Below are 116,652 nucleotides of genomic sequence, written 5' to 3' on the forward strand. Positions count from 1 at the left end.
ATCATTTGTGAAAACCTTTTTATCGTGAATTGTGATGCATTTTCAGAAAAGTGCATGCGATAGAAACACATAATTTAACAAGTTATTATCAAACCAATACATGACCACTGCTAGGACCTTAGAAGCCCTCCCCCACCCCCTTGCAACCATAAGACCCATATGAATGCAGTCCTCCCTTCCCCCAGTGTAGCCAGTAATTTGAGTTTTATGATTATTACTTTCCCGCTTTGTTTAGTTTGACCACACGAGTATGCAGCCCTTCGAAATGCAGTTTTACCTGTTTAAAACATTACTTAAGTGGAATTACATTGCATGTATTCTTTTGTGTCTGGTTTCTTTCAATTAATATTCATCAAGGTGGTTCTATGTACCTGTGTGTATTCATTTTCATGACTGTGTGAATATACCACCAAATTATGTACCATTTGACTTGAATTATTTTTGGATTTGGGCTGTTACCAAAGAAAATGTGGCTATGAGTATGTCTGGCTATATGTGTGCATGCGTTTCCCTAGGGTATATACACCTAAGACTGGAGTTGCCAGGGTGTGGTGTTTGCGAATCTCCAAACTCACTTGATTACATTAAACACATCCCAAAGTCGTTGTGCCAGTTGACACTGCCACCCACCACGAGGGTGTGACAATTCCTATCGCCTTTCACCTTCGCCAGCACTTCTCATTAGCACATCTGGAGTTTTGTTCCCATCCTGTTGGGTCTGTAGTGCTATTTCATTGTGGGTTTCATGTCCATTTCTCTGTTAATAAGGCTGAACATCTTTTTGCAGTTCATTGGCCATTCGGATTTCCCCCTTTTGTGAATTATGTGTGGCCCAGTTTTCAACTTGGCTGCCTGATTTTCTCTCAGTGATTCCTCGGAATTCTTTATAAATTCTGGAGATGAGCCTTTTATCCGTTGTATGCATTACAAAAGCCTCCTTTGTGACTTGCCTTTTCACTCTCTTAAGTTGTCTTTTGAACAGTTCTTAATATTATATAACCCAGTGTTTCCTTGTTTTCCTTTATTATCATGTTACTTGTTTCAGAAATCATTACCACAAGATTATGAAAGTATTACCTCTATCACCTTTGAAGTGTTATTGTTTTATCTTTCACGTTTAGGTCTTCAGTCCTCCACAGGTTGTCTTTGCGTTTGGTGTGAGGTCGGGGTCCCAGCATCTTTTGTTGTGTGACTGTCCTTTCTGCACTGCTCTGCACTACCACCTCCATCATAAACCCACCCTCAATGTGGATATGGTCTGTCTTGGGCTCCTCACCTCTCCAGTGTCTATCCTTCAGCCCCTGTCTTACTGACTACAGCTGTTTGAGAAGTCTTGGTAGCAATATGAGACAGTATTGTGCGTGATGAGAATCACACTTGTTCAGTGTTCCAGGTCCCCATCCACAGTGGACCCAAGGGTCTCAAAACCATCAAGAATCTTTGCCTGAATCAATAATTTCATGAAGAGCTGCGAGCTCTTGGGGATATCACCTGCTTCCCCAGCCTTCAAGCCTGGAAAGCCCAGAAGCCCTCCAACTTCAGACGAGGGTCATGCAGTCAGGCGGGGCCAGAGCAGACTGCATGCATTTGAGTTGTAACTAGTCCCATGTACAAATTCCACTGCAGGTGGGTGGTCGTAGGGTCTTTTCATGATGTCTTTGGACACTGCATGGCTTACATTGTTTTACTTCTGTCTCACAGAGTGAACTGCCTAGAGGTGACCTTGCTGACCTTCCAGTCACTAAATGCCATTATCAAGTAAGAACTGATGGCCGAAAACTACCAAGTAAGCAGTATCAGGGGTCAGAACAGCTGCTAACGAAACATGAACTTAAACAACTGACCCAAAGGACTTGGGTGGGTTGTGCAGTGACTGCAAATTCCTCCCATCCTGACATGCCTGCCCCTTTGCATATCGGCTCCTCCCATCCAGAGGAGGGTTCTGTTTCTCCACCCGTTTAAATCTAGGCCTGGCCGTGTAACTTGCTGTGATCTATAGAATGTGGCAGAAATTAGGTGTGGGAGTTTGATCGTCATGATGTAAGGAACCAGTGTAGCCTCTTGGAGGCTGTGAGGCCCCAGGGGGAACTGAGGCCTCCCAGTCAGCAACCAGCACCAACTGCTCAGTATGCCAACAAAGCCGTCCTGGACCGCCAGCAAAACCTACCCAACCTTCCCGGCGTCTGTGGTCTCATAGATCAGCTCAGATGAGATCAGTAGAAGTGCCCACTAACCCACAGAATGGTAAAAAAATAATTCAGGGTTTTCCCCAGCAATATTTGATTTTGAAAAATTTCAAACATATATCAAAGTTTAAATAATTGACAGTAAACACCCGTATTCCTAACACGTTCCTAATGATAGAAATTCTGTCATTCCTATTTTATTATACCTGTCATCTCCCCATCCCTTTGTCCATCCATCACTTCATCTATTTTTGATGCATTTTGCAGTTGCAGACATCAGTCCACTACTCCCTGAGTAATTTGGCATGCATATCATTAGCATATGATTAAATAATTTGATATTTGTCTATTTTTTCTTTTGAAGTAAAATTTACAATGACTTGCATAAAACCAAAGGATGCATTTGCTGAGTTTTGACAAGTGCACACGTCTGTGTGACTAGGACCTCTTATTGAGGTCTAGAGCATTCTATTCACTGTGTGATCAGCACAATAATGGCCCCAAGGATGTCCACATCCTGATCCCCAGAGTTTGTGAATGTGTTATCTTACATGGCAAAAGGGATTTTGCAGATGGGATTAAATGAAGGATCTTGAGATGGGGAAATTATCCCAGATTATCCCTGTGGACACACCAGGCAACTGTTTACACAATCGGCCCTCCCTGTCAGCAGGCTCTACCTCCACAGTTTCAACCAACTGCGGATTGAAAATATTAAAAAAAACAAACCAATTTTCAGAAAATTCTAAGAAGCCAAAGTTAAATTTGCTGTGCACAGGGAGTAGGGTATAGCTCAGTGGTGGAGTGCATGTTTAGCATGCGTGAGGTCCTGGGTTCAGTCTTCAGTACCCCCGCTTAAAAAAAAAAAAAAAAAGAAAAAAGAAACATAATTACCTTCTTCCCCCCAAAAAAGCTTAAAAATAAAATATAAAAAAATTGCTGTGCATAGCCAGCTATTTACGCAGTATTGACATTGTATCAGGTATTGTAAGCAGTCTAGAAGTGATATGTGTATCATGCGTGCATAGGTCAGGTACAAATACTTTGCCATTTTATGTAAGAGGCTTAAGCATCATCGGATTTTGGTATCCAAAGGGGTCCTGGAGCCAATACCCCCAGGATACCGTGGGACGACTGCAAATAACCACAGGGCGTCAGGGATGATTATAACAGAAGCAAGGACAGTCACTTCCCTGTCCGTCATTAGCGGGAGGTGTTCAGAGGAGGCCACCAGGGTCAGCTGCACCTGGGTCAGTTACATGCCTATGGTCACAGAACCTGACTCAGCCTGCTTTACTCCATAAAGAGATTTATTAGTTTACAGAATAAATAGCCCCGAGCCAGGCAGCCTCCAGCCTTTGGATGATCGGCACCCCCCCCCCCCCCCGCAGGGTTTCCTCTCCTCTCATTGGCCAAGACGGGTCACATGCCCGGTCTCTGACCCAATCAGCGGCGAGTCATTCGCACTCGTCCTGACAGCCTCTGTGATCGTAGGTCTTACTTCCTAACCAGCAGTTGTTTTAAATATGTTGCTGTTACTCTCGTGGCCTGGACTTCTATTTTATGCCGACAGCTAAGAGGAATAAGAAATTACACAAATTCTAAAAAGAATAGAAAAAAGAAAAGAAAAGAAAAAAATTACACACGTTCTAATAGGATCTTCAGAGACTTATGTGGGTCACCAAATGCTAGAAGAAAAAAATAAAATTAGACTTTGGGTGAGGCATTTCTAGAGCAGGGATCTGCAAATGTTTTCTGTAAAGGACCAGAGAGTAAATATTTTCATTTTCCACTTTGCTGGCCCCTCTGCAGCAACTACTGGAATCGGCCCTGGAAGGTGGGACGCGGCTGTCGGCCACATGTCAGCGTATGGGCGTGGCTATGTCCCAATAAAGCTTTATTTACAAAGACAGGTGGTGGCCGGGGCCTGGCCCGCAGGCAGGCTGTGTTGCTGGGGCAGGTAATACGGAGTACTGTTAGAGCTAAATTAGAAAGAGCAAGGCGAGCTCGCAGTTGTTGAAACGTTACTTCTACCTGAGCACTGAAGTAGACTTTCATCAGTTTTCCATCACAAATCTGTGCGCAGTAATCAGCGACGGGCCCACCATATCCAAAATGCGTTCGTCAGGACTTTCCCCACCCCTAGAATGAGGGCTCATTGGAGAACCGCTGGTTTTATGTTTCAGGGCAGGGAATGTGCCCATGGACGGGGAATATCTCGTTACCAGAGAGAAGGGATGCTCTTCCTAAAGTTCCCGGGGTGCTGAAGGCCCCCAGGGGCCTCCTTGCAGCTATCCCTCATCAAAAATGATTCGTCAATGTCCAGTTCAGGAGACGACTCGTCTGAATGCCGTGAATTCATAATAATCCTCAAAAGACGAGATTCAGGATTTTCAGTCTATCAAGCCGCTACTTCTCTTCCCGCAGCCTGATTCTGTTAGGATGTACTGTTTTTTCGCATCCCCACATGAAAAGGCCGACAGTCCCTCGCCAAATGATGTAAAAAGATTCTATCTTTGGAAAAAAGATAATAAATAAATACACTAAAGTGTTATGACTGGTTAGTTTTGGGTAGTCAGGTGATAGAAGGTACTCGTGTTCTTTTCCTGTATTTTCCTGGCATTTCCAAGTTCCTGGTTTTATTATTATTTTTTTTCCTTCTGTTTTATGAGGGGGAGGTAATTAGGCTAATTTATTTATTTATATTTGGAGGAGGTGATGGGGTTGAACCCTGGACCTCGTGCGTTCTAACTAAGTTTGCGCCCTCCCACTGAGCTACGCCTACCACCACTCCCCGCGTTTATTTTTTATATAGTACTTTTAGAGTGAAAAAAAAAGTCTTTGGAAAGCAATGTATCTCCTGGTTGGGGACATGTTTGTTCGTGGCTATAACATTGTACTATCTGGCCTTCAGTAAATGCCTCACCCCGAGGAGCAGAGGCAGCGGGCCGGCAAGGTGGGATCTTATAAACTCTAGAGGCCAAGCACATGGGACAGGAGAACTTCCTGTGAGGTGGGGCTGGAAAGTGTTGAGCCCAGAGGGCTGGTGCAGTCTGCAGAACTGGGTCCTTACCCCTGGGGTAGAGGATGTCCCCAGATGAAGGGGTCTGGCTTTCAATGAGGGGGTCCCTGGAGGGCTTTAAGCAGAGCTTCCAGAGACCTGGTTTAAGCTGGGAGGAGACTAGATTTTAAAACATGTGAGGAAGGGTAGGTGGTTGGGGCTGGGGGTTGTAGGGAGAGGGCTGGGCAGTTTTAGATGACGATGAAGGAGGAGTGGGGCCTGCGCCCCTGCAGAATTCCAGGGGGACAGTGCAAAATGAAAACACGGGGCCCCTTATTAAAAAATTATCACACATTTCACGATGGTGACAGCAGAGTAGTAAATTAAGTGCAGAGGCTGCACGCTGGTGAAGGCAGGCCTCGTGGGGCTCTGGGGAGGGGCGGGCTCAGGGTCTGCTTTGGAGGGAAGAGCCGGCCCAGGAGTCGGGCAGAGACTGGAAGCGGAGACGGGCTGTCTTGCCTGGGGCTCTCCTGGGTGTCCACGGAGAATTCCCTCACGCAGAAATCCCTTCTCCACGGTACCAACCAGGCCCGAGACCCCTGGGGGTCTCCACCACTTTTGAGATGCTAAATTATCACAGGTGTTACTGAAGTCCCAGGCACAGGAAGGGGCTGGAGGAGGACCCCACACGTGCCTGTGGGGCCGGGTCTGTGCTGACCAGCTGCTGACCCCTCACGCCCCCCATCTGCCCAGCCTCATGCATCTCTGCGACTTGAAATAGGCTCCCCCAACCCCTGCCCCGCCTATTCATTTTCCCGACCCTGAGTCACTGGTCAGCAACCCTTCCTCCAGGAAGCCCTCCCTCAGGCTGCCCTCTTGCACCCCTGAAGTTGTAACCCCCCTACAACCTTCAGGCTGCATCTCCAGGTTGTGACCCCCAGCTTGTTCCAGGGACTCCAGTTTTTGCCCCTAGCTCCATGTGCCTCCTCAACAAAACAGTCAGGCCATAAGCCACGGTGGGTGCAGCAGCTTTTCGGGGTTCCAGCTCTGTCCACCCCAGGCAGCCAGACCCAGCCCAGAGAAGGGCCCTGTGGGTCTGCTGAGTCTGGGTGCACTGAGCACCCCCTGCACTCGGAGGCAGTCTCTGGGATCGTGCCTTGAGCCCTCTGTGCAGTGGGGTCCCCTCCACTGGGCAGGCAGACCACTTGGGGCTGGGGGCTGGGGTCCAGGATCCCACGTCTGGAGTTTGGACTCTGGAGTCAGACCTGGAGTTGGAATTGGGGGTCCTGGGTCAGAGATTGGGATCTGGGTTTCATGGGCTGGGGTTGGGTTCTGGGTTTGGGGATCTGAGGTCTGGAGTTTGGGATCCAGAGCCTGGGGTCTGAGGTCTGGGGCCCCCGGGACTGAGGATCTAGGATCTGGGGCTGGCGATCTGGAATCTGAGGTCAGGGGTTTGAGGTTTGAGGTCTGGGGTTGCAGTTCCTGGTCTGGGCTCTAGTGTATGGGGTCCAGGGTTTGAGGTTCGCGATTTAGAATCTGGGGCCCGAGGTGTGAGGTCAGGGATCTGGGGTCCAGAGTCCAGGGTCCAAGGCAAAGGATCTAGAGTCCGGAGTCAGAAGTAAAGGATCGAGAACCCGGGGTCCGGGGTCTGAAGTGAGAGATCTAGAATCCAGGATCCAGGATCCGAGGTAAAGGATCTGGAGTCCGGGGTCTGGGCCCCGGGTCTGAAGTATGAGGTCTAGCACGTGGGGCCCCTGTCTGAGGCCAGCGGTCTGGAGGCGGGGCCCAGGGTCTGAGGCACCGGGTCTCCTCCCGCTCGCCCCCGCCCCGCCCCCTCCCTCCTCCCCAGCCCACCCGCCCCGCCCCCCGCCGCCCCGCCCCCACCCGCCTCGCCCCGCCCCGCCGGGCGCCGCACCGACAAGATGGCGGCGGGTGGGAGCGGCGGGCGCGCGTCTTGCCCGCCGGGGGTCGGCCCGGGCGCGGGGGGCGGCCCCGGGCCCAGCGCCAACGCCGCCCCGGCCCCCGGCAACGCGGCCGCCGCCGCCGCGCCGGCCCCCGCCGCCCCCGGGCCGCCCCCGCAGGTGTCCGGGCCGGGCGCGCAGGCCGCGGCGGGCGGAGAGCGGGCGGCCGAGGAGCCGGGGGCGGCGGCGCTGCTGCGCGAGCCGGTCTACAACTGGCAGGCCACCAAGCCCACGGTGAAGGAGCGCTTCGCCTTCCTCTTCAACAACGAGGTGCTCTGCGACGTGCACTTCCTGGTGGGCAAGGGGCTCGGCGCGCAGCGCATCCCGGCGCACAGGTGGGCCGCCGTCCCGGGACCCGGGACCTCCCCGGGACCCTGCCATCCCCGGGACACGCCATCCCCTGGACCTGGGACCCGCTGTCCCTGGGACCCTGCTTTTCTCAGGACCCACCATCCCGGGGCCCCACCAGCCTTGGGCCTTGCGACCCTGCCAGGTTCCCATCCACCTGGTACCCCAGATATTAGCCAAATCCTGGTCCTGCACCCCCTACCCCTTCGCCCCCATTGGAGACCCCTGGCTCTGTGACCCCTGACCCTGCCACCTTGGCCAGGATCTCCTGAGCCCAGTGACCTTCCACCTCCAGCATCCCTGTGACCCCTCCACCCCTGCTGGGCTCTCCAGGCCCTGCAAAGTTCAGTCTGGCCAGCCACAGGACCCCCAGACACTGCTGTCTCCCTCCGCTTCCTCCGCCCTGGGCTCTGCCATCCTGCCCCAGTGCCCTCCTCCCTCGAGTGCCCCATCTTTCTGGGACTGTGACCCCCAGAGCCCCACCTGACTCCCACCTTGTGAACCCAGGACCCCCAGTGACCCCCCCAAGCTCTGTTACATCCCCCCTCCCTGACCCCCCAGCTCCCAAGCCTCCTCTTCAAAGAAGGGTGTTTTTGGTCCAGGCCCCATTCCTCTGCTAGTCTCCAGGGCGCAGCCTCCAGACTCCCGGGTGGGGTGGGGCTGATGTCAGACCCCACCTTGCCCACTGCTGGTCCCTCTGATCCTGCTCGCTGGGGGTGCTGGGGAAGGTTCTGTCAAGGGAGGGGGCTGGTGGGGGGTTCTTGTCAGTCTGCCTGGAGTGTCCCTCAACCTGCAGTGAGCGTCCTCCCCACCTTTCGGACATGTAGCCTTTAACTTGTGCCTTCAAGAGGCTTCTTTCTGGCCTTTCTTGGTTATTTATGTACAGCTCTGTCTGGATTCCTGTCCGAGGAAGGTCCCAGGCCTGCGGCTGGGTCCCCAGGGCCTCCTGCCGGGAGCAGGCTGCTGGTTGATGGGCCGCCCTGTGTCTTTCTCGTCCCATATTCCTGCTCTATGGACCTCCCCGTCGGAGGTTCTAGTTCATTGTCTTCTTTTCAGCCTTTGGGTGGTTATTTCATACGTGTTGTTGAGGTTTTGCCTGCAGTGGTCAGGTAGCTGACTGCCCAGTGGGTGATCTGGGCTCTGAGGTGCCTCAGTTTCCCCGCGGTGACTCAGGACCAACCACTCAGACACCACCTCCCCCGGGTGGCTGGGAGGATGGATCCAGTGACCTAACGAACCGCTTATCCCAGTGGCCCGGGGCTTGTCCCATAGACGGGCTGTCTTAAAACAAAGCTGGGGACAGAACCCAGAGCATAAACACCCCTCAGCCTCACTGATAAAACACGTACGGGAGCGGGGAGGGGACGGAACTTCCTTATGGGAGAATTCCTAATGATGTGTCTCATTCTGCCTGGCTGGACCGAATTCCCAGCTCCCTCCTGGGTGGCCTGGATGTGGGGAGCTTGCGTGTGAAGAGTAGACTGGAACCTGACCTTGGGGAAGGAAACCCGGCAGATGCCACTTAGCTAGGTGGTCGAGGGCGGCCTCAGGGTGATGTCCGGGGGGGGGGGGGGTCAGGGCCCCGCCAGTGGAAGTGATGAGAAGGACACTGCACCTCAGTGTGTTCGCCCCAAACCCATGACCCCAGTGTAGTGGGTTGAATGGTAGCCCCCAAGAAGGCCTGTCCACGTCCTGACACCCAGAACTGGGGAATGGGACGTAATTTGGAAAAAAGGTCTTTGCAGATGTGAATAAGAGTTTCAGAAAGAGACCATCCTCAGTTTTCTCAGTGAGCCCTAAATCCAGTGACAAGTCTCCTTCTCCTTATAAGATACAGGAGAAGCCACTGATGACAGAGGCAGAAACTGGAGGGACGCAGCCACAAGCCAAGGGAGGCCTGGGGCCCCCAGGAGCTGGAAGAGGGGGGAGGACCCTCCCCGGGAGCCTCTGCGGGGAGCACAGCCCTGTGACATCCTGACCTTGGACGTGTGGCCTCCCACAACGTGAGAGGATAAATTCCTGTTGTTTCAAGTCACCCAGTTTGCAGGACTTTGGCAGAGCAGCCCCAGGAAACCAGTGCACCTGGTCTAACTGGAGAAAATAACAGATAAACCCAGCTTGGGGACATCCTGCAGGACACCTGCCAGTCTTCCAGACAGTCATGGGAGGAGCCTGAGGACACAGTTTAAAAAGCAGAGTAGGGGAGGAGCTCACGCTGACTTTGAGGAAGGCCATGGGGTCTGGACCCGCCCTCTCCCAGGACCCACATGGGAGGTGGTCTTGGGTGAGGCTCAGAGTGGTCATGACTCTGGGTGCATGGTGACCGGGGGCGTGGGGCATCAGAGGGCCGGGGTCTGGCTTGGCATTTGTGACAGTGGCAGGCGCTGGCCCGGGTCTAGGCAAGCTCAGGCCTCACTAGGAGCCCCCCCCCCCAAGATTAACTTTGCAGCCCCCGCCCTCGGCCCAGGAGAACAGCTGGCGCACAGCAGGCACTCAGGAAAGCCTTGTCCCCTACCTGGCCAAGTCCAGCGTGTGCACTCACGGGCCCCCTCGGAGGGAATGCTGAGCACCTTCAGGGAAGCGCCGTGTGCCCTGCTGGCGGCCCTACGACATTAGCATCGAAAACATTCATCACAGAAAGCTCAGCCTGGCAGAGAAGTCCAGGAAGTGGAGCAGCCTGTGTCCGGGGTCCCTTGTCCTTCATCCACTTCCTTGTGCGAGCTTAGCCCAGTAGCACGGCTTCTGATGACTGTGGCTGTGGTGTGTTTCGAGAATTGCTGAGGGTGTTCTTCCCAGTCTTACTCCTTGTCAGGACTTTTTCATCTAGTCTCACACACTTAGCTCTTCCAGAATCAATCACCCATCCGTCCGTCCCTCCTTTCCTCCAGCAGCCATTGAAATGGTGCTGCCAGAAAACATCTCTTTGTCCTTGTGGACCTTACCCTCCAGCGCAGCACCAGCGAATTTGTGTCGAGAGCCAGAGAGTAAAGACTTGCCGCCGGCCACGCGGCCTCTGCCCCAGCTGCTTAACTGTCCAGAGCAGCACAGATGGAGCAACACATACATGCGTGGGCGTGTCTGTGTGCCAATAAAACTTTATTTACAAAAACAAGTGATGGGCCAGATTTGGTCCAAGGGCTGTGATTGGCCAGCTCTCCCCTTACTGATTCCCGGCCGGACTGGTCTTCCCAAAGTTTGGGGGAGCTGATCGTTTAGAATATGAAGTCTGTCTGGGAACACGGCTCTTTCCGTGTATCCAGGGCGTGTTTGTGTGTCCTTAGGAAAGTGGTGTAATTTCTCAAGTAGCTTGTGCGTGTTCACTGTGGAGTTTTTGCTTAGTTATTTTTTGTTTTTTTCCTCTGTTGTGAGTAATTTGTTACATTTTTTTTTCTAGCTGGCTCCTTCTGGGGAGCTATAGACTTCTTGCTTATGTATCTTTATCTGATGCGAACAAGTTCTTCTGAAGCCGTCTTCGTGTTGGTAATTTTTCAGCTGGTTCTGTGGTCTGGCGCTGCCCAGTAGGCTTTTCTGTAACGACGGGAAGGTTCTAGCTTTGTGCTCTCTGGGCCTGGCCACAGTCACACGTGGCTGTTGAGCGCTTGAAGTGTGGCTCTCGCAACCGAGGAACTGAATCTTCTATCTCACTTAATTTTAATTTAGATTTACATAAGCCCTGTGTGACTAGCAGCAGTGACGCTGGACGGGGCAGTCTTAGAATTTCAGATGAGAGAATCGCGGCATGGGCAGTCAGTTTCTCTTTCCCACTCGTGTTTCTGCCTCGTGTTTTTCTCTGTTCTGGCTGCACTTCCGACCATCCAGGCACTGCTCCGTGTCAGAGATGTTGTTTGCAGTTAAATGTGGGCATTGATGCTGGTCTCTGACAAATTCTCTTTAACAAGAGAACAAGTTTCTTTCCATTCCTTGTTCTCTGAGAGCGTCCATGAAGTCTGGGTGGGGGGTGCTACCGAGAGCTTTGACTGGAGTCCGGTTTGTTTGATCTGACAGTGGGCTGTGTGGAGAGTCTCTGCACTGGTGGGACACCCGGTGGCGCCCAGCCTAGGGGAGCTGCCGTCACCCCGAAAGGCCCCTGTCTCCACTTGCACCAGCCCTCCTCCCACCCCGAAGCCCGGGCCATCGGTGATCTGTTTTCTGCGTCTCTAGTTACGCTGTTCTAAGAAATTTCATACGGGAGCGATGGAATCTGTGGGCTTTGGTCTGGCTTCTTTCACTTAGTGTCCTGTTTTTGAGGCCCATCCACGACTTGGCATCAGCAGCGCGTTTCTGTTTCTTGCTAAAGGAAGTCACTGCTGAACTCCACTGCATGGGTGGACCGCGGCTGTTCCAGTCCCCCGTCAGGGGCCGTTTGGGTTGTTCCCAGCTTTTCCCGACGGGGAGTGATGCGGCTGTGAACGGCTGTGTGGAAACCTGTGTGTGGAGGCGTCGCTCCCTCTCTTGGGCAGATACTCAGGGCTTGGATGTTGGAATTACAGGGTGACGCTTGTACATGACATTTTAAGAAACTGCCAAGCTGTGCTCCCAGGTGGCCTCCTCGCGGTGCCCCGGCCTCCACGGTGTCTTTGGCCTCAGAGGTGAGCTGGGAAGCGTTCCCGCCTCTCCTCTCGGGACGAGTTTGTGCAGCGTTGGTGTTACCTCTCCTGGCGTGCTTGGCAGCGTTCCCCTGGGAATCGGCTTTTCTTTGTGGGAAGACTTTTTTGGGGGAGGGGGAGCTAGGGTTATTTGTTTACTGGGATTGAACCCAGGGCCTTGCGCACGTGCTCCACCCTCCCTGCCGTGGGGGGGGGGTTCCACTCCTGCTTCACTTATTTGCTCCCCGTTTGCTTAGGCTCCCCCCTCTCCGTGAGTTCTGACAGTCCGTGTCTTCGAGCACTTTAGGGCCTGTAGTGGTGCTCCCTCTTTCAGCCGTGTTTTTGGTAACCTGTGTCTCTCCCTCTTCTTGGTCAGTCTCTCCAAAGTTCTCGCCATGGTTGACTTCCCCCTAAGAGAGCAACCTTTCAGCTTCGTGGGTCTGGCTCTGTTTTCCCACCCCCGGTTTCAGAGATTCCTGCTCGCACGTCTGTTGCTCCCTTTGTGCTTTGGGTCGGACTTGCGCTTCATCCTCCAGGTCCTGGAAGCGGGAGCGCACCCCGCGGACTTCAGGTCTGTACTGACGCGTGTGTGCCGTGCGCCTCGGAGCCCTATTGCGGCTGCACCCCTGACACTCTGATGAGCCGTGTTTGCATTTTCAGTCCGGTCAAGAGCCTGTCTAGGTCCCCTTGTGTTCCTTCTCTGACCCGAAGGCTGCTTAGAAGGGTTGGTCCGTTTCCAGATACTTGGGGACGTCTCCGATGTCTTTCTGTTGTTGGTGTAGAGTTGAACTCCTCCGTGTGTGGCCGCTCTCAGGGCTTCCACGTGTCTGGGTGTGGCCTCGGGCTGGCGTGCCCCCGAGAATGGGCCGGCGTGCTCGAGGGGAGCCTGCCTCCCGCGCCGTCGGCGGAGGTCCCGCAGCGCTGGGCTGGCCATGCGGCCTCAGGCTCGTGTCCCGGCCGGTGGTGCTAGGTTGTTCTGTCCGTTTTGGAGACTGAGGCATCGGAACCTCCAATGATAATGGGTAGATTGTCCCATTGTCCTCAGTTTCTGCTTTGTGTACCTGGGGACCCTGTTTCGCGTTCATTTGCATCGTTACCTGTTGCTGGTGTCCTGACCCTCCGTTCACAGGAAACTTCCGTTCCCCAGGGAGGCTCCTCGCCTCCCCGTCTGCTGTGTCTGCTGTGAGTGCAGGCACTCGGCTCTCCGGCGGTCTCCGGCTTTCCCTGTCTTCTGCCTTCATCCCTCTGTGTGTCTGGATGTCACACGTTGGTGTGTGTCCTTCTCCATGTATTGTGTCAGGAGCCTCTGACGTCCCTCTGTCCCATCTCCTGTGACGTGAGTCTTGGCCTTGGGGTAAGTTCCCCCCTGGATGTCACCCTCCCCGAGGGATACTCTGGGACTGTACAGACCCCCCGCTTTCCTCCTACTTTGTGCGCTGGTGCAGCACCGTGGGCTGGTGGCTCTTGCTGGAGAGGGTCATTTACGCTGGCGTCCGCCGTATGATGAGTGCCTGTTTCTGTAACTCCTGCGTTTGCTAACTGGAATTCTAAAAGGAAGAGCTGTTCCTTAGCCCTAACACATTCCTCGAGTTACATACTCCATCCTCACCGGCTCGTGGATGTCTGTGTTACTGTGTGGGTCACCATCTGGTAGGAATGTCATTTGGTTGCTCCTGTGGTCCCAGGTCTGGCTGTCGGGAGTCCGAACAGCTGGCTTCTGTGTCTCTTCCCTTCAGCATCTCCCCCTCACGTTGGGAGCATTTCTTTACTTCCTGGCCCCACAAGATCCTCCAGGCTCTTTGTGGCACCTCCCCTGCCCAGCCCCAGCCCTGGAAGGAGCCTGGGTCCTTTTAGTGGAAGGTGGTATTTAGCAGCCAAGGTGTGCATTCTGAGTGTGCCCAGGGCTGCTGGGGTGTTGATGGTTAGAGACGGTCTGAGCAGATGGAGCGAGGAAGTGCACTGACACACACATCCCCCTGTTCACTTCGGTCTCTCTCCATCCACCCTTCCATCCATGCACCCACTGAAAGCCATGAGATCATCCTGAGTCCTCTGACTCCGGTTCAGCCCTGCAGAGCTCATTCCAGCCTCCCCTCCCCTCCCCTAACTCTCTTCTCCCTTGATGAGAACCCCGGCTCTTACTCTCCACACTTCTGCTTGGTGGCGCAGACCAAGTGCGTAGAGTAACCCTCACCCGTGAAGAGTGCTCTTCCCGAGTGAAGCACAGACTCTGGGTGCAGTTCTTCTGGCCTGTAACCCGTTTCCCAAGGGTACGTAGCTGGTCTTTTCTTCTCCTCCCCTTCAGGGTAGTATTTAATTGAAAATATTTTTTTTAATTGTGGTAAAATACACAGACCATAAATTCACCATCGTAACCACTCGTTAGAGCTCAGCTCAGCGGCGTTAAGCTCATTCACACTGTTGTGCCGCCCTCCCCACCACCGTCTCCAGGACTTTCTCATCTTCCCAAACTGCAGCTCTGGCCCCATGAAACACCGACTCCCCCTCCCCTGCCCTGGTCCCACCATCTACTTCCTGTCTCTGTGGATGCGACTCCCCCAGGGACCTCCTGTGAGTGGGATCAGGCCGCATCTGTCCCGTGTGTCTGGCTCTCCCCCTGAGCATCTTGTCCTCAGGGCCGTCCACGTTGTAGCCTGCGTCAGAATCTCCTTCTGTTGAAGCTGATTGGCACTCCTTGCACAGAGGGACCGCACTGTGTGTGTCCATCGCCTGTCAGTGGACGCTGGGTTGCTTCCATCTTCGGCCACCTGGGGGCTGTGCTGCCGGGAGCACTGGTGCACAGGGTTTGTGTGGACGTGAGTGCATCTCTCTTGGGCACACGCTGCTGGGCCAGGTGGCCACTCTGTGTTCAGCCCCAGCCTGGCTTGCACCACGGCCACATACCTTACGTGCCCACTAGCCGTGCACGAGGGCTCCGATTTCTCCACATCCCTGGTGACTCTTGCCATTGCTTGTGTTTCTTATTCCAGCTGGCGGTCCTGGTGGTGCCTTGCTGTGGTTTTGATTTGCTATGTTTACACGGTTTTGAGGATGGATAGAAGAGGCCCTGCGGGGACGGGCTTGGTGGCCAAGGGTCCGGGCAAGCAGGGCTGTGGGTGGAGGAAACATGCGTTTGATCAGACGAGCCCCTCGGACCCGGGCCTTGCCGGTCCTGGGGCTGTCACTGCACCCGCCGAGGGCTCTGGGGGTGTGTGACCGTCTGGCATCCCGGCTCCACACAGACACACCAGGCCCAGCTGGGCGACTCTTCCTGACAGTGAACCTTTGGGGGAGGTTTTCCCCGCAGAAGGTCAAGCTGCCGTGTGAGATCCAGGCAGAGAGGAGGACAGGAAGCTACTTTCTTTGTTCAGCACGTGCGGGAGCACAGCTCTGGGCCGGGACCCGGCCTCCGAGGATGCGGTGGGGCTGCGAGCTGAGTTGGAGGGGCGTCCTGCAGCGGCCGCAGCAGAGCACCACAGGTGGCTGGGCAAGACCCCAAGGCCCCCCTTGGTTCTGGAATCTGAAGTCCAAGAGCCAGGGGTGGCAGGGCCAGGCTCCCTCCGGGTGCCCCAGGGGTGCAGCTTCAAGGGGCTCCGGGCATCCTGGGCTCATGGCCACCTTGCTCCGGTCTCCCCATGTGTGGGTCTAAAGCTCCCTTACAAGCCACTGTGCTGGGGCCCAGCCTGGACCAGGGCGATCTCATCCTAGCTGGTGTCACCTGCGCAGACCCGACTTCCAAATGCAGTCCCACTGTGACGCTCCAGGTGGACGTGATGCTGGGGACACTGCTCACCCCATGTCACTCAGTTTCCCACCTGGCCCTGGCTTGGGTCTGGCCCTCGGGGTGCTCGTGAGCCCTGGGCCGGATTGGGGACTGAGACAAGGGCCTGGCAGGGCCCGGAGGCACACGTCCCACCATGGAGAAGGAGGTGGGAGGTGGGGGAGAGAGGGTTCTCGGGGAGAAGAGGGCACTGCTCACTAGGGGCTGTGGGAAGGCCGCCCCAGCACTGGGCAGAGGCCAGGAAGTGGGCTGAGGGGCTGGCTCTGCCCCATCTGCCAGTTCCAGAGGTTTCCAAGTCAGGGTGGTGGCTCAGAGCCCTGCCTGTGTCACAGTCGGGACCCTGGGAGGGGCTGTGATGCAGGGGCCTTGCAGACCCAGAGGACAGGGGCTTTGCAGGGGCAGCCATTGAGCTGGGCCCCAGGCTGACTTTGCCTCTGGGGGGACGCTGTCTGGAGGCAGGCCCTGGGGACCGTGGGTGGGCAGCACAGAGTGGGCATGTCATGAAGGGCAGACCCCAGTGGCCTCCGCGAGGCCACTCGCCTCCTAATGCTCCCCTGGCCTTGACGCCCTTCCCTGCGGACTCAGCCCGGTTCCCCTGTCCCCACCAGGCCTTCCCTGACCCTTGCTTTGCCACGGCCCTGTGTCCTCCTTTCTACCCCACTGTCAGGCTGTCTGTGCGCTGGACCCATGGCCGCCTCCCTGCAACAAGGCCAGGGTTCCCATGCTCTGGCCCGAGCACAGGGGAGCTGTGTGCAGAGCAGGCGAGGGAGTGAGTGAGGGAGTGAATGGTGGGGGAGAGTGAATGAGGGAGGGGGAGTGAATGAGGGAGGGAGGAGTGAAGGGGGAGTGGGCACCAGCCAGAGCGCAGGTGCAGTGGGAGCTGGCAGAGCCCTAAGCCCTCTGTCCCAGGGAAGTGCTTCTGCTTCTCTGGCCTCTGTCGCTGTTGACCCACCTCCACTGCCTTCTTGCTCCTTGGCGCCTTCCTTCCGGAAGCATCCACTGCAGGCTGCTCCGGGCATAGCGTCCACTGCGGTGCTGGCAGGGGAGCCACAGCTGCGGGGACCCTCCCTGACACACCCTGGGGTCCCCGACGGCCCCCACCCCACCGGGCTCGGGGAAGAGGGACTGGTGGGCCACCAGCAGGTGACCAGGGGCTTCTATGACACACAGGTTCGTGCTGGCCGTGGGCAGCGCTGTCTTCGACGCCATGTTCAACGGGGGAATGGCCACCACGTCCACTGAGATCGAGCTGCCTGACGTTGAGCCCGCTGCCTTCCTGGCCCTGCTCAAGTAAGACTCCCCAGGTCCTTGCTGCGCGGGTGCGGGACCGATAGCCTGATGTTTAAAAAATACAGACCCCTGGTGACGTGGCGTCCAGAGCCCCCAGCTTTCTAGAGGTTCCTAGAACTCGCCTCCCCAGTGAGGGGTGGGCTCTGGAGGCCCCTGCCCCACATCTGTTTTTGTGTTTTTTGTATCAAGATGTAATTCACATACCACATACCACATACCACATATCACACATCACACAGCTCACGCACTTAAAGTGTACGGTTCAGTGGCATTTAGTACATTCAGAGTTGTGCCCAATTCCTCTGCCCAATTCCAGAACATGCCCTCAAAAGAAACCCCATCCCCATGAGCAGTCACACCCCTTCCTCCCCCAGCCCCTGGCAGCCAGGAGCCCCCTCCCCGTGTCTGGGGACTGGCCTGTTCCGGACGCCTCACATCCGTGGACTCACGCTGTGTGTCCTCCTGTGTCTGCTTCTCTCCCTGAGCACCGTGCTCTCAGGGTCCGGCCCCGTGGGAGCGCGTGGAGGTCCCTCAGTTTTCATCCTCTGTGGTCAGTGGAGTTTTGGAAGGAGTAACCTAATGTAAGAATTTAAAATTTCATCTATGTACTGTTTTGAGTTGCAGGTCTCGTCTCCCAAGCGCTGTAGGACAGCGCAGTGGGCGCGGGGCGGGGCCTCGCGCGCGGGGGCGGGGCGGTGGGCGGAGCCCCCAGGCCGGCGCCCCGCCCCGCCAGGCCCCTTTCTTCTCCCGAGGCGCTGGCGTAGATTGGGTGACTTTAAGGGTTATCCCAGCAGTGCAAATAGCTTTTTAATCGTCGAGTTAATTTTTTCCCCTTCAGATTATAGAAATGGTATTGGCTCACAAAGAGAGAGTACTGAGAAGCGTAGGGAACAAAATGCACTGGGCGTGTGTCCCTCATCTCAGGGACAACGCAGCGGGGCCTCGCAGGCCAGCCGGTTTACATCGTGTGCCCCCCCTCCCCGCAATGTCCTGTCTCCTTTCCCTGTCTGGTGCTCACAGTCCCCCGCTGGGTGTGAATTGGTTCCAGTCACCTCCATGTGACATCCTTGACGCCTGTGGGCTGATCCTCTGTCTTTTTGCAACTTTTCAGAAGGTCCCCTCAGACCAGGGGCGGCAGGCTGCCTGCAGGGTTGGGGGCTCTTGTCTCCACGCCCCTCCCCCTCCCACTGCCAGAGCAACCTCCAAGGATTTCCAAACTGTGGGCAAGGCTGTGTGCCGAGAAAGCTTTATTTACAAAACAGGTGACAGAACCAGTGAGAGAAGCTTCATACTGTCCAGGATGGCTATTTTTAGAAAACAAAAAACCCAGAAAGTAACAAGAGTTGTCTCCAGGATGTGGAGAAATGGGGACCCTTGTGCACTTCCGGTGGGAACATGAAATGAGGCAGCCGCTGTGCAAAGTCCAGAGGGTCCTCAAAAAACTCAACATAGAATCACCATGTGCTCCAGCAGTGCCACTCCTCGGTGCATCCTGAGAGAAGGGAAACCAGGGACTTGAGACATTTGCACACCTGTGTTCACAGCAGCACAAGGTGGGGACACCCCAAGTGTCCGTGAACAGATGATAGACGAACAAAATGTGGAGCACAGTGGAATATGTTACTCAGCCTTACAAAGGAAGGAGATTCTGGCACCTGCTACAACGTGGATGAACCCGGAGAACATGACACTCAGTGAGAGAACCAGACACAGAAGGACACACACTGTGTGATTCCACTCACAGGAGGTCCCTGGAGGAGTCACATCCACAGAGACAGGAAGTAGGACGGTGGGGCCAGGGCTGGGGGAGGGGCTGGGGAGTGAGTGTTTCGTGGGGACAGAGTTTCAGTTTGGGAAGATGAGAAAGCTCTGGAGACGGTGGTGGGGATGGTGGCACAACAGTGTGAATGCACTTAACGCTGCTGAGCTGTGCACTTAGAAATGGTTAAGATGGTAAAGTTTATGTTACGCGTATTTTACAATAATTTTTAAACCTAAAAAATTTGAAAGTCATGCAAAAAAAAGAAATCCAAACCAAAAACAGGTGACAGGTCGCAGTAAGCCAGACCCTGCCTTAGACTGACCTTGGTGGGACCTAGGGTGGAAGGCTGTGCTGTCCCTGTGTCTCCTTGTCTGTCTCTCTCCCTATCTCTGTTTCCATCTCTATCTCTGGGCTTTGACAACCGTGGCTGCCCTCCTGAGAGGGTGACACTGTCTCCGTCGGTGTGAGGGGCTCCGCCACCCCGTCTGCAGGCGTCCTGGGCTTCCCCGTTACAGGGCCTCCCCGGCACTGCAGACTTAGTGGTCATTCTCTGTCCCTGACCCCACAGGACACCAGCTGCTGCTATGCCGGCTGCTGGTGCGTTCTCAGGGGGGCTGAGTCCCAGGAGAGGGGACCCCTTCCAGGAATTTGCTCTTTGGGCTCCTCCAGACGCCGGGTGGGACACTCTGGTTGTTTTGCGTGGGTTGTACTGCTGTGAACCGGCATGGCCTCCTTTCTCCTGGGCACCGGGTGTGTGTGGGAGGGGCATGGGGCTGGGAGCCCCCAGCTGCCTTTGAGGCACTGCCACCAATGTGGCCAGAGTTCCGGCTTCTCCAGGCCTCAAGATTCTTCCGCTGGTTTTGTGATCTACCCTGGACTTCTGACCCACATGTAGCGTCGGGCTGGTGGCGGGTGGCACTTCATCCCTGAAGTGGCCGAGCGTGGCAGTCAGCCTCACGGCCGAGTCAGGGGCTGTGAAAGCCTCTCTGCCTCCCAGGGCAAATCCCGTGGTGCCCACGGAGGAGCCAGGGGCTTCCCCCCAGGGCCACGCGCGGGGCCATCCCGTGGGACAGAGGCCTGCCTGCTGTGCAGACACGATTCCTGGTGCTGGCATCGTGAATCTGCTGAGCCTCGCAGCTTTTCCCGGGTAACAGCCTTTGCGGGGTCCTGTCCGCAGGTCAGAGGGCAACAGATGCTTGTTCTGGGCCCGTGGGTGGGGGCTGGGCGGCTGTCCTCACGCCCCGTCCGCCGCCAGGTTTCTGTACTCCGACGAGGTTCAGATCGGGCCCGAGACGGTCATGACCACGCTGTACACCGCCAAGAAGTACGCGGTGCCCGCGCTCGAGGCCCACTGCGTGGAATTTCTGAAGAAGAACCTGCGGGCGGACAACGCGTTCATGCTGCTGACGCAGGTGCGGGGCGGGGCGGGGCGAGGGCGCAGGGCGGGCGAGGGCGCAGGGGCGGGGCGAGGGCGAAGAGCCGGCCCCGCGCAGATGCTGAGTCTGAGCGAGGGCGCAGGTGCGCCGGTGTGCGGGCGAGGTCGCCAGACCTGGCTGGGGGAGGACGCATCCGGGTGGATCTGAGTTTGGGGCGCCCTGGTAAATCTTGCCCCCGGGTGAGTGTCTCCCTCACCTCGCTAACCCTGACTCCAGCCCCTCCCCTGGTGGCACACGGTGACTTTCTAGGTGGGTTTCGTTCAGTGCAGATTGTTGACGGGCTTCGCTACACTAATTAGGCTAAAAGTTTCCAGTTGGCGTTTTGGTGCCTTTTTGCGGGGGTCAGGTGTGGGGAGAAAAACACTGCGTTATTAGGTTTCTCAGAGGGGGCCCCTTTCCCTGCTGTAGGGTCCCACTGGCTGTGGCGGGGTGCCGGGAGGCCAGGTGCAGAGTCGCAGGGACAGGGCGGCCCCGAGTGGTCCGGTATCTGGGCCTCAGCTCTGACTGAGTCGCTGTGAAGGGTCAGAGCCAGGCCAGTCATGCGGGAACCACTCTTGGCCATTTGCTGAGAGCTGCCACCGTGAGAGGTGTCCCGGCCTCCAAGTCGGCCCCAGGGGGTGGGGGTGGAGCTGCCCCACAGCTTCCTTGGGTACATGGAAGCAGAATCTTCTCCCTCCCTGGCCCTGCCTGTCCCCTGTGCGAGTTCCCGGACCGTCAGAGGCACAGCACTGCGTGTCCTGCGGGTGGTTCTTGGCCCTCTCCCCAGGGCTCCTGCCTGACCGGAGTGGGCGGGCAGGGCCCGTCTCCAGCCTGAACCTCTAGGTGCCCAGTTGAGAGGTGCAGGCCTGGAGCAGACGTCACCTGACCCCCGCCCAGGCCGTTGGTTACTGTGAACCATAAGGAAGAAAATCCGCTGGCGCCTCGGCTGACACCTGTGCCGGCACCCCCACCCCCCACCCCCAACTTGAAAGCCAGGACCAGTCTGAAGCCAGGGTCTGCCTGGGGCTGTGCTGACATGCTCTCCCTCGACAGGCGAGACTCTTCGACGAGCCACAGCTTGCCAGCCTGTGCCTGGAGAACATCGACAAGAACACGGCCGACGCCATCTCGGCAGAGGGCTTCACGGACATTGACCTGGGTAAGGCTGCTGGGCCGGGGCGGCCGGCTTGTCCTGCAGGGGCCCTGCCAGCCTGAGTTCCGCCTTCCGTTTGGCCCAGCCTATTCCCTGGGCCGAGCGGAGGCCAGAGTGCTGGGCCCACACGGCTGCTGGCCCCTCCCTGCAGACACGCTGGTGGCCGTGCTGGAGCGGGACACCCTGGGCATCCGGGAGGTGCGCCTGTTCAACGCCGTCGTGCGCTGGTCGGAGGCCGAGTGTCAGCGGCAGCAGCTGCAGGTGACGCCCGAGAACAAGCGGAAGGTGCTGGGCAAGGCACTGGCCCTCATCCGCTTCCCGCTGATGACCATCGAGGAGTTCGCTGCAGGTAACGGTCAGGGGGGCCGAGCCGCTGCTCTGGAGGAGCAAGACCCCCAGGGACCCCCAGTGTGACTCAGTCACGTGTCCCTTGGCCCGGCCACAGTGGGTCAGGGCCGGCTGCATCCACCTCAAGAGCCCCGCCAGCTTCTTTGTGCCGACAACACACTCGCCGTGTCCAGGGGAGAGGTTGCCCAGGCTCGAGAGTGTCACACTGGAGTCACCCACAGACGCTGACCCTCCCAGGTCCCCGCCTTCCTTTCCCCCCGCGTCTCGTGTATCCAGGCACGTGCGTGAGTGTGCAGGGCCCGGGGGGGGTCCTTGTCTTGGGTGCACTTCCTGGGGGCCAGGCTCTGGCGTCATCGTCCTTGACAAGCCCCGTGAAGGGCTGGAAGTGCCTGGAGCTGAGGGGGCCACTGCTGCAGGGCCTTGGGGGCTCGGGCCCAGGTCCGGGTGGCCCTGACCCTGCCTCCCACCCCATGGGAATGCTCCTGTCTTGGCTGTGGCCAACTTGGGACCCACTGGGGCTAGGCCTCCCCTTTCTGTCAGTCTCATGGCTGGTGCCGACCGTGGTCCTGGAGCCAAACTGGCCTGGAAGTTTCTGGATGGGGCTCCATGATGCAGCCCCGCAGCTGCCCTGTCTCTCCTGGGTCCGTGCTGCCCCTGCTCCCACCTGGGCTTAGGGTCGCCAGATTGAGTGACAACAGCCAAGAAACGAGGTTTTAGTGTTATCTCCCATGTGCAGCTGGCAGACATTTATCATACAGATCTGAAATTCAGACTTGACCAGGTGTCCTGCGTTTTAGCTGGCGGTCGCAGTGTTACGTCAGTGCTGGGGTGATCTCTGTGCTCTGGGAGTCACTCATCTGGCAGAGCCTTGGCGCCTCCCTAGTACCAGGCCTGGGGGCACAGCGGGGGGCTGCAGACGTGGGGCCAGGTCGTCCTCTGTGGGACGTCCTGGGGGGTGTGGAGCAGCCTCCCAGTCCCCACCTGCTCGATGCCAGAAGTCCCTCAGTCATGACAACCACAGATGTCCCCAGACATTTCCCAGTGCCCCCAGGTGAGAACCCCAGGCCAGGCTACGTGAGCCTACAGGAGCCTTGCTGGGCCCCTCTCTCTCCAGCCCTGCTTGCTCCCCCAGAACCGCTCTCCTCACAGTCCCTCAGCCCACCTGGCCACCAGAGCCCCCTGGGGTCTCAGGCCCCTGTGACACCGCCACCACCTCCTGGAGTGCCATCCCCCCACCCGTGGCCATCTCACCACGCCTCCCGAGGGCCCCCCAGGCCGAATAGCCACCAACCACCCCCAGCTTGCCGGCGCCTGGGATGTGTGTGTCTGTCCTTCGGCATGAGCTGGGCCTGTGGCCTTGTCCCTCTGCGGCGGTGCCCACGGGGCTTCAGCTGTCACTCAGTGTGTCCTAGAGGATTCTCCTGCTTGTTCTGTTTAACTTGAAAATACAAGAATGTAGAAGTTTGAAAAAAAAACTTGCCAAAAGACTCGTGCGGCTGAGCATGTCCTGGCTGAGGTCTGATGGAGTTTCCCTTCTGCATTTTCCATACGGAGATTAAAAAAGTGGTTCATGTCTGGATTCAGTTTTGTATCTCACTTATTCACGTGCTCCATGGAAATCTCGCTCCCGTTGCTAAGATCTGTGCGTGTGGGGTGCGGGGGCTGTGAGCTGTGGCCGCCCTGCGGCAGAAGTGAGCTCAAAGCTGGTGAATGAGTGATTCCTGTCAAATGAGGACCGGGTCCTGGAGGCCTGGCGGGAGCCCTGTCCTGGGGCACGGGGTGGGGTGGGGCGGGCAGGGGGCGTGTAAGGCCCACCCCCCGTGGCCTCCCTTCGCTGTCTCATCGCTGTACCACGGGTCCCCTGTTTGGGGGCAGCGTCTCCCTGTTGCTGTAGGTGCCCCAGTGGACGAGCAGGGCAGCATGTGCTCTGTGGACCATCGGTGGTCCCAGGTGGAGACTGGGGAGTTCTGCCCAATTAGCCAGCGAATCAGAGCACTGGCTCCGGGTCTGCGTCAGACCGCTCCCCGGCGAGCAGAAGGGCATCGGCCCCCCGCGGGCGCTGCTTGTTCCCGTGCTGTTTTCCAGAGGATCGACCTCTGCTCTGAAAGGCCGAGGAGCCCAAACGCCGGTCTTCCGCGCGCCTGGGGGTCCGCCCAGGCCTTCCCAACCCGCCCCCTGTGCCCGCAGGGCCCGCGCAGTCGGGCATCCTCGTGGACCGCGAGGTGGTCAGCCTCTTCCTGCACTTCACGGTCAACCCCAAGCCGCGCGTGGACTTCATCGACCGGCCGCGCTGCTGCCTCCGCGGGAAGGAGTGCAGCATCAACCGCTTCCAGCAGGTGGAGAGCCGCTGGGGCTACAGCGGCACCAGCGACCGCATCAGGTGGGCGCGGGGCGCAGGGCGCTCTGGGAGGGCTTCTGCGGGCCTCCTGCTGGGAGGGGAGGGCCGGGCTGCCTTCCCGCAGGGATGGTTCAGGTAGTTCAGCATCTTCCTCCTCTGACCGAGTCAGGTTCTCCGTCAACAAGCGCATCTTCGTGGTTGGCTTCGGACTTTACGGCTCCATCCACGGGCCCACAGATTACCAAGTCAACATCCAGGTGCCGCCCCGCCTCCAGCCCCCCCATATCCTTCTGCCGCCGCCTCCCTCCCCACCCCCCACCTCTCCCTAAGGTCGAATGTCTTCCCAACCCTCCCCGGCTCCGTATCCTTCCCCCTCCTTCCTTGTCAGGGGTCTGTCCCGTGTCTCCCACAAGGTAGAATGAATGTTCTGGGGTCCACGGGACCCAGGACGATGCCTCCCCATCCCCCATTGGTCTCCTCCTTGAGGGTCACGAGCTGGACCCCACACCGCTGGCCTAGGGCTGGTTGGGGCTCAGCCCTCGGTCCGCCTTCCCCGGGTCCTGTGGGGGGCGGGGCAGGGGCGCCCGGGGTGAGCTGTGTCCGGCTCCTGCCCTGCAGATTATCCACACGGACAGCAACACGGTCCTGGGCCAGAACGACACGGGCTTCAGCTGTGACGGCTCGGCCAGCACCTTCCGAGTCATGTTCAAGGAGCCGGTGGAGGTGCTGCCCAACGTCAACTACACCGCCTGTGCCACGCTCAAGGTGGGCCTGATGTGCTCCCCCAACCAGGACCCTGACTGACCCCTACCCAGAACCTGGCCCCGATCCCTGAAACCAGCCCAGGACCCCAACCACAAACCACAGACTGACTCCGACCCCCAAACCTGAGCCAGGATCCCCACCCTGACCTCTTACCCTGACTCCCAGTCCACTCCCCCCCCCCCACCGTGATGGGGCTGGGAGGGTTGCAGCCACGTTGTGGAGGCCATGGAGGGCCTGCTGCCCTGCCCAGCTGGGGTCCTGGGCCTCCTCCCTGACCTGCTGGGGTCCCCCCGCACCCCACGCAGGGCCCGGACTCCCACTATGGCACCAAGGGCCTGCGCAAGGTGACCCACGAGTCGCCCACGACGGGGGCCAAGACGTGCTTCACCTTCTGCTACGCGGCCGGGAACAACAACGGCACGTCGGTGGAGGACGGCCAGATCCCCGAGGTCATCTTCTACACCTAGGCTGCTGGGCCCCGCACGGCCCGGGGACGCCACAGCCCTGATGTCACCCAGCACAAGTAGGCCATCCCATCCCACGCCGCGCTGGGCCCCGCCCTGCTGCCGGGCACCCCCGCCACGTTCCCAGGCACCAGGAGGCGTCTTCGCACTCCACCGCGGGGCAGCCAGCTGGCCGCCTGCTCCAGGGAGCCGGGAGGTGGCCGGGGTGGTGGGGGACAGTCCCTCAGGACTCGGGGGGGCGGGGCTGGCCTGACCTCGCCCTGAGCCGGGGGTCGCCTGCCCAGCTGCCTGACCACAGGATTTGTGTAGGGCGTCACCCCGTGTGTGTTTCAGCTGCACATGGCGGTGCGTCCGGGATGCCCGTTTCTCTGCTAGGAGACCTCATGCGGGGCCCCTTGTGTAGGGGGGTGGGGCTCACATCCTGTTTGGTTCACTGGGGATGCTCAGGCCACCCTGACCTGCCCCTTAGACGCAGGCTTGAGCTCTCCCGCGGTCCCGCAGGCCGGCTTCCTGCCAGGCCCAGGCCTACCCAGCAAAGGGCCATTCCTGTCCAGCCTCTCTGGATGGCCCTTCCCAGCCCTTGCAGATGAGGATGGGGTGGCAAACCCTGTCTGCCTGGGAGGGGCGATACTGCAGGTCAGCTGGGAGGGCATAGTCCCAGCTGGCCTGCCCGCCCGTGCATCCTGCAGCCCTGCCCCTGCCTCCCAAGCCTCCAGAGCGCTCTGCATAGAGGTGCTGGAGGGCCAGCCCCTCCCCGGCCCCCAGGTACTGCCCCCTTTCCTATCCCAGTGTCTCCACCTGGAACCTGTGTCTTCCCCAAAGCCATGGAAGGTGTGTCCTCACACCGCACCCCAAAATGTTTTTTTAAATAAAGGAAAGAAACACACCATCCTGCCCCACGTGCTGCTTCCCGTCGGAGCCGGCGGTGGGGGGCCCTGGAGCTGGAGACCTGGCCCTTCTCTCTGCAGCTGTTTCCCCCCCAGTTTGGGGGCCTGGCTGGGCTGGGGGCCCATGGGAGGAGCTGTCTCAGCTTCACGGCCTCCAGATCACGCACTGGCTCCTACTCCCACCCACCCTGCCACAGGGACCCTCCACATGAAACCTCAGGGCCTCCTGTTGTGCTGCTGCTCTCCAGCAGTGGGGGGCCCCCACTGCACTCAGCTGTGCTGGGATCTTGGGCTCTGCCCTCTGGAGCTGGGGCTGCATGTGGCACACAGCAGGGGCCCAGGTTGCACCCCGAGCTCTGGCCCTCAGGCCCCACGTCTTGCCCTGAGGCCTGCCACGCTGCAGGCTGGCCCTGGGAGAGGGGCCGAGGGGCAGGTGGCCAGGCCTTCTAGTGCAGCCCCAAGAGCAGCCTGTCCTGGGGGCCACTGTGGTTCAAGGCTGCCTCCTCAGGAGGACAGGACAGGTGGTGCTGGCCCAGGGCACAGCTGGGCCAGCTGTGGAGGGTGGGCATGAGCAGCAGAAGCACAGCCTTGGCAGCAAGACAGCGAGGTTACAGAACAGCCCCAGAGACAGCTGCGTCCCAGTCCAGGACCTGCGGCCGGGTCGGGTCACAGTGAGCCATGGCGACTGTCTCCCTGCGGAAAGGAACACGTGACGGCCCCCTGGAGAGAGATGGCAGCAGTACCAGCCTCGACTCGTGCTCATGGCAGTGGACCCGTACCCAGACTACAGAGTGAGAGGGGAAATGGAAACAGATCCACATGCTTCCACTTCAGAGCTGAGATTATCAGAGAATTCATACATTCAAGATAGTAGAGAAAATGATGGACAAAACAGATGTCTTAATGGAGAATTTCAGCAGAGTTGGAACATCTGTATCTAGACATTCTAGCACTGAAAAATACATTATCTGTAATGAACTTGGTAGCTAGGAGCAACAGTAGCCTGGACACCACAACAGAGGGTAATAAAAGTATCCAAGGTGAAGCAAAATGAGAAGAACGCGAGAGCAGCACAGAGACCTGAGAGACGGTCAGAAGGCCTACCGTGGCAGTTGCATCACCGAGGGGAGGAAGAGGGAGGGTGGGGCAAAGGTTACGTGCGAAGAGAGGTAGCTGAGAATCTTCCAAAATGTGTCAGGACATCAATCTACATATTTAACAAGTCCAGTGACCCAAAGTAGAATTAAAAACAAAAACACATATAATCTAACTGCTGAAAGCCAAAGGAAACATCTTAAAAGCAGCCAGGAAACAGAAAGAACTACCAAACTAGAATTCGCTGCCCCTCCCAAGTGAAAATAAAGACAAAAGACAGATGGAGGCAAAGGAAGGTGGACCGCAACTGCACCGCAAGCAAGTGGATTGCACTCTCCAGGTCAAAGGTGAGGGCGGCAGACTGGACACGAAAGCAGACTGCTCGGTAGCCGCCAGAGCCTCGCTGTAATCACAGAGACACAGAGAGAGGGAAGAGGAAAGGCGGACAGAGTCACTCTACACAAATGCTCACCAAAAGAAAGCATACTTCCACCAGTATCAGAAGCAGCGGACTGCAAAGCAGTAAGTGCTGCTGAAAGGACATTTCACAAGGAAAAGAGGCTTAATTGTATTTTTTTTAACAGTCCTAAATACTTATGCACCAGAGAACAGGTTCAAAGTAAGAGCTGAATAGACGAAACTGAGAAATAAGCAAATCTATGCTCACAGCTGGAGACAGACACCATCACACCTCTCCGTAGAGACAGAAGAAATCACAGGTGTTTAAGATCTGAACATGCACAACAGACCTGCCGTAACTGGCACACACACAACCCCACACACCCAGCACCTGCCGAGCACAGGAGGCCATGAGCGCAGCAGTAGTGTGCTGTGCCGTGACTCAGGCCTGGACGAGGGTCACTCACCTGCAGACTGGTCTCCAACTGCAGGGGAATCGGACTGGAGCCACCCGTAAAATAACAAGGAATCCCCCAATGTTTGGTAATTAAGAAACACTTTTATATAAAACATAGGCTAAAATAGAAACCATCTGGAAATTGGGAACAATATTGCAATTGTAATATGCCAGAATTTAAGGACCCTGCTAAAAGCAGAATTGAGGGGGACATTCATACTTTATCCATAGATTGGAAAACAAATGTTGAAAATCAGTGGTCTAGATTGGAAGAATCAGTGGCATTCAAATGACCACACTATCCAAGGCAACCTACAGCTTTAACACAACCCATGGCATTTCACAGAACTAGAGCAAGTAATTTTAAAGCTTATACGGAAACACAAGACCCTAAAGAGCCAAGCTAGTCCTGAGAGCCATTAGAACTAAAGGAAGCAGGCTCCCTGACGCCAGACTGCACGGCTATGGTGACCCTGGCCGTGTGGCGCAGGGGCGGAAGCGGACACGCAGATCAGCGAGCAGGGCGGGGGGCCCAGAACAAGCCCGCGCGCTCATGGCCAACCGGCCTGCAACGCAGGTGGCGGGACCGCGCGGTGGGGAAGACCGTCTCCTCAGTAAGCGGTGCCGCGCAAAGCGGGCAGCCACGCGTGAGAGGGTGAAACCAGCACGCTCTCCAGCACCCCGCCTACAAAAATAAACTCGATGGATCAAAGAACTAGATGTGAGACCAGATACTGTAAGACTCCTAGAGGAAAACAGACAGAACGCTCTGACATAAATTGCAGAAATATCTTTTTGGATCCATCTCCTAAAATATAGGAAATAAACAAAAATAAACAGATGGAACCTAATTAAACTTAAAAGCCTTTGCAGAGCAAAGGGAACCATCAAAAAAAAAAAAAAAAAAGACAACATACTGAATAGGAGAAAATATTTGCAAGTGCTGTGAGTGATAAGGGACCAATATCGAACAGCTACAAACAGCTCAGACAAACTCAACAGGAGAAAACCAAACCAACCAATTAAAAAATGGGCAGAACTGAATAGATATTTTTCCAAGGAGAACATGCAGATGGCTAACAGGCACCTGAACAGATGCTCAACATGGCTAATGATGAGGGAAGGGCAAATCAGGACCACAATGAGCCGTCACCTCGTACCTGTCAGAATCAAAAAGAGCACGAATGCTAAGTGCTGGCAGGGGCGTGGGGAGGAGGGAGACCTCGCGCACCGCGGGTGGGAATGTAAGCTGGCAGCTCCTGGAGAAAACAGCACAGAGGTTTCTCAGACACCTACAAACAGAGCTACCATATGGTCCAGCAGTTCCACTCCTGGCTCTACATCCCCCCCAAAAAACCCCAACAAAAACGCTAATTCAAAAAGACACATGCACCCAACGTTCACAGCAGCGTTATGTACGATGGCCAAGACGTGGAAGAAACCTAAGTGTCCATCAGCAGACGACTGGATAAAGAAGAGGTGGTGTATGTACACAATAGAATACTACTCAGCTATAAAAAAGAGGAAAACTTTGCCATCTGCAGCAACACGGATGGATCTGGAGAGCGTTATGCTAAGTGAAATAAGAGGACAAATACTGCGCATTACTTACACGTGGACCCTAAAAAATAAAACAAACTGGGGAACGTAACCAAAAAAGAAGCAAACTCACAGATACAGAGAACAGACTAACGGCCACCAGCACGGGGAGGGGCGACCCCGGGGTGGGGAGAGGAAGCTGCGAACTGCTGGGTGGGAGACAGGCTCAAGGCTGTACTGGACAAGGCAGGAACAGAACCAACGTTTTGTAAAAACTAAATGGAAAGTACCTTTAAAAATTGTGTAAAACTTTTTTAAAATATTAAATAAAAAATGAGTAAGGAAACTTTAAAAGCACATAATAAAAATAAAATTGATGGTCAAAGCTTTCATCTTAAGAAACTAGAAAATTAACAGCAAGTTCAAGCCAAACAGGAGAAATAACAAAATAACGAGACCAAAAACGAAGCAGAAAACAAATGAAATACAAACCATTAGTGGGTTCTTGATGAACCCAGAGCAAAAGGTTCTGTTTTGTTTTAAAGACAACAGGAGACCAGTAGCAGAAGTGAGGAGGGGCTAGCACTACAGCAGCAGGCCCGACAGACATTCGAGAGGCGATCGAAGGGGCTCAGCTCCTGGTCAGGGTACGGACTGACGCGGCAGACCGCAACTTCAGCTGGTTAGACGTGAAACCAGACAGAAGGACAGAGTCGCTACGGAAATCACACACAGGTTCAGTGTCTGCGGAGAGCTCCAAGGACTTAATGCAAGAAAATTTAAATAGAATTACCATGGGATCCAGCAGTCCCGCTTCTGGACGTGTACTCAAAGGAAATGAAATCAGTTGTCTCGGAGCACATCTGCACCCCCACGTTCACAGCAGCATTATGCCCAGTTGCCGAGACTTGGAGACAACCAAGTGTCCAGATGGATGAATGGGCAAAGGAAATTACGTATGTATGAATATTATTCAGCCTTAAAAAAGAAGGAAATCTTGCCATCTGCAACCTGAACAATGGCCCTGGAGGACATTATGCTGAGTGAAATAAGCCAGACACAGAGAGATACATATTGTCTGACCTCACTTATATGCGGAATCTAAAGTTAAGATGAAATCATGCAGGCAGAGAGAACGGTGAGTGCCAGGGGCTGCTGAGTTTGGGAGGGGGAAGGTGCTGGCTGACGGACACAGGCTTCCAGTCACGAGGATGAGTGAGCTCTGGGGATCTGGGCGCTCACGTGCAGCACGGCGCCATAGTTACAACACTCTGTTCTGTACTTGAAATTGGCCAGGAGAGTTACCTCCTGAGTGTTCTCAGCACACACCAAAAAAGGTAACCGGGTGAGGAGATGGCTGTGCTGATCACCTTGATTGTGGTGACTGTCCCACAGTGTGTGTATAAGACCGTCGCAGTGTACACCCTAGGTTAAATACTCACATGTAGTTGAAACTTCATCAGTGAGATGTGGATGCCGAGGCACCCCGTGGAACTAAGCTGCAGTGAGGAAGCAGTCCCTCCCAGGGGGGCGGAGGCCAGCATCGCCCCCGGGGCATCTGTGGAGCTGGGGGCAGGGCGTTGCCTGGGGAAGGAGGAGCCAACAGAGAGGCTGGTGGCCAGGAGGGCTGGCGGAACAGACTGGGGCCTGGAGGAGATGGGCAGACTGTCTCCCACGGGACTTTGCTCCGTGCTGGGCTGTGAGCAGGCTGGGTGGAGGGCCAGAGTGAAACCTGCAGTCTTTCGTGCTTAGAGATCAGGGAAATCAGAACGCGGGGCTAGCAGGTGAAGACCTAAGCGAGCGTCAGGACCGCTGGGCTAGAACTGAAGCTGATCAAGGTGGAAGCCCAGCCTCTGCAGCCAGCTCCGCTCCTGGGAGACCCTCCCCCAGGCTCCCCGGGGAGGGAGGGCGCGCTCTTGCTGGGGGAGAGGCACCTGGCTTCTCGTCCCTTCACACGGGGCTTGGAAGGCAATGAAAACTGGGAACATGGCAAGGAGGGAAATGCTACCCATAATCAAGAGGGAAACCAGTCGACAGACGCAGACCCACAGAGGCCCCGATGCTGACACCAGATGCCAAGGATGGGAGAAATCACTGCGATGAATCCGGTAAAGAACAGAGAGGAAAACAGGGCATGGGGTGAAGAGAGAGGATTTCAACAGAGAAATGGAAATGCTACGAAGAGAAAAGAGCCTCTGGAACTGAAAAATACCTGAATAGGATGTACCGGATTTGGTCGCTTACAGGAGACACAACCGGAGAGGCCAAATATTTATCTCCAAAGACAGGTCCAAGTTCTCCAGGCTGAAGCCCAGACAGAAAACAGGGGGAAGGAACCCGGAGCAGAGTATGAGAGACCTGCGGGGTCACATCACGCAGCCCCGCACAGAGGTCACTGGAATCCTGAGGCGCAAAGAGAAGACGGGCACACCAGGTGTGTGAATAGCTAACAGACTGATGGAAAGTACCAGCCCGCAGACCCACGGTGCTCCGCAAACACGCAGCAGGGTACGTACGGGAGAAGCCACGCTCCGTGGCCAAGGACCTCCAAGACAAAGGCGAAACACTGAAGGGCAACCAGACAGAAAAGGCTCCTTCCAAGGGTTGATGGTGGCAGCTCCCCGATGGGACAGCATCTTTAAGATGCTAAAAGGAGCCCCGTAGATGTCCACTGACAGACGGCTGGATGAAGAAGCCGTGGTGTGTGTATGCACGCCATGGAACACGACTCGATCGTAAAACCGTAAAATGCCATTTGCAGCAACATGGATGGAGCTAGAGATCATCACTCTAAATGAAGCCGGAAAGAGAAAAACACCATAGGGTGTTTTACTCACACGTGGAACCTAAAACAAAGAACACGATGAATTCACCTACAAGACAAACAGACTTGACTCACAGACAGAGTAAGCAATCTTATGGTTACTGGGGAAGGGGTGGGAAGGGATAAATTTGGGAGTTTGAGATTTGCAAATGTTAGCCACTACATATAAAAATAGATTTAAAAAGTTTTTTCTGTACAGCATAGGGAACTATGTTTAATATCGTGTAATAACCTTTAATGAAAAATACAGAAACGAATATATGTATGTATATGCATGACTGGGACACTGTGCTGTGCCCCAGAAATGGACTCACTGTAACTGACTGTACTTCAGTAGGAAAAAAAAAGACACGCAAAGGCCACAGCCACGCCCAAACCGCTGCCAACCCAGAACCCCACTCCCGCCGAACATACCTCCTGCCAATGCAGGCGGAAGGTGTCTTCGGGCAACTAAAGGCTGGATTTTTTCACAACACCCCACACCACAGGGAATATTAAAGAGAGTGTTTGGGTGGAAAGGCCAGGGTCCTGGAGGGAAGCTGCTGGCAGCAGGGAGAAACAGGGGAGGTGGGAGGTGGTGACATGGGGGTGAACACACGGGAACTCTCCAAAACTGTATCTGTGAGACTTGACCACATAAAACAAACATGGTGACACAGGAATCGCGCACTTTTAACAGACGCCAGAAGTAAAATAAATGGCAGAAACAGCACACAGTGGGGGGAGCAGAAGAGGACACTGCCTGCCGGCCTGCACGTGCATCGCCACCTCCTGCGCTTCTCCGCTGCTGGTTATTATGAACCGGCACGTGATCCTCAAAAAAACAGACAGACTTACCCTCTGATCCAGCAGTCCCACTCCTGGGCATATAAACAGAGGGAACTCTAATTCGAAAAGATGCGCACCCCAGTATTCGTAATAGCACTGTTTACAACAGCCAAGACATGGAAGCACCCTAAATGTCCATCAACAGGCGGTTGGGTAAAGAAGCTGTGGTGTATACGCAGCGGAACACGACTCCGCCATTTAAAAAAATGAAATAATGCTATCCGCAGTGACCCGGATGGACCTGGAGATTATCATTCTAAGTGAAATAAGCCTGAAAGAGAAAAATACCATACGTTACTTATGTGTGGAATCTAAAAAAAAAGAAAAATGAAAAAAGAGGACACTAAGGAAGTCATCTACAAAACAGAAGCAGGTTCACAGAGTCTTAACGGTCTGAGGGGAGAGAAAGGGAGCAGGAGAGGGGGACATGGGAGCCTGAGATTTGCAAATGGTGACCACCGTACGTAAGGACAGATGTAAAAGAACAAACGTCTTCTGTGTAGCACCTGGAACTACACTCAGTGTCTTACGATAGCCTTTAAAGAAAAGTATGTGTGTGCACGCCTGGGACACAGTGCTGCACACCAGAAACTGACACACTGTAACTGACCGCAATTCAAAGAGAGAGAGCGCCTGAGTCGGTGCCTCTGGCTCCAGTCCACCCCGCAGGGCTCGGGCTGGCCTCCCCTCTGCCTTGCTGTCCAGCGCATCCAGCGCGTCCTGGCAGCACCTGGAGCCCCTGGCTTCTGAAAAGGCTACTCCGTCGTTGCCTCCCTCCCGAGGCCGAACCCTCTCGCTTTGATAAAGATTCTACCTCTTTGCCCGTGGGCCTTGACGGTGATTGTCTTGCAAGGACGTGCCTCATGGGTGACTGTTCTGATTCACCTGGAGGTTCAGGTCTCTCAGTCTTCAGGTGGTCGTTCTGACCCACATTTTCAAAGATGCAGGTGAAACCCTCCCTCCGCTGCCACCCGGCACCACCTCCATGCTCCCCACACCACTCACTGCTTCACCTCTGCATTCTCCTCCTGCTTCCAAGGTCTTTTCCCACATCCTTCTCAGCACTTTGGGCACCTGGCAGTTTATCCTTCTTTTCTAAAGTCATTTTGTTCTCACGCTTCCTTCCCAAATCCCATCAGTTGTTTCCAGGCCTGGGTTCCATCCATGTCCCTCCTTAGTTTCTGAATTTCTGAGCCAAGACGGTTTCACATCCTCTGACCCTGTTGGAGTAGCCTTGTGCGCCTGCCCTCCTCCGGCCTCAGGTCATCTCCCTGGGGAGGCCGGGCATCCTGTTGCTGGGGCGAAGGACCGTGTTGGGTCGTGCTGTGAACTCCTGCTCCCTTTGCTTCTGGCCACTTGCTGGCTGCCCCCCATCCCTGCCGTTGCTCCCACAGCCTGACAGAGACGCAGGGGGCCAAGACCCGACGGGGTATCTGGGGACTTCACTTACTTTAGAAGTGTGGGCAGGACTTTGCACACACCTGGTCTTCCCCTCGGTGGCTCTGACTTGTCCTGAGCAGGCTGGCAGCAGGCAGGGCAGGTGCTGTCAGCATCTTCAGCTTCCTGGGATCCCTGTTGAAATGTTTATAAAGAACTGTTGCTGATCTGCGTCTTGCCAGTTGCCCGCTGTTGTGAAGGCCTCACCTCCTAACACCATCCTGCTGGGGGTGGCAACCTCTGGACGCTGAGGGACAGAAACAGTCACTCTGTAGCCACCAGGATCGCTTTTCCTCTGCTGCGTCCGTGGTGACTGGGAAGCCGTCACCGGGCTTCCCCCTCAGCGCTGTTGGCCTCCCTCGAGACCCAAGCACCCAGACACAGTTGGCGCCTCTTTGCTCCTGGAAGGGAAGCAGCCTGAGTCAGGGGTCCCAATGTGTGTGTGGAGACCCAGGGGGAGCCCCTGTCCTTCAACGCCCGGATCTGTGGTCTCCCCCTCCCATCACTGTTTGCTTAAGGCTGTTCTTCCCACCTGCCCCCAATAACCCAGCCCAGTGCTTACCTTCACTTTAGTTCTGCTACTTTGTTTCCCACCATCCACTTCTCCTGAGCAAGGGGCCTGCCACCCCCTGGCTCCTTTCCAGACTGTCCCACCTCCGCCTGTCCCCCCCAGGGACACTGTATCTGAGCTGCTGCTTGGCTCGGCCAAGCCTCTCGGAAAGACGACACCACACTGAGGACTGGTTTCATTTTCCTTTATTTTTTTTAAAAAAGCCCCTAAGTTCTATGGCTTCCAGGAAGCATCAAAGAAACGGAAGTGCCATTTCTGTACACTTTGTAAAGCAAGACCTAGACGCACACGCCGTGGGGGCACCCCCAGCCGCTCTGCCCACGCAGGACGCGGGGCTCCAGGGACCACTGGCAGCACTGACGGGGCTGCCCGCTCCGCACGCACCTGCAGGGCTGGGGACGGGCTTTAAGGCGCTTGTCTCCCACTGCTCGGCCAGCAGCGCACAGCCCACACAAGAAGCCCGCACGCCCGGCGCTGCCGGCTGGCCACGAGGCAGCGCCCCGAGTTCCGGGCCAGCAGCGGCCCCTTGAGCAGGTGCGCAAAACAGCCCGCGGGCCATGCCCGCCGGCCCAGGCTTTGGTGCAGCATTTTGGTTGCCGGCCGCCCCCACCCCGCCTTCCCCTTTGGTTTGGGGAGGCCCAGGACGGGCTCACCCTCGGCAGCAACGCCCCCGCAGCGCCCCCTCGAGAAAACAGCCTTTGGATCGAGGGAGAAGCTGCATTGAATCACACTAACGGTGGCGGCGGTGGCGGCGGGCCCACTACTCACTCAGCAGGCGGGCGGGGAGTGGGGCAGGACGGCCGCTGTGGTTTTCTCTTTTCCTTGTTTTAAAGTTAATGCTCTCGGAGGGGAGGACTAGACACAGGTGTAGAAACCTCGGCCAAAGTCTTACGTGAAGGAAGTGGCCCCCCGTGGGGGCGGCAGCTCAGCCAGCCCTGCAGCTTGCATCTGGCTGTGGCCACGGGGCCACGGCAAGCTGGCCCGAGGGGCTGCAGCGGGAGGACTCAGGGGCCGCCGCCCAAGGTCACTTGTGTCGCTGCAGCGATTTTCTCTTCCTCCTCTTGAAGAAACAGCAGCACCTGGAAGAGGCGGGAACAGGGTGGGCGGTGGGCGCAGGCTGGGGGGGGGGTGAAGGCGGGCGCAGGGGGTGGAAGGGGGCGGGGCAGGCCTCACTTGGTGTCGTCAGCCACCTCCACCTCTGCGGGGGCCGTGATGGGGGCATTGGAGTGACCGGCGGTGGGGTCAGTCGGCATTCAGCTCCCCGTTGGTGGAGTTCAGTGCCTGCAGGGAAAGTGGGGGAAGGGAAGTCCTGTGGGCCCCGCTTTGCGCCCTCCCGTGTTGTTAGGTCCTCTGCCCGGCCCCTCACCTGGTTTTTGCTGTGTAGCAGGGCTTTGTCCCGAACTTGAGGCTGCGAGGGCAGGTCGGTGTGGACCGTGCCGATGGGCGTGGGCTGCAGGGACAGGACCCAGTGCTGAGGCCCCGGGCCCGCTCTCACCCCCCTCCACGTTGCAAGGCTGGTAGACCAGCATCCCGCCCCCACGCACCGGGGCCCCCACGCACCAGGGGCTTCCCAGCCCAGTCGTACTCATAGTCGAACACAAAGCCGCTGCGGTCAAAGAGGTCGGTGAAGAGCTTGCGCAGGTAGTCGTAGTCGGGCTTCTCGAAGAAGTCCAGGCGCCGCACATAGCGCAGGTACGTGGCCATCTCCTCTGCGAAAAGCGGCATGGCTGGGTGCGTGGAGGCACGGGGACGGTCCGGAACGGGGGCGCCTGGGGTGGGGGGCCCTGCAGGGAGCAGGGACCCGGGGAACGCGGGGCAGGGCGGCCCTCACCTGGGAAGCTCTCGCAGAGCACCTCGATGGGCGTGGCTCGCTTGGTGTCCCCGATCTTCTGGTAGCGCTCCTTGAGCGTGTCCGCCTGCGGGGAGCTGGGTCAGCGCCTCAGCACGCACAGCACGCAGGAGACCCCGCCCCGCCCGGGCCCGGCGCCGCCCACCTTGAGCCCCTGCCAGGGCAGGCTGCCGCGCAGGAAGTACATGAACATGTGGCCCAGCGCCTCCAGGTCGTCGCGGCGGCTCTGCTCTGCGGGGGGACAGCAGGTCAGCGCGGCCCCCACGCCCCCCCGCCCGGCCTGCGCGCCGCTCACCCTTGCCCAGGTGCGTGTTGATGCTCATGTAGCGCGCCGTGCCCGTCAGGCTCTTGTGCTCGCGGTACGGGATGTGCTTCTTGGTCTCGGGGTCGATGTACTCCTTGGCCAGGCCGAAGTCGATGATGTGGATGGCGTGCTGACGCTTGGTGCCCGGCCGTCCCACCAGGAAGTTCTCCGGCTTCACGTCGCGGTAGATGAGGCTCTTGGTGTGCACGTACTCCATGCGCGTGATCTGCGGGCAGGCCGCAGCGGTCGCCCTGTGCCCCGCCCCTCCAGCCCCGCCCTCGCCCGCCAACCCCCCCACCCCGCACTCCCGCTCCCGAGCCCGCACCAGCTGGATGGCGATCATGAGCACCGTCTTGAGCGTGAACGTGCGGTCGCACAGGTCGAACAGGTCCTCCAGGCTGGGCCCGAGCAGCTCCAGCACCATGGCGTTGTACTTCCCGCACGGACCGAAGTAGTAGACCTGAGGGACGCCCTCTGCGGGCAGAGGACCACAGACTCATGCGATGCCCAGGCGGGCTCCTGCTGTGCCCCCGAAACCAGCCCCAGGGTACCTGCCGCGCTGAGCTGCTTATAGAAGCGGTACTCCAGGTGCAGCTGCGGGGCCCGGGACTTGATGGGCTCCTGCGAGGGACGAGGACATGTGCGGATGTTACCCAGGGTGCAGGCCTGGCACTCCTGCTCGGGGTCCCGGGGTAGGGGACAGACCAGGCTGGGGGTTGGGGGCAGGGCCTGGACTCACCAACTTGATAGCTACGTATTCGTTTGTGTAGAGATTCTTTCCTGCGGGAGGAAAGGCACATCAGGCCGGCAGGGCCCCGGCACTCAGAAGACCCAGCCCCGCCCACCCCTCCGAGGGGCACCTCCTTCTCCACTGTGAACTTGGCCCAGCCTTCTCAGGCCCGGGAGGGAAAAGGGCGCCCACAAGGAATGGCCACACCGCTGTGGGCACTGCCATCTGCCCCCGAACCCTCATCTCCTGGGCCCCAAGCTGCCGTCCCGCCCTCTCCTCAGTCCCCACCCAGCTCTCACCCAGGCACCCCAACCACCCTCCAACCCCCCAGCCCTGCCTCGGCCCACTCAAGGGGCTGTTCCCAAGTCCTCTGCGGGATCCTTCCCGCCGGCACGCCAACGCGTTCCAATTTCTCCCATCTAGAAAAGGGAAAATAGAACAAAGAGCCCTGGTGACCCCAAGACCCTCCAGCTGCAGCTGTAGGGAACTCGGAGACACCACACCCCTTGCCCACGCCCTCCCTCCGTCCTGTCCCCCACACCACCTGACCTGCACTCCCCCCCCAGCCCCAGGGACCCCCTCATCCCCACCGGTCACCCTACAGCCTGGCTCCTGTAACTCAGTTCAGCTGGGCACGGCCTCCTGCAACCGGAAGACCAGCCCCACCCCCATCGCTGTGCAGCAAGGACCAGACCAGGAGACACCCCCCACCCCTGCCCTGTAGCTTCCCCGAATGACAGAGCCCAGCAGGGCCGGGGCAGAGCCTGAATCCTGGGGTTACAAACAGACCCTGGACCTGGACCTCCACGTGCCCACAGAGAACGAGCCAATGTGCTCAACCCCACAAAACTGCAAAAAACCCAAGCTCCAGAACTCAACAAAGTTCAGACCTAGGACAGGGCAGTGATGCTGCTGGGTGACAGTTCCCACCATGCAGGGGCCGCCGCAGGCCTTTGGTGTGCGTTTGCCAGGAGCTGCGCACAGCACCGAGTACACCCCCATCCCTCTGCCCCTCCCGCCGGCTTCCTGGGTCCTCAGCGCTGGGAAGGGGGCCCCACGGCGCACTGGCCCGCAGGCAACTTCACGCCTGAGTCACTGCGCTGCTGCTGGTCTTGTTCCCAAGAGGATCCAGCCTGGAAGAGGCCTCGGCTCGCTCTCCAGCCCGCTGCAGCCGGACAGTCTGCACTGGTTTGGCCCCACCCATGTCATGGCCGAGGCACCACCGATCCCACCCCACAGGCGGAGGTCTGGGTTCCCACTTGTCTCTGCCCCACGCTGGGCGTCTGCATCGTTGGCGCCTGGCCTGGGGGTCTTCAGCTCAGCCTCGGCTCTTCAGCGCCTGGGTTTCCATCAGAGTTTATAGTCAGCTCGTCCATTTCCCTAGAAACCTGCAGGGAGGACATCGAGTCGGCAGGAGAGCCGCCCCGGCCACTGCTCCGGGCGGGCCGCTCGGCGATGTTCTCGGCGCTCGGTGCAGAGGGCTTGCATGGCCTCCGTTAGATGTGGGCTGGAGGCACTTGTGGTTTTGGTGCTCTTACGATTGGTAGTGGTTTTAATTTTTTACTTGCCAGTTGTTGCTTGAACAGAGAAACACAGCTGATCTGTGTTGGCAGAGCAGCAGCCTTGCTAAACACATCATTTCTGTTTCACTGAGAAATCCCTCTGGCATCTGCACATGCATGACTGTGGCATCCAGGGCTGTTCACAGCTGTCTTTCTTCCCCAGTCTTTTCACCTTTACTTCTGGTCCTGGCCGCCGTCTGGAGTGGGTGAGTGCAGACCCCCACTTGCTCGGTTAGGACGAGCAGATACCCTCTAGCAGGAAAAGAAAGCTTCCTTCCAGTCCTGGTTCTTGGGTTCGGATTAAACAAACAGGGGTGCCTCTTGTGTTTCCCCTAACATTGTACCATGAAACTTTCAAAACATACAGAAAAAAGGACTGAACTGTGTGCAGTGAACCCCCTAGCCCCGCAGCCTCGCATCCCACAAGCCACAAGCTGCTCTCTGCACGGCAGCGTATCTACACACCTGTTCCCCGGTCGTCTCATTTTCACATGGATTTCAAAGCTGCAGACATCAGTACCCTGCCCCTGAACACTCTGCTCTGAAGATGAGGTTCCCTGTGTACTTGGTTCTTGGCGCTAACCTGGGAGGCCACATGTACCTGTGGAACGCTGCATTTGATGAGCTTTGGCAAATGCGTGCTGTGGGCCCCACGACCCCACTGACAGAGAACATCACCGCACCCCACCTCCCAAGAGGGGGACTCACCGCCCGCCCCTCCCCCCCTGGCTCCCACGGGGCTCGCTCTGGCTTCCTGAAGAGGCACATCCTGCCCCATCGCGGACGCCGCTGGCGTGTGTCCCATGTCCATCACCAGAGCGGGGCCCAGGCCTCTCTGCGGGCGGCTGGGGCACTTCTTGGGCAGGCTTGCTGGTTTGTGCCACGCAGACCACACTTCCCCAGGATGAGGCAAGGGTCCCTCACGCTCCCCAGCCACTCACCCGTCTGCTTCTGTGAGGTGTCCAGATCCCTTGCCCGGTTTTCACTGGAGTGACCATCTTCTTACTGTTGGGTTGTTGTCCCTTCTTGCACCCTGGGTACCAGCGCTCTGTCAAACGGTGCCCAGCAATGGCCACCTCTCAGGCTGGGGCTTGCCAGCCTGTTGCTCTTCACGAGGTTTTCAAATAAGCAGATAGTTTAAATTTCACTGGTGCCTAACTGATCTTCCTGGTAACTGGTAATTTTATCCTGTGTCTTACTGAAGACACCTCCTGTTTTGACCGCACGTGTAAGTTCTGGGAGAGCCAAAGTCCTGGAGTCCAGCAGAGTCTGAGGCGAGCACATGTGTGTGCACATGTGGGCACGTGCAGTCTGTGGATTTCCAGACTCCCAGGGGACTTCAGGTGCTCTGGGCTCTGAGAGCCTCACCAACGCCCAGCTCAGCAGTGTATGAGAAAAGCGAGAGGGCAGCCAGGCCTGAAGGAGGAGGACACCTCCTGAGGGGCTGTGAGCAGAAGATTCCGGGGGCTGCACAAGGCAGGAGGATGCTGGAGCCACAGCCATCCAGAGCACGGAGACCTCCCTGAACTCCCCCGAGATTCAGCTGAGAACCCAGAAAGCCCATGTATCGTAGAGGGGGACTCCACTCCATGAGTCATGTCTGCTCTTGGCCCACCCTGTCAGCTGAAAACCAGTCCCTGATGGAGTGAAGATGAGTTGCCAGATCTCATGTGTGCCACCCAGTGTCCAGTATACAATAAAACAGCATTAGACATATGTGAAAAGTGAATAGGACCATAAAAGGAAAGACAGAGTCAAAGGCACCACAGACACTGGCATTTAAAACAGCTACTATAGGGATGTCTGAGGATTTAAAGGAAGAGATGGGCAAAATGAACGAGTAGATGGGAAAAATCTCAATAGAAAAAATAGGGGAATCAAATCGAAGTGAAATGTACCAAATGAAAAATCCAATAGGTGTATCAAATAATACATTGGACAACATAGAAAAAAAGAAGGGTTAACTTACACCAGAGCAATAAAACTATCCAGCCTCAAGGAACAAGAAGGGCTCAGAGAAAACTGAGAAGAACTTGAGAGACCTGTGGGACACTCAGCATCAGACACTCCTAACAAACGTGTGACTGGAGTATGAAAATGAGAAGAGAGTGAACAGAGGCAGAGAAGACATTTGAAGAAATAATGGCAGTTTTCCCAAATGTAATGCAACGGTGTCAGTACACAGATCCAAAAAGCTCAACGAACTCAAGGCAGGATAAACACAGAGAAAACCACACCTAAACAAGGCAGAATCAAAATTCCAAACCAGAGATAAAAAGAAACTCTTTAAAACAGCCCCAATCCTCCCCAACTCCCATACTACATACAGGGGAACAACGCTCAATACTGGTCATCAGGAAAAAGCAAATAAACATGAGCAGCGAGGCACCACTTCACATCCACCAACACGCTGGAAATGGAAGAGCCTGCCGTCCCAAGTGCTGGCGAGGAGGGGCGACACCCAGAGAACCGGTGTGCCGCCTGCGGGAACTTAAAGTGCTGCGACCGCTTAGGAAGCCAGCCTGGCAGGTTCTCAGAAGCACACGTGACCGAGTACTTTAATGGAAACACTCACACACAAGACTTGGAGAAGGATGCTCAGGGCGTTTTTATTCACAATACCCCAAATCTGGGCACAGCCAAATACCCCTGAGCGGGAGGGCACATAAGCAAAACCGGGGCGCAGTCGTACAAATGGACAGAGTAACAAAGAGCAACCAACTCCAGGCACGGGAAACAAGCAAGACACTCTCCCAGAGCGCCGAGCGGGAGCCAGGCAAATACACACAGTCGCCCCTCAGCGTCCGTGGGGAATGGTGCCGGGAGCCCCCAGGGACACCCGAATCTGCAGGTGCTCAGGTCCCTTACGTGAAGCGGCAGAGGACAGTGAATACAGGCAGCCCTCTGCCTCGGCGGGCTTCAGGTCCTCTGATACGGAGCGCCAACTGCACCTCAATTCTCGAAAGGCATCATAAGCTTAAAAACTGCTCCCCCCACCACGCGCTCTCCTGTCTGCTTAGAGACCTGCGCTGTTAAGGCCGCTGCTCCCAACGCCACAGGCAGGACCCATGACAGCCCTCTGGGTCCCCAGCGTCATACAGGGCACCCTAGGCTGTGGGCCAGGCCTGGGCCCAGGGGCCTGGGTGTGTTTGCTGGTGCGAGTCTGAGGGTGCACACATGTGCACGTGCTCACCAGGCAGCGGGGGCAGGTCAAGGCGGCCCCGTCCAGAGGACCTACATGCTGGGCAGGTGGGGGGTGGGCCTTTGGGGCCCCATGCTCCGATCAGGGTGCTGGTCTCTCCCACACTGTCACCCCGCCCCTCAGCAGAGTTTGGATTGCCAGGCCTTGACAACCCACGGGACTGGGAACCCTGAGCCCAGGACAATGAGGCCTGAGCCGAACCCCAACACCGCTGGAACGGCCCAGGTGCACTCTGATTTGGGACAGGCCTCTCTGCCCAGCCCTGTGGGGCTGCTGGGCACGTCAGACTCCACAACGCTGGCTGCCAGGCAGGGGCTCAAGGTCGCCCACAGCTCCCAATGGACAAGCGCCGAGCAGGAAATGCAGGGCCCCGAGCCCCCAGCTCAGAAAGCGGCAGCTTCCCCGTCGGCCCTCAGCCCCCAACACGGCTGTTCCCCAGACATGTAGGCGAGGCGGGGCTCCGGCGGCCTGCACAACCTCCTCAGGGGGGCAGAGACACACACACTTACCTGCGTCCCCGGTCCCGACAGCCCGCCCCCCACCCTGCGCCCCCGACGTGAACGCGGGGCTCACCTAGCCGGAGCTCCCCGAAGTTGCCACAGCCTATCTTCTTCCCGACCCGGAAGTTGGGGCCCACCATCAGGACCCCCGAGCCGGTCCCCGAGCTCCGAACGCCGTGGCTGGTCCGGCCGCCGGCCTTGGACATTCTCCGGCCCTCCTCCGACTCCCCTTTCCCTCCTTTCTTGTCAAAATCCATAAGTTTGTGGTACCCTGGCCTCTCCACGGTGACTCTGCTGCCGTGCAAATCCTGGCTCCACGGAGACCTGAGGTCACGGCGGCTCTTCGGGGCTAGCACACCATGGCGGCCCAGCGCCCCGGCTAGTGGGACGCGCGCGCGCGCGAGGGCCCAGCCGCGGCGCTCATCTCAGTGGCCTCGGGGTCGCGCGCGGGGGGGCGGACACATGCTGCTAACAGGTCCCGCGGGCTCAAATCTCGTGGCTCTCGGCTGGCGGAGAAATAGGCATGGGTTAGAAGGTTGCAACATGCTCCAGGGTCCAGAGCACCGCCCAGCAGGGAGACCCAGGACTGTGCATAACTAAGAGCAGTGCCAGGAGGGGGCTCTAGTAGGGGAGCGCATTCTGGAAACACCTTTGCGGCACAAGTGTGATCTGTGACCTTCTTGGGGCAGAGGGGTGGGTGACTAGGCCTGCGTGAATCCCACCTGTCACTGCCCGTCCTCCCCAGGGCTTCAGGACAGCTGTGCTGGGAGGGGATGTCACCAGTCGAATGACAGAGGCCCAACACCTTGAAGCCAGGCAGGGAGCCCCGAGCTAGGGCAGAAGGTGGAGCCATTAGGGCTCCTGGGAAGAGGGACAGTGACAGACAGAGTAGAAAGGGCCCGAGGCTGGGGGACAGGCCTTCGCCCCTGGCATGGGAGCTCTGAGCTGCCTCTCCCCACCGCACCCCCACCAACATCCAGGTGGCACCGAGGTCCCTGGGCCTGGTTCCAGGAGCTTGTGACCAGGTGGGTGACAGCTGCTGCAGGCAAACAAGGCCGGTGAAGAGTATCCAGCTGGAGGGGCTGCGGGTCTCCGGCCCTGGAGGCCCTGACTTGGCCAGGTCTCGCTTGGCCAGCGGCCCCAAGGGAAGTCGGATAGGCTCTGAGCATGACAGGGAGCTGTGTGTGCCACCGGTGGTGGGGGGCTCCAGCTGGGCCTCTTGGGTATCCCAGCAGTCCCCAGGGATGCAGGGAGGGGCCCACCACCCAAGCCAGGGGGGTGGGGAGGGGACACACAGGGCAGGCCCTGAGAAGCACCCCAGGGTCTGTCTGTGGTGCCAGCCCCTCCCGGGCCATGGGGTCACCCTGCAGACAGGGGTGTTCCTCCACCACCTGTCACTGTCCTCCTACAGGCCCTCATCCTCTTCCTGTCCCATCTGGCCAATTCTCACACCAAAGCCGTACACATCTCTTTAAGAAGAAAACACTAATTTGCTCCTATAAAGCTTCCTTCGTCCTCTTTACAATTTGATTCAGCCGCCTGAGGCCTGGTGTGGGGCTCCGCCTGCCCAAGACCCCCTCACCCCCAAACTGCAGCTCACGCCTACGCCCCGTCCCCGTCTGGCGCTCCAGGCCTGACGCCTGGTTGAGGCCACGGACCCCTGGACGTCTGATGGGGTGAGACAGGAGGCTTGCTGTGGGGGCGCGGTCAAGGGCCTCAACTGCAGCTCATTCACAGCCTGCGAAGGCCCCTGGAGGGCCTCCCCCAACCCCCAGGCAGGCTGCAGAGGACAAGCACCGCTCCTGGTGCCCTGGAGAGGCAGTGACAGCATCGTCTCCTACCCACCTCCCTAGGTGTCCAAGCCTGGCCTAGGCTGCCTCCACGGCCCCCAGTGCCTCCCACCCCCCACAGCACAGATAGACGGAAAAGTCGGCCAGCCACCTCCTGTCACTGACGACACCGGTGCTGAGATCGTAGTTGACTCGGACATGGTGACACCTCGAGGCCTGACTTCACCTTTGACCCTGACCTCCCCCACCCTGAGGGAGGGATGGGGCTCTGGGGATAATGAGAGGGGACATGAAAGGGGGGGCCTCTGCATACCAAGCCAAGGACAGAATCTGCTGTTGGCCCCCCGGGGTGCCCCGAAGAGGGGGTCCTACTGCATGCTCACAGAGGCAAGACCGCCAGGTGAGGGGAGACGTCCACACACCGGCTCACACCCGCCCCTGCCGCCCCTCCCAGCAGGGGCACCGGCTCGGAGCGGCCAGACCCAGGAGGTTTCCAGACGAGCTTCAGGGAAAACATCGCCCTGTAACGCTGACAGGCTCACATCACATTTCCCTACAACGCGAACAGTAGCGCACGGACCGTCCGGCTCCAACAAGAACCGCTGGACGGGACTCTCAGCCCAGCTCCACGGTGCCGGGCATTCTCAGGCGGCCCTCCAGGTGGGCTGACGTCCTAACCCCAGCGGCGGACAGCCGCCCCGCGGCCGGGTCCACCACTGACCAGGATGGGGGGGGGGTCCGGCTGTCTGAACGTGGCTCGGTGCACTCCCACTGTCACGGGCCACCTGCTCCACGGGGAACAGCGCCCTCTGCATGTGTGACAGACACACTTGTCATTGGGCTCAGAGAGATACCCGGCCCGGCCCCAAGTGGACTCGGGCAGCAGTCCCGCCCACCATTTCCGCCCCTGGCGGCCACACGCACGGGAAGCCTGAGCTGCCTGGGTGGACCGTGAACGAGGAGCCTGCGGGCCCAAGTCAGGGGCCGAGGGGCGGCCTGCCTTCACCTCGGCCATCAGGGGTCCAAACGCAGGGGCCATACCGCCTCCCGCATGTGACCAATCAGTGACTCGTCGGGGGTCGGCTGTTCAACGTCGGGGATTTGGGAGTGAACTGTGAACAGCTGCTGTGAAAAGGCAAGTCTACGCCCCACGAGGAAACAGCTACACTAAACAGAGGGGCTCCTCAGAGCCCGCCCCGGGATCACTGCTCCGCTCCAGCGGGCTCTGCCCGCCCGACCGCGGGGAGCCTGGGCGACGGCCACCGCCGCGCCCCACCCCCCGAGACCAGCCTCGCCCGTGACACCTGAGCAGGCTGCCGTGGTGGCTGCTGCTCCCTGTGAGCAGCACCGAGCACTGGCAGGAGCCCCCGAACCCGATACCGGTCTGGCCTCGTTTTAGGTCTTCCTCCTTAAAGTGAAAACCCACTGACCAACGTGCACGGTGACAAGAGTGCGGACCCCACCCGCCTCCTGCAAGAGCAGGCTCTCGGGGGAACGGGCTGGGCAGGGCGACGGCTAGTACCAGCCTCCAGTCCAGCCCACACTCACGCCTCACCCGGCCCGCACCTCCGAAGCCATTGCAAGGCTTCGGTCAGGAAGAAACGAGGCCCGCCCACTTCGGGGCCTTGCTCGGGTGGACACTGGGGACCAGAGCAGGTGAGGAGGTGCGGCAGGCATGTCTGTCAGCAGCCGGGGCAGACAGAGAGAGAAGGGGGCCTGTGCAACCCCCATCTGCGCCACACCACCCTGAGCACTGCCTAGACCCTAGACCATGCGAGGAGGAGGGATGGCGGCACCAAGGGGCTGCCCTCTTTCCCTGTGTCTGGAAACAAGAAGAGTCCCTTCAAGGCACTTGGGGTTTAGCCTAAAAGCATGTCTGTAGGAACAGATCGTAATCTCAAGTTTTCTACTACAAACAAAGTCCCCACAGACTCCAGCCTCCTCTGAGCCCAGGCCCAGCCCTGCTCCCCAGGGGCGCATCCGGGGAGCAGACGCTTCCTGCGAGAAAAGCCAAGCACTTTCCTACTGGGAGGTGGAGGCCGCCTGCCTCGGTTTCTAGGTCCCTGGCATGTCCTGATCCCTAGCTCAGAGAGAGGAGTCACAGAGCACACCAAATTCGGTGCTTTTTACTGAGCTGCAGCTTATGCTTATAGAGCTGAGCCACTGTCACCTCTAGTTCCAGGACATTCTCATCACCCCAGAAAAATGCCCCATCCCCATCTGCAGTCACCCTGCCCCCTCCCCAGCCCCTGACAGCCAGGAACCCCCTCCCTGTGTCTGTGGACTGGCCTGTTCTGGACGCCTCCCATCCACAGAATCACACACTGTGAGTCCTCCTGTGTCTGCTTCTCTCCCTGAGCACCGTGCTCTCAGGGTCTGGCCCCGTAGGAGCGGGTGTCAGGGCTGCTCTGGCTGTTCACGGCTGAGCGACGCTCCCGTGAGTGGAGGGACACACTCATCCACGTGGGTTGTGAGCACTTCTAAGCTGCTGAGGACGTCTGTGTACAGGTATCTGTGAGGACTGTGGTTTGCTTCTCCTGGGCACATATGTAGGGCTGGCACCACTGGGTTGAGAGGAAACGCAACTAAAGGCCGCCTCCCAGTCAGCTGCCCCATCCCCAGGCTGCACTCTGCACCAGACCTCCCAGCTCACTGTCTGGCTTTGGTACAGCGTCCGGAGGGTGTGAGAGCTCGCTGTGGTTCTGACTGGTGCCTTCCCTGATGACTCCTACTGTACCTCCAGGTTCACGTCTCCCCCATCGGGCTGAGATGGCGCCCAGCCTCCGTGCCAGTGCCAGACACAGGGGAGGAGGCCAGACTCACTGAAATCAGTGATGATGGCGGAAGACCACAGGAAAGGCATCTGGCTGTTGATGGGCTGAGGGAGGGAGCCGAGGGTCCTCGTGGGGACGCAGGACCAGCCTGCCCTCGGAGGAGGGCCTCACAGGGGCCCCGTGTGGGGCCCAGGCTCAGAGTGGCCAGACGCCGGACCACACAGGAGTCTGTGCGCATGACTCGGTTCTGGAGCCGGAGAGGGGCAGGAGGCTGACACTCCTGGGACAGTAACCAGCTGGCATGGAATTTTCGTAGGAAACACCTATACTTGGTAAAAACTCTGAAAGTACAGGAAACTGAAGCCACAGCTCCTGGTGCCCTGTCTCCCTGGGTCTGCCATCTGGAGCCCTGCACACAGCCAGGCACCTTCTGTTCCCAGATGACACATCTGGACACGTTACCCTCGTTCCTTTGAAAACTTCCTGGATTCCACAGTGAGAGGTCACTCAAATCTATGCACCATCCGCTAACGCACACTCAGAGGTGGTTTCCAGCCAGACTTTCTTTCCTGTAGGAAAGTAATTAAAAGCACACACATGTGCACACATGCAAAAAGCACACTTGAAACACAAAGGCGCATCAGAGTCGAAAAGCAAACCCATGAGAATTTCAAGGATTCTATGGAGACACCTGCCCTGTCCCTTTTCATCACCTCTACCCTGAGGATGCCCCGGGCACTACTCTGGGCACCCCTGGCCTGCAAGCTGCAGAACCACAGGAAGCAGCCAGGACACCCACTGAGCCAACACCTTAGGGACTGCATGGAGGTCCGGAAGGCCACACAGGTGAGGCCAGGACATGCTGGGGGTGAAGACAGACAGATCTGGCCTTCTTTCAGGCCCAGCGCAGAGTGCTTCCAGAGTGGCAGGAGGGTCTCTATTCTTCCCGTAGAGCTTGAGGCCCCTCCCACCATGCCTGAGCCAATGCCTGATCCCCAGGAAGACTGACCACAGGAACAGTGCTGGGAGAGGAGGGCATGGAGATCGGGGCATGATCTCCTGGTCTGAGAGATGCGGACGTGGTGGGCACGTGGAGGTGCTGGGCGGTGGCCAGAGGGCAGGCACCTTGCACTCCCACACCCCTCTGCTGTGCCCCATGGACCCTGGAGGCAGAAACTTAGGTCTCAGTCCCGCTCTGGGCAAGCAGTTTTTACAGGACGGGGGCACCAACACCATTCTGTTGTCGGGCACAGGCAAGGAGCCCCTCCAGGGGACCCAGCTCTCTGCATTCCAACTACCAGCCCTTCCCGGGAGCCCCTCCCCAGTTGTTGGCATGTGGCAGCCCCCGAAACCCCCATGTCCCACTGTGGCAGGCCTCTGTTCTGGGCAGTGACCCCCTGCTTTCAGGTCCAGGTGGGACCTGCTCTTGGCCCCACCCCGATCTATAGAGGTAACGCCTCTAGCTTCGCCTGGCCTTGTGACCCAGGACGCAAACCCTTCTGAGCCAATGGAGCTACCCTCTGAAGGCCATGAAGCCCTCGGGCTGGTTCTGAGGCCCCTGGGCCAGGTCGCCACTCCCAGCCCCTGCGGGATGGAAGGCCCAGGGGCTGACAACTCTCCTGTCCACAGAACCTGCTCCAATGCAGTGGCGGTAGCACCTGGAGTATTTGAGCATCCTCTAAGCACTTGGGGCTTGGTCAGCAATGAGCTGGGCCCTGACCAAGGGTGGGTCACAGAGCCAGGGTGTCACACAGCCCTCAGCAGGCCCCAATCTCCTGGTCACACTGTCCAGCAGGGGTACTTCCAACCAGCAAGGACTCAAGGTTACAAACATGCTTTCAGTAGCCAGCAGGGTGAGGGTCAAGGAGGCCCCTGTGCAGGCGATGGGCATGACGGAGCACAGGATGGAACTGAGCCACGTGTGAGCCGTGGGCCTGGGCACAGCCCACGCTGAAAGGGGACGCAGCACTGGGGCAACACGGCTCAGTTCACGTGGGGCCCCACCCCTTGGAGTGCACGGGGGTCCCAGTGGGGGCACAGAGATGGCAGCCAGGCCCAGAACTAGAGGTTCTGGGGTGTAGAGCACCCCACCTCGGGGCCCCATCCACAGCCCCATGTGGTCAGAGGCCAGGACTGAAGCTCACCCGGGGTCACGGCCTACAGGGAGTTGGGGCACCAGGAGGCAGGTAAAGAGCCCTGGATCCTGACCCTGTGGATGCCAGCCCTGCCAACCCCACAAACGCCCCGGGGGCCACCTACCACCCCCACAAAGGGCACGCTGGGATGCCCTGAGCCAGATGAGACCTGAGAGAGGGTGACACGAGAGTCACATGCTGGCCGGGGGAGAAGGGGCAACAGAGTGCCAAGACAGGGCTGAGACCAGGGTCAAACGTCCGCCTGGAGCCGGGGAGTCTGCCATGCGCCATGCCAGCCCAGCACACCCCGGTGGACGCACACGCGGGTGGACTCGGGGAAGCAGAGGGTCTGTCAGCCCTGGCCCAGGTGCCGCAGGTGAAAGTAGTCAGGGAGGGGTAGGGCACCAATCCTTCACTCACCCCCGAAACAGAGCCAGTCTCAACCCAACCAACATGGCCCCCAGGTCCTCCCAGGGGCACCTGGAACTCTCCCCACCCCACAGGGAAGGCCTCCACTCAGGCCCTCGTGGTCAACTGAAATCCCACACTGGGAGGGCTCCCAGTCCGGCCAAACCCTGGCCTACCCCCGTCAGAGCCCCAGGCCGTGGCCGACCACTGGCCGTGTCCGGCAGCCCCGGGTGTGGCCTGCCTGCTGGTATCCACACGGCGTAGGTCCTGCAGGGCCGGTGCTGGGGCAGGGCCAGGCGCCTCCACCAGTGCCCAGTGCAGCTGAGTTACCTGCCATGTTCTTTTGAGGGTCCTCCATCTTGTCAGGGCCAGGGGCCAGGTCCCCAGGTGGAGGCCCCAGGAACCCCCTTCTCTGACCATCTCCACCCAGTGATGTCACAGTCCCCGGCTGACGTCACGAGCACAGCCCCAGCCCAGAGCCAGGGCATGTCTGGGACAGAGGTGGGCAGCCTCCTCCCTGGGGCAGGCCCTTCACAGGCTTCTCGGCCCCAATGCGCATGGCAGACGCCGCCAGAGGTGCTACACTCTGGTGCGACCCCAGCCCCAGCCCCTTGGAGGCACCTCTGGACGCAAGCATCCCTCCCTCAGGCTGAGCCCCACTCTGTCCCTCAGGACCTCCTCCTTGGAGTTGCCCAGGCGAGGGCATGGTGCCCCAACAGCCACGAGCACCCCAAGTGCCAGGGCCTGGTGTCACTCCCCGATAGGAAACCGGAGACAGGCCGGCCCTGGGGCTACAGCCGAAAGGCTCGAGGTCACCACAGCGTGCTGTTACAGCAGAGAGGGAGGAACAGCCCTAATACAGAGACCGGCCCCTGGGACGAGGTCAGCACAGAAATGAATTAAGCAGCCACAAGTGATTTACAGTACAGGAATGCAACTCTGAATAAACAGGAGCGGGTGGATGTGCTGCACCCTAGCTGGCAGAGGCTGCCAGGGAAGCACCACCGGTGACACCCGAACATGGGCCGAGTGTGCCGAGGAGGTGGCCTAGGTCACTTGTTAGTGACCAGAGAGAAGGCCCTGGTGCAGGAGAGTTCCTACCCAAACCCCACGGGGGAGGGAGCAGGTCTGAGACGGGCCTGGAGGTCCCGGCGCCCCATCTGGAAAGGCGGAGACAGTGGCCAGACATGATGCGGGTGTGCTTAGGAGGACCCGGGGCCCGGAGCACTTTCCCTGCAGTGCTCCCACAGATGTGAAAGGTTCTCAAAACGAGAGGCGAGGTTCCCGACACTAGCACCCCAGGCGGGAGGAGTGACACCCAGACACAATGCCTTGGGTGTGTTCAGAGGCGCTGCCCCGACATGGGGGGCGTGCGCCACGTGGCTGGACCACAGGCTCTACCCACATTCAGGCTCGCATGAAAACCCATGCAGCGAAGAACTACAAGGAAAATGGGGGTCTGGGGAGGGGCGAGGAGGGACAGAGAAGGCGTCCAATCGTAGGGACGGGGGACAGTCCACACACAGACCCTGCGTAACAACAGGTGACACGGGACAACTAGAGGCACAGAGACAGGGCAGGCCTTGCCGCACAGGCGGAGCTGACCATCCCGCCCCCGGCTCACAGGCCGGGTGGGCACTGTCCAAGCTGGGTGTCCCCGGTCAGAAGGCAAACACAGAGGAGCACTCCATGGCACCAGGCACAGGCCGGGGGTCAGCCGTGCCAGGGGCTGGCGCACACTGTCCTGGACATAGCAGATCCAGGACCTTCCCTCACACCAGAGCACTGGCCTCGCCCCACAGCTCAGCACAGGCGCCCAGTCAAGCGATTGTCCACGCCCAGCTCAGGCTCCTCAAACTGCCCGGGGAACCCACGTGAAGGGGGATGGAGAAATCACACAGCTCGGGGGGCCTGAATGTCACGGGCACGGGGCAGAGAGGACACAGGGGAAGCGTGGACTCGGAGTAATGGTGATGCAGCAACACTGGCTCACCAGCCGGGATGCGTCCAGCACTCAGGTGAGGTGTGACCCACGGGGACTGGTCGTGGGGCATGCGGGAACCCCCTGAACTATCTTCACTGCCTATCTGTAAAATTAAAACAAAATCTATTACAGGAAAAAAACAAAAAACCTCTCTGACAGCCTGTGGCAGCCTCTTCTCTATGACACCCTAACTCTGCTCCACATGGTGGCTGGTGGGCATGCTCCTGCCTCAGGACCTTTGCACCTCCTCTCCCTCAGTACTCAGCATCAGCTCTGGTCCTTACTCAGATGTCACCCAGCCCAGCCCCTGACCTCCACCACGGTGCTCACTGCTGTCGGCAGCATGTCTGCCCCACCGAGCGCGCTCCCCACGGCCGCGGCAGGAGATCAAGGGGCAGAGCGCGGAGCAAAGGCCTCTGGGAGCCCACTCCACTGCTGACCACACCGTGCCGCGTCTCAGACCACCTGGGATGGAACAGGCGCTGGCCTGAGCTCGGGGGCAGGGACACTTGCACTGAGGCAAACTGGGCTCTCAGGCCAGGTGAGAGGGAGAAGTCCTTGCTGGTGTGGCAGCAACCGCGCTTCTATAGAAAGGACTCCGGATGGGCAGCCCGGTGGCGTGTGCCCGCAGGGGTGGAGGCCTCAGGTGGCTCCCAGCTCAGGGCTGCCCTCCGCGTCTCCTGCACCTTGAATCCCATCATCTCCCTGGTAAGCATGTGCAAACTCCTGTGAACTCACAAATAGTGGGAAAAGCAGTGGGGAGGGGGGGCTCTCAGGGTGTCCCCGCACTCTGCCCCGACTGGGCCTGGCCTGCCCTCTAGGGACCGCACGGGGAGGGGGGAACTGGCCCACTGGCTCTTCCAAGGGCAAAAGGCAGTGTGAGCAGATGCGAGGGGCTGGACGCCTCACGGCCTTGAACCCTGCAGAGACACAGGAGGGAGAGCATTAAAGGGCCCCTAAAGCCACTGCAAGCCCATCTTCCCAGTTTTACTGGGGCAGATCGAGGGTCACCCCCAGGGTCCCGGCCCAGCCAGCTTCCCTGTCCAATCCCAGTGGTGGACTTGACCTTGGCTGGAGTGGCCAGTGGAGGTGCTGCCCGAGCAGTAAGAGGGCCGGGGAGAGTGGCTCCATTTCCTGGGGGCGCAGCCTGGGATGGTTTCCCTCCCCGACTCGGAGGAGAACCATGGCCACTCCCGAGCAGAAAGCAAGTCCAACGTGCAGCCAGACCCCACTTATAAACATGCCCTTGTCTCTCAGGTGTCTGGAAGGGCCTCGCTGCAGTGGGACGGCGCCGTTTCCCAGATCCCGAGCGGCAACACACAGCATGCTATGCTGTGACGTGCCTCCTCCTCGTCGAGCACATCACCCCTCGCTACTGACAACGGCCAACAAGAGGACACTGGTTTTGTGGCCTCGCGAGGCCTGCCCATCACTCCAGGACATGGGACACAGACACACCTGCTCAGAGGAGAGCAGGCGAGGGAGCCAAGGGCGTCATGATCGAAGGCCACAGGCCCATTTGGCTGCCAGTGGTGTCGAAGGGCAGGACCCGCCCCAGCGTCTGACGCAGGAACCGGCATCTCCAGGACACGCTCCATGGGGCTGCGTTCTAGAAAACATGGGGCAGCAGGAAGACCATCTTCCGGAAACTGGCCAGAGTCCCCAGACTCTGAGGAGGCAGAGATGCCACAATAAAGCATGACCCCACTCCAGGAGAGGCCAGGACGCAGAACCCAGAGAATGAGTCAGCAAGGATGCGGAGAAACAGGACCCTCAGCCATGGCGGGTCCTCTTGAAACAGTGCGGCCGCCATGGACAACAGCAAGCGGTTCCTCACAAATTAAACCCGGAGTCACCACGTGACCCAGCAACCCTACTGCTCAGCGTCCATCCATGAGAACTGGAAACATGCCCACAGCAGCACAACTCACAACCAAAGGGTACACACAACCTGATGTCCGGCAACCGAAGAGTGAATAAACACGTGTCCCTCCACACACAGGAGCATCGCTCTGCCGTGAACAGGAGAGCAGCCCTGACCCTCGCTGCCACGTGGACGGACCCTGAGAGCACGAGCTCAGGGAGAGAAGCAGACACGGGAGGACGCACAGTGTGTGAGTCCACGGATGTGAAACGTCCAGAACAGGCCAGTCCACAGACAGAGGGAGGGGGCTCCTGGCAGTCAGGGCTGGGGGAGGGGCTGAGGGGTGACTGATGATGGAGACGAGCTTCTTTTGGGATGATGGAAGCTCTGGACAGGGCTTCTTTTGGGGTGACAGAATGTTCTGGACGGGCCTTCTTTTGGGGCGACAACACTCTGGAACTGGTCCTGGTGATGGTCGCACAGCTCTGAATGCACTAAACGTCACGGGCGTGTGCTCCTTCAGTCAGCTTTTTGGTCTGTGAACTGTATCTCAACTAAAAACAGTGGGGCGTGTGGTATCTCAACAACGCTGTTTAAAAGGACGCAGTGACTGAGGCTCCTCTGACCGGCGCGAATCAAAGTCCCACCCACAGTGGCTGCCAGAGCCACGCCGCCAGCTCCCGGCCTGGGTTTAAGCAGCTTCTGTGGCAGACGTGGCCTTAAATATTTCAGAGGAGTCGAGGGGTGTGTGCCCATAAGAAGTAAAAGATGCAGAAAGCGGTGAGAAGATGGAGAGAGGAGGAAGGGGGGACTCCGGCCTCCCCAGTGGCCCCGGGCTTCATCATGAGGGTTCCACTCCGCACCTCGCAGGCCGGCCCCCCACCCTAACCCGCCCGAGCCAGCCTGGCGTGGCCAGACGGAGATAAAAATATACGGCACCCAGGACTTCAGATAAGCAACGAAGCACTTTTAGTACAACTTTCCTGTGAACCACACGGTACCGGGGGCACATTTATACTAAGCAACTTTGGGTGGTTTGTCTGAAACTTAAATTTCGCTGGGCCTCCCACTTTTATCTGCTACATCTGGCCACACCTAACAGCAGCGCTGACAGCCTCCTGGCAGGACTCACAGCCCCAAGGGCCCTGAAGTTTTCTATTCAAGTTCATTTGTTAAAAGCAAGTATTTCCAATGAAATTTCTTCCAAACGATGATAAGCCACGAGTGTAAAATACATACTCACACATAAAGGAAGCGAACTGCCCCAGCAGTAACCCCCGACGCCGACCACGCGTGCAAACAATCATACCTCGGACAGAAGTTAAACAAGGTGAAACGAATCTCACCTGCAGCCTTCTAACCACATACCAGCGCACCAGCAGCGCCCAGGTGGCCCACATCCCATCGGCCCGGGGCCAAGGGTCGGCCACAGCACCGCCAGGGGTCTAGACAGAGACCTCGGCTCCGAAACCCTGGGCATCGCCCATGAGCCCGGGACCGTCGTGACTGTTTCAGACAGGGGTGCTGAAGCTGGGGTGTGAGAGGCACCGAGAATTCCCTTCAGCTCGCCTGGGCGAGGAGCCCCAGCCATAGGTGCGTGGGACTGACCAGGCTGGAGCCCCGCTTTGAGGGAGGACAGCGGCGCGTCCGCGTCCACCTCTGCCCTCCCAACCCCCAGGGAGCCGGTCTCCTAAGTGGCTCTCCCACTCTCTGCCTGGCGGCAGAGGCGTTGCCCCCACTTCCCGGGCAGTAGCCTGGAGGACGACGGGGCGAAACCAGAAAGGGGGAGTGAGGGTCGTCGTCGGGTGAGCAGGGGGAGACCCTGCCCCAGGGGGGATCTCGGCCGGCCACCACGGACGCTGCAGCTCGGGGTCCAGAAGAGCCACGTTCCCTCCCCACTTGCTTCCACAGCCCTCCAGCTCCCAGGGCGGGACAGGGGCAAAGGCCGGCCTGGAGGCCCAGAGACGTGCTCAGGGAGCCCCTGAAATGGGTGCCTGCATGCCTCTACCGCACCCACGTGGGTGGGAAATCTGGGTGAGAGGGGGCTCACCCGGGGCGAACACTGGTCAAGGTCTGGGACATCGGTGGTTGTCACAACTGGGGCTGCTCCAGAGAACGACCTGGCACCAATGCCCACAGCACCAAGGGGAGAGCCCGGGTCTAGACCGCGTCCCTAACGTGAGTGCTGCCAGACCCGCAGCTACAGCTGCGGGGAAAGGCAGTGGCCGGAACTGGGGTGGGCAGGCCAAGGGGTCCCCAGCTTGTGCCCAGCTCCCCCAGGGGTGGCTGCGCGGCCAGCCCGGCTCTGCAGCACGGCCTGGCACAGCACGCAGTAGTGTTTCTGTAAAGACAGAATTACACCCAAGGCCATTTCTAGAAGTAGTGAGGAAGGAGGCCTCAGGTATCCGCGCCCCAGGCACCGCCCCCATCTCTCCCCAAAGCCCCTGGACTTTCCAGAATTCTCTACCTGGTATTATTAATCCCTGAGGCAGGCAGGTGAATCCTGGAAACTAAAATGCCCCCAGTCCCTCACAGGAAGATTCCACAGGCAGCAGCAGATCTGAGGGAGGGGTCTATGGCCCCCACGGTCCCAGGCCTCTAGACAGGCTCCGAGCCACCGGCTGGCCCCGGGGTTCCACTCGGCCCACTCCCTGCCCAGCCGCCCTGAGGTTCCAGCTGGGTCACCTATTGGACACCCAGTGGAGCCCTGACATGCACCCACCGGCATGGCCTTGGGACCACAACGAGCAGAGACCCCACGATGGGCACAGTCCTGGGGGAGAACCACCAGTACTCCCCACTGCGGGCTTACTCTGAAACGGGGCCCTAGGGAAGCTGTGAGTCCCGCACCCTCAGTGGGAAGAGCAGCCTGGCCTCTGGGCGGGGGAGACACCCCAGGGCAGGGCTGCGTCTCACTCGGAGTGGTGGGGGAGTCCAGGCAACGGAGGCGTTAGCTTCAAGCACAGCTTTCTAAGACTCTTAAGATGCATCACAGATCCACGTGAAGTCATGACACGTAACAACAGGCATCTATGTCTACCAACAGCAACCCCACCGTGACCCGGAGTGACCTGGGACTGGATCGGGCATCTGGGTCCCCTGCCCACGGCCGGCAGGGGAGGCTCTGAGCCAGCAAGAGGACGCCAGGCAGTTCTCCACCCCTCCTGCTGGCGGGAGAGGAGTCCCACCCTGCAGGCTCTCCAGGGGCGCCACCTGCCAGCCAGGCCCAAGCAGACCCCCAGCCCCTTCACTCACTGGGAACCTCCTCGCACCCCACACGGTCTGTGGGCTTCAGTCTCCCAAGGTGCAGTGAGGAACTCACCCCCGCGTGGAGATCTACACAGACAGAAGCCAAGAGCAGAACATCCATCAAGGGTCTGTTGCACCAGGTAACCCAACTTCTGACACTGGCTGAGAGGAGCTCACAGGAAGGGCCGTGTGACAGCAGGGGGCCCAGATCCAGGCACCGTCCTGTGTACAGGGGCACACGTGGGGTTCCCAGCAAGCAAAAGACGTGCCACCACCAACTGGCCTCTCTGAGAGTCCCACCAACCCTCCTGTGGACCCCCCACACCGCAGGGCCAGTGCCAGCGCAGCCTGGACCCAGAGCTCACGTGGGAGACGGGGCAGGAGGGAGAGGGGCCCAGGACACGGGAGGAGACGGGAGCCCACAGCCCCTTCCAGGTCCAGAGGAGCCTGGTGGCGCCCAGTGGGCACGGAGGTTCCCAGTAGCATAGGTATGTAGCTGGCCTCGTCAGAGCCCAGGGCCTTCTACTGGAGGTCACTCAGGCCTCACTTGCTCTTCTGCAGGACGAGGACTTGCGGGTCACCCAGCACAGGCTCTCCAAAGCTCCTGCATGGGGAGGGAGGGGTGGATGCGGAGCCACCGGAGGAGGGGCCCTCCCACACCACCAGGTCCCTTTCCTTGACCCCCTGCCTGGAAGACAACAGCAGGGTCCCCATCGGACGTGACGGTCCCGGCCAGACACCAGACACCAACAGCGCCCACGACACTAATCAGCAGGCAAGGCCGCTTCACAAGGGCCTGTCTACCCCTCAGGATTAAAACAAAGGTGGCCAACCACCACCCTGACTCACCCACTGACACCTGGGCCTGCAGGCTGGTGCCCCTGGCCACAACATCCCACACCCAGTAACCTCCTTGGCCCTTTGCCGCCGCCTGCTAAGGCCTCCGTGGACCTCAGTGGGGGGCAGGGGCCAGAAACTTTCTGCCAAGACAGAAACCCAGCCCCACCACAACCACCAGAAACCTGCTGCTCTGGGGGGGCCTGGGGCAGCTCCACAGAACGAGGCCTTACTGGGTGTCCCTTGAAGTCCAGGGGACATGCCATTGTCTCCAGGTACAGCCGTGGGGACTGGGCCTGTCCTGAGTGCTTGCTCAGGCACACCAGTAAGTCAGTCTCCAAGGACACAGGCGGCCCCACAGCTGTCTGGACCGCCTCTGTGGCTGACTTCCCCACAACTGGGATGAGCAGATAAGGAGACTTTCAGTTTAAAAACAAAACAAACAAACAAACAGCTCACCTGCTTCCTCTGGCAAGCCAGAGCAGTCACCATGTGACTAGGAGACAAGAAGGTCCAGGTGGAACAAGACCGGCAGCTCAAGGGCTCTGTGTGCGCAGGGCCCTGCTGCCACAGCTCAGCCCGGTAACGAGGCGCCTGTCCTCGAGCCACTTCAGAGAAACTAGAAAACCCGACATCGGACAAGAGGCCGCTTTATACAAGGTCAGACTGCGGACAGAAAAACCAAACTCGTGCCCAGTGACCACTGCGGACCACAGGGGATTGGCCCACCGCTGCGGTGGGGGCCCAGCCAGCTCCCTCCACATCTCCCTCGCGCCAGTCACCTGGGTCACACCTCCACTACCAAGTACAGCAGGCACAACTAGCCCCCTAGCCCAGGAGGTGCCCCCCTCCACCAGACCCCCAGCTCAGCCTCAGAGGCAGGGCCACAGACAGCACCACAGGGGTTGAACTAAACATCTGGGGCCCTGAAGACAGGGAGACCTACACGTGCAGGCCTGTGTGCGCTCCTGGGGGCGCTCCAGCCAGCCCCTGCCCACCTGCCTGTTCGTCTGCCTGCAGAGCCCAGAAAAGCCACAATTTGTTGGAGACACAGCAGATAAAAACACACTCCTGGCTATAACCACAAACTTCCCCCTTTCAAACCTGCGGCCCAGCTTCACAGTCTGTTCTCAGAGGCCGCCTCCATCTCCCCAGCAGCCACCCCTCCATCGGAGCAACCCCCAGGCAGATAGTTTTCACCCAGAGATCAGAGCCTTTGCGCTTTCCCACCCATTTCTCACACCCACAACCTACAGGAGCCCCCAGGAGCTGGGAAATGCCACCTGAGTCTGCCCATGTCCCCAGGGGCAGGGACAGAGAGCCCCAAAAGTCCCACAGAATGGATGTACAGAAACCCCTAGAGTCCCAGACACTGGCCAGGCCTGGGGTCCCTCCGTGGAGGGGGCTTGGGGAGAAAATGCTGGACTCCACCTATGGGCAGGGAACCTTCCAGGCTGTTTCCTGCAAACAATGCCATCCGGAGGCCAAGGGAATAACCCAGCTGCCCAAAGTCTGCCCACGACGACGCCCTGGATGTCACGGCAGGGCTTTCTCTCAGGCCTGCAGCTCCGAACGTGAAAGCTTCCCCTGAGAAAACTGGGGCAGCGGGGGCAGGGGAAGCGCCGTCCCTCGGCAGGGCAGGGAGGGGATCAGTGTGTCCGCGCACACAGACGTTGCACCCCCCTCCCTGATCTAAAGTGTTTCCGGAAAACAAAGCCGGTGGCGAGGGCGGAAGAGGGAGGCGCAGCCAGGCCAAGCGCGCCGGGAGTTCCTGAGCAGCGTCCACAACAGGTTCCCCAGACCAGACACCCTCTTGCTGTTCCTCTTCCCTGCCCGCAGCTCCCCGGACAAAACCGGCAGGACCACAAAGGGGAGAGTCTGTGCAACCAGCGTGGGGAGGAGCAACGGGTCCAGGGGAGAAAGCTGGAGGAGTGAGAGGACACAAAAGAGTGGACAGTGGGCTTGAACACTGGGGGACGCTGAAGGAGGGAGGTGGGGTGGGGCTAAGGGACAGTGGGGATAACAACGTCTGTAGTGAGAAGACAGCGGGGGACACAGATCTGGAGTAACAGTGGGAGACAGCAGTCTGGAGTAAGAAACCAGTGGAACAGTGAGGTCTGCAGCTTAGGAATCAGCGGGGGTGAAAGGTGACAGAGACTGAATTTGGGGGTCACTAGCGGCAGCAAGGTCTGGAGTGCAGGGAAAAAGGGATGAGGGCTTGGGGTCTAGAGTGTGGGGGTCATTGGGCTGTAGGAGCAGTGCGGTCGCAGGGTCGAGTGTGCAGGGGTCCACAGAAGCGGGGTCGGGAGTGTGGGGGTCCGCGGGGTGTAACGGAGGCAGGGTGCAGGGTTCCAGGGCTCAGGGGTCCGAAGTGCAGGGTGTAGGGGCGACAGGATGTCGGGTCTGGGGGTCCGCGGGATATACGGGCGGCAGGTCCGGGGGTCCGCGGGGGTGGGGCCGCAGGGCCGGGGCGCGTGGCCGCGACAGCCGGCGAGGGCGCGCGCGTCGTTACCTGACGGCCTCCGCCGTGGCCGTGGCCGTGGCCGTGGCCGTGGCCCCGCGGCCCGCTGGCCGGGCTGGGCGGCCCCGGCTCCCTCAGCAGCGCGGCGCGGGTCCCCGCTCCGGACCCCTTTCGCGCTCCGGCTCCGGCTCCGGCGCCCGCTCCGACCCCCGCTCCCGCGCCACTGCCGCCGCCGGCCTCCGCATGTTGGGCGCGGGCCGTCCCCGCCGCGCGGGCGCCCGGTTCGCCCCGGTCTCGCAGCGTCGCCCGCGGCCCGCGCTTACGCCGCCAGCGTCGCGGGGGAGGGCCCGGCAGCCACTGCGCAGTCGCCGACGGCCGCGGGGCGCGCGCGTGACGTCACAGACCGGGGCGGGGCCCGGTGGCGCGCCCGCCGCTTTGCGGCAGCGGGAGGCGCCGCGCGACGACCGCCGCGCTTTGCGGCCGCCCCAGGGAGGCCAGGCGGCAGCCCGTGGGAGCACCAGAGGCGCGCGGCTGCTGGGGCGCGCAGGGGCGAGAAGGAGCCCGGCTATCCAACCTCCCGGGGGGCGGGGCTCCCGCCGCCCGCCCGAACCCGCCCTGCCGTTGCTATGGCGACGCGTGGCCGGTCGCCCCTGACACCTCCCCACCGCGCTTCTGTGACGTCAAGGTCTCGCCACTTGACGTCACGACCCGGGCGGGGCCGCCGGGCGTGGTCAGCGCGTGGACCGGCCGACTTCCGGGGCGGGCGGCGGGAGACAGGCTGGGTGGGGCAAGGAGGGGAAAAGACTCTAGAATGGTGGGCAAGCGGCGTGGTGGCGCCTCTCCGCGTCCTGAGGCGGTGACATAAGCGAGGAGCCAAGAAGGGGTCACCCAAGGCCCTGGGCCAGCGGGGCCTTCCGGCGCGCACAGGCCCTGGCACGCGGCTGGCGCTCAATAAGTGTGGTCTTGACTGCTGGCTCGAGCACTGTCAGTCCACCCCGGGGCCAGACGAAGCTTGAGGAGGGGGGGGTGACTGGCCAGGGGCCCCGCAGTGAGGCCCTGCTCCTCGGACAGGGCCTGGCAAAGGGAGCCGGCCGTCCCCGCATGCCCCAGGGCCTCCTGCGGGACATTTTTACCATTGGAGGAGACTCATTCATTCATGTCCTTATGAAGTGCCTGCCAGCAGCTCTGAGAATAGAATGATGACCTACACTCTTGGCATGGCTTCCCAGTGAGTCCTCTGTCCTGGGGGTGGGTGTGGACAGGACAGTAAATAAATGGACACGATGGTTTCAGGTGGTGTTACAAGGTGGCTTAGGGCAGAGTGAGGGAAGGCCAGACCCTAAAGGCTAAAAGCTAGATAGTCAGATGGGAGGAAGCAGCCAAAAGTGCGGGAGAATTTAAATGGAAGGGGACGGTGGAATGACAACGGTTTGGGGCTTCTCCCCCAGTCTTCCTCGTTCAGCTGCACTTGCAATGTCACCGCCTCCAGGAAGCCCACGCCAGTTCCCCCGTTGTCCTTTCTCACTGCATCCTGACCTGCTCCAGCCTGAGCCTTACCACAGAGGAGTGTGTGTGTTTCATATCGGCCTTCTCCGTCAGCCATGCCCAGCCAGGGACCGCATCTGTTTTGCTCACTACTGTGCCTGTTCCCAATGGGCACTCAGTCTGTGTGTTCACTATGTGTGGTGAATGAGTGAACACAAGAATCGGTGAATGAACCAACGAACCAACTCTACTGTCCTCCCAGATTCTGGAGAACTCAAGGTTTTATTTCTTCAGACTTTCCAGCCCCATCTCTCCACTTTTTTTTTTTTTTTTTTGTACTGGAGGCACGGGAGATTGAACTCACTGAGCTACTTCCCTCCCCCTCTTCTCTCCACTCTTGACGGTCATAAAAATCTACCCTTAGGTGCTCAACTCCCAGGGGAGCAGGGGGCGTGATGGCCTTTCCTCCAGAGGTATCTGAGCCTTGAACCTGAGCTCCAGCCTTGCCCCTGTAAAAGGCAGGGTGGCTTGTGCAGCTGAAAGAATGCACAAAGGCCACAGCTGGGGTTGTGCCATATATACATATATGTTGCATATATACAACTACTCCATTCTAATTTTATTGATGTTTATATAATAGTGAAATCCCCTGAAACAACCTAGGGTATATAGATGGGGTCCAACTTGGGGGAAAATAGTAGAAACACACTTGATTAACAGTTTTCACAACCTTTTAGACATTTTTTTTTTTTTTTGCCAACCGCCCCCCATTGTTGAGATACGGTGTAGGGGGACCAAGCAGCCCAGTTTACTGGGGTCTCTGGGGACCCGGGACTGTCTTCGCAAAAGCCACGAAAGGCCCATCAAACTAGGAAGGTTTGGTCACCTTAGTGTGGGACATATAATGTCCTACCTGTCACCAAGGAGCTCCACCCCACTCCTGGGGGCCAAGGCCTGGGCAAGGTAGAAGGTGGAATAGCATTGCCCCAAAATTAATATCCATCAGGAAGCTCAGAATGTGACCTTGTTTCGAAATAGGACCTTTCCTGATATAATTAGTTAAGAAGCGGTCATGCTGGATTAGAGTGGCCCTGAATCCAATGACTTGTGTCCTTAAAAGAAAAGGGGCACAGAAAGAGAGAAACCAGCCACGCAAAGACAGAGGCAGAGATTGGAGGGATGTGACCACAAGCCAAGGACACCTGGAGCCCCCAAAAGCTGGGAGAGGCAGGAAGGACCCCCCAAAGCATAAATAGTTGCTTTGAGCACCCAGTTTATGATGCTTTGTGACAGCCACCTCAGGAAACTCATACAGATGTGGACCCAGATTTGGCCGCTTTTGTAGGTTGAACTGTGGTCCCCTAAAAGGTATACTGAAGTCTTAACTCCTGGTACCTGTGACTGTGATCTTATTTGGAAATAGGGTCTTTGCAGTTATGGTCAAGTTAAAATGAAGTCATAGTGGAGTGGGTGGCCCTAATGCAATAGCTGGTGTCCACGTCAGAGAGGGACACGTCAGGGAGGAGGCTACAGCTCAGTCAGCGGTGAAGCGTGCTTTGCATGCAGGGGTCCTGGGCTCAATCCCCAGCACCTCTGTTAAAGTAAATAAATAAACCTAATTACCTCCCCTTCCCCCAAAAACAAACCAAAAAAAAATCCAAAAAGAAAAGGGACATGTGGACACACAAAGAGCGAGGCCACGTGATGACACAGGCAGACTGGAGTGATGCGTCCACAGGCCAAGGTATGACAAGGATTTCCGGGGGAGAGACACGGTCCTCCCTGGCGGCCTTGGAAGGAACCAGCTCAGCCGACACCCTGACTTCAGACTTCCAGCCTCCAGAAATGTGAGGCAGAAAATTTCTGCGGTTTTAAGCCACCCTTTTTGTGTTAATTTGTTACAGCAGGCCAAGGAGACTGGGATTTGGAACCAGGAGCCAGCTCACTCCAGGGGCGAGGCCGGGGTCCTGCCCCCACCCCGCCATGCACGCAGCGTGCTCTAGAAGATGACATACCCCTTTGCATCTCTCGGTCCTCACGGCCACCTTCACTCCTGGCCGGGGTCTGATTCAGGGTCCCTGGCCACCCACCCGCCAGTTCAACCAGCATCTGCTAAGTTTCTGTAAATAAATTTACTCGGAAAAAGAAATTCCAATGAATTCCTGGCTGCCTCGAGACAGCCGGAGCTGGTTTCTCACGTTTGCGGGGAAGCTCTGACCTTCTGGGTGAACAGAAGCTGCTAGGTGGGAAAAGCAGGGGAGGGGGAGACATTCTGGGTTGTGGGCGAAGGAATTGGCTGATGATGGCTGGAGCCCTAAGAGTAAAGACAAAGACTGACCAGGCGACAAGATGACCCACCTGCGTGCCTGTTCCAGGTGGCCGTCACCAAGCACCCAGCCTGGGTGCCTTTGACAACAGGTTTAATCACTCCCAGTTCTGGAGGCCAGAAGTCTGCAGTCCAGGTGTCCATAGACACTGCTCCCTCTGCAGGTGGGGGCGGGGCTCGGTGGAGGCTTCTCTGAGCTTCTGTAGCTCCTTGGCTGCAGCAGCATCACTCCAATCTCCCCCTGCATGCGTGTCTGTGTCCAAACTTCCCCTTTTACAAGAAAGTTAACCAGTCATAAGCGTTGGGTACCATCTCAATAGTTCCACAAGCATTGACACTACGGTCGCGTTCTGAGGTCCTAGGGGGTTGAGACTTAAAACAGAAATTTTTAGCCAGGGAGGGGGACACAGTGCAACTCATCACAAAGTGCAAACACATTCCCACATGCTCGCACACGCACGCACATGCACACGCACGCTAACCTCAAACGCAAAGATAGACCAGCACCCACCATTCTCCACCTGAGGGCAGAGTTGAGTCCCCTCGGCACCCCCAACTGTGGAGGTAGGGGGCTGAAAATGTTTTTTTTTTCCTTAAGTTACAAAAATGTAATGAGTTTTTTTTTTTTAAGTGACATTAACGAGTGTGTTAAAATTTTGTGTCTTCAATCCTAATCTAGTACATTTCAGTATTTAGCTGGGAGAGGCAAGAAGGATGCCCCCAGGGCTCTCAGAGGAGCCTTGACCCTGGGACACCTCAACCTCACTGGTCAGACCATGTGAAGCTGTCCAGTCTGTGGCCCCTGTTACGTGGACCTTTCTGCCTGCCCCTGGCCTCTGGGGAGGTTCTGGGTCTTTGTTGATGAACGCAGAGCATCTGAACCCAAATTACACCCCACTACACACACACACGGGTGAGCTTTCTTTGAGAGGGTAGGTTTGAGAAGAAACCCTGCTAATCAAACGTGATCCTGATCGGTCATTTTCTCTGCAGCAAAGTGAAATGACTATCAGTTGCCTTCTGTTTCCACGTTCTTACTCCTGGGAATTACTTCCATCAGGATCGATGCTTCTGGGTGAAACTAGTACTTGATCCTTCTATAAGACTGAAGAAAAGAAAAAAAAACCTACATCAATTTTCTAGTTCAGTTGCAGCTCTTGACTTCCACTGAGAACAATTTTGCCAGGTCAAATCTCACATCTAAAGCAGAGGGTCTCACCTGGGTGGTCCGTCCTGCCCTCGGGGGACACTGGGTGATGTCCGGGGTGGGGGCCAGGGAGGCTGCTCCACACCCCACAGCACCTGGGACAGTCCCCACAGAGATGCTCCAGACCTAGTGTCCACAGCAGGTGAGAAGCTGGCAACTGTTGGCTATGCATTAGCAGCAGGAACTTCCTCGCCCGCCAGCCTCCCATTGCTGGAGGTGACTCGTCCCTGCTCCTGACCCAGGGCAGGGCCTCCCTTACAGATCCTGCTGAGGAAGCTCTCAGCCCAGCCTCCCCTCCACGGGCCCTGCTCCCACCCTCACCTGCAGCCCCCTTGGGCTTTGTGCTGCCCCACCATGAACACGGTTCTCCTCCCATTCCAGGGACCTGGTCCCCCAAGGGCAGTCCCCTTGGTGCAGGGCTTGGCTGGCGGACACACCCGCCCAGGGCTGTCTGCTGCTCCGCTGCTCTCCCTCAGGCTCGTAAGGCTGAAGTTCCCCCGCAGGGGCTGCACCACGGCCCCACCTCCTAGAACTGGTGGGTCCTTTCAGATGTAATAAAGGTACAGATGACGTTGAGGTCATGCTGGAGGCAGAGTGGCCCCCAACCCACAGATAGTGTCTTGTAAGAGACAGAAGGAGACGCAGTGACAAAGAGAGCAGGATCCCCCAGTGGCTGGGAGAGGCAGGAAGCACCCTCCCCAAAGCCCTGCCACGTGTCTGGATCCAGAACCGAGAGATAAATCCTCTTGTTTAGAGCTCAGGTCTGTGGTCCTGGCACAGTAGATGGCTCCCTTCCCGACTCCCCCGGGGTCTCTCTCGCCTCCATACTGTTCTGTGTCCCTACATGTCACCTCTGAGCCGATGACACGCAAATCGCCTCCCCAGACCCACGTGCCCACTGCCCCAGCACCCCATCAGGTCTCACTTTCCTTCTCTGCTCCCTGCTCTGCCCACCTGCCCCGGGAGACACAGCTCCTCACCCTCCAGGCGGGTCTGCCCGACCCGAATCACCCCCTACCCATGACACGCGAGCCCTATGGCACAGCGCCCGCTACCTCACCTTCCCCATAACCAGGAGGTGGCTGTAACCAAGCACCACAAACAATACGACAAACACGTCCCCTCCCAGTTCCAGGGCCTCGAAGCCTGAGATGAGTGTCTATCACAGGGCTGGCTCTTGCCCCCCTGCCCCACTCTCTCCCGGCTTCTGGGGTCACTGGCAACCCTGGCCTTGTGGCAGCATCACCCATCTCTGCCCCCATCTTCTCTTGGCCTGCCCTGTGTGTCCGTGTCCAGGTGTCCTCTCTTGTAAGAACAAGAGTCCTGCGGCATTAGGACCACCTGCTCTGATGTGACCTTGCCGTGACCAGTCACTCCTGCAAGGACCCTGCTCCAAATAGGCCCTGCTCTAAGGTGTGGGGTCAGGACTCCATGAACCACTTGGGGGGCCACGAGGAAACCCAGGCCACTTGCTTTGGGCTCGCTCTCTTCCGCTGGTGGCCAAGTGCTCCATGGAATAAAAGACCTGCAGCCTTCCCTCCAAGTCCATGTGGGGGGTCCGCTGCCGCCCAGTAGGCCCCACAGTGAGCCAGGATGGGGGTCCCTGCAAGCCACACCCATCCCTAGTCCGGCCACCTCTACCATTACGTCTCCTTTCCGGCGAGGGGCGCTGGTATCCAGTATCTCACCTTCTGTAAACTTCCTTTTTCAAACAAAAACTGGGGAGCAGGAAGAAAATGAGGTGATTGAAAACAAGAAGAGGGCACCACGGTGGAGGCCACAGCTTGTCCAGCCGGGCAGGGGCTGCGGGCGGGCAGCCCATCGACCAGACCTCCGGGGGTAGACTCACCACAAACAGCCCCTGAGGAGGCCCACCTAGTGCAGGAAGGATGTATTTATTTCCTGGATATTCTCACATAACAAAACCTTCAAGGTACAGCAGGCAGTGGGGAGCACAGGGTGGGGTGTGCGCACTGGGCGAGCCCCACAACCTGGCCCCATGGCCTGGCTGACGCCGGGTCAACCGCTGTCACCAGTGGCATCCCGGTCATAGGAGACTCAGCCCTGAGGAGCGTGGCACCAGCCTCGGGTGAGGGGCCTGGGCTTCCCATCCCAGGAGGCCCTGCCCCTGGGGGACCCAGACCCAGGCGCTTTCTCAGGGCCATGGCCACCCTCGAACAGTGCGTGGCGTTCAGCAGTAGCAGCCAAGCGAGCAGGCGCGGGCGAGCAGGGCGGGTCAGTGGCCGGGAGGCTCCTGGGAGAGGCCGGTGTGATGGAAGGGGCCCATCCTGCCCAGGAAGCAGGGCCAGCGAGGGCCAGGAGGCTGCTGGGAGGGCTCTCCGGCCCATCCATTCACCGGGCTGCTGGCTGCTGCCTGGGAAGGAGCTGGGAGGACCGGTGGGGAGAGGGAGGAGGGACGGCTCTTTCCTCACTAAGGCACAGGTTTGTCTGTCTGGTTGCTCCTCCTGAGGAACCTCCCAACCCTGCAGCTCCAGAAAGGGCTGTGCCGCGGCCCTGCGCCTGGCCTTGGGGCATGCACTGTCTGTCGCCCTACCTGGACCTGGACCTGGACCTGGACCTGCAGGGACAGGCCGGCCGCTGCCCTCCTCCCCTAGAGGGAGTGGGTCCCAGGTTTCGGATCTAACAAGCTCCTGCCCGAGGTTCCCAGCTCTGAGACCCGGGACCGGCATGGCCGCTGGCAGGAAGGCTGGAGGCAAGATGGCCAATGGACAGATGGACGGACAGACAGATGGGGAGGAGCTCAGATCATGGCACTGAGAGTGCAGTCGGTCTCTAGCCCTCCCCATGGGCTCGTCCACTAGACGACGACAATATTGAGGCTCTGGCTACACATCAGGAGATGAAAACTTGGCAGGGAGAAGGCCCCCTCTCCCAGCTGGGCCCCGGGCAAGGGCAACCGACCGGACAGAGGCTGGGCGGGCAGCATGCAGGGCTAGGGCCCTTCTCAGCATCATCAGCTCTGGAAGAGGGCAGCCAGCCCGCCTCCGACCTGGGAGGCCCGGGTCAACCCTCCACGACCCCCGGGGAGAGGGCCTGCTGCGTAGCAGGCCTCACGGGGACCATGCGTGCTTGGAAGGACTGAGATGGGCGCTCTTCCGCCAGACAGCAGAGGCCGGACAGCCTCTGGGCGGAGCTTGCAAGAAGCCTGCTCCTGGGAGTGCGATGGACACCGCACGGGTCCCCCACTGCCAGCTGGCTTGGGGTTGGGGCCTGGCCGCTGCCTGGGAGGTCGGGGGACAGCCACTCAGGGCCTCAGCAGACCCAGGGTGGCGGGGGTGGACCAGGAGGAGGAGGTGGGCTGGTAGGCAGGCAGCAGGGCCGCCTGGCTCCCCCTAAGGCCACTGGGCACCGCTGGCCGGGTAGCTGGGCACGGTGGGGTACTCGGGCAGGCTGTTCCCAGAGAAGTTGTTGTACCGGGCCTCCCGGGACGGCGGGTTCCTCCAGGTGCCTGCGCTCCACTCTGACTGCGCCTTCTGGAAGCTTCCACCTGTTCCCCGGTAGATGCTGTGCACCTGTGGGGGGGGCGCGGGAGGCAGAGAGCGGATGTCAGCAGGCGACCACACACTCAGGCTACAGCGTTTGCGCTCTGAGAGCTCCACCTGCCCCAGCAGAGCCCACGCACTCGGCCACAGGCGCCTCTTCCAGCAAAGAGGGAGGTTCAGGGCCTGCCTCCCCCTAGCACCCACTCGCCGCCCACCCCCCACCCCTCTGGGGCGCATCGGGTCCTGGACCCCGCAGGTCGCTAACAGCGGTCCCTGCAGTGACCCCCTCAGCAGAGAGCCCTGGGGAGACCACCGCCTCCCACCATCCAGAAAGGCCGCGCCTCTTGGAACACTGAGCTGTGCTATTTCTAGAAATTCTGGCAAATTCAGTAACTGAGAAAACGGCGTTTGCTAATCGCTTTTGTCCTTTTCCACTGGAATTTATCCTTCTTCTGTGCAACCGCCTCCTGGCGAACACCCAAAACGGGGGTTGGTGCTGAGGCCTCAGTAGGGGGTCGGCTGTGCTCGGGGGCACTGCTCAATCCTGGAGCACCCCCCGTGCATACGGGTGCTCTCGGCTCCGCTGCGGCCAGCATCTTGCTGGGCCTCCCAGCCGGCCTGCTCTCTGCTGGGTCATCCCTCCCCTCATCGTGGTCCATGCAGCTGAAAGACTTTGGGGACAGGCACTGGGGAACCCAAGCACCTCTCTGTCCTCCTAGATGGCCCAGTGCACCCACTGAACAGCCCAGGCCTCAAAATCCTGCTGTAACAGCTGAGACCCGTGGCAAGGAGGCAGTGGGGGTTCAAAACCCAGCTGTCAAGCATCACTGGCAATGCACAGCCCAGTGCAACGCTGGGCATGTGGGAGGCAGACGGCCGAGTCAGGCACCTCCAGGAAGGCAGAGGAGGATGCGCCACCAGCCTTGTTGTCACCCGTCACCTTCCGTGAGGTCCCAGGGCAATCCTCACGTGGCCAAAGGCTCAGGGCTACAGTGCACACGTTTTCCCCAGAAGTCTCCAAACACCAGGAGCGGTGGCACCTGGGGGAGCTTGTGTCCCAGCCCCACGTGGCCACTGAGCACTCGGATGAGGCAAGCAGGATGGACAGATGGACTTTCTAATTTTAGTTTGTTACACTTAATTTGAATTTAACTGTAAACAGCAACACTCAGCCTGGGATGGCCGAATCAGCAGTGTGGACTTCATTCTGCGACACGTGTATGGTGGGGCTCTGGCAGATGACATCCCCAAACACAGGAGTGCTCCCCACTGACCCACACAGAGCTGCTTCCTCGAGTCCGCCCTCCTCAGAAGGCCACGTGGGTGGGGAGGCAGGGCCCCGGAGTGAACAACCAAGGGTCCTGACCACGGAGGGTCTCCCCTGCTGACAGCGATCACTTCCCTCCCCAGACGCACCATTTCTTGCTACTGGAATGGGGATAAGATGAGCCCCTGCAGCCAGGAAGGTCAAGGCACAGGCTGCGCAGGGACCCAGAGGACTCACCTTCATGATCACGATGGCCATCGTGGCAGCCGACACAGAGAACATGATGGCCGGGAGCAGCATGACCACGGCGGCCCCAACGCTGGTCTGGAAGAACCCGACCGCTGCCAGCCAACCGCTGCAGGGGCAAGAGCTAATGTGGGAGCCAGCACGACCACCAGACACCGGCCCAGCATCCCACCATCCCTCATATGTAAAGAGCTCCGACAAATCAACAAGAAAAATGTAATGAGCAATTCGTAGACGACTACCTTGGGGCCAGAGAGCTTAGAGAATGATACTCAAACCCACAAATGAAGACGTGCAAGTTAGAAAAGGTGCGGTCTTTACACCGTCGTGTGGGCAAGCCTCGTGTGCAAGGGGTCAAAGAAACAAACTACTGTCAGCAGCGGGGCGCTGCCCTGTAACAAGATCTGAACATTTATTCCTTCTCCCCGGCTATTCTACTTGCAAGAATCTAAGCCACGGCCACTGTCTGCAACAAGGAAAAGCCGGGGAGGATGTGAATGTCCACCTGCTGGGAACACCAGGAACCTAAGTCACACTAAGGAGGCATTAAGATGAGAGAGACCTGAACCACGTTACATCATCAGCCCCCATGGAAGAACATTTATCTCATCTCCACATTTACCTCTGGGAGGGGAGGCAAGACGTACAGTGTTTCTGAGAATTTTTTTCTTAGCACGTAATAAAGACGCAGTTCAAGACTCAGGAAACTGGAAAGAATATAATAAACTCTCTCCTGGCGACCCCCTCCCCCACCCAGAGGGAAGCGGTGTGGCTCACCTGCTGTGGACCCTTCCAGAGAGTCTGTAAAACTGTGTGCTGCACGCACACGCCAACGCCGCCCCGCCCCTCTGCGGAACGAGGAGGACGCACACCGCACCGCGCTCTGACGGGTGTGAGCACAGCCGGGCGGCTGCAGGGGTACTAGGCGGGTGGACAGGCAGCTGGGGCTGGGTCAGGGGGCAGGACGCCATTCCCTGGGCTCCAGGGGGGGGGGGGCGGCTCTGCTGCAGGAAGGTCACGAAGAGGACGGAAAGATCTCCCATTGGATCTGGTGCTCTGAACACGAGGCTGGCTGGGCAGTGGTCTGGGGAGGGTGGGGATGGAGAACAGGGAGCCTGCTCCATGGCACCAGGCCCCAGACACGCCTGGGAGGGACTGCAGCCGCTCCTTCCAGGGAACAAGCTCACTTATTACGGCTGGAAACCGGCCTCCGCCAGCGACGGACCGAGGTACATGTGAGCCTGCTGTCCCCTGGGTGGGGTGGGGGGCGCACTGCTGGGAGAGATGAGGGTCAGGGAGGGGACACGGGCACCAGGTGCTCCCACTGGGCCACTTGGCCAGTAGCTCCAGGGGCTAGAACCAGGGACATGGGGACAGAAGGTGCTAAAGGACAGAACAAGGGACACAGTCTACAGAAGCGGCAGGAGGGCCTGGCAGCTCCTCAGAAGGTCAACATCACTACCGTGTCGCCCAGCAGGTCCATGACCAGGTGTGCCCGGAGAAACAAAAAAACACACATGCACACGGAAACAGGAACCTCACAGCAGGACCACGAGCAGCAGCAAAGCAGCACAGCCACCCAAGTGTCCCTCCACGGGCAGTGCGCACACAGGCCGCGTCCCACCACACACGGGAGCGTCGCTCGGCTGTGACCAGGAGAGCAGCCCTGACACCGCTCCCACGTGGACGGACCCTGAGAGCACGGTGCTCAGGGAGAGAAGCAGACACAGAAGGACACAGAGTGTGTGAGCCCATGGACGTGAAACGTCCAGAACAGGTCAGTCCACAGAGAGGGGGACTCCTGGTTGTCAGGGGTTGGGGAACGTCAACTGCTGATGGGGACGGGCCCTCCTTTTGGAGTGATGGTCTGTTCTAGAACTAGATAGAGGTGATGGTGCACAGCACTGCAAATGTACTAAATGCCACTAAATTGTGCACTTAAAGATGGAAAACTGTATGTGAAGTCCATCTCAATTTAAAAAAAGGGCGGGGAGGGTATAGCTCAGTGGTAGAGCAGGGGCTTAGCATGCACGAGAATTCAACCAAGACACTCGGACACATCGGCAGCACACATGGGCGGGAAGAGAGATCACGTGGTGTGTCCTGCCGGGCGCTGACAGTGGAGACAACTCACAGCACCCACGTCCTGCTCCGGGACCTGCGACCTGTCACCTCACGGGGCAGAGAGGACCCTGTAGGTGGGATTGAGTTAAGGCCCCTGGGATGGGGGTGACCCTGGATTCCCTGGGGGAATCCGTGTCTTCACAGGGTCCTCATCAGAGGGAGGCGGGGGCGTCAGAGTCAGAGAGGGAAGATGCTTCGCTGCTGGCGGTGAGGATGGAGGGAGGGGCCGAGAGCCAGGAAAGTGGTGCCTCTAGAACCTGGAAAAGGCAGCAGCTACTTCTCCCTGGAGCCTCCAGAGGGACCAGCCTTGGCCACGCCTGGGTTTTAGCCCTGGGCGTTCTGACCTCCAGGACTGAGATGAGAAGTCTGTTTCATTTCAAGTCACTGAATTAGGAGTAATTTGTCACAGTGGCCACAGAAAGCTCATATGTGACCCCAAAAGCAAACACACAGGTGACAGCTCTTACCCTTGACAGGGCGGGGGGGCCGCAGGCCCTCAAGCTGCTCTCTGACCGCTCCCCTGGGACACACACTGACCACGCCGCACATTCCCTGTGGTCGGGTGACCACGAACCAGGTGGCAGAAGGCGGGCGGAACCTCTGCACTCGGGCCCCAGGTGACTGCAGACCAGATGCCCCGACCTAGCACCTCCCTGGAGGGCTGACAGGTGCAAACGTCGACCCGCCTCCAGCCGCTGGCGTTACGGGTCCTCCTTGCAGCCCTCAGCCCACACTAACGGTACTTGTGTGTGACTTGTGTTCACACACGTGACACACATCACAGGTGATGCTAGTCCTGGGCTCTCGGGGGCCCTGCTTACCACGCGCCCCAACCTGAGAGGCCAATGGCCTGGATGACGGTCAGGACAAACTGGGCTCCAAAGATGAAGAAAAACGCCATGAAGTTGAAGGAGCTGTCAGACCTAAAGGGAAGGAAAGCAGCATTACCACAGCCTGAGGAGAGGGGGGCCTGAAGTGGGGGGCAAGGTGGAGGGGCTCAAGGACAGGGGGCCCGAGGAGTGGGGGGTGAGGTGGAGGGGCCCGAGGAGGGGGGCCCGGCACAGGCTGCGGAGCCGGACCGTGAGGGGCCCACTCGGCTCAGAGGGAACGCCACAGCCTAACACGTCCCCACTGGGGCGGAATTCCAGACACCTTCCTACGCCGAGGATATGACCACACCGGCAGGGCACGCGATCAGCAGATGTTAACCTGGGAGGTTAATGGTAGATTCGAGACACTCTCCACGCTGGACTCCTGTCCCTGCCCTAGACGAGGGAAGGCTGCAGGGGCCGTGGCCCAGGCCCCTCCCAGTCCATGGAGTGGGGGCAGGGGCTGGGGGGACCCACAGCTGGGGGTAGGCGAGGGGCAGGAGCCTGTGGGGTCCGTCCCTGCATGCAGTCGCCCGAGCCAGCCTGGGACCTCAGCTTCAGCACACGTGAGTGGGTTTCTGGTTCTTGTCTCCAGGAGACCATTGGGGCCCTGACTCAGTCTGAGAGTCTGGGATTCGGGGACCACCCAGGGGGCAAACAGCACACACTGGGCAGGGTGGTGGGGGGAGTGTTCACAGAGAAAGATTCACAGCAGCCAAAAGATGGCAACAACTCAAGTGTCCATCAACGGATGATGGATAAAGAAACGTGGTCCCTCCACACATGGGAACGTCACTCGGCCATGCACAGGAGAGAAGCCCTGACACTCACTACCACGTGGACGGACCCTGAGAGCACGAGCTCAGGGAGAGAAGCAGACACGGGAGGACGCAAAGTGTGTGAGTCCATGGATGCGAGACGTCCAGAACAGGCCAGTCCGCAGACACAGGGAGGGGGCTCCTGGCAGTCAGGGCTGGGGAGAGGGTTGCGGGGGGGGTGACTGCTGGTGGGGACAGGGCTTCTTTTGGAGTGATGGAATGTTCTGGATTAGAGATGATGGTTGTCCAACCTCGTGAAGACAGTAGAAACATTGAATTGTTGAGGTGAGTTGAGTGATAGGTGAAGTACACAGTGTAACTCATTAAAAGCAAACACAGGCAACAGCTGGATGTGGCCTGTGGGCCACCGTCTACAGAGCCTGATGCAAAATGCTGTCCAAGATGGACCAGAGGAAGGGACTATGCTGACACTTGGGCCCGGGAGACAGGTGCAGACTGGGGCATGGGGGCGTGGTCCTCCACGGGGTTTGGGTGGAGCTAAGCATGCCCAAGGGGAGATGTCCTGTTCCCTCCCCTATACCGGACACCCCGAGAGCCCCTCTAGGGTGCAGGCCATGGCGCCCCGACTTACCGGAAGGCCTTGTAGGCAGGCCGGAACCAGCACACGTAGCCACAGGGGGAGAAGAGCAGCAGCCAGATCAGGGCCAGGCCGAAGTTGGCGCCGGAGCCGCCGGCGATCCACCAGGCGAGGCAGGCGACAAGGTTGACACCCAGGGTGGCACAGTAGACTGGGGGGGCAGGGAGGGGCGCTGAGCCGGGCTGGGGCGTCCAGCCATCCCGCCCACTCCATCCACACCAGGCCCCAGCCAGAAGGGAGCTTACTACAAAAGCCTCAGGCTCTTACCACCTGGGCCAGGGCAACTCCCAAGCTGGGGTCTCCGAGTGGTGCCAGGGACCCCCCTCCTCACACTCACACAGCCACAGCCGGTAGATCCTCTTCACCAGGACCTGGTGCTCGATGGGGATCTCGTCAGAGAAGTTCTGGTAGAAGCAGGGCTTCAGGGGGATGAACTTGGGCAGCGGGGGGAAGTTGTTCTCCTTGCCTGCAGGACACACGGCCTTGAGCTAAGCCCCGGCTGCAGCCAGCTTGTGGCGGCCCCAGGACATGAGGACGTGTCACCTCACAGCGCAGAGGGAACTCTGCAGGCAGGATTAAGTTAAGGCCCCTGGGATGGGGGTGACCCTGGATTCCCAGGAGACCCATGTCCTCACAGGGTCCTCATCAGAGAGAGGCTGGAGGTCAGAGTCAGAGAGAGACGGGGGATGCTGCGCTGCTGGCGGTGAGGATGGAGGGCGGGCCGCGAGCCAGGGATGCGGCGCCTCTAGAAGCCGGAAGAGGCAGGAGCCGCTTCTCCCTGGAGCCTCCGGAGGGACCAGCCCTGCCCAAGCCTGGACTGAGCTCCATGAGGCCTGAGTAGGACCCCTGACCTCCAGGACGGTCAGAGAACAAATTCTGCTTCCATCACTGTGTTTGTGGCGATTTCTTAGAACAGTTCCAGGGGCACACAGACTCGACGGCAGAGCCCAAACGCTGTTCACACCTGGGGCTCCCAGGAAGGGTCTAGCCCTTGGAACGTGAGCTTCTGGCAGGGGCGGCTTAGCACAACAGAAATGCATCCCATCCCCATCCTGAAAGCCAGGCGACCCAGATGCAGATGAGCAGGGCCGCACTCCCTCTGGAGGCTCCGGGCGAGGGCCCCTCCTGCCTCCCCCGGCTCCTGGGGCCCCGGGCATCCTGCGCACGTGGCAGCATCACTCAGGTCTCTGCCTCCGCCTTCCACAGCTTCATCGGGTCTGTGTCCAAATCTCCCCCTTCTTAGGACGTCTGTCACTCTACAGCAGGGACCCCTACTCCAGTGCAACTCGTCTTACAATTACACTGCTGACAAAGTCCGCTTCCTGGGTCCTGGGGTCAGGACTTGTGTGTGGCTGTTTGAAGGCAGCCGCAGCGGGCACCCAGGTGGACCTTGTAGGGGCAGGGATACGCGGGCATAGCCTGGAGCTGCTCACCTCTGCCCACATCAGAGCGACCAGGCGGCGCCCCGTCACCTCTGCTGCCAGACGCCCAAGCTGGCCGCTCACCATGAGGGCTGTCTCCCCATCGTCTGGCTCAGTGCCAGGAGCAACCCCATCAACTCCCCGCGGGAGGACAGAGGCTACGCCCTCAGGGGTCGACGTGAGTCCAGCCACCTGGGGCACTTCCCAGAGGGACAGAGAAGCTGGAATCTCCACCATGGGGCCGGCGGGCAAGACTCACCAGACATTTCCGCTGTGACGACAGGGCGGGGCAGAAGCCTGCAGCCACCTGGGGAGGAGACAGCCATAGTCAGGGAGTCCTCATCACTGCTAGGGGACCCCGATGCCAGGTGCAGGCCCAGGCGGCCGCCGCAAGGACAGCCCTAACCTCCAGACTGTCCACAGAGGTGTCTGGGCTCTTGGCCCAAAGGCCAGCCCCAAGTGTGTGACCCGCCACCTCTTCACCTCAGAGGCCCCAGGCAGCTTCTGTACTGACTTGAGAGGAGGCATCGGGCCAGAGCCCGGATGTTCCTGGGATCCCAGACACTCACCCCCGCTGCCCTCCCGCCTCCTTACCCTCTCAAACTTCCCCATTACCTACAGACGGCTCTGCGTGCCTCCTACAGCCCCAGGGGATCTGATTCACCAAGAACTAAGTTCATGCTCCTTGCTGTGTGACCTCAGGCAAGTCACACAACTTCTCTGGTCTGCAGTTTTTGCCCCTGGAGCTTTGCAGGGCCAAGGACCCCACTGCAACCCAAGTGAAACACTTGCAGATGGGCTTGGCTCCCAGCAGTCCTGCCCAGAGGGAGCCCAGGAGCCTGTTTCACAGAGCAGCCCCTCACAGGAGGCACCATCAAGGCACATCACTGTGGGGGATTCACCGGTTCCACAAGGGCCCTGTGGGTGGGCGGTACCCTGTTCGGGAAATCTGCCTGGCCCTCATGGCACAGCTGGGCCTCAACTGTCCCCAGCACCTGGCCCTGGAGCAAGTGGGGGAGCTGTGCCCGGAGGCAGTTCAGGTGAAAAGGTTCCAGTGACCAAGAGTTCCCTCGGTCCACTCTCCAGCCCCACTGGGACCTGCAGCCCCGCCCGGCCCTGTCCTGTCTGCAGGCCCAGCAGGCTCACTGCCCTGACCGACCGTCCATCCAGCGCGCCCACCACACTGGCTCTGGCTGAGACCCTCCACCTGCCCTGCCCCCATGAGCTGGGAAGGGCTAGGGGCTCGAGGGTGGGCTCAGGGCAGAGATGTCTCAGGACCCTAAGCCACCCACCATGTGCTCAGTCAACGTGAGTCTGCTGGATGGACAAGAGGGCCACTGTGGAGCAGACCCCCACCCACCCTTCTAGGGGTCCACTGGCCTCCTTGGACAGTCAGGAAATTGATGTCCAGGTTGGCGGGGCTCTTCCCTGGAGTCCAGCCTCACGCTTCCAGACTTGGGGGGCCCTGCTCTGCCCACACTCGGCTCAGGCGCTCGTCTCCCCAGTACAAACCCAGGCACCAGGAAAGCGGTCTCCCCCGGATCCAGGGACCAGTGGCCACCACAGCCTCTACCTCTGTCAACAGACACCAACCTGGTTTTAAGTTGTTTATTGTCACACAACAGAACTGTCTTCTGACACCTGAGAAAAGGGGACACAAGTCCCCGAGGACCCAGGGCTTCGCCGGCTGAAACCCCGCTGCACTTGGGCCAGTGGTGGGGGAGCCCATCCAGGCAGGGGACGCCCCCATGCGCTGGCAGAACAGTGTGGTGGGGGCTCCGGGGCCAGGAGACACGCGTGTCTCTAAAATCGAGAAGGGACGGCAGTCCCCTCGTGACCATGTGGGATGCCTGGGCCAGCGGGGAGCAGAGGAACTTCAGGGCCGGGCGCCTACGGGTCGGGGTCCAGCTGGCGGCACTGGGCCTCCAGCACCCCGCGGAAGGCCTGGAAGCGGTGGTTGAGGTCTGGCCGGGCATGCATGCGGAAGCGGGTGCCCAGCGCGCCGTCGGGCGAGGGAGCCCCATAGAAGACACGTCGCACGCGGGAGTGCACCAGGGCCATGGCGCACATGGCGCAGGGCTCACGGGTGATGTACAGGTCGTAGCCGGTGCACACGTAGGGGAGGCCATCCGCGTCCTCGTCCAGCTTGCGCACGGAGCCCACACGGACACTCTGGGGGGCGGTGGCCGGGGCGAAGGAGCAGGCGGGGTGGGGCACGAGGTCATAGGTGCCGCGGCCCTGGCCCTGGGCCACCAGGTCGATGCACACCATGGTGGCGTGCAGCAGGGGGCGGGCCGCGCCGCGGCAGTCATGGCCCGTGGCCAGCACGCGGCCCGAGGCCGGGTCCACCACCACTGCCCCTACAGCCCTCAGGCCCCTAGAGGCAGCCTGCTGAGCCGCCCACACAGCCCGCTCCATGTGGCCATGCATCGTGGCCCGTTCCTGTGCTGAGAAGAGCTGCCCAGCCAGGGCTCGGGTCACCTCCCTGTCCTCGTGGAAGTTCGTGGGCCAGTGGGCGCGTGCCTCCTCGAACTGGCCCCTGGTCAGGGGCGGCCGGGCAGGCACAGGCACCAGGAAGGGCTGTCCCAGGCCACGGGGGTCCACGGCCGGCTCCGGGAGGAGCTCAGCCAGCGATCGTGCACCCGCGGCTGGCCCCGCCAGGCACAGCAGCATCTCCAGTGCATGTGGGCAGCTGGGGTCCTGGCTGGGCCGCACCCTTTTGAGGTGAGGCTGTGCAGGTAGTGGGTGGACAGCTGACACCTCCTTGAGGAGGCGCGAGGTCTGGCGTTTGTCCAGGATGGGCGCGGCATACGCCAGCACCAGCTCCACATCCCCAGATTGCTGCTCGGACAGGACCGGGAGGGCTTGCCATGGCGCGGGCTCTCGCTCGGGGCTCCCTGCCTTCTCGTCCACACGCGGCTCTGCGATGCCCAGGGCGGGGTCCATCCTGGCGTGGCTCCGACTGTGGGAGACAGAGACCGGAGCAGAGCATCATCCGTCAGCGTGGAGGCCTGGCTAGGCCGGAGAGCGGGTCCCGGGAGCCTGCAGGGTCTGGAGGCTCAGCGGAGAGCTCGGCCCCCGTGAACTGCGGCAGTGGTCACGCTCTCACTCAGGTCCTGCTGACTCCTGGTTTGCACGCAGTTTGAACCACCCCAGTTCCGGTGTTTCTCCCTTTTTTCCTTTGAGACGTGCTGTGAGTGGAGACGCACACTAGATTCCAGAGACTTATGACAAAAGGACGTGAACGGTCTTGGTGGGTTTTGTTTGTACAGTTAGCCCTCCGCACCCACGAAAAATCCAGATACCGACGACCAGCTGTACTTGGCCATCTGACACCCACGGATTCTGTTATTCTCAGGGGTCCTGGAACCAATCCCCTGCAGATACCGATGGACGACTGTGAGGACTACATGCGGAGGCGGGGATACTTCACATGTTTCAGGGTAAATAAATGTATCGTTAGGGTTAACGTCACCTGTTTCTTTGTACTTTTCAAAAAAGCGGTTTCTAAAAACTCGACGTCATATACGTGCCTCGCGTGACATTGCTACTGGGCAGGACTGCCTAGGGCGCTGTTAGAAACGAACCTCCTCGCGGGACCCCAGAGAAGCACCGCCCGCCCAGGCCGCACCGCCCCGGCAGCGTCTCAGGGGGACCAGCCGCTCCCAGCACTTCCCCACGGACAGGGAAGTGCTGAAGCGACTTCACCGCTGGGGCTTTTACTGCTGTGACGCACCCCGGCTCAATCCGCAACCCGCCACCCTCAGAGGGCGTGTGCGGTCCCCGCCCACCATAACGTGTCCTGAGCCCACAATACAAGCGTGGCAGACACTCAGAACCGGGGGCCACTGGCAGCTCTCAGAAGCAGCAGGCGTGGAGCGGCCCTGGCACACCCAGCACGGCCGTGCCAGGCAGGGCCTCAGATTCCAAATCCGCGCGCCCGGCACACACCACGCCCGGGACGCCCTGGCCCCACTGCCTGTCCCAGGCCACAAAAGCTCCCAGTGTCTCCGGGGCAAGACAGACACAGTCCTGTTTGTCCCTCCGAGGGCACAACCTCTCTCTGCTTAAAAAAAACACGCGGCAAATAAAGGAGGCTGCCACGGGGACACTGCTGGCCGGACTGCTGACTCCTAGAGAGGAAAAATAAAAACCACAGGGGTCACCATCTGACCCTGCAATGCCACTCCACTCCTAGGTGTGGACCCTGAAGAACTTAAAACACACGTCCATGCAGAAACCTGCACACAAATGTTCAGAGCCACACACTTCACAGCAGTCAAAATGCAGCAACAACCCCTGCCAAAAGATAGACGGATAAACAAAATGTCTCCCCACACACAGGAGCATGGCTCAGCCGTGACCAGGAGAGCAGCCCTGACACCCTGGACAGGACCCTGAGAGCACGACACCCAGGGAGAGAAGCAGACACTGAAGGACACACAGTGTGTGAGTCCATGGATGTGAGGCGTCCAGAACAGGCCAGTCCCCAGACACAGGGAGGGGGCTCCTGGTTGGCACGGGCTGGGGAGAGGGAGGGAGATGATGCTAATGGGGACGGGGCTGCTTTCTGAGATGACAGGATGTTCTGGAACGAGACAGGTGATGGTTGCACGACATTGTAAATATACTGAAAAAGGCTAAAATGTACGCTCTAAGTGGACGAACCACAAGGCGTGTGACACGTATCTCAGAAAAGCTGCTGCTGCTGAAGGGAGGAGGAGGGACACCTGGTGGTCGGTAGGGCAGCAGACCCCCAACCAGGCCCAGTACCTCATGATGGTGCCGGAACCCCGGCACGTCCTCGAGCTTCCACGAATGGGTTCCCCGACCCCTCTCCACGACCCAGGAAGGAGACTGCAGGACTGTCCCCTTTCCTTAAGCCAAGGGGTTTTGCCCAGGGCCACATGGCTGGGTCAGGGAGGGGGCAGAGCTGGGACCGAACCCCGCAGCCAGGTGGCCAACAGCTCACTGACTCTGCCTCTGGCCCCGCAGGACAGGGGTCCTGAGCCCACAGACCGGAAACAAGTGTGGCAGAGGGCAGCCCCCCTAGACAAGGAGCAGCGGCCCCTCCCTGGACAGCGCCAACGCCTCAAGACATGCTTGAACACCCCAGGGGCCTAAGAGCAGCCAGGCCGGCCTCTTCCTCTTTTTGTCCTCAGAGCCTCGTATCCACTGCCAGCTCTGGGCACCCAACTGCCCGACATCCTCACTGTGCTCTTTGCGGGCCCTGTGCACCTCCCTCTGCCCACCGCTATGGCCTAGAAGTGCCTGTGCTCCGGTGCGGGGGCCACCTCCCCAGGGCTGTTTACACTGGTGATTGTAGCCTCTGCCACAGGCAACGACAGGGCCAGAAAGGGCTCCATGGGCCGTATGCCATGCGTGGGTCCCCTGGAGGGTCTGGGGGACCAAGAAGACCCTCAAGAGCCAGTCCTCTCACTGGGTACTCTGGGACTCCTGCAGCAGCGGGGGCTGTGGGTCTGGGGTCCCAGGAGAAGTTAGCTCAGCAGGGAGTAAGGAAAGGGTGCTTATTCAGGTAGCTGAGTCAGGCTCTGCAGGTGACAACCAGGAGAGGCCTTACCACAGCCCTGGGTGTGTCCCACCCCTGTCCTAACCCCGACCCCAGCTTCCCCCTCTGGGACATGGGATCCATCACTGTCCAGCACTGCTCTCTGGGGCAGAAAGTGAGAATACCCATGTGGGGCCTGGCACTGTCCCTGGGCACAGCCCCTCAGGGGCCCTGTGCCCTGACTGTGGCAGGAGGGCTCCTCAGAGGCGGTGACCCACCGCCGGGCCTAAGGCAGGTCGAGCAGGGTAGGGAGCCCAAAGCAGAAGGAACAGCCGGTGCCGGAGTCTTGGAGGCGCCCACATCCAGGTTTCGAATACGGTTTCCAGGACTCGGCCCCACTGAAGGGCGAGCTCCCCCTTAGAGTGGGGGTCGCCAGACAACATACAGGACGCCCCGCTAAATTCCAATTCCAGGTGAGCAGACAATTGTTGGCATAAATGTGGCCCACGCCATCTCTGGGATATACTTATGCCCGCTCCGAAAATACGTATGTATGCACACATATTGTTCACACGAAATTCGTACTTGGCGGGGCAACCTGCGAGTTTATTTGCGGACCCTGGCCGCCCTACGGGTGCGTGACATGACAGGGCCTCGGGCACGGGGCTGCGGGAGAGACGCGAGGCCAGGCCCTGAGAACTCACTTTGCTTAAGGCTCAGGAAGGACTATCGACGTTGAGGACGTCCAGAAAGACTAGGGCCTTCCACCCAAAGCGGGCGGGAAGCCGTTACACGGACAGTCCGGGCGACAGCGCGGAAGCAGAGGGCTGGCCGCGATGACCCCACGGCGGGGCGCACCGGAAGCGGCGGGGACACAGGGTCTCCATCCCCGGCCGCAGGGGCGCGCGCACGCGCACACGGCGCCTCTCCCCGCGCCCGTCCCGCGGCGCGCACGATCCCTGCCTGGCTGCCCCCTTGCTCCGCGCTGCAGGCGCCCCCCAAAGCCGTGCCCCCCGCCCCCGCCCGCGCTCGCCCTCCGCGGGAGACTGGGACGCAAGACCGCAAGACCGCGGGGTCAGTGCGCTTACCTGAGAAGAAGGCGGGAGCGCTGCGCTTCTCCAAGTCTTAGCAACCGGCCAGCTTGCCCCGCCTCCGCCACCGCCTGGCGCCGCGGGGCACGCCGGGAGCGTAGTTCCAGGGGCGGGGTCGGCGCGAGGCGGAGGTGGGGACCGGGACTACAATCCCCAGAAGGCCGCGCGCGCTGCCTCGCTCCGACCCTTTCCTGAGAGCGGTTCCCGTGACCGGCAGGAGTGCGGGGCGAATGCTGAGTTGAATGTTCGAGACCCATGGGGCGGCGGGGAGAAGTCCGGCCCTGGGGCCTTTGGGAAATCAGCAGTGAAGGTACTGAGGCAGGAGGCACACGACCCGGAGTGTAGTTTGCTGCTGCCACGTGGCTCATCCGGAGGGGGTGTCTCCAGAGAACTAGATGCAATCTGGTTCCAGTGATGGTCTGGGGTCCCAGCCAACTCCAGCCTCATTTTTCTATCTGTACAGTAGGCGAAGGAGATCTTGTGAGTCTCCCAGAAGTGAAATGAAATCAATATTTTATGGCAAGATAAAAATTTAAACATAATTCTCTGCCCTTTGACCTCTCCTCCCTGCTCTGTGCTACTGTGTATCTGCATATACATCAGCTCAATCTCCCCCATGGCAGGAATGCCTGCTCAACCATAAACAGCAATTGTCTCCGAGCATCAACAAGACAGCTCCTTAAGAGATAACATTTCTCCTAGAGCTTGTAAGGGGGTTACGTGACTAGGATGACCCTTAGGTCTGGATTATGTAAACTGTCAGCAATATATCATTTGATGTTCAGCCCTCTGTCTCAAAAAACCATTTAAACTGTGCCTTTATTTTTTTTTTTTAATGGAGGGACGGGGGATTGAACCCAGGGCCTCCTGCATGCTAAGCATGTGCTCTACCACTGAGAGTTACCCACACCCCAAAAGTTTATTGAGGGCCAAGCAAGGAGGACAGGGTGTTTCATGCCCAAGAAAACCCCAACTCCATTTTTTAAAATAGTTGTTAGTACTGTGTAGGTTCTATACTTTGTGTTGAGCGTGACTTATTTTATATATACATATATATATATATATATATATATATATATATATTTTTTTTTTTTTTTTAATAGAGGAACTAGGGATTGAACTCAGGACCTCCTGCATGCCAAACATGCGCTCAACCACTGAGCCATACCCCCATCCCCTGTGCCTTGATTTCCAATGGATGGAACAGTCCTCAGAGCAGAGATGCTCTTCCCAGGTTATAATCCTCAAATTTGGCTTGAATAAAATTTCCCATTTCTTTCTTAGACTGACTTGAGTGATTCATTTTCCATCAACACAGACAAAATATGCTAATTTTATGAGCAAGTCCAGTTATTCATTCTAGTTACACAGGTTTAACCCAGAGGGTCTCAACCAGGGGCAGTTTGTCCCCCCACCCCCAGGGGACAGTGGGCAATGTCTGGGGGTATTCGTGATTGTTAGGGTGCTCCTGGCATCCAGACCCAGAAGCCAGGGAATGCTACTCAACACCATACAATGCACAGGATGCCCTCAAAACAGAGCTTCCCGTCATGTCTGCAGTGCGGGGGTAAGAAGACCCTGGTTTGACCCCATAGCTAAGCAAGGACTTAGTATCAGATCTAAAAGGACTCTGAAGGGCGAAAATTTTATTCATATCTTTCTATTTTCTCCCTGCTCCCCTCCTGGAAGAACCAAGGAATCCCCTGCCAAGATCCATCAAATGTCTACCTTGGGACCGGTGGCTGGAGGGGAGAACCCACTTCCTGGTGTCCCCACTGCAGCCCAGATCCTCAACACTGCAGGGCCCTTAGAGTCCAACCCCGTGTGTTTCTCCTCTTAATTTGCAAAGCATCGCCTGGTGTCCTGATCTATTGCATACAACAACACTCGGGGTGGGGGGTGGCTGGGGGTGAGTATAGCTCAGTGGTAGAGCACATACCTTGCGTGCATGAGGCCCTGGGTTCAATCCCCAGTACCTCCATTAAGAAAAACTAACAAATAAGTAAACCTAATTACCTTCCCCCCCCAAACAAACAAATGACACTCTGGGAAAACATCCTGCTTGAAGCTGGTCGCTCTCTTTTTCTCTTTTCTAAATAAAAACGCAGATTAATATGTGTTTTAGTTTAACTTTTTTTTAAAGATATCTTTCCATCCCTGGATGTCCCACTCAAGCTAGCCAAGAGTCCCTGTTTTGCTGATTCTTTTTTTAAATGCTCTTTGACAAGTTGTTAAAAGCAATGCCTAGATTTTCTGCATCTAAAGAATGAATCTCTTCAGCATATGTTTCTGCTTATCTTCAATTTCTCAAAATGCAAAAACATGTACAGGTAGGGACATAGAATGGTACAGCTGCTGTGCAAAACATTTTGGCAGTTTTTCAAAAAGTTAAACATAGAATTACCCTATAATCCAGCAACTCCACTTCTGGGTAAATATGGGAGAGAGAGGCAATTGGGGACTTGAACACTCACATTCATAGCAGCATTATCCACAATAGACAAAGGGTGGAAACAACTCAAGTATTCATAACCAGATGATGGATAAACAGAATGTGATCATCCATACAACGGAATATTACTCAGCCATGAATTCGAAGGAGATTCTGACACCTGCTACAACATGGATGAACCTTGAAGATATGATGCTTAATGAGAGAACCAGACACAGAAGGACACACAGTGTCTGATCCCACTCACTGGAGGTCCCTGGAGGAGTCGCATCCATAGAGACAGAAAGCAGGTGGTGGGGGCCAGGGGCTTGGGGAGAGGATGAGGAGTGCCTGCAAATGGGTATGGGTTATAAAAATATTCTGGGGTTATAAAAATGTTCTGCAAATAGAGTTGATGGTTACACAACATCGTGGATGTACTGTCTATAAAACTGAATTGTACTCTCTAAATGGTTAATTTTATATTACGTGAAATTCACTTAAAAAAAACAAACAGGAGGGGATGGGCGGATATAGCTCACTGGTACACTAGGTGCTGGGCGTGCACAAGGTCCTGGCTTCAATCCCCAGTACCTCCATTAAGGGGGCAGGTGTGGAGAAAAAGGAAAAAGAGACATAAAAGAGAGAAAGGAAATGACCCTTCTCTCCCTACCTCTTGTTCACACGCTGCCTTCATCTCCTTGCAGGACAGGGACAGACAAGATTTCTGAAATCCTCTCTCTGCAACCCGAGAGAGGCCGGCTGGCTCCCAACCCAGGGGTCCCCTGTGTGGTCCCCTTACCCAGGGACCCTGCTGTCAGGCTGTCTGTGTAGACGCATGTTGCAGCCTCTACATCAACACGAATAACTTCACTTTGGGAAAGAAAACCAGCAAAGACCGGCTAAGTCTTTCTAACGAGTCATGCATCAATTCTGTGCATCCAAAGGGCAGTGCTGAGTTGGGAGGGGGAGGCCTGTGGGGAGTGGGCAGAGCAGGGTGCACAACACAGATCAGCTGTTTGCTGGGCTAAGGGGCATCTCTTCTCCCCTGGTACCACCTGGCCACGGGCATGGATACAGCCGAGAGGGTGAAACTGGAGGCAGGGCATTGACTCCCAGGTATATACCCAAAGGAATTAGAACAGGGACTCAAATACTAGTACATGGATGCTCGTAGAAGTTCTACCCACAATAGCCCAGAATGAGAAGCAACCTAAGTGTCCATCAACAGATGAGCAGATGAACAGAACAGGGTCCCTCCTTACACTAGCATGTACTCCACACTGGTCCCGCATCCAAGACAGAGGAGCTGTCTGTGCTTATGTTTCTAGGACTGGGATTAGGGTGGGAATGGAAATGGATTGGCATCTCCTTATGGGAAGCCCCACAGAGGCCAGGCACCTATAAGTGGTGTCTATGTTCTACCCACTTCAGATCCAGCACAGCCTTCTGGACCTGGTGCCCTGATGTTTGTGGGAGACTGTTCCTCTCACGACTCTCAGTCCACGTGGTTCCAGGGACTCCACTATCAGCTTGGCCACATCAGTCAGGGAAGTTCCCTCACCCTGGCCACAATGATTGGCTCAGGAACAAACAGGTGACTCAGGTGGGACCAGTGAGAGTCAGCGGGGACTTCATCTGAAATATAAGCAGAGTCACTCATTGTGCCACAGGGTGGAAGCCTGGAGATGCTAGGAGTCACTGTTAGCAACTAACAGTTGAGCTTGTCTGAGAATGAAGTCAAAACAAAGAGGGCAGATCCTCAAGAGAAAAAAAGGTCGTGCCTCCACAACACTGCTTAACACCTGGATCCAGCCATACCTGAATCAGGATCCTCTTTTTGTTTGTTTTGTTTTGGTTTGGTTTGGTTTTTTGGTTTAAGCTAATTTGAGTCACAGCTTCAGTCTTTTATCAACCAACAGCCTCGACTGGTACTGTCCCTTTTGTTTTGACATTGTTCATCATTCAGCACCTCTCACAAGAAATGTGACCTAGAAAACTCATGGTGGCATGTTTGTGTCCAGCACCAAAAAGTTGCAAAACCATGGACTCGGCTCCCCAACTGTAAGGTTAATAGCAGAAAGCGCCCTGGAGTCAGTCAGAACAGAAGCTCAGGTCGGCTGCCAGCCATAAGCTCTCCCACCTCTGCAAGGCAATCAACAAAAGAGTCCTGGAGAGGAGAGAGGCTGCCCTCCAAGTGTCCCCTATCTCCATGAGGCTGGGGCCAAAATCAACAGTCCTCGCGCCAAGTTGTGTGGCTTGTGTTTTTCTGGCTGTTTATCCTGTTGACTTTCTGAGGTTGCCCCGGGCAGCTGGATGGACCCCAGGTATTTCCCGCCTCTATGGTGATCTTCCTGGAAGTAGGCTGGGGGGATTCCCTTCAGTTGCCCAGGGAAGGCAGATGAAAGGCTGCTGGAGTCTGACAAGGAGTGGAAAGCTGCCATCTGCGGCTTCCCAGAGGCTTTAGGACACTTCACTGCTCCCAGCAGGTCTCTCAATGAGTGAATCCCTGCCTACCCACCCAGACTCTAAGAGGACTCCATGACCCTATCTCTCTCTCACACCCCCCCCAACCATCTGTCATTTGGCAATTTCCCCCCAGGGTGGTAAACATTTTGTTTCTGAAAAGCAAACTCAAATGTCACAAAATTCAAAAACCCAACCTCTTTGCTCACAACCCTTTACCTCTTAGTTCACACACAATTATGACCTACCTGGTTCTCTGCTTTCTCAGGCCTCAGATGCTGATGTTAATGGTAATAATTCATCACGGTTAACATCTCCTGAAGGCTTATTTGGAACAGACACCATTCCAAACTCTTTGATGGTCTCACGTAGTCCTTTCAACAACTCTGTAAGACCGTACCACTAGTAACCCATTTTCAAGATGAGGAAACAGACACCGTCTCCTAGGCACCCAGCTCTCTCGGTCCCATCCGTGTCCTTTTGATTATTCTACATTAGGTGTAGGTTTACGCCGGCACCTCCCCGTGACATCCGGGTAGGGTCCTGCTGCGCAGCCGCCCACCGCAGCTCCGTCGTGGCCTGAAACAGGTCCCGGCACAGATGGGAAGACCATGAACATTTGTCCCTGAGTTTTGCTGCCATGGAATGACCTCTTCCCATGTCTGGGGGCTGGAAATGCACCCCACCAGGCACACGGTCTAACTGACCCTCCTCAAACCCTGGCCACGCGGGAGTGGGGGCCAGAGAGGAGCCCCCATCTCCTAGTCTCTCCTAGCCCGCTCTTTTATTGCCTTCTCCCCATTTACACTACCTGGTGATACCTTACTTATCTAGAACGTCCGCACCAGGATGGCTGGAAGTTTTGATACTGTGACAACCCCATGGCCTGGCCGGGAGTGAGAACACGGTGCACCTGAGTGGACACCATGATTACTGTTGTGCTGGCGAGCGGGATCGCATGGCCCACGCAGCCCCCGGGGCGGCCGGCACCCCTTCCTCGACCCTCCGAGATCAAGCGGGCACTGTCGCCACCTACCGACCAAAGGCAGCACGGTCCGAACCCCTGGCTTCAGGCCGGATGAGGAGCTGCAGTTATATGAGCGCTTCCCAAGAAACACCCACACCCACCGCTCCTGGCTCCCTACACTCGGAGGGAGGGGCCCGGTTGCAGGTCGCAGCGAGGCCGGCACCGCCCGACAGTAGCGGTTCTCCAAGCGGAATCCCCAACACCAGTAGCACCTGAGGTCCTTCAGAAATGCGGATTTTTGGACCCCACTCCCGACCTGCTGAATCAGAAACTGGGATCTGGGCTGGGCCGTTGGCGCTTCCAAGCCCCCCCCCCCCAGGGGATTTGGCTTTAGGCCCTGAGCAGCAGTTTGCAACCACGCTTGCTCCTTCAACATTTGCAATGTCTGGGGACATCTGTGGGTGTCACAAGTCGGGAAGTTTCCCGGCATAGAGCGAGTGGGCACCAAGGACGCTGCTCAACACCCCATGGGGCTCAGGAAGGCCCCGCCTCAGAGAACGACTTGGCCCCAGATTTCAGCAGTGCCGAGGTTAAGAAGCCCCGCAGTATTGGGGGGTGTGATGGAATCCTACTCAACTGAATCCCTGCTCACACTACACACACCACGATAAATCCCAGAAGGTCAGACGGTCTAGAGTAGGGCAACCCCCAGCGACTCTGAGTCATCGCCTCTCCCTCCCCCTCAGGTGCATATTTAAATGTGTGCGGAATCCTAGGACCTCAGTAGGTCATGGAACCATCTCCTAGGGAGTCCCTGGAATCCCCTAATCCAGTGGGCCCCCCCCCATGGGGGACCCTGCCAACTCCCCAGGGGACGCTAGTAAATTTCTGGGGACATTTATGGCTGTCATGACGGGGGGGAGGGGGTTGTGGCTGGCATCGAGTGGGTGAGGCCAGGGGTGCAGCTGCGCACCCCGCAGCGCACAAGACAGCCCCCACAACCAAGAATCATCCACCCCAAGTATCCTAGTCTAAAACTCCTGCCCCAGATGGAGCCAAGCAGATATGCTAATCATAGTGGGGAATCTTGGGCAAGGGTCTTGGGGCTCCGAGTCTCAGTTTTCCCAAGTGTAATTTGGGAATGATGACAACACCTACTGACCTAAGGTTGTTGCGAAGACGGGACCAGCGTGGACAAGGAAGAAACCAGTCCCTGGTTCTGGGGGGAATCTACAGGGCGGCAGACACCTCCCCTAAAACGGAGGACCGTCCCGGACTGGGGGAAATCTACTTAAGGAGATAGGGAAACTTTTGCAGAAGTCCAAGCCCATGTGCCAAGGGCTGGGGGAGCCTCCTTGTCCTCCCGCCCCACTGCTGGGTCCTCCGGGCTGTGCGGTCCCAACGCCAGGTCGCGTTTCTTCGGTAAGGCTCCAGGAACGCGGAGAGCGACTTGCTGCACGTCCCGCCCCCTCCCGAGAAGCCCGCTTTCATTGGCTCCTGGGCAGCGGTGGCGGGGGCCGATTGGCCGAGAGGTGTGCCGGGGCGAGTGATAGACGGGTCGGGGGCGGGGCCCCCGGGGGGCCTCCGGGAGTCCTCCGGGAGTCCTCCGCATTTTCCGCGCGCGCAGGTTCGCCAGGCCCCGGACTCTAGCCTGGGGGGCGGGGAAGGGGCGGGGAGGGGGCGGCAAAGCACCCCACCCCAACGGAATTGCCCCGCCCGCAATTCGGGGCGGAGACCCCAGCTGCCGGGAGACTCCCTGTCCTGCTCTCACTGTTTTCCTTTCTCAGATGGGGAAACTGATGCTTATTCAAAATGTTATTTCCTCTACCGTTTTTTGCATTACTTTTGATTTTTAAATATATTGCAATAAAATAGTAGTTACCTCTATGACTGAGTTTTGCTGGCGCGACCCAAGTCCAGCTCTGCAGAGAAGGACCCAGGTAAGTGATCCTACTGGGTCCGCTGCGGCTTTTTGGGCTGAGGGCAAGTCACCCTTTAACATTCCCACCTGCGGCTTGTGGAGTTCTGATTTCTTCACACCCTCACCAACACTTGTCATGATCTGTCTTTGAGTTTATTTTATTTTATTTTATTTTTGGTTGGGAGGAGGTAATTAGGTTCATTTAGTTATTTAGAGTATTGGGGATTGGACCCAGGACCTCGTGCTTGCTAGGCACGCACTCTACCGCTGAGCTATAACCCCCCCCCCCATCTATTTTTTGAATGCAGCCATCCTGGCAGGCATGAGGTGCCACCTCACTGTACTTCGGGTCTGCATCTCCCTGGCGGCTCATGATGTTGGAATGCTGCTATACTCCAGGCTCTTTCTTAGGCCCCGGACTTGGTCCCTGCTCCAGGAGCGTTCCTAAGCAGCGGAAGGAGACAGGTGAAGTAAAATAAAGCTGAGAGCGCAGAGGTAGACTGAGTGCTTACCATGAACGTGGTCCCGGGTTCAATTCCCCGTACCTGTATTAAAAAAAATAAACAATAAGAGGCCATTTCCAATAGTCACAGTAAGCACTCTACGGGGACTGCAACGTGGGTGGTAACGTGGTGAGCTGAGTGGTCGGGGATGGCATCTTTGCAGAGGCGACACTTTCCCTGAACCCAGAAATGATGAGTTTTCTGTGCGAAGAGCATTCTCGGCAGGACCTGACTCTGCGTGTTGAAACCGGGAAGATCCCACAGGTTGGAGTTGGGAGAAAACAGGGGCGCGTGGAAGAGATAAAGCCAGGGGCCAGAGAGCTTGGCTACTTTGGTAAACCACTGGGCAGTTTGGACGAAATCTAAACTCAGGTATATTCCGTGACTCAGCAAATCAATTCCTGAATGCATAGGTGCCTGTTACGGACTGAATTGTATTCCCCAAAATGTGTCGTCCATGGAAGCCCTAATCTTCACCTGTACTTCAGAATGTGGCTGTAGTTGGAGGCAGAGTCTTTTTTTCTAATTGATATATAGTCAGTTACAATGTGTCAATTTCTGGTGTACAGCACAATGTCCCAGTCATACATATATATACATATATTCGTTTTCATATTCTTTGCCATTAAAGGTTTTTATGAGATTTTGAATATAGTTCCCTGTGCTAAACAGAAGAAATTTGCTTTTTATCTATATTTTTATATAGTAGTTAATATTTGGGAATCTCAAACTCCCAAATTTATCCCTTCTCACCTCCTTTCTCGACAGTAACTATTAGATTGTTTACTATGTGGAGGCAGTCTTTACAGAGTTAATTAGAGTGAAATGAGGTCTAGACCCTAATCCCATCTGACTGGTGTCCTTAGAGGAAAAGGAAATCAGGACACACACACACACAGGGACACCCATGTGAGGATGCAGGGAGAAGACTGCCCTCTGCACAGAAGGGAGCGAGGCCTCAGAGGGGACCAGCCCCACCCACACCTTGATCTCTGGAGCCAAGAACTGGAGTGGATAAAGCCAGCACAGAGACAATGTGTGGTGTGACTCTGATTGCAGAAGGTACAAAATCAGGCAAAATGCATCAGAGGAGATGGGAAGTCAAGCAGTGGTAACCTCCAGGAGGGGAGGGACAGGGACAGGGCAGGGGGAGCCTCTGAGGTAGAGGTAGAAGTGGGTCACAGTGCATGGGTGTGTATGCATTTGTGTGCATTTTGTGTGCATTTTGAAGTGCTATTTTTAAGAGCAGTTTTAGGTTCCTAGAAACATTGAGTGGAAGGTACCGAGATTTCCCATTACCCCTCCCCGCCATGCACAGCCTCCCCAACTCTCAACGTCCCCCACCAGAGGGGCACATTTGTGACCAGGATGAACCCACTGGGATTCACTCTTGGTGGTGAGCATTCTGCGGGTGTGGACAAACTCGTGGCAAGATGCATCTACCATGACGGTATCAGGTATTAGCAAGAGTCTCTTCGCTGCCTTGAACCCCTCTGTGCCCCACCTACTTGTCCCCTCCCTACCCCAACCCCTGGCCACCAGCAATCTTTTTGCTGTCTCCCCAGTTTTGCTTGGATGAGTGCCATTTCACTAAGCTCTGCAGTTCACATTTGTGCATGTTACAGTCTGTGAATTGTATCTTCTTTTGTTTTGATATCTTCTTTTTTTTTTAAACATTCTTCCTAGATGTGTCTGTGGGGGTGTTTCAGGCGAGGTGATCGTTTGAATTGATGGGCTCTGTAAAGCAGATGGCCCTCGCCAAAGTAGGCACCAACCAGTCCATTTTGGACTTGAATACAAAGCAAAGCAAAAGAAGGGAGAATTTGTCCCATGAGCCTGATGGCCAGCGGGAACATCAGTCACCTCCTGCCCTTGGCTTGGGACTTGCAGCGCCAGGTATCTTGTGCCACCAGTTTGCAGATGGCAGATCCAGATGTTATAGCCTCCACAATCCTGATGAGACGTCTGTATAGCAGTATCGTACCATTTATGTCCTTATATATTTATCGGTTCCGTTTTCTCTGGAGAACCCTAAAATAAGCTCCCAGGGTGGTCCTCCTGCACCTCTTTATTTGGAAACCCAACTCCCGAGGTGGATAGGTGGGGCAGGTGGTGCTGGGTCTGGCTGTGTAGATGGCAGGAGGGTGCTGGCTTCCAGGGGAGGGGCTTCCTTAGAAAAGTCCCCGTGCCTCCTGGCACTCATTATTCACTCCTGTCCCATCTCCCCTCCCAATCAGCTGGGCAAGCAGTGCTATTTTCAGATGCCCCCCCCAACTTCCTTCCTCCCCGTGTCAGGAACCCACTTCCTGACTGGGTCTCTCTCTCTCCCCTCTGGGTGGGGCAAGGACAAACTTGCACCTTGGAGTTTTTCTCCACCAGCCCCAGGGTCCCAGAGCCTTAACTTGGGTCTCCCTGTCCTCTCCCCAAACCAGGACTGGCCACCTAATGTGTAGATCCCAGCCCCAAAGGAAAATACAGACCCCCTGGTTCAAGGATTGTTAGGAATTCCAAGACACAGGGCACAGAGCAGTAGGGCATGGGGCAGGGGGCCCCTTCTGAGCTTGGGGCCCTGAGTGACTTTCAGCTCATGGTTTCAGTGCATGGAGCTAGCATTGCCTCAGCCACCTCCCACCTTGTGGTTTCAGGAAGTTTTATTTATTTATTTTTATTGTGGTAAAATACATCGCAAGACTCACCAGTCTCAACCATTTTTAAGAGCACAGCTCGGTGGCATTAAGCACATTCACACTGTTGTGCGACCCTCCCCACCATCATCTCCAGGACTTTCTCATCTTCCCAAGTTGAAACTCTGTCCCCATGAAACACTGACTCCCGACCCCCTCCCCCAGCCCCGGCCCCACCATCTGATGTGACTCTCCCAGGGACCTCCTGTGAGTGGGATCAGACAGTATCTGTCCTTCTGTGTCTGTTTCTCTCCCTGAGGATCATGTCCTCAAGGTTCATCCATCATCTGTATTGTAGTCAGTGTCAGAATCTCCTTCTTTTTTTTTTTTTAATGGAGGTACTGGGGATTGAACAGTGGACCTCCTGCATGCTAAGCATGCATGCTACCACTAAGCTATTATCATCCTCCTAGAATTTCCTTCCTTTTTAAGGCTGGATCACACTCCAGTGTGCAGATGGACCTCGTTTTGTTCATCCTTTGGTGGACACTTGGATGGCTTCTACCCTTGGCTGCTGTGAACATTCATGTACAGGAATCTGTTTGACATTGTTTCAGATTTTTCTGGTTTGTACGGATAAGCACAAACATTAATTTTTAATGGTCAGTTTTTATTTAAACCTCTAGTTTTTTTCAGCTTCTGGCTGATCCTAAAGGTGAAACATCCTTTGCCCAACAAAACTGACATGAACTCAGAATTTTCATCAAAGTGTGATGAGAAAAAGTCCTCCCACATCCTCAACCCCCAGCGTCCTCGCGTTCCCACTGTGGTGTGTCTTCTTTCAGGGGGAGCTAGGCTCACTCTATTTCCTGGATGTGGTAGGTGGATCGTTTCATTAGACTCCCCTGGGGGGAGGAGAGTATAGCTCAGTGGTAGAGTGTGTGCTTAGCACTCACGAGGTCCTGGATTCAATCCTCAGTACCTCCATTTAATAAAATAAATAAATAAACCTAATTACTCCCCCCAAAAGACAAATAATCCTGTGCTTTCTAAAGTCTTCCCCACAAGTCCCGCCCACGGGTGGGAAATGCCCCCACGTGCTGTTGTCACCCCCCCACAGCGGGAACAGTCTGCTACGTGTGTGTCATCGAGAGGGGACTGAGACCCCCTGGGGGGCTGTGTGAGAGGACCCCAAGATGGGCCAAGGTGGAAGACATGACCACCAGTACAGTGTTTTTGGAAGCTATAATGTCTGTGCGGTTTTTTTTAGAGTGTTTTTTTTTAATTGAAGTATAGTCCATTACAATGTGTCAACTTCTAGTGTACATCACCGTGTCCCAGCCATGCGTATACATACATATATTTAGTTTCATATTCTTCTTTATTAAAGGTTATTACAAGGTATTGAATATAGTTCCCTGTGCTGTACAGAAGAACCATGATGTGTGTTTTTTTTAATTAAAAAAAAATTATTTAATTTTGGTGGAGGGAGGTCATTAAGTCTATTTATTTATTTATTTTTAGATGAGGCACCGGGGATTGAACCCAGGACCTCGTGCATGCTAAGCATGTGCTCTACCACTTGAGTTATTCCTTCCCCCCCATGATGTGTGTTTAAAACATAAAAATAAAAAGTGGAGAAGGCCTCTTTACAGCTGCTCATAGGTGAAGACAGGTGCCTGGGTTTCCTGGCATCAAATCTGGAGCGACTGGCAATACTGGCTACCTTGAGATGGGGCCATCTGTTTCCTGGCAAACAGGGTAGGGGAAGAGATGTTTTATGCACAGCCTTTTAGACCCTTTGAATTTTGAACCATGCTACACATTTCCCATAAAAACATAAATAAAAGTAAAACTATTAAAAAAAAAAAAAAAAGACCAATAGCCTTGTTATATCAGTCTCCATACCTCAGCTGCATTTTTTTTTTTTTTCATCAAGAGTTAACCATGGGGAAAAAAAGTCAACCATGGACCTAGAAATTGTCATGCTAAATGAAGTAAGTCAAACAGAGAAAGACAGATATCATAGGACATCACTTATCTGTGGAATCTAAAATATGAAACAAATAAACTTATTCACAAAACAGAGTCACAGACATAGAAAACAAACTTATGGTTACTAAAGGGAAAGTGGAGTGGGAGGGATAAATTAAGAGTTTGGGTTTAACAGATACAAACTGCTGTATATAAAGCAGATAAACAACAAAGTCCTAGTGAGTAGCACTATACACTATATTCAACATCTTGTAACAACCTATAATGGAAAAGAACATGAAAAAGAATGTATACACGTATAACCGAATTACGTTGCTGTACACCAGAAACTAACACAACATTGTAAAGCAAGTATACTTTAATTATTAACAACAACAACAACAACAACAACAGTCAACCATGATCTTTTAATCCAGTCTCTTCTCGCCACTTTGAGGCTATTTTTCTCTTTTCACTTTTGGAAATAAGGCAGGGATGGACATCTATGGACAGAACGTGAAGCTTTCACCATATTATTAACTTAGATTTTTAGAAGAATTCCTTCTTTCCTCTCTCCCTACTTCTCTTCTTCAAACAACATTTATTGAGTGCCTACTGAATGCTAAGCCCCAAGCTGGGCGTCAGGACACAGCTGGGAACAGAAAGGACACAGATACCGATGCCTTTCCTCTTGGTGCTCACAGGCTAGCCTGTTGCTTCTAGAACTTTCCCTGATGGATTTGTTCTCCATCAGTGCCATCCCAGATAGCAGCAGCCAGCCCCACTTGGCTTGTGGGCACTTGAAATGAGCCCATTGCAACTGGAGAAGTGAAATTTAAATCTTATTTAGTCAATTCATTCAAATTTAAATAGCCGTACGGGGCAGGGGTGGGGGTGTTGATGGCTTCCATATTGGACGATGTGGCTCCCGGCGGGAATACTTTTAAGACCATTGGTTCCTGTGGTCAAGTTATTTTCCTGATGGGTTGGGTGTCTCAGGTCAGGAGACAAGGAAAAGCACAATGTCGGCCTGAGGTATGTGCTGGTGGCACCCAAAAGCTCATGGAGCCTCCGTCCATCCTCCTGAAAGCCTTCTTCTGCGTTAAGAATCCTCTTCCTCCTGTGTGTTGTGAACCCATTGTTCATTAGACAGCATGGAGGACAGCTGGGGACATGGTGGACAAGAGCCTGGGTGCCTGCCCCAGGGAGACTGGAGCTCATGAAATACAGGGAAGACAGATGATAACCAAGGAAACAATTCAATAAAATGACCAGATGGCAAGTTCTATGTTGGAAATAAATAGGGTGTGGTAGGGACTTTGGCTGGGAGTGCTCAGGGAGGGCTTTGTGAGGAGGTGATATTTGAGTGGGGTCCTGAAGATGAGGAGGAGTTGGCCATGTATCTATGTGGGTGCAGGGTACTCCAGGCAGGAGGCACAGCTCATGCAAAGGCCCTGAGGTAGCAACAAACTTGGCAAGGCAAGCTTAACTAGGACAGAGAGGGCAGGGGCAAGTGAAGGTGGTGGGAGAGAAGTAGGGAAAATGGGCCGGCAGCTTCAGGGCTATACCAAGCAGGAGCTTTGTAGAGGGGAGGAGAGAGGGGTCTTCTGAGACATTGGGGCATTCACATTGGTGCCTTCATCCTTCTAGAGCACACTCTGGTCAGTAGGGGAACTTGGTGAGGATGGAACAGGCCACATCTGAGTGGGGACTGAGCCTGTCCTCACCTCCTGGGCCCGCCGCCCCTCTGCAGTGTTCTCCTTGGGGCATGTTGGTCCTGGTGGAGCTGGCTCTCCCAAGCGATGCAGCCACAGCTCAGGCCTTTTCCAGCCTAGAGGAAGAGGGGGAAGGGGTTAGGGAGGTTGCAGGCAGTCCTCTTCCTGCTCTAGTTCAAGGAAATTGTAAGGAGCCTAGCCTAGTTGTGACCTTTGGACCTCGGGAGAACAGCTGACACTGGGAGCCTTGACAGGGGCAGCAGAGGCAGGGGGACTCTGGGCACCCCTCGACAGCCCCTGGGCACACAGCTATGGGAGGTGGCAGCGGAGCCCTGCACTGGGGGCTGGAGGAACTGGCTGGAAACCAGCCCTGGGCAGTGTCCACCCCTGAGCCTGTGTTCTCTCCTGGCAGCTGCCCCCAGCAATGGGGCCCTGGGGGAGGGTTGGCTTATCTGTGCAAATGAGGCCGAAGATTAGAATCCCTGGGGAGGAGAGGGAGCTGGGGCTTCCTACTGGGGGTGGGGCGGCTTTTGAGGCTGGAATAGGCGTGCAGGCAGTGGAAGGGTGAGGCTGTCCTGCTAACTCACCAGCCTGCCTCAAGCTAGGGCCCTCTGCAGCCTTCCTGCCTCTGTCCCTGTCACTGGCCTCTGTGCCCCGCCTCAAAGAAGTTCCCGGGTCACCTTCGGCAACCCTCCCCACTGTGCTCCCAAGCCTCATCCTAATCCATCTCCTCTGCTCTCAGCTCTGTAAAAGCTGCCTCCCTCCCGGCAGTGTGAACTGAGCCAGTGTGACTGGGGTGAGCAGGGCAGGGGCACTTGCCTTAGGACATTTAAGGACATTTAAGGAATACCAAAAAATTCAGCCAGTAAGACCCATAATATTTTAATGCATTAGTAAAAAGCCAAAACCAGTGCAAAAGAATCCGTGATGAACGAAATAGCCAGATTTTAAATAAAGGCAGGATCACTCCCCTTACCCCAGTCAGGGGACTGGTTTCAGTAAAATTTTGGTGTTTTTTTTTAAGTAGTGCATTAAAATTTTTTTAATCTTGATAACTGAGTTTTATGGGATCCTGTAGATCTTGCTTCCCAGGATACTGCCTCACTTGCCTCACCCTGGTCCTGGCCCTGGAAGGGGTGAAGGAATCTCCACTCCCGAAAACCTGGGCTGGAACCTGAAGCCAGGGCCCCACCCACTCCACGATCGGCCACGCCCACCTGACTAGCCCCGCCCCCACCCTGGCCCCGACCTCCGCCCGCTCGGACCCCGTGCGCACCTGAGCGTCACTTCCGGGGCGGCGGCGGGAGTAAAGCTCACTTCCGCCCGCGGGGGAGCGGCGGCGGCGGCGGCGGCGCAGGAGAGCCGGCAGGGGCGCGGGGGAGACCGACAGACTCACGGGCGGGCGGCCGGGAGCCATGGAGCGCGGCCCTGGGGCCGGGGGGCGCGGGCTGCGGCGGTGAGTGGCAGGCAGGGGGGGCGCGGCGGCGCGGATAGGTCTTGGTGCCTCCCGCGGCCGTTTGGGGAGCCGGGCCGGGCCGCGAGGCCGGGCAGTCCGGCCAGACGTCCCCGAGACCCCGCACTCCCGGAGTGTCCGCGGTCCGGAGCGGGGGACCGCGGGACAGTGTCTCCGACTCTGGCAGAGTCCGGTCCGCCGTCCGTTCAGCCCTGCGACGTGGGGTGTGCGCCCGCCTCAGGGACGCGGCCCCGCCTTGGGGGAGTGCACCGTCCGAGCCACGGACTCTGCCCCGGCCCCCGAACTTTCCCCCATCCGGACCCGGGCCCGCCGCAGCAGCCGGAGCCGAGCCCTGCTTCCTAAACGTCTCCAAGACATTTCTGCCCTTTCGCAGGCGTCCTCCGGCCGGCTGGGACACCGGGGCAGGTTTACGGTCCCATCTCCAGGCTTGAGCCAGAGAACATCCACAGCCCTTCACCCTTGGGGTCCACGCCTACCCCGCGCCCAGGACTCCTCCAGGGCTCCCCGTTTCCCCCACGATGAAGTCCAAACTCTGCATCAGGGCTCACGGGCGCGGCCCAATCCAGCCTTTCTCCAGGACCAGGCCACTCACCTCTTCCTCCCAGTGTCCCTCTATCGCGGGACCCGCAGTGCCTCGAACTTGCTGTCACCTCTGGGGTTGGCCTGTGCTGTCCCTTCTGCCCCGCTCCCTGGCACCTGGCACTTTCCCTGCGCCTTTCAGGCTGCATCTTCTTCCGGGCAGCTCCCCACCCCGACTGGCTGGGCGAGGTGCCGTCGCAGTCGTCCGTATACAGGTCGTCCTGGAGGACTGTGATTGCCGGGCTCCTTGTTGGTCCTCTTGACGCTGCCAGCCTGGCAGCGGGGTGCCCTTATCTGTGCTTGTGGACGGGATCGCTGGACTCCGGGTGCCAGCCGCGCCTGCCAGTGAGCGAGGCACCTGGGAGTTCTCTGTCCTGTCTGAAGCCCGTCTCTCAGGGCACACTCAGTGACATCCATAAAAGACAGTGGGAAGCCCCAGGTTTATGTGCCCTGAGATGAGACTGTCCTCCCTCCATCAGGCCTGGTAGACTGTAGCTCCCTCCTTTCCCCTTTGCCCCTGGTCCTTTGTCCATTCGTTCTGCCACCGTTAATTGAGCAAGAACAGCTGTCCTGCCCTCCTGGAGTTTCTGTTTGGTTTGTGGGTGGGGTATGGTTGAACGTGTAAATATAAGCTGGAGAGACAGATCTGGAATCATGAGCGAGGGGGTGGGGCTGAGTGTTTGAAAGGGCACTGGAAGGGAGATCTGAAGGCTGGCTGGGACGAGGGGCAAGGGCTGTCTGGTGAAACAAGGGGGACTGGGTGAGCTGCGGCTCTGAGGCAGGAGGGGGCAGTGTGGCTCGTCTGGGGAGAGCCGGGTACAAGATGAGTGAGGCTGAAGAGGGTGGCCGCAGGCCTGCTGCAGACTGTCAGGTTGTGGCGAGGAATTGGATGTCTATCCTGAAAATAGTGGGGTCACTGGGGCACCCCAAAAGGGAGACTGGGTGATCAGATGTGTGTTGTGAAAAGATCTTTCGGCTGCTAAGGGGAGGATGGCCTGGAGTGGGGTGATGGTGGCCAGGTGGCTACCAGTGAGGAAGGAGACTAGGCATGTACCAGGTGTGGGTCGGGGGCAGAGGTAGGGTCAGCAGGCCTTGTGAAGGATGGTCTGAGGGTGGAGGGAGGTGTCAAAGACGACATCCAGGTTTCCAGCTTGGTCAGTGGAACCTTGTCCACCTTGCTGTGCCCGTTCATCCTCGGGTTGCCGGGGGCCTCCCACCTGCCCACTGGCTCTCACCAGCTCTTCCTCTCGAGACCAGACTTCCCTGTGCCACCCAAACTCCCGGAGCACCAGGGAGTGTCACCTGTTGGCACCTGGATCTCTTTGAGGATGTCTTGGAGCAGCCTCAGTTTGGAGGAGGGCATCTGGCGCATTGTGCAGTGTTGAGCAGTATCCCTGCCTCCCTCCTCAATGCTACTACACTCTTCTCTTCCCAGTCATCACCACTGGAAAAGTCCCCAGGCATTGGCAAGTGTCCCCACGGGGCAAGTTCGCCTTCCTCTGAGAACCAGTATGATGGACTCTCCCTCTGAAAATACTTGCACGCAAAGTGCATATCCCACCTCAGAATCTGGGGACTCCTGGAGGCCATTGGTGTCCCCACCTTGGCTTTCATGGCCTCTCCCACTCCCCTCCGTGTGCCCCAATCCGGGTGACTGTGGGATGTGGCGTATCGTGGCCCTCGGTCTCCAGTCACAGGTCTGGAGGGAGCAGGTGTGTTTCTGGGCCTCAGACTGCTCCGACCTGCTCTGAATCTGAGTGTCCCTGGCCTGGTGGTTTTCAAAGGCTGTGGCCCCGAAACAGAACATTCTCAGGTGCTCTGCTGCCTGGAGCTGAGTTGTGAGTGTGCCCTCTCCCTCATTCGGCCTGTAGGAAAGACGTAGTAAGCGAGTGGGTTTTGCTCAAACTTTTGTTATTTCCTTCCAGTCTCTGTTGGCAGCTCTGTATTCGGTTGCTGTTGCTTTAGCAGTTTAGCTGTGGTCTGTTTCAGAGCACGTTTCACAACCTTCTGCGAAAGGGAGAATGTTTGTTTTTCTCTGCCTCGTGGGGCCCTCCACTCACCCCTCATCTCATTTGCTCCCTCTGTGAGGTGAATGGTGTCTGCATTGACAGATGAGGAAACTGAGGCCGCAGACCCTTAAGCTGGCAGAGCTGAGGGGAGCCCTGGCTCTGTGGCCTGGGCCTGGCCCCAGTGGGGGAGAGAGCCTTTGTCCAGGCGCAGCGGGTGTCCCCAGCCCCAGTGTGTCCTGCTTTTGTTTCCAGAGCCTTTGTTTGTTGTATTTCCTTTGCTTGGGCTCCTGTCTCCGGATGTCGCCGTCCTGCATCCTGCACGGGGCTGGCTCTGTGAGCACTCTCCTGGGTCCCGGTGGTCAGCAGTCTGTCCTTGCCTTGGCTGAGCTGTGTCACCTGGGGGTGGCAGATGAGATGGGCCCTGGGGAGTCTGGGCCAACTGTGTGGACAGAGGTGCAGGGGGTGACAGGGTTTCCCTGGACCACAGGCGGGAGCTATGTGGGGGACAGCTGGGTGTAGTCGGGTCTGATCGCCCAGTGTAGCCTGCAGGCTGAAACTGGGCTGATGAGTGGGCTTAAATGGCAAGAGTTGGTGCCTGCAGGTAGAGGAAGAGTGGTAGCAGGCGGGGGCTTGGTCAGGTTTGGGTCCCATGAAGGTCACTCAGGAGGTGTTGGTGCCCAGGGTGGGCAGGCTTGGCCCAGATGCCGGAGGCTGTGGGTAGAGTGGGCTGTGGGGAAGGCCAGGGCTCGGAGTCCATGAACCTGCATCTCACTGTCCCCCTGCAGGACTTCCCTCTGCACGACGTGGACACACGAGGCTGCCAGGCTCCCGAGCACTCGGCTTGGACCACGATGGGGCTGGGCTGCGGCCTCCTAACGGGGCTCTCGTCTGGGGCGGTGGCCGGGGGTCGCCCTGCCCCCTGCCCGCGTCTCCGAGCACCCCCACCCCTCCCCGGCTGGGCGAGGTCTGCCCCGGGGCCCGGCGCCCGCCATGAACGGCCTGTCAGTGACCGAGCTCTGCTGCCTCTTCTGCTGCCCACCCTGCCCCGGCCGCATCGCCGCCAAGCTCGCATTCCTGCCTCCGGAGCCTACCTACTCGCTAGTGCCTGAGCCTGATCCCTGGGCCCGGTGGGGCCGGGGCCGCCCCCTCGGGGACCCTACGGGCCTCAGCCGGCACAGCTGGGCGCTGGAAGCTCCACCTGCTGGAGCGCGCTGACTTCCAGTACAGCCAGCGCGAGCTGGACACCGTCGAGGTCTTCCTGACCAAGAGCAGCCGGGGCAACCGCATCTCCTGCATGTACGTGCGCTGCGTGCCTGGTGCCAGGTGAGCCTCGGGGCCGCCACGCGGACATGACCTGAGGGTGGAGGGTGGGGCCTGGGAGGCTCCTGGCCCTGGGTGTGCTCTGTCCTCAGAGCTCCTGTTCCAGCTGGTGGTGGCCCCCAGAGGCCCCCCCAGAAAGCCTGTCTGGTGGTGTGTGTGCACCAGGATTCTTCTTGCTGAAGGAAGGGGCAGCAGATGAGATCTGCCCATGAGGCCAGGTGCCCTTCCACAAGCAGCACCCTGAGGCTTGGGGAGGTGGCTCTGAGTGCCACATCAGCCCACCTGCTTGATGAGGAGCTGCCTGCTTCTGGGTCTCTGTGTTGACCTGCCCAGGGATGGTCTCCTGGGCCCTTGGTGCCCGGTGAGGCCTTGGCACCTGCTTTGGGGCAGGGGCACCTGAGGCCTGGCTGGCGGCTTGTGCCAAGTCTGATTCCTTGAGTTCCAAGGTGGGGCAGAGGGGGGCCTTCCTGATGCTTCTATCTTCAGACCAGGCTGGGTTCTGACTGCAGATCTGAGTCCAAAGGGCAAACTTCTACCTTCCGTCTGCACCGGGCTGGGCGGGGCCCGTGGTGCTGGAGGAAGAAGACTCTGGGAGGCCATCAGCTTGGATCCAGCCTGGTCTCCTGCTCTTGGCATGACCAACTCGCAGGGCTGCCACGGGACACAAGGCAGAAGTAAGGGCTGTGGTCATTCCCTGTCTAGGAAGAGCTGCACCACTTTGAACAGGGATCGGCTTCATTCACTTGTCAGGGCTGGAGTAGGGGCCTGCTGTCAAGAGTGTGGGGCAGCCCTGCCGACAGAGAAGGCGCTGTCTCATTCTCTAGGAAGGTTCTGAGCAGTGGGCAATGTGCCTAACCATCCCTAGGGGCTGCCGGAGTACCTCCAAAGGAATGTTCCAGAGGAGAGGCGGCTGCTGCCCACGGGGATACGTGTGATGGTCACTGTAGCTTGCCAAGTTCACGCGGAGGGGCCCACCTGTGCCAAGAATGTGACCAGTGGTCCCAGTGGCCCCCTTTCATGAGGGGAAGCCTGACACTCCACTGGCCATCCCCTGTCTGAGGCCCACTGGGAGGAGTTGGGCCGCTGTTTGGCACAGGCAGCCTGTCCCCTCATCAGGACTCCTGGGTGCTGGGCATGAAGAGCCCCTCCCTTGCCCTCTGACCTGTGCTTCTCCACCCCTGCCCAAGGTACACGGTGCTCTTCTCGCACGGCAACGCGGTGGACCTGGGCCAGATGAGCAGCTTCTACATCGGCCTGGGCACGCGCATCAACTGCAACATTTTCTCCTACGACTACTCGGGCTACGGCGTGAGCTCGGGCAAGCCCTCCGAGAAGAACCTCTACGCCGACATCGACGCTGCCTGGCAGGCCCTGCGCACCCGGTGAGCTCTGTGCTGGGGCTGGGGGAGATGAGCGTTGCCTCACAGGTGATCCACCCAGGTGGAACCTCCCACCTGGGGGAGGGAGGGAGCCCAGGCGGGTGGGCCTGCAGGAGAGGGAGCCTGTCTGCAGCCACCCTGGGCCACAGGGCAAGGCCTGGCCTATGTTCTCTCTGCGTGGTGATGGGCGGGCAGGCCTCAAGCCTTGCCTGGGCAGGGGAAGGGACAGGGCCTGACACTGTCCCCATTGGAGGCTCCACCTGAAGGGAGAATGAAGGGAGAAGGGTGGACAGAGGACGTGGGCCCCTCCCAGCCCAGGAGGGGGTGTGTGAGGCCTGTGTGAAAGGACTCAGGGGACCCCCGAGGATGTGGGAGCACTTGGTAGGGTGGGTGGGGCAGGGCCTCTGCATCAGGTGCTGGCCTCATCCTGAGGGCAGGGCTCCTCTGGGCCTAGAAGGTTCTCTTAGGCAGCTTGGTACCCAGCACAGCCCTAGGTGGCTGGTAGGTCAGCGAGCAGAGGCTGGGTCCTCCCCAGGCACGGTGTCCAGCACACACCTGCAGGCCTTACTCAGTGCCATCGTGATCTGGTCTGCACCTTCCCTGGACCCCACTGCCCTGATCATCCAGACCCTGGCAGCCCCCTTCCACCCTCGTGCTCGCTCACCGAGCACAGCGGCCCCACCTGAACCAGTGCGTGCGGTGTGGCCCCATGCCCCATGCTGCTTAGAGGGACACCCACCCAGCCCCTGCCCTCCTGGAGGCTGCACCCTCCGCCTGCTCAGGGCTGGCTGCCCCATCTCCACCCTGCCCGGCCAGCTGACGCGACCAGCTCCTGCTGGGACCAAAGCCAACCTGCCCTGGGGAGGCGGGGGCCCTGGTTGCCATAGTGATGCCCCAGCAGTCCCTGATGCAAGGCCCTGTGAGCAGGGTTCCCTGACACCACCCTGGCACTGGGGACCCATGGTTGGTGGCACAGTGCAGGTATGTGTCCACCCTTGGCTGCCTCAGCCTGTCCCCACTGGCTGGGGGGTCACTGCAGAATCACACCTCATGAGGGACTGAGAGTTCGGAGCTCTGTCATCCATCTGTCTGTCCTGCTGCCAGCCTTGACCTCCAGGGACCTGGTTCCTCAGCCCCAATAGCTGAGAAACATCAGGAGGGCGGGAGGCTTGGGTCCAGGTTGTGACCAGGGCTGGGGAGGCCTGGAAGAAGAGCTGCACCATCTGGCACCTGTTGCGTTTGTCCTGGTGGAGACAGCCAGGTGGCAGCTGGGGGTCCCTGCCTGGAGCTGGGTGATAGGACTGGGCTGGGACTCGGCATAGCAATGCTCACAGCGAACCAGGGAGCCGGCCGGGGAGGAGCGGCCAGAGTAGTAGGCATGAGGCCAGATGGCTCCCTGAGGCCTGGGGGTGTGTCTGGGGGTTGGGGCCAGAGGACCGGGACTGTGCACATGGCCCCTGGGTGGACAGGGAGATGGAGTCTGGCTGCCTAGGTGAGATACAGACCTTCCCTGGCTACTGGGAGGAGAGCCTCCTTTGGGATCAGGGTCATGGGTATGTGGAAGGAAGGCCACAGAGGCCTCCTGCACTGGAGGGTGGTGAGTGGTCCCTGTGTGGTCAGGAAGGGGCACGTGGTGTGGAGCTGAATCAGCCCTGCTGGTGTGGGGCTAGGAGAGCTTGGGGTGGCGAGTGGGGCCCAGGACCTTGCCGCTAAGTAGGGAGGGAGCCCAGAGAAGGAGGTGGCGGCTACCCATTTTCCCTCGGGAGCCACTGTTCCTGCTCACCTGTGTTGTACTAACACCTCATTGGGTATAAGGGACACTGAGGGGTCACAAACTGGCTGAGACATCAGAGGACACAGCTGCCTCCAATCCCTAGGGCTTGCCAAGGGGGTAGATGAGGGTCGGGTGAGGGCTGCTGGGGGGAAGACGCGCCCCCTTCCAGTGCAACCACAAAGGGCCGTCCAATTCAGAACAGCAGGGACAGGAAGGCCCCAAGCAGGTGGCCTTGGTCAAGTGTGTGTAGGGGTTGGGGGTAGCTGGATGACCAAGAGGAGCGGGTGGGGCCCTTACAGGTGCACTGCCCAGGTGCGACCAAGTAGATACTGTCCAAGAAACGGCAGAGTGGGGCCGCTGTTGGCCAGCTCCCCTCACGCCTGTCTGGGTCCTACCTCCCGTATTAGTCCTACCGCTTCGGTGTTGGGGGACTGCCCCAGGAGGGCGGGCAGTGGGAGGGGTGTGCGCGCTGCGTCGCGGCTGATCCTGCCCCCTCGCTGCCAGGTACGGCATCAGCCCGGACAGCATCGTCCTGTACGGGCAGAGCATTGGCACGGTGCCCACCGTGGACCTGGCTTCACGCTATGAGTGCGCCGCTGTGGTGCTGCACTCACCCCTCACCTCGGGCATGCGCGTCGCCTTCCCAGACACCAAGAAGACCTACTGCTTCGACGCGTTCCCAAAGTGAGCATGGGGCGGGGCGGGGCGGGGCGGGGCGGGGCGGGGCGGGGCCGGGCCTCGGCGGGGTGGGGCGCGGAGTCCTAATATGCCCCGCCTCGCAGCATCGAGAAGGTGTCCAAGATCACGTCGCCGGTGCTCATCATCCACGGCACGGAGGACGAGGTGATTGACTTCTCGCACGGGCTGGCGCTGTATGAGCGCTGCCCCAAGGCCGTGGAGCCTCTGTGGGTGGAGGGCGCCGGGCACAACGACATCGAGCTCTACAGCCAGTACCTGGAGCGCCTGCGCCGCTTCATCTCCCAGGAGCTGCCCAGCCAGCGCGCCTAATCTAGCGGCCGCCCAGCCGCGCCGGGACCTCAGCAATAAGGCGGCGCCCGGACCCTGCCCCGGTCCCGGGGGCTGCATGTGAACCCCTGGGTGCCCCACGCCCTCGAGGCAGCCGGCAGGTAGGGGTCGGGACCTACCCCAGCCCAGGGGACGTGGACAATGTACAGGCGACGGAGCTATGCTCTCATTTCCTTTTGGAAGCAAAACAAGGAAGAACGTGAAAACAAATTAAAGATTTAAAATTTTAAGTTTCCTCTCCTTTTCACGGCGCGTGCTTTCCCTGGGGCTCAGCCAGCCCGAAGAGCAGCCCGGGCTTTGTCCCCAACCCCTCAGCAAAGTTCATCACAATTGTAGATGTCAGCTCACCCTCTACAGAAGATGGGTGGGGTTCGGGTCCTTGGGGCTGCCGATTGTCTGGGTGGTGATGGAGGGGCGACAGCTTTCGAATCCAGGACCCTGCCTGCTCATAGGGCTTGCCTGGGGAGGATGGCGGGCTCCCTGTTTTCAAGACGACCCTGGGGATGGGAGTGGCCGCAGCAGGTCTAGGCTGGGCCTGCTCTGGGGCCCCAGTGAGGCATTCTTCCCTACCCATGTAGTAGACGGGGACGCTGTGTAGTCTTAGGGCTGCCCTTCCCGTCGTTGACCCCCCTGCACAGAAAGTCAAGAGGGTCTTTTGCAGCGAGGGTGCTTGGGTCCAGGGGAGGGCAGTGGCAGGTACGAGGCCCTGTGGGGTCTCCCCAGGAATGGGGACCCACCCTGGGGCTGGGGTCATAAGGATCCCTCCTGCAAGACGCCACGGGGCCTTCGTCTGAGCTGTGTTCAACTCCCGGGGTGCCCTTGAAGGCAGGGGTGGCATGGGTCTCCCCAGACACTTGGCGGACGCCAGGTCCCTAGAATACCCTCTGCGACCTACAAGGGCAGTGCTTTAGAGTGCGGAAGGCCTCAGAGACGGTGACCTGTCATCCATTTGGAGGTCGGGCGGCGGCTTGACGTGTGTGGCGGCACTAGGCAGTGGCGAGGCCAGGACCCAGAGCTGCTTTCGCCTTGGCCCCTCTGGGTCCGCGGCCCCTTTAAGAGGGGGAGGTGCTTCGGCCTGGGGGCGGGGACGACGCCTAGGGGCGCAGCGGGGGCGGAAGCGGGAGCGGAAGTGGAGGGGCGCGCGCACGGCAGCCGTGGCGGGCGGCGAAGCGCGAGGAGGCCGGGGCCTCGGCGGTAAGTGGCGGCGGCTCGGACCCGGGCCGGCCGACCCTGCCCTTGCCGCCGCCCGGCCGTGGGGCGCGCAGAGCGGACAGCCGACGCGGCGTGGGTCCTTGTCAGCGTTGAGGCCGAGTCGGGCGAGGCCGGGGTCTCTCGGCGTCCGCGCGGCGGCTTTGCGCGCCGGTACCTGGCCCCGCGGTGCTCTTTGTCGCTGGGAGCTGGGACTTGGGACTGAGGCGCTCGAAGAGCTTAAAGCGGCCCCCGGGCACGTCAGGACGGCCTGCCAGAATCCCGGGCTCTCTGGGCGGACCCGGCCTGGGCCCCCGAGTCCCGACCTGCCGACTCTAACACAGGACGGTGCCCGGCCTAGTGGTGGGCGGGAAGCTGCCGTGCCTTTGTTCCTCCCGAGTTCCACGGGCCTCCTTGCTGGGAGTCTCGTGTCGTGTTCGATAGTACGGGACGTCTGGGAATAAAACTGAACGTGTGTGTGCGCTCACGGGAGCAGAGAGCATCAGGGCCCCCTCTCTCGTCTGCCCCTTTCCCCACCGGGCCTCTGCACAGGCTGATCTCTGTGACCGGCGTGCCCTCACCACCTCCCGGTCTTGTCCCTGTCTTTGCCGATGCCCCTCAGCATGGCTAACGTTTCTCGACATTCTGAGTCATCTCAGTCTCTTGCTGCAGTAGTTTCTCCCCGAAGACCCCCTCCCCGCCCGCCCTGACCCCCTACTCTGTGCTCCCACTGACCCCAGGTGCTGACGTCATAGAGCCTACTGTCTTCACCTCATCAGAACGTAAATTCCCTGAGAGCTGGGCTCAGCAGTGCAGCAAGTTCAAAGCCACCGGCTTACAAGTGGACAAAAATATTTTCCCACACACAGAGTAAAAAATTCAGAGTATAAGAGAGTATGGGGTGAATACACAGTGTCTTCCCACCCCTGACCTCCATGGCCTGGTTCCCGTCCCCTAGGGCAGAGAGAAAGCAGTGTCTTCGGTTTCAACAGAGAAAGTGTGCATGTGCATCTAATGAGTTTACACTGAAGTGTGATCCTCTTACTAAACATGGCTTGGAAACTTAATGTTCCCACGCCTAGATTGGATTCAGTCCTCCTTGTGGCTGCCCCATTTTTTATTAGCACTATAATTTATTCGTCCTGTTTTTTGTTGGTTGAAATGTAATTTTTTTTCCAGTCTTCTGTAACAGACAATGCTAGGGTCAGGATCCTTGTACAAATGTCTTTCTGCCCAAGTAGGAGGATCTCTGTGGGTTGAATTCCTTAGTGCAGAAGGGCGAAGTCAAAGGGCCTTCCATAGATCCCTGAGTGGGTATGTGATCTGTTAAAATAGTATTTCATTGTGGTTTGATTTGTGTTTCCCAGGAGTGTAATTAAACACCTCAGTGCTTCTGTCAGATTTATTATGTTGGTCATTTCTATCACTAATATCATTTTGAAACCAGAAAAATTTGTTTATTACAAATATGTGTATATTTAAAAGCCATCTGTATAGCACATTCTTGGTCCATTATTCTAGCTGGATTGTGGCTGTTACTGTTTCTGAGGAGCTCTTTCCATGTTCAGAAAGTTAAGCCTATTGTCTGTTAGGAAAAAAAGTACTTTTTTCCGATCAGTCATTTGTGTTTGATTTGGATTGTAGTTTTTGTTTGTTGATTTTATTTATTTATTTATTTATTTCCAGCATTTAAAATTGTCATCATTTTATCATTTATGGCTTCTACATTTTGTATCATGCTCAGACTTGTGTTCCCTACTCCAAGATGATAAAAAGTGTTTTCTTTCAAAAATGTAATGGTTTCTTTTTCAAATAGGTACTTAAATGTTGGGTCTAATTCTAGAGAGGACTTCTGGGAAGGGGTGAGGTAGGAACCCAAACTGCTTTTTTCCACGTCATTTGCCCCAACTCTATCTCCCGAAAAAGCCTTTCTTTCCCCCACTGAAATGCCACCTTTATCCCTCACTGAGCCCCTTGTGCCTGTGGGTCTGTTTCTAGACTCTGCCATCTGAGTTAGTGGGAACCTGGCTGTTTTCTTTACTGACTGTCCAGAGGCCCGTCTCCCCTCATCTGAGTCAAGAAAAAATTGCCCTAATAAATATTCGATGACTTGAACGTATTCCATGGAAGGGTAGTTCCACAGGGCACTCTGGTGGAAGAAAACTTGTCTTTGCCTGCCCCCTTGGATCTTCACAGGGCCCGGCGCTGACCTCTGTTGAGGCGTGGCTTTTGTCAGGCTGACACCCTAGGAGCCCCACACCCCTGCTTTTCTCCTACGCCTGCCCATTGCACGTGAAGGGTAAACTAAGGCAGGCTCTGTGGATCAGGCGCTTGTCAGGCCAACCTGGCCCGCAGCTCTGCCCTTCTGTGGGGACGCCCCTCTCCTATGTGGGCTGCCTTGGAGGGGCTCACCTGCAGCCTCTGGGGAACCACACCAGGGCAGTGATTGGGGGGAAGATCTTGGTACCTTCCAGTATGTGCCCCCCTTCCCTTCCACTTGGTATGGCCCATGGGCCAGGCCGCCTGGGACAGAGGCCAACTTTCGGTTCTCCATTTTGTGAATTTTCCAGGACACATGTGTGTTCACACCCAGCAGCATTCTGCTGTTCAGCAGATGCCCAGGCATGTGCTCCCCGGGCACGGGCCCCCTCAGCTCACCGGCACCTTGGGTCCTCCCCTGGGCACCTTACCAGCAAAGCTCAGGTGTGGGCCCTGGGTCCCAGAAGTAGATTCCTGGTTTCTCTCCCATGGCTTAGGCACATTGCCCTGACACCAGAGACCCCAGGGGACGCAGCTTGCCCAGGGTGTGTGGCTGCGGCAGGGGCAGTGGGCTTCAGCTGGTTGGGTCCCTCCCTGAGGGTGGGTCTGGGGCGCACACATGTCCTTCACCCCGGAGCTTCTTTCCTGGGGCTCGATACCGTGGAGCCCGGACTGGACTTCCTGTGGGCCCAGAACCCGAGGGCCGGTCTAGCCTTTCTCCCCTCCTTCCCCCCAGGCACCCTGCTTCACTGATCACCCGTTCAGCTGAGCTGGTGGAACCCACCCCTCTGGTTCTGGCATATGAACTGGCGGCCCCCAGAGATTCCAGGAGAGGATGGGGGAGTTCAGTCTCCTCCCCTGCCCATGGTGGCCCTGGCTGTGAGGAGCAATGGCCCTGCGGGGCCCAGATCTGAGATGGGCCCTAGGGACGGGGTACCACCCTTCAGTGTCCTGGGCACCCCATTTAAGGTGTGGGCACTCCCTCGGGGCAGACACCTGTCTGGTTCACAATCAGAGTACAGGGCCGACCTGTTAGCTGTGGGACCCCATCACGTGGGGGTGCCAGCCCAACATCAGAGTCCCCCTTCCTTACGTTTCGAAGCTTCTGCCATGTGCCAAGTTGGTCTCTGGGACAGTGACAATTCTGGGCTGCTGGAGTCGCCGTCCCCACTGTCCCTGCTCACAGGGGAGATGGCTCAGGCCAAGCTGCCCTCGGAGAAGGTGCCCTGGCACCCTGGCTGGGCTGAGGCCCTGGCTTCCCAGGGCTCAAACCCTCTTGGGACACAGGCATGCCCCTGCCAGACAGTGGACCCCAGGACCAGGCTCAGGGGGGTGGGGTGGGATGCAGGTCAGGGCTACATGTGTGTCCAGAGCACACGCGCAGGTGAGATGGAAACCTGCCTGGCCGTGGTCACAGCAGAGCTCTGGGGCTCTCTGAAGCTTGCGGAGCCTAGCAGAGCGCCCTGACCCTCGTGACAGGAGAGGGTCTTGAAGGGGGCTGGTCAGGGGAGGCTAGGCCCCTGGGTGGCCCTGGTGAGCATGGCAGGTCAGACCCCCACTGTGGCTGTCTGTCTGAACAGTGACTCTGAGCCACTGCTTTCCAGGTGATCCTGGCCAGCCAAGGAGTCAAGGTAATTCACCTGGACGGGGCCGGATCCTGCCCCTGCCCCACCACCTCCTGGAGAAGGGGTGGCAGCTCTGGGTTCTCCCCAGCAGCTTGGAGGGGGCCCTGGTGCTTTCTGTGGGGGCCAGCTGCCCACCAACTGGCTAGGCCTGGGGCCGGCTGCACCCACTGTGTGTAACGGACCGCCCGGACCACGGGGAGTCATCTAACCCGCCTCAGGAATAAACACGGATGGGTTACAGATCATGTAAAATGTGCACAGATTGTTTTGATTAGAAAATTTTATTTTGGTTATTATTTGTGCACCATTTTTAAAAAATGCTCTATCATCAAAGTAGAAGATCCTGCTGGAGCAGCAGCTCCACGAGGGGTGGGGGGCTAACGGACTGCAGACACAGGCAGAAACTCGGGGAAACTTTGCAGCGGGAACGTGCGTACCTCCCCGTGGGCTGCAGCTGCCTCTGCCCCGGCCGCGTCCTGGGCCTTCCAGGGCACGAGCTCAGGGATGAGCCTGTACTCGTGCAGGTCCATCCATCTCAGCGGTGCAGCCACACACAGACACACCTGCTTCCTCACGAACACTTTCTGGGTACCTCTTCAGGAGCAGAATTGCTGGGTCAAAGTGGTGAATGTCCGGGTGGTGGCTAGGATGTGAGCTGCTAGGATCTCAATGCGGTGCTGATTACTATATGATGTCCACCTCCGCTCTTCACGTTTGTTTTCAAGTGCTCACCTTGCACCAACATGGGGTTTACACCTCTACCCTTTGCCCCAGTGACCCTCAGGGGAGTGCCTTGTCACAACCAAGACCCAGCTTGCATACCTGCCCATTCACAAGCTACAGACTTGGTTCCCGGCTCAGCAGAAACGTCCTTTTCTGCCCCAGGATCCACACCAGGAGCCCGCACGGCGTTCAGCCATCACGCCTCCTTAGCCTCTTAAGTTCCGTGACGCTGCTCCCTGCCCTCCCCTTGTTCTCCACGGCCTTGGCAGCTTGGTAGGGTGTGTTTTGGGGAGGGAGTATTTTGTAAACTGTCCCCTAATCTGGGCTCGTCTGAGGCTTTCTCATGATCAGACCAGGGTTGCAGGTTTGAGAGCACACTGAGGTGAGGTGGTCGCATTCCACTGGGGGCGCTGACACCCTGAGGACATCACCCTGAGGTTGACCTTGACTACCTGGCTAAGGTGGGGTCCCCAGGGTTCCCTACAGGCAGGTTGCTGTCCTCAGCCCAGCCCACACTAGGTGGAGATTTATTTAGAAAATAAATTTTCATACAGAAAAGTAATGAAAGGGCCCACGGCCCATAATTGCACTACCTAAATAGGTGTTAACATTTAAAGAAAATAAAAGTCATAAATACGTGTGGATTTTAAAAAGGTTGAGCTATACAGAAAGCCCTATGAAAACTACTAAAGAGTGAAAGCTTCACTATCTTAAAAAAGGAAAGCTTTGGCCATCCCAGCATGTCTGCACATAGTTCCACACATGCACACCAGCCTCGGTGCTGACTGTGGCCTGACCAGGCCCCCAGGGCGCCCGTGCTGTGGGCACACCCCACTTCATGTCGCCCTCTTCTCACCTGCACCCCGGGAGACTGGCCATATGCTCTCGCCCTGAGCCCACGTCCCTCCCACACCTCTGTCTGTCCCTCCCCAGCTTGGCTCCGTGGGCCCTGTGACCTAGCAAGAGTCTCCCTGAACCCCTCGGTGCTGGAAGGGAAGGGTGGAGATGGGCCCCCACTTACAGGTGAGGAAACTGGGCTCTGGAGACAAGGGACTGACCACCATGGGGGGACCCAGCTGGGACAGCTCAGGCCCCCAGACCCTCTGCTGTCTTGCAGCTGTGCACACGGGCCGCTTCTGGGTCCTCTCCCAGCATTGATTTCCTCATCTAGGAAACGGGAGTGACAACTGAAGGGCTGTGATGAGGACAGGGTGGCAAGACACAAGGCAGAGGTGAGCAGGGGGTCACCCAGGCACCTCTGGGGCTAAGGTGTGAACAGAAACACCGTGGGTGGGGTGTGGGCCCCCGACATGGGGTCTCCTGCCTGCAGGTTGGCCAGCATGACCCCTAGATAGAAGCACAGATCCAAGGCCCTGATGGTCTCTGGGAGGGGGCACACCTGAGGCTCTAAGGGAGTGTTTTGTCTGGGGTCATGAGGCTTGTCCGGCACAGCCAAAACAGTGTCCTGACCTCTACTTTGCCACGGCTCCGCCTCTCCTCAATTATCACCCCATCTCCCTGCGGCTGCCCCCTTGAACTTCAGGCCCCAGGTGAAGCCACCTGTAGGATGCAGCCCCCACTTCCTCCACTTGCCAGGCCTGTGCTCACCCTCCTGTGCCACTCTGACTCCCAGCTGCCTTGCCCTAGCCTGTGAGCCCCTGCAGGTCAGGGCCACTGCCAGGATCTTGCTCTGGGCCCAGTAACATCAGTGGAAGGACTGTACAAAGGGTCCTGCCCTCTCTCTTGCCCTGCTTCTTCCTCATGTGTTGGAGGTGAGCTGGGGGTCTGTGGGGGGGCTGCCTGCAAAGCACTTCCTGCCTTGTCCAGACTTGGGAGAGGCCAGGCACAGGGGCAAGCCCTGTGGGTGGAGATTCTGAGGCCCTTGTGAGCTGCTGAGATGGTGGAGGTTGGGGCCCTGTCCGGGTGGTCCAACCTCCCAGATCTACTTTCAAAGGCACTAGGGGCCTGGGGCGGCAGGTATGCTGACCACCAGTGCCCACCTTAATAGTGGTTGTCCCAGGTGGGCTCATCTATTAAGGGTCGGCGCTGCATTTCATCTCCGCAGCTTGAAGTCAGTACTCAAGCTCCCCTCTCCCTCACTCTGTCCAGCCACGTGGAAGGGAGGGACCCCAGATGGGGCTGGCACAAGCGAGAACCAAGGATGGTCAGGCCTAGACCAAGGGGACCCATGGGATAGTGGCAGTGGCCAGCTTGGGGACAGAGGAGCCGAACCAGGTCATATCAGCGGAGGCGTGGCAAGTGGGGAGGGTGAGTATAGAGTCCCGCAATGGGGTCTGGGCTAGAGTCACGGTCGCTGTCTACACCTAGCCCAGGGCAGGTCACTGAGCAGCCTGGAACCCGTGCAGAAAGCCCCCTGGAGGCCGCTCCGGCCACTGCAGGGCCCGGTGGCCCGCCTAGGAAGGGGCGGGGGCGTGGTCGCAATGGAGGAGCCACCCCATCGCCCCACATCCGCGCGCCCGCCACCTCAGGCCTGCGAGTTGGGCAGACCCCGCGCATCTGCGTCCCCGGCGTCATCGACATTAAACAACGTGGCCTGGACGTCCTCGGGGGCTTGGCAAGGCCCCACTTTCCCCCTTCGGGCCCCAAAGATCCCTAGTCGGCGCTGAGCATTGGTGTCCCCGACTCCCGGGTCCTGGAAGGACCGGGATACTCTGCCTCGCCAAAGCACCCCGAGCACGCGCTTTGTGACCCAAGTCCTCCTCACCTAGGGACTCCCGAGTGGGACGCAGAAAGAGGAACGAGCGCAGGCTCGTTCGACTCCGCCAGAGGGTTAGGCTCCCTGTGTCTCCGGGAGAGCGAAGGGGATCCTTACAAAAAGGAATGCAGGGGCGTGCGGTCAAGCAAGGCCCCAGGCTCGGGAAGAGGAGAGGGGGAAGGGTCGCGCACGTGGCCGGGGGGCGGGGCTGGCCACTTCCGCACCCCCACCGGGCCACGTGGGGAGCGGAGCCCTCCCCCACCGAGAACTGGGGCGCGCCCGGGCCAGGGTGGAAGCGTCCGGGGAAGGGGCGGGCTCCCGCCGGCCGCGCGCCCTAGCGTGGGGTGGGCGAGCCCGCGAGGAGGCGGGACGCGCGCCGAACAGGGAGGGGCGCGCCAGGGGGCGGAGACGTCCAAGGAGGGAGGGGCGTG

At 58.2% G+C, this 116,652-nt stretch overlaps 5 protein-coding genes and 1 non-coding gene across 8 annotated transcripts; 3 read left to right on the forward strand and 3 right to left on the reverse strand.

Annotated features, from left to right (window-relative positions):
* The first annotated feature begins 7,085 nt into the window (after positions 1–7,085).
* On the forward strand, positions 7,086–26,287 carry BTBD2 (BTB domain containing 2). 3 transcript variants are annotated; one of them, XM_032466045.1, is made up of 10 exons: positions 7,086–7,483; positions 17,034–17,153; positions 17,528–17,734; positions 20,171–20,327; positions 21,384–21,489; positions 21,635–21,832; positions 24,019–24,211; positions 24,339–24,426; positions 24,788–24,934; positions 25,240–26,287. In XM_032466045.1, the coding sequence occupies exons 1-10, from the start codon at positions 7,110–7,112 to the stop codon at positions 25,399–25,401; spliced, it is 1,752 nt and encodes a 583-aa protein (XP_032321936.1). In that variant the 5' UTR covers positions 7,086–7,109; the 3' UTR covers positions 25,402–26,287. The 3 variants fall into 3 exon arrangements, with proteins under 3 accessions (XP_032321936.1, XP_032321937.1, XP_032321938.1); XM_032466046.1 differs by lacking the exon at positions 17,528–17,734; XM_032466047.1 differs by lacking the exons at positions 24,019–24,211; positions 24,339–24,426; positions 24,788–24,934; positions 25,240–26,287 and adding an exon at positions 22,946–23,410.
* Positions 26,288–35,602: 9,315 nt separating this feature from the next.
* CSNK1G2 (casein kinase 1 gamma 2) lies at positions 35,603–61,274 on the reverse strand. The gene is given in 13 exon segments (XM_032466055.1): positions 35,603–36,514; positions 36,609–36,679; positions 36,681–36,716; positions 36,802–36,885; positions 36,996–37,144; positions 37,267–37,351; positions 37,430–37,515; positions 37,580–37,814; positions 37,914–38,062; positions 38,140–38,209; positions 38,328–38,368; positions 43,656–44,088; positions 61,136–61,274. Coding segments are annotated over 12 exon segments (1,245 nt in total). The 5' UTR covers positions 43,840–44,088; positions 61,136–61,274; the 3' UTR covers positions 35,603–36,459.
* A 6,704-nt stretch (positions 61,275–67,978) lies between these two features.
* SCAMP4 (secretory carrier membrane protein 4) lies at positions 67,979–83,637 on the reverse strand. Its single transcript, XM_032466063.1, has 7 exons — positions 83,546–83,637; positions 77,208–77,255; positions 75,865–75,993; positions 75,522–75,678; positions 74,064–74,165; positions 71,110–71,227; positions 67,979–69,635 (listed from the first exon to the last, which is right to left on the reverse strand). Exons 2-7 carry the CDS (start codon positions 77,212–77,214, stop codon positions 69,456–69,458), a joined length of 693 nt encoding a protein of 230 aa, XP_032321954.1. The 5' UTR covers positions 77,215–77,255; positions 83,546–83,637; the 3' UTR covers positions 67,979–69,455.
* Positions 78,543–84,870, reverse strand: ADAT3 (adenosine deaminase tRNA specific 3). Its single transcript, XM_032466050.1, has 2 exons — positions 83,546–84,870; positions 78,543–79,910 (listed from the first exon to the last, which is right to left on the reverse strand). The coding sequence occupies exons 1-2, from the start codon at positions 83,914–83,916 to the stop codon at positions 78,839–78,841; spliced, it is 1,443 nt and encodes a 480-aa protein (XP_032321941.1). The 5' UTR covers positions 83,917–84,870; the 3' UTR covers positions 78,543–78,838.
* Positions 84,871–85,457: 587 nt separating this feature from the next.
* TRNAA-UGC lies at positions 85,458–85,529 on the forward strand. The gene has a single exon. It is a non-coding gene; the product is annotated as a tRNA-Ala (tRNA).
* A 13,931-nt stretch (positions 85,530–99,460) lies between these two features.
* On the forward strand, positions 99,461–107,940 carry ABHD17A (abhydrolase domain containing 17A, depalmitoylase). The gene is given in 7 exon segments (XM_032466074.1): positions 99,461–99,605; positions 102,997–103,327; positions 103,329–103,534; positions 104,041–104,205; positions 104,719–104,913; positions 107,189–107,368; positions 107,467–107,940. Coding segments are annotated over 6 exon segments (1,098 nt in total). The 5' UTR covers positions 99,461–99,605; positions 102,997–103,201; the 3' UTR covers positions 107,693–107,940.
* Positions 107,941–116,652: the final 8,712 nt, after the last annotated feature.

The sequence above is a fragment of the Camelus ferus genome, chromosome 22, assembly GCF_009834535.1.
Source record: "Camelus ferus isolate YT-003-E chromosome 22, BCGSAC_Cfer_1.0, whole genome shotgun sequence".
NCBI classification, from domain to species: Eukaryota; Metazoa; Chordata; class Mammalia; order Artiodactyla; family Camelidae; genus Camelus; species Camelus ferus.

Coding starts and splice junctions, on each gene's coding strand:
- BTBD2 (XM_032466045.1), top strand. CDS start 7,110: ATGGCGGCGGGTGGGAGCGGCGGGCGCGCGTCTTGCCCGCCGGGGGTC. Junction 20,328..21,383: donor CGTTCATGCTGCTGACGCAG/GTGCGGGGCGGG, acceptor CTCCCTCGACAG/GCGAGACTCTTCGACGAGCC. Junction 24,427..24,787: donor ATTACCAAGTCAACATCCAG/GTGCCGCCCCGC, acceptor CCTGCCCTGCAG/ATTATCCACACGGACAGCAA.
- SCAMP4 (XM_032466063.1), bottom strand. Junction 75,679..75,864: donor GATCTACCGGCTGTGGCTGT/GTGAGTGTGAGG, acceptor CTGCCCCCCCAG/TCTACTGTGCCACCCTGGGT. Junction 69,636..71,109: donor TGGCCATCGTGATCATGAAG/GTGAGTCCTCTG, acceptor CCCCCCCCACAG/GTGCACAGCATCTACCGGGG.
- ADAT3 (XM_032466050.1), bottom strand. CDS start 83,916: ATGAGCCACGTGGCAGCAGCAAACTACACTCCGGGTCGTGTGCCTCCT. Junction 79,911..83,545: donor CGCTCCCGCCTTCTTCTCAG/GTAAGCGCACTG, acceptor TGTCTCCCACAG/TCGGAGCCACGCCAGGATGG.